The sequence below is a fragment of the Hemiscyllium ocellatum genome, chromosome 1 (assembly GCF_020745735.1).
Source record: "Hemiscyllium ocellatum isolate sHemOce1 chromosome 1, sHemOce1.pat.X.cur, whole genome shotgun sequence".
NCBI classification, from domain to species: Eukaryota; Metazoa; Chordata; class Chondrichthyes; order Orectolobiformes; family Hemiscylliidae; genus Hemiscyllium; species Hemiscyllium ocellatum.
Genome location: NC_083401.1, coordinates 153391854 through 153536032, shown reverse-complemented (window position 1 = coordinate 153536032; position 144179 = coordinate 153391854). Strand labels below are relative to the sequence as shown.

Sequence of the window (144179 nt, the reverse complement as noted above, 5' to 3'; positions counted from 1 at the left end):
AACTAGAGGGCATTGGTTTAGGGCAAGAAGGGAAGTAAAGGGCAACTTTTTCATGCAGAGGGTGGTGCATGTATAGAATGAGCTGCCCAGGGGAAATGGTGGAGGCTGGTACAGTTACAACATTTAAAAGGCATCTAGATAGGTATTTGAATAGGAAGGGTTCATAGGGATATGAGCCAAGTGCTGGTAAATGGGACTAAATTAACGTAAAATTTCTGGTCACATGGACAAGTTGGACCAAAGGATCTACTTCCGTTCTGTACATCTCTATGATCCTGTGAGATGTAGGTGCGCCCATGGATCTGAAGGGAAGTGAATTTCAACAGTTTGACTATGAAGAAACATTGATATATTTCCCAGTCAGGAAGGTGTGTGCTTTGGAGTTGAACTTGCAGGTGATGGTGTTCCCATATGCCTGCTCTTCTTATTCCTTTAGCTGGCAGATGTTGTAGGTTTGGAAGGTGCTGTTATAGGAAGTTTGGCAGGTTGTATTGTACACACTGTGCACTGATAATAGAGAGTGTTGGGTTAAAGATGGTGGGAAGTGCTAATCAAGCTAGTCACTTTGTCCAAGATGGTTTTAAGCTTCATATATGTTGTGAACACACTCAGGAAAACTGAATAATTATTTTTTTGTGAAAAAAGTTACCAAAATCCTGAAATTGGTTGTTCACACATTTAGAGTCATAGTGTCATAGAGATGTACAGCTCAGAAACAGACCCTTAGGTCCAACTCGTCCATGCCGACCAGATATCACAACACAATCTAGTCCCATTTGCCAGCACCCGGCCCATATCGATCCAAACCCTTCATATTCATTTACCCATCCAAATGCCTTTTAAGAGTTGCAATTGTACTCGCCTCTACCACTTCCTTTGACAGCTCAATCCATATGTGCACCATTCTCTGCATGATAAAGTTGCCCCTTAAGTCTATTTTACGTCTTTCCCCTCTCATCCTAAACCTCTGCCTTCTAGTTCTGGATTCCCCTACCCCAGGGAAAAGACTTTGTCTATTTACCCGATCCATGCCCTTCATGATTTTATAAACCTCTAGAAGGTCAACCCTGCTCCAGGGAAAGCAGCCCCTCCCTAAATCTCAAATCTTCCAACCCTGGCAACATCCTTGTAAATCTTTTCTGAACTCTTTCAAGTTTCACAACATCCTCCTGATAGGAAGGAGACCAGAATTGTATGCAATATTCCAAAAGTGGCCTAACCAATGTCCTGTACAGCCGCAATATGACCTCCCAACTCCTGTACTCAATACTCTGATCAATAAAGGAAAGTATACCAAACACCTTCTTCACTATCCTGTCTAGCTGTCATTCTACTTTCAAGGAGCTATGAACCTGCACCCCAAGGTCTCTTTGTTCAGCAACACTCCCAAGGACCTTACCATTAAGTGTATAAGTCCTGCTAAGATTTGCTTTCCCAAAATGCAGCACCTCACATTTATCTAAATTAAACTCCATCTGCCACTCCTCAGCCCATTGGCCCACGTGGTCAAGATCCTATGAAGTAACCTTTTTCATTGTCCACTACATTTGATTTTTTTTATTTTTACATGGTAATTCAAGTTTATACAACTACAGTTAACTAGCAAAATATCTGCAATCTAACAATAAAAATTGGAACGTATGGGAGATTTTCTACAAACAGGAGGAAGAGCTGGCTAGCAGAACCTGAAGCACTACAGTGTCACTGCAGGGAGTGAGCAATATTTACAGTATAATGTATTCTCCCTCATTTTACTTTACAAATTGGCATGTAGCAACCAAAATTGCTCCAAAATTGTCAACTTGATTTGAATCATCATTTGTAATAGTTGGACAGGGTGAAAATATATCTGTGAATTTCCATAACATTCGAAACCTAACAGCATTTATTGCTAAAGGAATGCAGTATAGAAGGAGAGAAGTTTCAATTGTACAAGGCATTGCTGAAACCACATCAGGAATGCTGTGTACTGGCTTGGTCCCCTCACTTGAAGAAGGATATAATTGCCTTGGAGGCAGTTCAGAGAAAGTTCATGAGATTAATTCCAGAAATGAACGGCTTGTCTTATCAGGAGAGATTGTACAATTTAGGCCTATACTCACAAGAATTCAGAAGGATGAGACAAGACCGAATTGAGGGGATAAAGGAGATTGATAAAGTAAACATAAAGCAAATGATACTTATTATGTGTGAATCCAGAATGACAAGTCATAGCTTTAGAATAAGGGGTTGCAGATTTAAACAGAGGTAGGGAGGATTTTTCTCTCCAAAGGCCTTGAAACTATAGATCCACTGCCTCAGAGTCTTGAGAACACAGGGTCATCAGAAAAATTGAAGGAGGAGGTAGATTTTTATTTAGTAATGGGTTACAGGGTTATGGGATGGACAAGTAAGCAGATTGAAGCTGAGATGAAATTAACTTTTAAATGGCAGACCAGGCTTGAGGGAGAATGGTCCTACTTATAATCCTTATGTTCTTGCAAGAAAAAGAAAACAAAATTCAATATCTTGGAGCTTATTTCTTGTCCTGAACTTGTCACTTGGTGTTAAATCCTAATTTTGGGGCCAAAATTGGATGGTGACCCACTTTGACAGGGCCCAGAGCACTCCAGCACACCAATTAAGAAGCTGTCATCATGGCTGTTGTTCCAATTGCAGTTGAGAATCTTCACCCAAGAGTTGCTGGCTCAATTAGAGGAACTACAGCTTGGAAAATTCAACTCTACCATGTCTAATGGGGGCCATTGCTAAGACTGGCACGCCGAGAAGTGTGTTCATCAAAGGAAGAGCATCCTTGAAGACAATAAGTAAGGTTGCAGGAAACTATAGTCTGCCCTGGTGATCATTTGGGCTGAAGGATCATGCAGCATCCATGAGTATCACCACGGATCAACAATCAAGAAAAAGATAATTACGAGAACACCAAATGTATTGCCAATGTGCGCAGCCTGTAGCCATACTTCAGTTAATGGGAGTGATGGAGTTGAATCACAACGAATACTGGCTTATAGCCCTAAATAGTTGCCAATGGAGTACTGAAGCATGTTCTTATATTGTTAAGGTCTCAGAAATGCTACTACAGAAAGTCAGTCCATCAAAGGACGGTCATATATTTTGTTCAGAAATGACCTCACCTCCCCCCCCCCCCCCAAGTGTCCAAATTGAACATGCGTACATACACAAATAGTAACAAGAGCTGTGATAGGGTACCTTTTTCAGGGAAATTTAAATATACTTGTAATGTTTGTTCAATTTCATACTTCTCAATTCTTGCACTCAAAATTATACATGGGACCCTTGCCCATTTTATACAATTTATCATTGGTGGGTTTGAAAGGAATTGTACTTTGTAATGTTTTCTCAAAAATATTTATCTTATAGTTTCAACTATGAAGAAAAACATAATGTTAATGTTTTCAGCTTCTTTTACTCAGTAAATTGTCACAACAATGGAACTCCAACCACTAAAATAAAAGCAATCATTGAAGACATGAAGAAAAAGAAACTACATAGCTAATACAAAAACCCAAGGGATGCAATCTCCCACAGTCTCAAACATGTGAAACATCAGAATGAATAAACAAGCTTGAAATGAAAAACTAAACAGCTTAAACATAATCTATCAGAAAGACAAATGAGTTCAAAACAAAGGTATGAACAGGAACATCATAAAGAAACCAAGAAACAACACAAGTCATTATCTAATGGTAGAGGGTTAAAAACAATTCACAAATGTTCCAGAATAATAAAAACTTTTGGGTTAGACAAAGCTACAAAATCAAATTAAAAGGAAATATGACTCGTCCAGTCTACCAAAAAATGCATGAGTTGCAATCTGATAAGGAGCTAGACAACCACAGAGAAATAAAACTCATAAAGTAAAGCAATGATCAAGTCGGCTTCACAATAAAAGAACTGACTTCAAAGTAAAGAGTGAAAGTAAAAAGATCACAGCTGAACCTATGAAGATGAATCACATCTCACCACAAAGACAAAACAGCAGTAGTTAAATGATCTCTTCAGACAGTCTAGCAGGGACGAATTCACTATTCAATTACAGTATATGTAGCATTTTGTATGGCATTTTTCCTGGTGTTCTGGCCAATGTTTATCTCTTATCTAACATCACTAAGACAGATTATCTGGGATTATACTTGCAGGATTTGATCTGCAAAAGAAATTGCTACTGTATTTTCTAAATACACGAGTGACTACACTCCATAAGTATTTCATTGGCTGCAAAGCACTTTCAGATATTCTGAGGTTATGAAAGACATCATTTAAATGTAAGCATTGCTACCAATTATTACATCCCTGCAACTGTTCTGATTGTTGTCAGGAACCACCATAGCCTTGTGGTCATAGCCTTCAATCAAGAATCTAGTAGCTCTGAGTCCATATTACCACTCAAAAGAAACTTGTCAAAGTGAATTCATGAAGTTATGGAATGTTACAACACAGTAGGGGGCCATTTAAGCCACAAAACCCTACATCACCTCTTTGAAAGAGCAGCTCATATTATTCATAAACTGAGGTTTTTCTCTGTAACTTACAAAGTTCTGTCTTTAACTACGCAGGTGTACTGCACTGTTCAACAAGGTGGCTTATTGCAACAATTTAAGAGTAATTATGAATGTCTAACAAATGTTAGCCTAGCTCATGAGTTCAATATCACACATTTATTTTTAAATGGAGCACGTTACAGAATGTGACAATACTATGGTTGTAAGAGATATAATTTGTCCTCTTTTTAATGAAGAAAAATTGAGACAGAGGCACTGAGTAGTCTGTTCAAAGTCAACAAAGTAAACAGCTTGATGTTTTTACAAGTTGGAACAATAGAAGCAGCCTGAATGGGTGGGGTCAAGCTCCCACAAAACCCGGATTTTTAGTTTTAGCTTTCTGCAGTTGCTGGCGTGTTGAAGTTGGATGTGGATGCTGTTATTCCTGTCACTGTTACAGTTAAAAGCTGGGACTCTCTTGTTGATACTAGAATTGCATGTGGGGCCAAGGGTATGTTTATGGGATGTTTTTATAATGCAACAGTCAATTAGTAATAGTTAATACATGCGTTATTTTTAAGCATTTTGATAGAGTTACAGTTAAGCCAATTCTTTTCTTTTTAATTTGTCTATAATTTCATTGTATTGTAAAAATAAAGTGTATTTTGCTTAAAATTGAATAGTTTGACCAATTGGATCATATCTGGAATGCAACATCTTGCACTTACCTTTAAAATAAGAAAAAGTTAAGGTCTAGGCTACCTTCTTAATATATTTTGAGGGAATTTGGTCTGGTCCATAACAAATCGTGGGCTCTTGTTGGGATCAAAATCTCTAATTCCAGGTTGCTTTTAGGGTTATTGGACTCAAAGATAGTGTGTGTTGAGTGTTGGCACTCTCTGATCAGGTATGAAAATCGGTTGGTAATACCAGCTCATGTAACAATGGCTCTTCCTGTTATTGAGAGTTTCCTGAGGGTGAAAGAAGTCACTTTGAGTGTTTTACAGAAAATGAGCAAGGCAAAGCTTTTGGAATTGGCAGACAAGCTGAAGTTGGCATTGTCTTTGTCTGTGTTGAAAGAAGAGGTAATTGAAGCAATTGCTCAGCATTGACAATTACCAGAAATTCCACTGAAATCATTGGAAATGGCTAAACTTTAATTGCAAATGAAGCAGCTTGAACATGAAAAGGAAATGAATTATAATTGAAAGCAGAAGAAAAGCAGACAGAAAGAATAGCTTCAGCAGAGGAAAAAGGAAAGAACAGCCCTGGCAGAACAAAAAGAAAAGGAAAGGATGGCCCTAACAGAGGAAAGGGAAAAGAGAGAGTATTTCAACTTCGGAGGTTGAAACTGAACACTCAAAGTCCACTTAAAATGGCGGAGATAGAGAGAGGAATGTAGGAGTAGTGATGAGGACAATGATGGAGAGCAATCCTATCTTGGACAAAAGCTTGGTGGGAATTTGTTTAAATATGTCCAAGCATAAATGACGGTTGTAGAAGTCTTTCCCATTTCATTTGAGAAAGTGGTGAAACAAATGATTTGGCCAGTGACCAAGGGAGTTTTGTTGATCCAAATAAAGTTGGTAGGTAAAGCTAGTAAGGTATTTGCAACACTATCAGCAGAGGTATCTGGGGAGTATGATGAGGTGAAAAATGCCATCTTAACTGCAGATGAACAAGTATCAGAAGTCTGCAGACAATGTTCTAGCAATCTAAGGTGGGAGCCCTGTCAAAAGTACATAGATTTTGAAATGATCAAGCACAGTAATTTTGATAGATGAGATAAAGGCATCGAAAATAGATCAAACGTATGATGTTTTTGGATGATTATTTGGAGGAGTTCAAAAATTCGCTTCCTGAAGTAGTGTGAACTCATGTGGAAGAGGAGAAGGTGAGAACTGCAGATGCTGGAGATCAGAGTCAAAAGTGTGGCACTGGAAAAGCACAGCTGGTCAGGCAGCATCTGAGGAGCAGGAGAGTTGACAGTGCGGGCATTCCTGATGAAGAGCTTATGCCAGAAACATCGACTCTCCTGATCCTCGGATGCTGCCTGACTTGCTGTGCTTTTCCAGAACCACACTGTTCAACTCATGTGGAAGAGCAAACAGTTAAAAGGGCAAGATTAGCAGAATAAATGGAAGATGATGATGAGTCGATTCATTAATCAAAGTTTGGCGCCCTCCGACATCAATTTCAATCTGTGAGGGACAGAAATTGAGGAAAAGAGAAATCCCCAGGTGGTAAGGGAAAAGGAGGTCTCATTGAAGATAGTCAAGACAGTTAACCACAGGGTAAAAAGGAAACCCAAGTGGGGGAATGTGAAGTATAAAAGCTCAGGTGCTTCCGCTGTAATAAAGTAGGCCACATGAAGTCTCAGTGTTGGTGGTTTAGAAAAGGCAGTGAGAAGATGGATGTGGGAAAATAGGATAAGGCAGTAAGTTTTGCTGAAGGAAAGCGTGGTGGAAGAGAAAAAGCTGCAAAAGAATGTGCAACCTGGTCAGGGTTGGTTGAAAAAAAAGTGCCAGATCCCTTTAAATAAGTTAATTGCAAGCACAAGGTTTTCTGATATATGCCAGAAGGAGTAGGTAAAGAAATTAGGATTTTAAGAGACACTGGAGCAGGTCAATCTTTGCTAGTGAGAGATCAGATATGTAATTCAGGAGTATTGCCAGAAAACGTGGTACTATGTGCAATTCACTGTGAGAAGAATAGTGGTCCTTTATATCAAGTGAGGTTGGAGAGTCTGGTAAAAGGTGGTAAAGTGGTTCAAGAAATATAGTTTATTCTTGATAATAACATAGTGGATCGCAGGTGGGAGTGATGTCTGCTGTGGCTGAAAAGCCAGTGGAAAATCAGGCAACTGGGTTGTGACAGAAAATATATCCTGAGATTTTTCCTGACCGTGTGATAACAAGGTCACAAAGCCACAGATGGAAGCAGGAGGATAAATCAAAGAATAAAGAAAAGAAAGTTGAAGCTCAATTATCAGAAACTATGTTTTGTCAAATGATTGAGAGAAAAACAATAACAGGTGGAGGACAAAGTGAATAATTTTTTGTTCAATGAAATTAGCTGAATTACAACAGAAAGGGTAAAACCTGAAGCAGTTGTCTCAAAAAGCACGCACAGAAGCAGAATCTGAGTGCATCCAGAATGTTACTATCTTAAAAATGAAGTCTTGATGAGGAAATGGAGACCTTCACATATTCAGGCAGATAAGAAATGGGTACAAGTTCAATACGTTATATTACTGGCAGGTTATAGAAAGGAGGTGTTGTGGGTAGCTCATGAATTATCAAGAGGAAGTCATTTGGGATTAAGGAAAACTCAAACCAAAATACAAAAACATTTTTATTGGCCCGGACTGTCGTTTGTTGGCTATGTCATACGTGTCAGGTAATTGGAAGACCTCAGGCAGTGATAAAACTATCATCCTTAATACTCATTGCTACATTTGAGGAACCTTACACAAGAGTTTTAATTGATTGCCTACCTAAAGCAAAAAGTGGGCATCAGTAATTGTTGACTGTAATGGATGTGCGTACTACAATTCCAGCAGCCATTCCTTTACACACTATCACGGCTAAAAGGATTGCAGAAGAGTTCCTCAATTTTATTTACTAGTATTAGGCAAAAACTTTCAAAAGTTAACTGGGGGCAGATGTTTGCAGGTAAAGGGATGGCTGGAAAATGGGAAGCCTTCAGAAATGAGATAACGGGAATCCCAAGACAGTATATTCCTGTTGGGGTAAAAGGAAAAGGTGTAGGGAATGCTGGATGATTAAATAAATTGAGGGTTTAGTTAAGAAAAAGAAGGAAGCATATGTAAGGTATAGACAAGGTAGCTTGAGTGAATCCTTAGAAGAGTATAAAGGCAGTAGGACTATACTTAAGAGGGAAATCAGGAGGGCAAAATGGGGACATGAGATAGCTTTGGCAAATAAGGTTAAGGAGAATCCAAAGGGTTTTTTACAAATATGTTAAGGACAATAGGGTAATTCAGGACAAAATAGGGCCCTTCAAAGATCAGAAAAACAGCCCTTGTGTGGAGTCATAGGAGATGGGGGAGATACTGAACGAGTGTTTTGCATCAGTGTTTACTGTGGAAAAGGACGTGGAAGATATAGAATGTTGGGAAATAGATAGTGACATCTTGAAAAATGTCCATATTACAGAGGATGTAGTGCTTGATGTCTTGAAACACATGAAAGTGGATAAATTGGCATGACCTGATCAGGTGTACCCTAGAGGTCTGTGGGAAGCTAGGGAAGTGATTGCTGGAATCCCTGCTGAGGTATTTGTATCATCCAGTGAGGTGCCGGAAGACTGGAGGTTGGCTAACATGGTGCCACTGCTTAAGAAAGGTGGTAAGGACAAGCCAGGGGATTATAGGCCAGTGAGCCTGATGTCAGTAGTGGGCAAGTTGTGAGAGGGAATCGCGAGGGACAGGACATACATGTATTTGGAAAGGCGAGGACTGATTAGAGATAGTCAACATGGCTTTGAGCATGGGAAATCATGTCTCACAAACCTAAATGAGTTTTTTGAAGAAGTAACAAAGAGTATTGATGAGGGAAGAGCAGTAGATGTGAACTATATGGACTTCAGTAAGGTGTTTGACAAGGTTCACCATGGGAAATTGGTTAGCAAGGTTAGAACTCATGGAATACAGGGAGAACTAGCCATCTGATACAGAACTGGTTCAAAGATAGAAGACAAGGGTGTTGGTGGAAGGTCTGTTTTCAGACTAGAAGTCTGTGACCAGTGGAGTGCCACAAGGATCAGTGCTGGGTCCACTACTTTTCATCATTTATATAAGTGATTTGGATGTGAGCATAAGAGGTATAGTTAGATGGTTTGCAGATGACACCAAAATTGGAGGTAGAGTGGACAGCAAAGAACGGCTTATGCCCGAAACGTCGATTCTCCTGTTCCTTTGATGCTGCCTGACCTGCTTTGCTTTTCCAGCAACACATTTTTAAGCTCTGATCTCCAGCATCTGCAGTCCTCACTTTCTCCGAGCAAAGAAGGCTTCCTCAGATTACAATGGGATCTTGATCAGATAGGGGAATGGGCTGAGGAGTGGCAGATGGAATTTAATTTAGATAAATGCGAGGTGCTGCATTTTGGAAAAGCAAATATGAGCAGGATGCATACACCTAATGGTAAGGTCCTAGGGAATATTGCTGAACAAAGAGACCTTGGAGTGTAGGTTCATAGCTCCTTGAAAGTAGAATCACAGCTAGATAGGATAGTGAATAGGCGTTTGGTATGCTTTCCTTTATTGGTCAGAGTATTGAGTCCAGGAGTTAGGAGGTCATGTTGCGGCTGTACATGACATTGTTCAGGCCACTTTTGGAATATTACATGCAATTCTGGTCTCCTTCTTATCGGAAGACTGTTGTGAAACTTGAAAAGATTCAGAAAAGATTTACAAGGATTTTGCCAGGTTGGAGGATCTGAGGGAAAGGTAGAGGTTGAATAGGCTGTGGCTGCTTTCCCTGGAATGTCAGGGGCTGAGGGGTGACCTTATAGAGGTTTATAAAATTCTCAGGGGCAAAATAAGGTAAATAGACAAAGTATTTTCCCTGGGGTGAGGGAGTCCAGAACTAGAGAGCATAGGATTAGGGTGAGAGGGGAACAATATAAAAGAGATCTAAGGGGCAACTTTTTCATGCAGAGGGTGGTACATGTATGGAATGAGCTGCCAGAGAAAGTGGTGGAGGCTGGTACAATTGCAACATTTAAAAGGTATCTGGATGGGTATATGAACAGGAAGGGTTTGGAGGGATATGGGTCAGGTGCTGGCAGGTGGGCTCGATTGTGTTGGGATATCTGGTCGACGTGGTTGGATCGAAGGGTCTGCTTTCGTGCTATACATCTCTATGATTCTGTGAGGTATGCACTACCCACAGAAATACAATCAGATCAAAGGTCAAAATTTACATCAAAATTTATGCAAGGAATGTATGGATATTTTAGGATTAAAATCTTCGAGTAAAAAATGAGGTCTGCAGATGCTGGAGATCACAGCTGCAAATGTGTTGCTGGTCAAAGCACAGCAGGTTAGGCAGCATCTCAGGAATAGAGAATTCGACGTTTCGAGCATAAGCCCTTCTGAAGGGCTTATGCTCGAAACGTCGAATTCTCTATTCCTGAGATGCTGCCTAACCTGCTGTGCTTTGACCAGCAACACATTTGCAGCTATTTTAGGATTAAAACAATTTTAGTCCACTGCGTACTATCCAGAATCACAGGGAACATTAGAATGGTGGGACCAAACTTTAAAGACCATGTTGAGGGTTTGGTCTGGTCCATAACAAGAAATACATCACAGGAACAATAAATGTCTACAGATGAAAAGTTGTTGTCAGAAAAGATGGCCAACATGCATCTCTGGTAATCCCATAACAAGGCAGTATTTTGAGCATTAAAAAAATCTCAGAATTATGGACGTTATATCTTTTTAATAAAAGATTGGTAATAATTAAACTTTTCAGGAAATTCGCCAAAGATTTCAGCACTGCCTTGATATAGCAGAATGCTGAGCAAGAGCCCAATGTACGTGTAGTAGCTTGGAATTACTCAGTTAACTGAAGAAATTATACCAATCTGTCAAATCTGTGCAATCAACTTTCAAAAGCAGAAATAACACTTTAAAGAGAGAGCAAGCTAACGTTTCGAGTCTAGGTGACTGTTCATCAGAAGGTGTTATACTGTTCTGTTTGATCACCATACATATAACAGAAAGTAGAATGCTATTGTACCCAGGCAAAAGTGAGGACTGTGGCTGTTGTTGATTAGAGTCGAGAGTGTGGTGCTGGAAAAGCACTGCAGGTCAGGCAGACTTCCTGCTCGATTTTCCTGCTCCTCGGATGCTGCCTGGCTTGCTGTGCTTTTCCAGCACCAGACACACGACTGCTATTGTACCCAGTCTAAATCAACAGATTGTGCATTGGAAGCTTGCTCATTTACCATAGTCAGATACATGGGTCACATGGCTGGAGAATGGGACCACTTCTTAGGCAAAAGAAAATCATTGAGCCATCTATGCTGTACCCACATTGGCCTGCCATTGAAAAGATACTATTCTCCATATGTAAACAAGCAGTTTAAATTTAAACAGTATTTTTATGATTTGGGACATCCCAAATTACTTTGGAATCAGTGAAGACTATTTGAAGTTTAGTCTCTGCATTAATACAGAGAGATACGTGTTGGACAGAACACCCGAGAATCTCTTCAGTGATTCAAACAATACCAAGTGATCTTTAATATCTCTCTATCAGAACAGGTTTCTCATCTTGTCTAAACAACTGCAAATTATTTCAACAATTCTGCAGTTTGATCCTCAACCATCAGCTAAGGTAAGGGCTAGGATTTGTGGTTCCAATGATGGCAAAGCTGTCAATTCCACCTTGATTCCCACCTTGGAATTGCCAGTAAATGTTGGCATGAATTCCTGCCCCTCGATTATACGCTGATGAATTTACCACAGGTGGAAATTTTAGAAATCACTTGAACTGATTTGAGCATTCACTTTTAGCCAAATATAATTGGCATAAAAACACTTGAAAAAGCGTAGATCAATGAGTTTTGTCGAGCATTCTTAGTTTATAACTATTTTCAAATAAGGTTTTTGGCTTCGAAAATCCAACATTTTAAGTTTCTGGAATATCAAATATCTCCATTGCAATTAAAAGCATCATAAATTTTTAATTCAGATTGTTAATAATATTACATCTACCAGCTTGTCTTATCTTTCCATGTTATGTCCCAGTCTCTATGTCACTAACATAAAAAAGTTAAAAAGCCGTAACAGTGCAGCAGATGCTCCTGTTAGCTCCACTGCCTCTGGAAGTTCCCCTTCAAGTCAGCACCCCAGCTTGAAATTACCTCTCACTTTTTCATTGTTGCTGGGTGAAAATCCTGGAACTCCCATTCTGACAGTACTTTGGGTGCAGCTGCATGTAGTGGTTCAAGAAAGTGATTCACCACCACCTTCACAGGACTTGAGAAATGAACATGGACCTAATTAGCTGTCCACATCTTATGAACAAATACAATAATAATTTGGTGTTTTGACTTCCTACTTTGCTAAAAGATTTATTCAGTATGAGCCTGCTTGTTGGATTACTGGTACTGGACATCAAGAATCTATTTGCACTCACATGAATCTATTTGCACTCACATTACAATACAAACTAACATGAGGAAAGCTGAAATCGACACCACAGAAAACATTGTGCATAGCTTTCTGCTCGGCAAATGGCACGTGCCATCACTTCACAACACACCTTTAAGCCAATAAGTTCAAACTACTGCAGTGGGATCTATGATGCAGATGTGTGAATGTTACCAATGAGCCAAGGCTATTATTTGAACACACAGCAATTTAGCATGGTAATTATTCTTACTGCAATAATATTACTTCCACTTCAATAAGCTTCCAGCCTCAATGACAACACTGTGATGGACAAGCAATGCAATGCAATATATTTGAGGATTATGCAAAGTAGGTCAAGAAGGAATAGATGACCACAGATGGCTTGAAACTTCAAAACTGCAAAATAATATAAATGCAAACAACTACAGAAATTGTTTCTGCACATTTAATTTTTTTTTGGTTTTCATCTTTTCTACAATGCAATGATTGACAGTGTGTAAATCAAACATCAATAATAAATATCAAAGCTTTATTGGAAACTTTATGCCACACTGTGTTAAGGAAAAATATGACGCTTCATTGTGATTGATGTGAGGGCTTAGGTGTACTGTTACTGAAATGGTGTTCTCTTTCTAGAATTCCCTTAGATGTTCACATATCTGACATGAACATCATTATTAGATTAGACTTAGATTAGACTTACAGTGTGGAAACAGGCCCTTCGGCCCAACAAGTCCACACCGACCCGCCGAAGCGCAACCCACCCATACCCCTACATTTACCCCTTACCTAACACTACGGGCAATTTAGCTTGGCCAATTCACCTGACCCGCACATCTTTGGACTGTGGGAGGAAACCGGAGCACCCGGAGGAAACCCACGCAGACACGGGGAGAACGTGCAAACTCCACACAGTTGCCTGAGTCGGGAATTGAACCCGGGTCTACAGGCGCTGTGAGGCAGCAGTGCTAACCACTGTGCCACCGTGCCGCCCACCATTATGGTGGATGCCATTACGGTGGTGTTTCAACTAGGAAGTCAATGTAAAAGGAGGCAGTGATTATGTTTTTAGCAAGTCCAGGAAAAACAATATCTCCAGCATCTGCTGCACAGCCCTCAGCAGGAGAAGCAGCAGATAAAGATGTCCGAAGGATGTGGAGGACAGTAAGCTTCATTTCTCCAGGTCCATCAGAGTTAGTGTTAGTTAGGGATGTGTCAGACCATCATCATTGAGCTGAATCATCGTCTGGAGCAGGACTTGCTCTGTAAAGCACTGGAGGTCATTCCATCCCAGTCACCATCAAGGTCACAGCTCCCCTGAATTTTTATGCCAATGGTTCATTTCAAGGAACAACTGGGTATCTATGTGGCATCTCCCATTCCTCGACCCACCTGACCCATAGCCCATGGAAGAGCACTTAACAAGAAAGCCTGTAAAGTTGAGCACTTCATTCCTTTATTTTTCTGCCTTTATATTCTATGTATTGGTTTATTTTTCTGTGTTTTAAGGTGGCATCAGAAAGTGGCGACGCTACACAACACTTTCTGCTGCATTTCGTAACAAAATACGTGTGGCATCAAGTAAACCCAAATCAAATAAGTGAATCCCAGATGTGATGTAATGACGTTTTCTCCAGATCACAGCCCTTCATATCCTTATAATGAGGAGAGTTAAGCAGCCTGGGCAGCGGGACTCACCACTGTCACTCGCTTCTCTGGTGGGTGGACCCTATTGACTGCACTCACATTATTTTCAGAGTGTCCTATTGCCAAGCTGCAAGATTTTCAACAGAGCAGCAACTTCCACTCCGTTAATCTTCAAAGCGGCCTTTGGCTTTCATTGTCAGATTTTGAAGATGTGTACCAGGTATCCTGAGAACATGATTGGCAACTAGCAGGTTCATGACTCCTTCCTAGTTCCTTGACCCATATAGGGATAGCTGCTGGGAGATAAGGGTTACCCCTTTAAACATGCCTCATGATACTTAAAAGAAACCTTCAAGCTGATGCAGAATGGAGATACAACACTGTTTATGTTTGTCAGGGCCATAATGGAGTAGACCATAGACCACCTTATGATGAGACACCTTCTGATGCCTGGAGCGTTCCAGTGGGGCCTTGGCGTACAACCCAGAAAGGATTTGGAGATGCCAGTGATGGACTGGGGTCCACAAATGTAAAAATCACACGGCACCAGGTGATAGTCCAACAGGTTTCTTTGGAAGCATTAGCTTTTGGAGCACCGCTCCTTCATCAGGTATTTGTGGTGTTTAAGATCGTAAGACACACAGAATTTATAGCAAAAGTTTACAGTGTGACGTAACTGAAATTATATATTGAGAAAAGACCTGGTTTGTTTGTTAACCTCTTATCTTTTAGAATGGGCATGTTGGTTTCAGTTCTTTCATATGTAAATTCCAGAACTTTCTTAAAGTCGCATTCTCAAATGAACTTTAATAATAGGTACCATTATTAAATGTCTGTGTGTGTGTGTGTGTGTGTGTAATGCGGTGGGGTCACCTGTAGTATGACATGAACCTAAGGTTCCAGTTGAGGTCATTCCCCATGGGTACCAAACTTAGCTATCAGCCTCTGCTTAGCTACTTTGCGTTGTTGCCTTGAAGGATGGTCACCTGAAAGTCCAAGGTTGACCTTCAAGATTAGTGTGGTGCTGGAAAAGCACAGTAGATAAGGCAGCATCTGAGAAGCAGAAAAATTGACGTTTTGGGCAAAAGCCCTTCATCGGGAAAGGCTTTTTCCCAAAACGCTGATTTGCCTGCTCCTCAGATGCTGCCTGACCTGCTGTGGTTTTCCAGCATCACTCTAATCTTGACTCTGATCTCCAGCATCTGCAGTACCCACTTTCGCCATGTTGACCCAGATAATGCATTGAAGGTGTGAGATGCCCTGTGTGAGGCTGTCTGTGCCCTCATGATCAGACTGATTCTAATCTAAAAAAGGGATTTACATAATCTTACATGGGCTCATGCAGTTTTTGAACAAAATAAAATGTAATTCTGCAAGTTCAAATTTACCCCACAAGCTTATGTTTGTGCATGTACATGTGGATATGTGTGCACAGGGGGTATGGGTGTCTGTGAGAGAGTGTGTGCATGTGTATGTGCGTGAGTGTGAGAGTAAAGGTGTTTAAGTCTGATGAGAGGGTGCTTGTGTGAGTGTGGGAGTATATGTGTAAGCGTATGAGGGAGAGCTTGTATATGAGAGGGTCTGTGTAAGTGTATGGGTCTGTAGGAGTGTGTGTGCGCCTGTAGGAGCGTCTGTCTGTCTCTGTGTGTGGGTGTGTGTTTTGTGTATCTGCATGTGCGAGTGTGTGTGTGTGTAGTGCAGTAGGATCACCTGCAGTGCGGCATGAACCCAAGGTCCTGGTTGAGGCCATCCCCGTGGGTACCGAATTTGACTATCAGCCTCTGCTCAGCCACTTTGTGTTGTTGCATGTCCCAAAATCTGCCTTGGAGGATGGTCAACTGAAGGTCCAAGGTCAAATGGCCCAGACCGCTGAAGTGTTCTCCGACTGGGAGGGAACACTCCTGTCTGTTGATTGCTGTGTGGTGTCCATTCATCTGTCTCGTGAGGAGGTCATTACAATTTCTCAGGAGACGGACACGAGCTGCAACTGATAGGGTACCCTTCATTGTCCAGTGCTTCCCAAAGTTGGAAAAACTACACCATGTTCTTCGCAGCCTGCAACACATTATCGATGAGGATGACCGTCTCGTCAAGACCTTCCCCGCACCTCCACATCTCACCTTTAAACAACCACCAAACCACAAACAGATCATTGTTCGCAGCAAACTGCCCACCCTTCAGGACAACATCATACAACTCTTGTCACAGCAGACGTTGCAAGACATGTCAGAGTGTGGACATGGATGCCACCATTACAGGTGGGGACACTTCCCATTATGTACAGGGCAGGTACTCATGTGACTTGGCCAACATTATGTATCTCATATACTGCAAGCAAGGATGCCTTGAGAACAAGCAGAGGTTACAGCAATGGATGAATGGACACTGCACAACAATCACCAGCCAGGAGTGTTCCCTCCCAGTCAGAGAACACTTCAGTAATCTGGGACATTCAACCTCAGACCTTCAGGTGACCATCCTCCAAGGCAACAACGCCAAGTAGCTAAGCAGAGTTCAGTACCCATGGGAAATGACCTCAACCGGGACCTTAGGTTCATGTCATACTATAGGTGATCCCACCGCACTACATACGCACAGACACAGACAGACACACACACATGCACAGACACGCACAGGCAGACAGACACACATAGACACACATAGACAAACACTCCCAATGACACGCACACACGCCCCTACAGACCCATACACTCACGCAGACCCTCTCTCACACACTCACACATACACTCCCACACTCACACGCACACATGCACCCTCTCACAGACTTATACGCCTTTGCACTCACACTCACTGATACACACACATACACATTCTCTCTCACAGACACTCATACACCCCCACACACATGCATCCACATGCGCATGTGCACACATACGCACCCACGCACGCACGCGTGCACACACACACACACGCACGTTTGTGGAGTAAATTTGTACTTGCTGAATTACATTTTATTTTGCTCAAAAACTGCTTCAATCCTTGTAAAATTCTGTAAATCCTTTTCTTAGTATAGAGTCAGTCTGGACATTGGAGCACAGCCTCAAACAGGGCATCTCACATGTTCAATGCATTATCTGGGCCGACATGGCACCTATTGTTAAAGTTCACTTGAGAATGTAACTTTAAGGAAATTCTGGAATTTACATGCGAAAGAAGTGAAACCAGCATGTTCATTCTAAAAGATAGAGACTTAACAAACCATCCAGGTATTTTTCAACATATAATTTCAGTTGCATCACATTATAAACTTTCCCTATAAATTCTGTGGCTTATGATCTCTTACTCCACAACCACCTGATAAAGAAGTAGCACTCTGAACGCTAGTGCTTCCAATTAAACCTGTTGGACTATTACCTGGTGTTGTGTGAGTTTTAACTTTGTGCATCCCAGTCCAACACCAGCACCTCCACATCGTGATAAGAATCAGGACATTGATTAGAGTAAATATCCAAGACATCAAAACAGAGCAATGCATCACAGAACTTGCAAGGCCAGAGAGAATGTCATTGAAACCTGCCTCAAGGATGAAGGACCTGGTTTTAGACTTCCTTTCATTGTATAAAATTCTTGTGGTAATTTTGCAAGTAGCTCTGCTCAGTACAAAAGATTTATGGACCTCTTTATTGTTGCAGTGCTAATTTGTCTTTCTGAATGAATCCATCTGATTGTGTGCTTCATTCTATAGGTGATCCCACCTTCAGGTACCTGGCCTCCTGACCCTTCGGGGAAAAATAGCAGTCAGTGAGACTGAGCATGAACGTTTTGTGGTATAACGTTTAGGTAGCTCTAACGGCTTCAGTCAGCATGTGATCTCTGAGCATTGTCTTGTGAAGTCTCTTATAATAGGCAACAGGTTGACAGGAATCCTGACACTGGAGCTGGAGAGGTGGTGAGATCTTCACAGTGACAGAGTAGGAATCACAGGCGGCAGGAAGGGTAAGTAGTTGAGAAAGATAAGGTGGGTGAGTGGGCATACTGCATGCAAGAGTGAGTGCTGCAATCCATGAGCCTTGGTGAGATGTATGTGCATTGGCAGCATGAAAATGAGTGGTTGGCCCTTTGAGCGTGAGGCAGAGGAGAGACAATGGTGACATTTGCTGTTTTGGAACACAGAGATCATTAACCTTTTCCCTATCGCCCTGTTATACTGTGACATTATGACTATAATATAAAGTGACCCAGTTTTACTCTTTGATTCCACCTCAAATTATCTCAACATCAATTGAATAGCAAGGCTATAATTTTCAATTGATTCATGGGATGCTGGTGTTGCTTGATGGTCCAAAGTATATTGCCCATCTCTTGCTGCCTTGGGATGTTACTAATGGGCTGCATTTTTGAGGTGATGGATCTGATCAATGTCTATTGCATTTAGCATCGTGATACAGCGAAACAACACAATGGATGGCATCCTCAATGTGAAGACGGGACTTCTTTTAGCAGTTTGATACAATTGCTGCACTATTTCAGAGGGTAGTTGGATGTCAACCACATTGCTGTGGGTTTGGGCCAGTCCAGGTCTGGACAGTATATTTACTTCCCATAAGGATAGATACTTTCTCTATCACATCAGAAGGCATCTATGTGAGATTTCAAGACAATTAATCATTTGATTTTTATACCCAGACTTTTTAAAATGTTTGACTGTCACCATCTGCCATGCTCCTCTTAGTCCCCAGAGTATTACCAAATCTCTGAGTTACTAGTCTATTGGCAATGCCACAACACCATCTCCTTGCTATGCCCAGTGCAGACATCAACAGACTTGGACTTGTTTTGGATTCCCTAGAGTGTTGATGATGAGTTTTGCATGCCAGGAAGTCCTTCTTTGGCATGGGTTGCGGGGGAATGACAAAACAACTAGAAACAGCTGATACAAAGCTGAACTCGCCAGCAAATCTGCCTGGGGCGAGCAGGAGATCTAGATGGGGGGGTTGGGATGGGGGAGTGGGAGGGGGTGCTGGGAATGAGCCAACGCTCTGACAACAGGACAGAATATTTATTAGTCTAGAAGGAGAACACCTGCTCCTCTTGAATCCACAAAGACCAGTTAAAAATATTTGCTCATCTGTTTATCGAACAGGTTCCAAAGATCCCTTTTAAGAATTTCTGCTTCAGCCATTTAACATCTCGTGCAAATAACCAGAACACATAGAATGAATACTCTCGCCTTTTTTTTATAAATCGTAATTGAGATCTTCTAACCTGAAAGCAATCCCTCACAAGAAACAGGCAGCACCCCCTGAAAATTGCATTATAGGCAAGTTTTAGGCATTGCTAGACTAACTGAAGCGACTCCCTCTCACCACCCTAAATTCCCCAATGTATTTTCAAATGCTGACCATCCAACTTGCAGATGAGAAACAAATAGCTATTAGTTTAAACCACCCCATGTTGCATTGTTCCAAAGAACAAGGCTGGTCATGGAAATTCTAGAGTTGTCAGCATTGCAAGGGTTAAAAGTAGTTCCATTTCATACTGGGGCCTCAAGGAGATTACAAAAACTCTTTGTTACCCTCAGTCCACACCCTTTAAGTCTCAAAACACTCTACAGTCGTATAATTATATCGTTGCAGCTAAATTTGTTGTATGAAATAGGATCTTTTCAGCTGTTTTGCGGTCTAAGCCCCTCTCAGGTTCTCTGCTATTACAACAACTGAAGTCCAGTATCAGCAGATGGTTAATTGTGAAGAAATATACACAACTGTTTTTTTAGCTTTTCAGCCAAGATATTTGAACCGCTTTGTCTCAGTATGTAGCCTGTGTACATGCTTCCACTTAAAGACTGAAGCAAGTGCCATGTTGCGCTGCTATTTATTTTTTATGTTCGATTTACACACTGTCAATCATTTGCATTGTGGAGAAGAAAAATAGAATGAGATAAATTTAAATCTGCTGACATTAATAATGAAGCGTTTGCATTTATATTATTTCATAATATTATTGCAAACTATTATCTGTTCATATATTCCTTCTTAAATTACATTTTATAATAGATCGGGCATGTTGCATTGAATTGCTTGTCCATCACTGTACTGCCATTGAGGTCAGGATGCAGAGCAAATGAAAGAAGTGTGACTTCAATAAGAACAATAATGTGGAATAAACAAAAAGAAAACTTTCATCAGAAATGGTTGGTGCAATTGTGTTAGCCATATACTTGTGATATATCAAATACTGGAGATTACAAAGCATAGAATCAATTGGTTAATAATAAAAATTCAATTGAATATTAAAGGATTACTTTCCCCACAATGCTTATTTCTTTTTGTCTGAACTGAAGTAGTGGTGCATCATTTTGTAATTATAACAGACTTCTAAAGTCAGTTGTATATAATAAATCTAAGCTGCACGCACAAGTTCTTTGAAGTGAGGATATTAGAAACCTCTTGTCACACGGCATTTCAAATAATCTGTAGATACCACAAATGATGAGGTGGGGTGGCAGCAGAGAAGGAAAGCGAAGTAAACATTTTCTGCACACCAGATCTCAAAACCTCACAGGACCTCTACAGGATCCATGATCTATAGGTCAAGAATAAGTTGTGCAAAGATCAAGACACAAAGTCATGATCCTTGGTACAAGTTATAAGTTTGCTGCTGAGCTGGAAATTAGTTTTCATACATTTCATCACCATATTAGGTAACATCATCAGTGAGCCTTCGGATGAAGTATTGGTGGTGTGGCCCACTTCCAATTTATGTGTTTTGGTTTCCTTGGGTTGGTGACATCATTTCTTATGGTAACATCATTTCCGGTGGTGATGTAATTTCCTGTTCTTTTTCTCAGGGGGTGGTAAATGGAATCCAAGTCAATGCAAACCTATATCAGAAGCATAATATGACTTTCTGTCATTGGTCTTCATAGATCCTGTAGAGGTCCTGTGAGGTTTTGAGATCTGGTGTGCAGAAAATGTTTACTTCGCTTTCCTTCTCTGCTGCCACCCCACCTCATCATTTGTGGTATATGCAGATTATCAGATTGTCCAAGAGGTTTCTAATATCCTCACTTAAAAGAACTTGTGCGTGCGGCTTAGATTTATTATATACAAATGAATTTAGAAGTCTATTATAATTACATAATTTTTTTGTTGATAAAGTTCCAGTTGGAATGCCATGCTTCTAGGAATCCTCGTGTGTATCTCTGTTTGGCTTTTCTGAGCAAGGATGTATTTTCCCAGTCGAAGTGGGGTCCTTCCTCATCTGTATGTAAGGATATTAGTGAGAGTGGGTCATGTCTTTTTGTGGCTAGTTGATATTCATGTTATGCTTGAATTGAGGTATAGTTAATGATGTCAAGAATACAACAAAAATTATATAATCTTGTGTAAATCTACACTTCAGATGTTAATCCATACAGTGATAGTAACTATAACTTTCATTAATTAATTTCTGACAACATTTATAGAAGTTCAGAGCATCAAATTAAAATTGTACGAAAACTATGGTTGACAGATGCTAGTACTCAAAAATGTGAGAAAAAATGTTGTACCCTCCCTTATCCATGTAATTCTCCTCTGAAAATCTAATACTACACAACCTGGAAATGTTAAATCTTAAACCTTTGTTTTGATCATTTTTGATCCCTGATCATTTCTAAATATACCAATGAACAATCTTCTTTAAAAAAAAGAGATGCAATCTGACCCTACATTTTCTCAGGCTTTATGAAAGACTGTGCTGCAGAGGATAGTATTTGTAATTAAAATTTGCACTCTGGCATTGGGGTCAGAATGCAAATCCTACTCTCTTACCTTTTTGGAAATAATCAGCTGATCATGTTTTTCAAAGAAATGGTCAGTTAATGGCCAAAGGGCATCTTCACTTTACAATCAAAGACATCGGATGGCTCTTAGAAGCCCAGGTAGATAAAAGCTTATGTGCTTCCTAAGCAAACCATGAGCTGAGATCTATATCTGAAGCAGGCATTAGATCAGTTGTTTGAAACATCCCTCCCTACAATGTAACTTCACTCTGAGGTTCACTCTGATATTTTAAAAAAAACGGCATCTTTCAGACGCCAATTCTACATGTTGGACTACCATCACGATCCCGAAAGCAGGAATTATCAGCAGTGTTTCGCCTGAGGCCCACTGAAGATTTTACTTGGCAGGTGACAAAATGTCTGGAAATGAATCTTCCAGCTCAGCGAGCAAACCTACATCCAGAACCTCAACCTGAACTACAAATCTTCTCCAAACTCACTAGAAAAATAATGGAGACTGCAACCAACCACTTGCATAGAAACATAGGGGCAGGAACAGGCCATTCAATACCTTGTGTCTGCTCTACCATGCATAATGATCACAGCTAATCATTAAATTCAATGCCTAGTTTTGCCCTCCCTGATATTCTTTGATCCTTTTAGCTACAAGAGCTATATCTATCCCCTTCTTGAAATGGATAATGTTTTGACCTTAACCATTGAATGTGGAAGTTAATTCCAGAGACTTTGCACTTCTTCAGTGAAGGCATTTCTCCTCATCTCAGTCCAAAAAGGTTTGCCATTTCTCCTTAAATTATGACCACTGGTTCTGGACTCCCCCACCATCGGGAACCTCCTTTCTGCATTTCCCCAGTCCTGTTAGAATTGTGTGGCTTTCTACAAGATTGTCCCTCGTTCTTCTAAGCTCCAGTGAATATAATTCCAACCGACCTAATGTCTCCTCATCCATCATTACTGCCACCCCAGGAATCAATTTGCTAAACCTTTCCTCCACGGCAAAAAACGTCCTTCCTCAGGTAAAGAGATGAAAACTGGACATAATATTCCAGGTGAGACCTCACCAATGCAGTGAGACATCGTCGTTTCTGTAGTCGAATCCTCTCACTGTGACGGCATACAGTTTGCTTTCTTTTCTGCCTGCTGCCCCTGTATCCTTACTGTCAGTGACTGAAGCATGAGGACACCCGGGTCCCATTGAAAATTCCCCTCCTTCAATTTACAGTCATTCAAGTAATAAACTGCTTTCTTATTTTTGATAGAAAACTGAATAACCTCACATTTGTCCTCAGGAATATGGCTTGCATTTCCCTGCTCACTCATCCTGTCAAAATCACATTGCAACATTTCTGCATCCTGCTCACAGCTCACCCTTTCACCAGCTTTGTATCTCTGTAAGTTTTAAGATATTATATTTAGTTCTCTCATCCAAATCATTAACGTATATTGTGAATAGCTGGGGTCCTAGTACTGATCCCTATGGAACCCCATCAGTCACTGCCTGCCATTCTGAAAATTATATTGCTACTCCTTGTATCCTGTCTGCTAACCAATTTTCGATCCATCTCAATGTACTTCTCCAATTCCCATGTGCAGTCTGAGAGGGCCTATTTTCTCATTGGTTCTTCAACACGCGTTCCCAAAAACCATCCCAAATGTATACGCATAAACGTTATAGTGTGGGGAGCAAAAGGGTCACTGTCATTGAAATTACAGATTCACCCGAAATAAATTGGACATACTGCAATTAGATATTCATAGCTGGTCAATGATAGTAAGATACTTGGCCAATTTTTTTTGCCATTAATTATTCTTTTGTGGCATTTAAGCATCACTGGGAGATCCCATTTGTAATTTCTCTAGATAAGGTTGTTGTGAGCAGCACTCTTGAATTGCTGCAGACCATCGTATCCAAATAGTGTTGTTCGGAAGGGAGTTACAGGATTTTGTTTCAGCACCAGAGCAGGAACAGTAATCAGGATAACGTGTGCCACGGTAGACAACTTACAGGCAATGGTGATTCCATTTTCCATGGTTGCTGCCATGTGCTTGAAAGATGTTGTCAAAGGATCCTGGGTAAGTTGCTGATGTGAATCTTGCATACTAAAGCTGTGGGTCAGTGGTGCAGATGGTGAATGTTGAAATGGTTTAACATGGAGCATGCATCAAGTGATCCTGAATCATGCTGAGCTTCTTGAATGTTGTTGGAGATTTAGTCATCTAGCATGTGTGGAATAATACATCGCACACTTAACTTGTGCCTTTTAGATAGTGAACAGGCTTTGGGGACTCAAAGTGTGCATTGCTCACCATAGAATTTCGAGCCTCTGACTAGTTCTTGTAGCTACAGTATTTTATATGCTGGTCCATTATTCTATTCATGGTCACCTCCAGGCTGTTAATAATGGCGAATGTCGTTAAATATCATGGGGATGGTTAGATTCTCTTTAGCTGGAGATAGTCATTGCCCAGCACTTGCGTGGTGTGTCATTTATCTGCACAAGCCTGACTATTGTTTGTGACTTGCTGCACACCAATGTGGACAGGTTTCAGTATCTGAGAAGTTGTAAATGCTGTGGAATAATGTGTTACCGCGAGCAGACATCCCACTTCTGACTTGATGTTGGAGGGAAGGCAATTGATAAAGCAGCTGAGCATTATTAGGCCTTGGAGGCTATTCTGAGAAATTTCCATTAAGATATCCAGGAACTGAGATGATTCGCCTCCAGTAACCATAAGATACTCCCTTTGTTCCAAATATGACTTCAACCTGCAGAAGGCTTTTCCCCAACTTCCATTAATATTAATTTTGTCAAGGCCTGTTAACAGCACACTCAATGAAATGTTCAACTAACATCAAGAATGGTCACTTGTGGAATTCAGCTCCTTTACCCATGTTTACACGGATGTCATAATGACACCTCAGGCCAGGTGACCCTGGTGGAACCCAACCTGAATATCTGTGAATAAGTTGTAATAACTTTTTTTTAAATTTCAAAAATATACTTTATTCATAAAATAATTTGATGGTCTGTATAGTTGGTCATGCCATACATATGTAAACATTTACATACAGAGATCAGAATTTATCATTGTTATATACAGGTCTGTACATTTTTCAAACATATGCCCATAAAATTAGCTGAGGTGTCAGCAGAGCCCAAATGACTACATGGGTCCCCTGTTCTTCTTTAGACAGGCAGATGTTACATGGTGGTCTTTCCCCACCGCGCCTTGGCGGCAGCTGCCCTAAGCTTCAGTGCATCCCTCAACACGTAGTCCTGGACCTTGGAATGTGCCAGTCTGCAACACTCAGTCGGGGTCAACTCCTTCAGCTGGAAGATCAACAGGTTTCGGACCACCCAGAGAGCGTCCTTCACCGAGTTGATGATCCTCCAGGCACAGTTGATGTTCGTCTCAGTGTGCGTCCCGGGGAACAGACCGTAGAGCACGGAGTCCCGGGTCACGGCGCTGCTCGGGACGAACCTCGACAAACACCACTGCATTCCTCTCCAAACTTCCTCTGCATAGGCACATTCCAGAAGGGGGTGTGTGACAGTCTCTTCCCCCCCGCAGCCGCTTCGAGGGGGCAGCGTGCGGTGCGGCAGAGAGTCTGGGCGTGCATAAAGGATCTCACAGGCAGAGCCCCTCTCACCACCAGCCAAGCCATGTCTTGGTGCTTGTTGGAAATTTCTGGTGATGACGCATTCTGCCAAATGGCTTTGACAGTCTGCCCAGGGAACCGCTCGATAAGATCCGCCCTCTCCTAATCCCGAAGGGTCTCGAGGACGCTACTTGCTGACCACTTCCAGATGGACTTGTGGTCAAAGGTGTTTTCTTCATAAACTTCTCCACGAACTATTTGGAGCGTTCCGCAGCAGTGGGGCCAGGCCCATCCTTCGCAACACCGGGGACAGGTAGAACCTCAGTACGTAGTGACACTTGGTGTTTGCGTACCGGGGATCCACCCACAGCTTGATGCAGCCACACACGAAGGTGACCATCAGGGTGAGGGTGGCATTGGGTGTATTTTTTCCCCAGTTGCCCAGATCTTTGTATAGCGAGTCCCTTCGGACCCGGTCCATCTTTGAACTCCATATAAACTGGAAGATGGCCAAGGTGACTGCAGCGGCACAGGTTCTGGGAATAGGCCATGTATAATATAATATAATAGCTCCTCCCAAGACTTGGTGTACGCCCCAGCCCCCCTGAACCAAATACCCAGCACCTTCAGGTGGTCGGCCCTGACGGTGAAGGGGATCGAGGATTGGTAACACTTGAGGAAATTGCTGATGACAATTGCTGGCTGTCCGGTGGCTCTGTTGTTAGTGCTGCTATCTGGGTTCAATTCCACCCTAGGGTGACTGTCTGTGTAGAGTTTGCACATTGTATCTTCCAGGTGCTTCAGTTTCCTCCCACAATTCCAAAGATATGCAGGTTCGGTGGATTGTTCATGGGGAAATACAGGGTTACAGGGATGGGGAAAGGGGTGAGTCTGGGTGGGATACTCTTCAGAAGGTAAGTGTGGAATTAATGAGCCAAATAGCTGCTTCCACACCGATGGGTTTCCATGACGCTTTGCTGATGATTGGCCAAGCTGGATTTGCTCTGGTTTTTGTGAACAGTGGGACAATTTCGGCTGTGCAATGGAAATGTCAGGGTTGCAGCTGCACTAGAAGGACTCGGCTAGTGGGACAGTTAGCTCTGGAGCAGATATTTTCAATGCTTCAAGCACAACATTGTCTGGGCCCATTGTCTTTGTATGACTGCCTTCAGCTGCCTTTTGGCATAATATGGAGTGATGCTGACAGCATCAAATCAATCCATTTGGGAAAATGACTTCAGTAAACAGACATCCCCTGTTAAAGATTTAACAATATGAGTGCTTAAATTTTCTAACTATTGTATATTAAGTAATATTTTCAGAAGAACTGGTTCCTCCCCTACTGACAGTGCCAGCACAAACGCAACCAGCACCAAATATAATGACAGATTCCAACTTGGTGAGGCAGTGGTGAAAAACGCACTAAAAGGAATTGAGAAGAACTTTGTTTGGAAATGACAACACCTTTTTTTTGTATAATTGTAATTTTAATGGCCTAGCTCTTCCACACAGCAACAATAATGGAGGGGATGCTGATGATCGGCAAAACGTTATTTTCTAATGCAAAATTGCTGCTCCATTTTTCCAGTATCTTCTGATCCAAACTGAGGCAGAAATCAGCAGCACAGCTGGGGAAGACAGGGCGGACCATGTTTTTTATCACGTGATTCTTGCAGTCCAGTAAATGATTAATCTTCCAAATCCTTTCATTAGAGCAGGTTTGTATAGGAGTGACACAATAGGTGAATGAATGGGGGAGTCCTCTGAGATGGGTGAGTGGGGAGGCCGGTGAGGTGAGTTGGTGGGTCCAGAGGGTTATCAGGTCTGGGGTGGTGTACAGTCAGGTTAATGAATGGATCAATGGCATTGGGTGGTTGAGGGTTAGCTGTGTGGTTGGAAGATTGTCAGGTCTGGTCAAAGCATAGTTTGGTCATGTGGGGAGGCAATCATGTGTTCAGAGGGAGTGGTAGTTGGGTAGTCAGAGTAGTCTGATCTGGTTTGAAGGTTCTTTGCATATTTGGGGTTTCAGTCAGGTAGCCAGAGTATAGTTAGTTCCAGTGGGTGATCAGGAATACAGTGAGGTGATTGTTGAATAACCATGCCTGGCCAACATGATGGTCTGTCAGGATAGTTGCGTCTAATTGAAGGGGGTGGGGTTATGGGCAGGGGTGTTATGGCTTTGGGGAGTTGGTGAGATCTGGCCAGGGTAAGTTATCAGGGAAGGGGTAATCGATGGTGTCAGTTTGTGATACTCAGTTGAGTTACAGAACTGTTACTCCAAGTATTAATCTGTTTAACATATTCTGGACAAGTATCCAGGTTAATCTGTACGTCTGACTAAACTGACTGGTGGTGATTTAACCCAAGGGCCACCAGACATCAGGTAAGGGAAGAGGTTGAGAAGGAGAGTTCATCATGATAACCTCAAACCAGTGATGGGAACTGAACCCTCACTGTTGGCATTGCACTGCTCTGTAAACCAATAATCCAGCCAACTGAGCTAAGGCGGCACAGTGGCACAGTGGTTAGCACTGCTGCCTCACAGCGCCAGGGACCTGGAGTTTGCACGTTCTCCCCGTGTCTGCGTGGGTTTCCTACGGGTGCTCCGGTTTCCTCCCACAATCCAAAAATGTGCCGGTTAGGTGAATTGGCTATACTAAATTGCCTGTAGTGTTAGGTAAGGGGTAAACATAGGGGTATGGGTGGGTTGCGCTTCGGCAAGTCGGTGTGGACTTGTTGGGCCGAAAGGCCTGTTTCCACACTGTAAGTAATCTAATCTAATCTAATCCCTGATGGAATGTATGTTGGGGGATACGCATCAGGACCCTGCTGAAGTTATAACACACACAGTTACATGTTCAGATATCCCAGGAAGTTTAAACTTCTGCTGTGCATATTCCCTGCTGACCTGGACCTCTCTAATGCTGAGCTCAGCATTAGAGAGGTCCAGGTCAGCAGGGAATATGCACAGCAGAAGTTTAAACTTCCTGGGATATCTGAACATGTAACTGTGTGTGTTATAACTTCAGCAGGGTCCTGATGTGTATCCCCCAATATACATTCCATCAGGGAATCGGTTTAGCTCAGTTGGCTGGATTATTGGTTTACAGAGCAGTGTAATGCCAACAGTAAGGGTTCAGTCCGCATCACTGGTTTGAGGTTACCATCATGAACTCTCCTTCTCAACCTCTGCCCTTACCTGATGTCTGATGGCCCTCGGGTTAAATCACCACCAGTCACTTCTCTCTAATAAGAGAGCAACCCCTACCATCTGGTAAGACTATGGTGACATAACACATCCTATCAACAAAATTCCAGAGGCAAGATAGGTGGCATTGTAGTTAGCACAGTGGAAGCACTCAGTGGTTAGCACTACTATCACATAGTGCCACAGGACTGGGTTCGATCCCAGCCTCAGGCAATTGTCTATGTGGTGATTGCACATTCCCCTTGTGTCTGTGTGGGTTTCCTCCTGCAGTCCAAAGTTGTGCAGGTTAGGTGGATTAGCCATGCTAAATTGCTAGTGGTGTCCAGGGATGTGCAGGCAAAGTGGGTTAATCATACTAAAAATAGGGATAGGGTGGGATACTCTCGGAGGGGCAGTATGGGCTGAATGGCTCACTTCCACACTATTGGGATTCAATGCTTCCCAGATGCCTTGGGCCAGCATCTTTATCGAACTATAATTTTGGGTTTTATACTTTTACAGTTGATGGGAGTCAAACATTTTATAAAGCATTTTGTGTAATTATTTTCAGCTTTTCCTCACTTTTCTTGGTAAATCTCATTGTCTGTGTGCTATTGATGGTTTTGTACATCATATATAGTTTCTCACCAGCCATTTGTGTGTCCACTTTCCTTACTGTAATTGATGAATCATCTATTTGTTCAGGTAGGAGTTGGTGCTGTTATATGAATGCGATATTTCAGCCAAATAATAGCTAGTTGTTGGAAAATGAAAATGCAAAACTCAGTGTAAAATGCAAGTAGAAGTTGTAAGTGTGTACCTGTGCGCCTCTTTGTTTGTGTGAGCAAGATGCCGTTGGAGTATGACTCCTGAGCTGAAGCCTGTCTAGTCCAACCACTTTTCTTTTCTTTCTTTTTATCTCATTTTTTTCTTTCTTTTTCTCTGTAACTTTACTTACCACTTGTCCTGCATTCACCTCACGAAAGTGAGCAAGCTGAATACGGCTCTCGATCGAGACCACTGCAGAGGAGAGGAGGCCCAGAGCAGGCCTCTAGTGACCCCTTACTTATTTTTCCCGAGCGAGCGCAGGATCTGGCATCAGAATTGGCAGCTGCTACATTGGCGGAGGCAACATTGGCGAAGTAGGCTCAGCGGCAAAAGATGATGAGTGAGGATCAGCAATTTCGATGTTGGTTATGTCCGGCGCTGGCAATGGGAAAGCAGCGACGGAAGGGCATCCCAGTGAGGTAGGCCTAGCAATGAAAGGCACCACTCTGGCATTAGTTGGAGCGAAACAGGAAGCAGCGAGGTGGTAGTGGAGGACTATCAGCCCAGTGGCAATAGATGGTGCCTGAGAGTTAACAACTTTGGCGTTGGTTAGGTCCAGTGTAGACGGTGGCAAAGCCCGGAAGGGGGTATGGCAGCGTAGGTTTCGTTGATGATGATCTGGCTCAGGACTGATGGACTCTCTTCAAGCTAGACCTTTCTTTTTTTCCTTTTTTTCCCTTACTCTTAAATTATTCAAAATGGAGCCAAATTGCGGCGGCAAATGGAAGCCTTTCACAGTATTTTATTGCTCTCTCAGTGTAAAATGTACCTGACAATAAGCTCATTCATTCATTCAAATATGAAAATGGGCTGTGCAAGAGTCTTGTTTTTGGGTGCATTAATGAACTCCTGAAAGAGTGTAACACTCGGAGACAGAGAGAGAGAGACAAGGTGAAGGAAAACAACAAAGGAGGTAGAGAGAGCTGATGGAAGGGAGTAAGGAGAAAGGATGGTTAAATCAGAAATATTCCTTCTTCACACAACTTGTTTCAATTTTAAAACCAGCAGTTGAACTTTGCAACCTTGCTTCTTTTCTCTTGACAGTTAGATGAACCAAGTATAAATTATTAACATAAAACAAAAGTCTCAATATTTTTCATATTGGATCATGTTAGCAGTGACAGAATCTTTTTGTTGGCCTCTCCTCAACTCCACACCCAGTAACATTCCTTTCAACAGGTTCTCTGAGGGCCCTAAGAGCCACGGCTGATCTTAAACCAAGCTCCTATGTGAAAGCTGGAGCAGATAAGTGCCCTGCAAATACATGAACTGCTGTTGAATGAAGTTGGGGGAAGGAATCTGGTCAGGGATTTCTGATGGTGAGGAGTGGATTTATTCGCAGGGGAACCAGTTAAATTTGAGGAAATGGCTAGGCAGGAAGTGGTATTCCTGCTCAACATGGCCCACAAACAGCTCTGCAATGGCACTCATGTTCCACCCCAATGTTGTCATAAATTCCTGGGAGCTGCTGGGTTCCCTGAGACTTGATCAAAACAGAGGTTCAATGTGTAGCTCGCAGGATCATCGTCATACTTAAATGAGTAAAACATCTACTGGGAATAGCTTAGTTTCCCAGACAAATCTTAGTAAGGTTTGATAAGTTCCCCATGGTAGGCTACTGCACAAAAGGCCTGGGATTGAGGGTGATTTAGCGGTTTGGATCAGAAATTGGCTAGCTAAAAGAAGACAGAGGGTGGTGGTTGGTGGAAAATGTTCATCCTGGAGTTCAGTTACTAGTGGTGTATTGCAAGGATCTGTTTTGGGGCCACTGCTGTTTGTCCTTTTTATAAATGACCTGGATGAGGGTGTAGAAGGATGGGTTGGAAAATTTGTAGATGATACGAATGTCGGTACAGTTGTGGAAAGTGTCAACGGATGTTGCAGGTTACGGAGGGACATAGATAAGCTGTAGAGCTGGGCTGAGTGGTGGCAAATGGAGTTTAATGTGGAAAAGTGTGAAGTGATTCACTTTGGAAGGAGTTACAGGAATACAGAGTACTGGGCTAATGGTAAGATTCTTGGGAATGTAGATGAGCAGAAAGATCTCACTGACCATGTACATAGATCCCTCAAAGTTGCCACGCAGGTTGATAGAGTTATTAAGAAGGCATACGGTGTGTTAGCTTTTATTGATAGAGGGATCAAGTTTCACAACCATGAGATCACACTGCAGCTGTACAAAACTCTGGAGCGGTCGCACTTGGAGTATTGCATGCAGTTCTGGTCACTGCATTATAGGAAAGATGTGGAAGCTTTGGAAAGGGTTCAGAGGAGATTTACCAGGATGTTGCCTGGTATGGAGGGAAGGTCTGATGAGGAAAGGTTGAGGGACTTGAGGCTGTTTTCTCTAGAGAGAAGAAAGTTGAGAGGTGACTTAATTGAGACATACAAGACAATCAGAGAGTTAGATAGGGTGGACAGTGAGTGCCTTTTTCCTAGGAAGGTGATGGCTAGCACAAGGAGGCATAGCTTTAAATTGAGGGGTGATAGATATAGGACAAATGTCAGAGGTAGTTTCTTTACTCAGAGAGTAGCAGGGGTGTGAAATGCATTGCCTGCAACAGTTGTAGACTCGCCAACTTTATGGGCATTTAAATGGTCATTGGATAGACATATGGATGAGAATGGAGTTGTGTAGGTGAGATAGGATTCAGCTTGGTTTCACAGGGTGGTGCAACATTGAGGGCCGAAGGGCCTGTACTGTGCTGTAATGTTTTATGTTCTATGTTAACTTTGTTATACCCTCAAGTGGACAGCTGAGAGATAGTCTACATCAGGTGCTTAAGGGAATAGATACAGATAAAATGAAGAAACAACCAAAGGGGGCTTGGTGTTAGGGTTGAGATTTTTAAAGTTTTTAACATCTCATTTAGTCCCCAACCTACTGGGTTTTTGGAAGCTCCCAGAATTCTTACCCCTTCCACAAATAAAGTGAAAGAAAGGAAAAATAAGCAAATGGTAGGAAGACAATATTTTTCCTCATTCTCATCAGTAGCTTTTTATTGTTTCCCAAACAAGTTACATTTCAAAAGCAAACTTATCTGAGGAAAGCATTTTGGAAATTAAACTAAGGGGAGAAGAGAGACAGATTAGTAATAGGGTTCTCTGGTCTCTCCCTTGAGAAGGGAAATAGCAGAATGGAATGCTACTGTATAAAATGAGTGGTGATAAAACAATAATAGGTGATACAAGGCAGGATGCAAACAGCACGAGAAAGAGAAAGAGAGACAAACAGAAAAGAAAACCAAGACAGAATTGGCAATTCAAAACAACAACACTGGAAAGAGCAGACATGACCAAAAAAGTCTTAGGAACCTTGGTAGCACCTATGAATGTCAGCAGAGGTCTCACCTTCATCCTTCTACGCTCCAGGATCAATGAGTTCGACACGCGGCTAGACATCGAGCATTTCGTCCGCCGCCTTCGCCTCCATGCCTACTTTTTCAACCAGGGTTCTCGCCCACCCTCTGACGACCCTTTCTCCTGCCTCCAACACAACACATCTACCTGGACACCCCATGCTGGCCTCTTACCTGCCCTCGATCTCTCCATAGCCAACTGCCGCCGCGACATTAACCGCCTCAACCTCTCCACCCCTCTCACCCACTCCAACCTCTCACCCTCACAACGCACAGCCCTCCACTCCCTCCACTCCAACCCCAACCTCACCATCAAATCAGCAGACAAGGGAGGCGCAGTGGTAGTTTGGCGCACCGATCTTTACACCACTGAAGCTAGACGCCAACTCGCAGACACCTCCTCCTACTGCCCCCTTGACCATGGCCCAACCTCCCACCACCAAACCATCATCTCCCAGACCATCCATAACCTCATCACCTCAGGAAATCTCCCATCCACTGCTGCCAGCCTCATAGTCCCACAACCCCGCACCGCCCATTTCTACCTTTAGCCCAAAATCCACAAACCCAACTGCCCCGGCCAACCCATTGTCTCAGCCTGCTCCTGCCCCACTGAACTCATCTCTGCATACCTCGACACGGTCCTCTCCCCCTTAGTCCAAGAACTCACCACCTACATTCTGGACACCACCCATGCCCTCCTCCTCCTCCATGATTTTCACTTCCCTGGCCCCCAACGCCTTATCTACGTGATGGACATCCATCCCCTATCAAGAAGGCCTCCAAGCCCTCCACTTCTTCCTCTCCCGCCGACCCACCAGTACCCTTCCACTGACACCCTCCTTCGACTGACTGAACTGGTCCTCACTCTTAACAACTTCTCCTTCCAATCCTCCCACTTCCTCCAAACCAAAGGAGTAGTCATGGGCCCCAGTTATTCCTGCCTCTTCATCAGATATCTTCCGCAGCTACACTGGCACCATCTCCCACCTTTTCCTCCGCTACAACGGCGATTGTATTAGCGCTACCTTGTGCTCCCACGAGGAGGTTGAACAATTCATCCACTTTACGAACACCTTCCACCCAACCTCAAATTTACCTGGACCGTCTCAGACCTCCCCTTCCTAGACCTCTCCATTTCTATCTCAGGCAACCGACTTAACACAGACATTTACTACAAACCGACTGACTCCCACAGCTACCTAGATTACACCTCCTGCCACCCTGCCCCCTGTAAAAACGCCATCCCATATTCCCAATTCCTTCGCCTCCGCCGCATCTGCTCCCAGGAGGACCAATTCCAATACCGAACAACCCAAATGGCCTCCTTCTTCAAAGACTGCAATTTCCCCCTCAGACGTGATCGACGATGCTCTCCACCGCACCTCTTCCACTTCCTGCACCTCCGCCCTTGACCCCGCCCCTCCAATCGCCACCAGGACAGAACCCCACTGGTCCTCACCTACCACCCCACCAACCTCCAGATACATTGTATCATCCTTTGTCATTTCCGACACCTCCAAACAGACCCCACCAGGGATATATTTCCCTCCCCACCCCTATCAACATTCTGGAGAGACCACTCCCTCTGTGACTCCCTTGTCAGGTCCACACCCACCCCCCCCAACCAATCCCACCTCCACTCCTGGCACCTTCCCCTGCAACTGAAAGAAGTGCAAAACTTGCGCCCACACCTTCCCCCTCACCTCTCTCCAAGACCCCAATGGATCCTTCCATATCCGTCACAAATTCACCTGTACCTCCACATTTGTTGCACCCGATGTGGTCTCCTCTACACTGGGGAGACAGGCTGCCTACTTGTGGAACATTTCAGGGAACACCTCTGGGACACCCCCATCAACCAACCCAACCGGCCCGTGGCTGAACACTTTAACTCCCCCTCCCACTCCACCAAGGACATGCAGGTCCTTGGCCTCCTCCATTGCCAGACCCTGGCCACACAACGCCTGGAGGAAGAGCGCCTCATCTTCCGCCTAGGAACCCTCCAACCACACGGGAGGAATGTAGATTTCTCCAGCTTCCTCAGTTCCCCTCCCCCCACCTTATCTCAGTCCCAACCCTCGAATTCAGCACCGCCCTCTTGACCTGCAATCTTCTTCCCGACCTCTCCGCCCCCACCCCCCTTCCGGCCTAACATCCTCACCCTCACCTCCTTCCACCTATCATATTCCCAGGGTCCCTCCCCCAAATTCCCTTCCCCCCCACCCTTTATCTCAGCCCGCTCGGCACACCAGCCTCATTCCTGAAGAAGGGCCTATGCCCGAAACATCGATTCTCCTGCTCCTCGGATGCTGCCTGGCCTGCTGTGTTTTTCCAGCACCACACTTTTCAACTCTGGTCTCCAGCATCTGCAGTCCTCACTTTCTCCTATGAACATCCAGCAAGGTAAACTTGATGGAGTGGGATCTCATCCAAGGAATGTTCCAGATGCTATCCTCAGGCTCTCGGGAATAACTCCTCAAAAGATCAAATCATGATTCCCTGTACATTCCTCTCCTCCTTCCTCCACAAGGATCTCTCATCTACCTTCCTATCCAGCATTCCTGATGAAGGGCTTATGCCCAAAATGTCGGCTCTCCTCCTCCTTGGGTGCTGCCTGACCTACTGTGCTTTTCCAGCACAACCCTTTTCGACTCATTCCCCATGGTAACTCAGGGAATTGCTGTTAAATAACATCATGACCCTACATTGTGACACTTCAATTTGCACTTTTAAGTTCCCAAGTTTATGTCTATCAAGCTGCACAAAAATAAAGGAAAGTATCTAATGAGCTAATATTACAAACTTTTGCTCAGTTGTCAATTTCTTCTTTACTAGCAATTCTAATACTAAAGCTAAGCACATGTCAACTGAAAGGTTAAATACCCAAAAAAGCCATTAGAAAGTTACTAATGATGTGTTCTGCTTGGACAATAATAGTTTGAGGTAATTCACCCTATTGTGTCTTCTCTCACTCTTTGAAAGAGCTTTCCAAATAGTTCCACTTCTCTGCATGTTCCCTCAAGCCTTACAAAATACTTCCACTTTAAGTATTTATGAATTCCTTTTTTGAAGTTATTTTGGTACCTGCTTTCACGGTCCTTTCAGACAGTATGTTCCAGATCATCATAAATCACTACATAAAAATATTTCTCCTCTCATCTCGATTCTCTTCCCAATTTCTTTAAATCTTCAATTAGCGAGGCTTCCAATTCTTCTGTCACTGAAAGCAGTTTCTCCTCACTTACAATGTCAAGCCCTCCAGGGATTTGAACATCTCCATCAAATGTCACCATCTCTACTATAAGGAGAGCAATCCTAGATTCTATAGTCCTTCTATGTAACTGATGCCTTATACCTTTGATACTAATTAATCAATGTTTCAAGTCACCTCAATTAGATCTTGACATCCTTCCTAAAAATGGCAGCCAGACAAAATGCTTAGCTAGGGTTTAGAGATTTGGCATTATTTTCTTGCTTTTCTCCTCCATGTCTCTGTTTACAAAGTCTCAGCAATCCCGTTGCCTTTTTGACAGTAATGTCTCCGCATGAACTGCCACCTGTGAGCGCCGAAAGCCCAGCTCTCTGTAACTGAGTTTGCTTCATTATGACAGCTTTTGTTTGGCACTGTCTCAATCTCATTTCTCCTACTAAAATGAATCATTTCACACGTCTCTGCATGAAATGTCAGCTGCCATGTGTCTACCCATTTCACCAGTCTGTCTAACGCCTCCTGAAGTCTGTTCCTACCTTCCGCACTGTTATTATCTTCCTTACTTACATGGCTTACACCTTCAGTTAAATTTGATGTTATACTCAATACCTGTGTTGTAATATTTTAAAACATGCAGTTTTACATCTGGGTCTCTCCCTCTCTATTTATGACCTTAAACCTTCCTTCTATTTCCACTTTCCTTTATTCATGCAGACCTGAAGCTGAGAGTATCATATCCCTCCCCTACCCCCCACCCGAACCAACCCCGCTACCAGCTTTCAATTCCAAGGCAGGACCATCTCAACAGGAAGATTTCAATACATCATTATCAGCAGCTTATATGTCCCATCCCTGCAGCCTTCAGGGAAGAATTCAAGGCAAGGGGCCATAAGCTGGAAAATGGTGCACGTCAGGCGGAGGGTGGAACCATTGTTCAGTGATGCAATTGCAGGTTCCCCTTAAGGAGATCTGAAGACAGTGGGAGGTCTTGTCCCCATCTGAGAGAAGGAAGGCCTTTCCCACCTGGCCGAGGATATTTGACAGAGGTGGTAGCAGAAGTTAGCAACAATGGGGTCTAGCAATGCAACAGGATCTGGTGTTACAGGAGATAATTGATCTCGCCTGCATTGCCAGGGTTGGTATGCGTATATGCGTGTGTATGTGTTTCTATGTGTTTCTGTTCCTGTTTGTGTGTGTGTGTGTGTGTGTGTGTGTGTGTGTGTGTGTGCGTGTGTTTCAGTGTGTGAGAGTGAGATGATGGCTCTTGACATGAGGAAGGATCAGCAGGAGGGTGAATGGAGCATGAAACCAAGCAGTTGAGCTGTGTCAGGATGAGTGGCTACACATGGGTGACAGGCACTGGACTCTCAATGCAAGGCTTCTCCAAATCCTGTGTGAATGGATGTGTGACAGGAACAGCTATGGAAAGCCATCAGTTTCCTGAGCAGCACGAGACAGTGAGTCATCTGCAGACTTTGGGTCTCCTTGTGGGAAAATGATCAACAGCTCAAGAGAGAGGGTGAAGGTAGGTGAGATGTGCCAGTGTGGAACATCCTGACATCTAGTGAGGTGGAAACTCTTGACCTGACCAGACTTGAGACCCAATGGGTCATTGCTGAAGTAAAGATCAAAGCAGAAGGCGATGAGAGTGAAGAAGAGTTGAATTTGGAATTCACCTCTATGCAGGAATGAAGCATAGAGTCATACAGCACAGAAACAACCCATTTGGTCCAACTTGTCCATGCTGACTACGTTTCCAAACTAAACTAGTCCCACTTGCCTACATTTGTCCCATAACCCTCAAAACCTTTCCTATTCATGTACTTATCCAAATGTATTTTAAACATAACTATACATGCTAGTTATTCCTCTGGCAGTTCATTCCACACATGAACCATTCTCTGTGTAAAAAATTGCATCTATGTCCTTTTTAAACATTTCTCCTCTCACCTTAAGTATATGCCCTCTAGTTTTGAACTCCTCCACCCTAAGGAAAAAGCTTTTGCTGTTCAACTTATTTCTGCCTCTCATGATTTTATAAAGTTCTTCAAGGTCACCTTTCAGCTTCTGACATTACAGTGAACCCCCCCCCAAATCGATCCAGCCAGACATGAGAAAGGAATGTCAATGCAAAGGCCAAGAATTGAATTGATGATTTTCCATGCAGCTATCCACTCTGTGAAGGGATGGGTTAATGCCTCCAGTCTACCTCAGAGGGAGAACACTCAGTGGATATATAGATCTGAGTCAGTTTGGAGTCCCAAGCTGATGAAAACCTCACAAACATACAGAAGCAGCAGACAGGGGCTGTGATAAACTTACAATCTTGACGGTGAAAGGACAGAGAAAGGCTAAGCCCATACTGAGCCCCAGGATGGTGATTGACCTCTGCTTAGAGCCACACTGAGTCTCTGAAGTCGCAGTTCCAAACAGGGAAGCATTTGGCAGAGGTGCCAAATACCAAGCACAGAAAATGGAGCAGTACATAAAGACCAGGGGTAGTGCCATGTTTCAGGTGCATGAGCACATGGCTTTCATCATGGAAAAGACACCTACAAACATGGAGAGGGACATTCAGCCGACCACTTGATGATTGCCTAGTAACTGTGTGGACCTAGCATTACTTTGGCCTTGAACTCCAGACTACTCTGGCCAAGCAACAGGGTGTCTGTAGTGTGTTTAAATGCCCATCCATCCAGTGAGCAGGAAGCTGCCATTGAGCACTGAAAGGTGCATGTTTAGGTAAGCAGCCAACCAAACTCATTTACATTGTTATGGCCATCTGTGATGCCGCATGTGACTGGCCACCATTCAATCATCAGCAAGTAAAGAGTGGGTGAGAGCAGGGGCACAGTTCAGCCAACAGTTCCAAACTAAGTATTCAATCTGCTCTGAAGGGATTCATATGTAAATCAAAGTCCTTTTACTCTCTGGCCACCAGGAGGTCAGCATTTTTCCAAACGGTGTTAGTAATGTTGTTAGGATTAATGGTGAAGCTAGATACCTGACTGCATTTGAGACCGTAGTTTCCCCTTCATTTAGATGAAATAAATTAAACTCGATACCCACGTATCTGTCCATCCTTTTCTGTCACTGGCTTCACATCTCTAGACTGTCAGTATCTTTTTTGTCACTGCCTATCTATCACTGCCTTCTCGGTGCCGTATTTCAACATCTTTCGCTGCGTGGTTCAGTTTGACTGTCCTTTCTGTCATTTGATTGATTGTCTGTCTGTCTGTCTGTCTGTCTGTCTGTCTTTGATTCTATTACAGTTTCTTTTGTCTCTATCGGATGCATTTTTTTGCCTCTGTTTCTGAGTCTTAATGTGCCTGTGTCATTATTGCATACAATGCTTCCTACCTCCTCTCATCTCTCAAATTATGCATTGGTTTGTCAGGGGTAAAAATACATTCTTGAAAATAACTTCCATGTCAAAACTTGCCTCAAAAGAAGTTCCAAAGTTTATTTGCATGTCCAAAACAAACATATTTATTACTATTGCTTGAGTGTTGGGCTTCATATAGCAGGGAACAATTTAGCTGATGAAAATGAAACCGATGCATGCTGAGAATTACTCCACAGTGCAGACACTCAGACTGTAACATAGTGGGAATGTTAGGAACAGATGTTTGCTGAGACTTGCAGTTGTTAAATGCCCTCAGCTGCCAGGTCTCAGAAACAATGTCATTTTGCACTCAGAGACACATAAAAAAATATAATTATGTTATCAGCAAGATATATATTTTGAGACTAGATTATGTTACAAATCTTATCTTGAACCTTTTGCGCAGATGCCCAAGTAAAAATGAAATACTGCAATTGCTGGAAATCTGAAGTAAAAGCAGAAAATCTAAGAGAAACTCATTGAGAAACACAGTTCACATTTCATGTCAAATGTGACTCTTCTTGAGAACAAGCCTATTTCTTCCTCCCGACATGTGCCCCTTATATTTCAATGATTCCTGTTACAAGAAGCTAAAGCGCGCAACCAAAAGAGATTTTGAAAAAAATATGTTTTGAGTGTTTCGATGCACGGAGACTACTTTTTTTGAAGTGGAGGCTATTGAGATTACTATCTTGCTTTCCAGTTTTTTAGCTTACTGATTAATGATTCTTGTTGTGTAGTGGTTTGTATGTGAACGACGTATGTGATTTATAAAATTTTAAAGAACTCGCAGAACATAGTATTCCAGGATATTTAGTGGAGATTTGAACATTATGTTCCATGACAGCCTTAAGTCCTTACCATTGTTATATTCCTTTACCTTTTTACACAGCTAAAATCTGGATTGTACTATTGAAGAGTTCTGTGGAGGTAGGTTCAATCTGGACACTTATTTTCTCACTTTAGAAAAATAATTACATTCCAGAGGTTGATATAATGCATCAGATTAATTGTAAATTCTTAGTGTTTATGGATAAAGAGGACAAGCAATATGGAGTTTAGCAAAAGTAGGACACTGCTTTGACCACCAGGGTGACCTGGAATCTGATCAAAGCAGGAATGGCGATTCTGTAATTTCACAAAAAAAACAGACATTGCGAAGTTTAGCAGCACTAAGATGTTGTTACCTGGCATTTTGTTAACACGTTGGTGCAGATACTGGAGCAGAATTGAGGGATCCTTGTTGCGAGACAGTTGTTGTGGGATTCTGGTGATTTAGTAACAATATAGAGTCAGAATATTGCGTGTTGGTAAAGGGGGGAAGCTAAATGGTTGATCGGGTTTGCAGACTGAAAGGTGGAATCTTGGTGTCTGGCAGCTAAATCAGGAAAACATTTGCAGAGATCTTATCTGAAGCAGTAAAGTGTCTGACAAAGTCTTGCAAATTGAATAAGATTGCTTTTGCAGATGCTAATGATGCAGAGATGCTTGTTATTCTAAGAACAAATTCTCCAGGAAGCATTAGTATGGTATCCTCAGTGCATTTGTAAGCGTAGAAAACCTCTCCAAATGCAAGCATTGTTTATTATCTCACCACAGAATGTGTTCAAATGCTCATGCCTTAACCTTGTTGATATTGGAGCATGGAAGCAAGCATATATCCGATGTAAGATTTTAGAAGTAAATACTTAAGACTCTGGATTTATGGCAGTGATGAAATTCTTTGTTCAGATTGGCCCCTGTAAAATTACAGAGTGTTTCTCTTACTAACAGTATCTGTGCAAATGTTTTTCTGTAAATAATTATTGGTTTCAAATTCTAATTCTAAATAATACAATGAAATAGAGACTCTAAGCATTCCCCAATTAATTTCTTTTCTGCAATGGCCAATCTTTATTTCAGTCGGCCTCTTTCCTAGTGAGGGAGTAAAGACGCAGCTGATAATATACAACGCTGCTTCTAAAATGTTCTACAATGAACCTTTCAGATTTCAAATGGGAGGAACTTGAAAACATAGTGATTGGCTATCCAAAGTCAAGCTTCAGCTGTGCACTGAGTTAGATTTGCTGCACTCCTTGGATATTTAAAAATGGTTAGCGGGACAATATACAGAAGTCCTGCTCCATTGTTGGTAGATCCAATATTGTGCTGATAGGGAGCAGACAGCAGGGAGTGAATCATATTCCTAGGAAATGTTGCAGGAACATTTGAACTTATTGCTGAACCCGAAATCAACTATATTTTGGCCCTCACAATGGCCTTAACTGATGATTTCGGACTCATGAATTGAAGGAATAGGTATAAGCACTCTTGAAGGGCAGACAAGATCTGTATAACTGTTATAAGGTTTTTTTTAAATAACCCAGGCTTTACGCATGAAGAAATATCTACAGCTGTCATTGGGAGTTAGAACAATCCCTCCACTGCTCTGCTTTGGTTGACTGGCAGACATTAAAAACCAGCAGTAGCATTGGATGATACTGTTGTACAGAGCAGGTTGTTGTAGTCAGAGAGGTATACAGCACAGAACCAGACCCTTTAGTCCAATCCATCTGTGCTGACCACATATCCTAAATCTAGTTCCATTTGCCAGCATTTGGCCATATCCAACTAAACACATCCAATTCATATACCTTTATATGTTGTAATTGTACCAGCTTCCACCCTTCCTCTGGTAGCTCATTCCATACACGCACTACTATCTGTGTGAAAAAACTACCCCTTTTAAATCTTCCTCTCTCACCCTAAACCTATGCCCTCTAGATTTGGACTACCCCATCCTGGGAAAAAGACTTTAACTATTCACCCTATCCATGCCCCTCACGATGTTATAAACCCCTATAAAGTCACCCCTCAGCTCCAGGTAAAATATCCACAGCCTATTCAACCTCTCCCGATGGCTCAAACCCTCCAAAACAAGCAATGTCCTTGTAATTTTTCTGAGCCTTTTCAAGTTTAACAACATCTTTCCTACAGCAGGGAGGCCTGAATGGAACGCAGTGTTCCAAAATTGACTTAACCAATGTCCTGTACAGCCATAACATGACTTGCCAACTTACCTACACTCAATGCACTGACCAACAAAGCCAAGCATACCAAACACCTTCTTCACTATCCTAACTATCTGCAACTCCACTTTCAAGGAACTATGAATCCAAGGTCTCTTTGTTTAGCAATACTCTCCAGGATCCCACCATTAAGTGTATATGGCCTGCCCTGATTTGCCTTATCAAAATGCAACATCTCAGATTTATGTAAATTCCATCTGTCACTCCTCGGCTTATCGGCTCATCTGCTCAAGGTCTCATTATAATCTGAGATAACATCCTTCACTCTCCACTACACCACCAATTGTCATTTGAAAACTTGTTAGCCATACTCCGATATCTACATTGAAATTATTTATATAAATGATGAAAAGCAGTGGACCCTGCATTGATCATTACGGGACGTCACTGGTCACAGGCCTCCATTTCGAAAAGCAACCCTCCGTCACCACCCTCTGTATCCTACCTTCAAGCCAATTTTGTACCCAAATGACTAGGTCTCCCTAGATTCCATGTGATCAAACCTTGTTCACAAGTCCGCCATGCAGAACCTCATGGAACACCTTACTGAGATCCATATAGATCACATCCATCGCTCCGCTTTCATCAATCTTCATCAACCTCAATCAAGTTAGTGAGACATGATTTCTCACATACAAAGCCATGTTGACAATCCATAAACAGATATTGCCTTTCCAAATATATATAAATCCTGGTCCTCAAAATCCCCTTCAACAACTTACTCACCACCGATGTCAGGCTAATCAATATACAGTTCCCTGGCTTTTAATTACCACCTTTCTTAACTAATGGCACCACAACAGATAGCCTCCAGACTTCTGGTACATCACCCATTGCTATTGATGATACAAATATCTCAGCAAGAGGCCCAGCAGTAAGATCCTTAGCTTCCTACAAATTCTTGGGATGCACCTTATCAGGTCCCAGGCATTTATCTGCCTCTATGTGTTTTAAGATGTTCAACAATTCATGCTCTATAATATAGACAATTTGCAGAACTCAGGAAATGTCTGACTACATGCACTGGTCGTCAACAACCAACCATTCCTTCTGTGTAATCCAATCTGTTTGAACGAGTAGTTGCCAACAATATTTTGGGAATTTTACACAAAAATGATTTTAAAATTGTCTCTCATTTTAAGAAAGAATGCAGTAATATGTTATAATATGTAAATTGTAATGTTTGTCATATTAAGTAGTTATGTAGGGTGTTGATCATTTGAATTTGTAAGAAAGATAGTGATAGATGGTTGAAAAATGCATTGATTTAATTGAATTAATTTCTGTTTTTAGGTGACCATTATTTCCTCAGTGTCAATACTAATAAGTTGTCATGCTATCATTTTATGAGAATAAATTACATCTAATCTAAATAGAATTCTCTCTTTGCTGCTTGTGGTTGGTCAAAATTCTGGAAACCTTTCCTAACAGTGCTGTATTATCTATACTTCATGTCTGTAGTGTCTCAAGAAGGCAGCTTAACCCTAAAATAACTATATGGAAGCTGGCATCCCATCACCAATCACATTTATTTAGAGAGTCCTCGACACTGATCCACCTCCCTCAGAGCCAGATCTCAGAGTGAACAGAACCCCTGACACTCCTGTTTATGCCTGTCAGCCAGGGCTCCCTCATTAGAACAGGTTAACAGCCTTAGTCAGCGAACTCAAATTCTATGATGTCCACTTGGCTGACTCTATTACAATCACTATGAACCACACCCTCTGAAGGGAATTAGGGATGTGTAACTAATGTTTGCTGGCCAGATCCTGTGATCAAATAAAAAATAAACAGATTATTCTATTAATTAATGATTTAGTTTTACTAAACCAATAGTGAACTTATGCTGAAGTTAGATAGGCATTGAAATGTTGTAGAAAAGGTTACAACTTATCTCATTATTATGAAATCTCTGACAGTATTGTTTTGACGAAAGTTAAAGCTCTTTTTACCCAGGCATTTGCTTAAGAAAAGAATACAGCAGCTAAGATTCTAAACTGAGACAACACTGACTTCAATTGAATACGACAGAGACTGTCCACAGTAACATCAGTGAAACAACAACAGATGAATGGAAGCAGATCATAAACAAATGTGATGCCCAATCAGTTTATACCCTGAAGGGCAAAATTTCTACTTAACAAGAAGAAAATGCCATAGTAAAGAAAACAGATGGGACAACATAAAGCTGAAAAAGAAAGTAAGCATGCAAATAGAAGCATAGATTTTAGTGGATGGGAAAGCTACAAAGAACAACAAATAGTGATAAAACCAATAGGGAGAACTATAAGATGGGAGCTTGAAAGAAATGTTCAAGAGGTTTTTAAAAACAAAAAAAAAGCAAGTTCAATAATTATATTTGGAAAGCAAGGGTGATCAGGAGCAATGTGTATCCCTTGACAACAATGATGGCCCTGTTGCATAATTACTTTGCATTACTTTTTCCGAGCTACCACCAGTTCGGAGGAAGGGTCACTGAACCTGAAAGGTTAACTCTGATTTCTCTTCACAGCTGCTGCCAGACCAGCCGAACCTTTCCAGCAATTTCCGTTTTCGTTTCAGATTTCCAGTGTTCACAGTTCTTTGGGTTTTTACTTTGCGTTAGTATTGAGAGTGAAAGGTTAGCTTACCTGAAATCCACCCCAACCCCATCCCCCAAAGAAGTTCTACATTGGAGGCAGGATTTCATGAAAATAAATGGAGACTAAACAACAGTAATGGCAGGTATGAGTGACAAACCCCCAGGATCAGATGGTTTCCATCTGAAAGAGGTGAGAAAATTAACGCTGCCCAAAATATTATCTTCTAGAGTTCTCTAGATTCAGGAAGCATTAATTTAAATTGGATATTTGTAAGGGTCACCCCCTAATATAATGAGAACCACTGGGGAATTATAGACCAGTTATTCTATCACCTGGTGTCAGGAAATTACTACAGAGTATGATTAAGCATAATGAAGATTCCTGACTAGACTGATGATGTGTTGACGAAAGCAATAGTCAGGATAATGGCTACAGTTGTTACTTATATGAATGTCCAAAAAGCAACAGACAAAGTTCCATATAATACATTGTTAGTTACAGTTTACATACAGATATTAAAGTTAAATTGTTGACCTGGATGACCAATTGTCTCAAAGTAGGACACACATAGAAAGAATAAAAGGTACATCGATTTTATTGTGGTTTCGTCAAAACACATGTTTGGGCTGTAACTATTCAGTGTTTTATTAAAGACTTAAATAATGAGACAGAAAGCTGATGACCCAAAAGTTGACATCACTATCCTTAATGTTAAGTTCGTATTTGACTGAGCAAGGCTTCATGGAGCCATGGCAAAATTGCAGTCAGTGGGAATCCTGGAACAATCTATCTTATTGGAGTTATACTTAATGAAAAGTAGACATGCAATGGCATTACTATTGACAAGAAACTGAAGAGAATCTACCTTATAAATACTGTAACTACAAGAGCAAATCAGAGGTCAAAACTTCCATGGTGAATAACTCACCGCTTGTCTCCTCAATGACTGTCCATCATCAACAAGGTAGGAGCCAAAAGTGTGATAGAACATGCTCAATCTGCCTAACACTTAAGAGGTTGAACATCACACAGCACAACATGGCCTCCTTGATGCTAACCCACAACCACCACATTCAACATTCATTCATTCCCTTCACCATCTACACAGACAATGAAAGCAACATTCCACTTTATGCAAGATAAATCAACAAGGCTCTCTCAACAACATTAATTGATGATCTCTACCATGGAGATTGGCAAGAGCAGCAGATCCATGAGAATACTGTCATCTGCAAGTTTTCTCCCAAGCCACATATCATACTGACTTGGAATTATATCTGTAAGAAATAAAAACCTTTAATAAGATTATTAATTGAATTAGTTAAGACAGCATAAACAATTCTAAGTACACTGTAGTCAGGCACCTGCTAATTTACTTTGGCTCTCGGTTAAACAATCCCCTGATTTTAAAATTCTTGCTATTGAATCTCTTGATTGTCTCATTCATTCAAAACTCTTGCCTTTTGCAATTCTATAACTCTGTTCTGCATTCCCAACATTCTGCTCTCTTGTACATCCTCAGTTTTCATTGTGCTATGACTGGCAGCTAGGCAGGGTCAAAAAGTGTGGTGCTGGAAAAGCACAGCCGGTCAGGCAGTATCAGAAGAGTTGGAGAATCGACATAAGCTTTTCATCAGGATTGACAGCTAGGCCCGCATTTGCCTGGACTCTAAGTTCTGCAATTCTTACCCTAAATCTCTCTTCCTTCAAGGCTTACTGTTTTGACCAACTTTTGCTTATATATTAGTGTTGATCTTTCTCTGCACCTTCACTGTAGCTTTTACATTCTGTTCTGTTCCCCGGATGCACTTATGAAAGGCATCGTTTGTCTGGTTAGCAAGCAAAACAATAGGTTTCACTGTATCTCAGTTCATGTGACAATAATGAATCAAATCAAATAATTTGACTTTTTTCTGTAGCTGGGCACAATATCCTGGGCAATGACACCCTGTGAAACACCTTGTCAACTTTGTTAAAGGTTTTACATAAATGAAGGTGTTCTTGCAGATAATTAAGTAAATGGGCAGACAACATCAATATTGTGAAATGTGAAACCTAGTTTTAGTCCAGAATTTTTACCCTGGCAATTTGCTTTCTCCCAACAAAACAATCAATTCAATACAATATGCTATAAAATGGTAAATGAAGTGCCTGACATATTTGATTACTTTAAATGCCTGCTTTATTTATTTATCTTCTCTCAGTTTGTGAGCTGCTTTGACTTTTTTCACCTAATGTTCATTATTAATAAGTTAATCTGAACGACATTTATAACAGTAGAAATATCAATCACCTTAACCCCATTGGAATACACCAGTAATGCATCTTACAGTAAACGTTATGTTTCACACTTGCAGGTTTTCGTTAATATTTGCCTCGGCTAAACCGTTAGTTAACTTTGCAGACTCTGTGTTGGTTTGTTTTGCAATTCAAGCTGAACGAGATCGTGTTCCCTTCATTATTTAACTCAGTCGGTGTTAAATTTCCTACTCAATAATCACCACAATTCATTCAATACTGGCGTGGTCATGAAGCTGAAAATGTTTTTTTTTAAGCAATCAATAGTTGCGGAAATATTCATCACAATTTAAGTACCTTGGGCGAAAAGTCACTGGCCCCAATAAAACCCTTCCCTTTATATTTTTGATGATCAACTGTTGCAGGCATTCATTCAAACTGGACCTTCCAGTCAGTTGCAGAATGATCAGGTTCCTGAGCAAGACCACTAAAACGGTTCTCTCTCTTAGCAATCGGATTCAATTGTAAAGTGGTTGCTGCCAATGCAGGGTGGTGCAGCATTCTCACGGCTGTGTGAATATGCCTGGGCTGCCTATCACTGAAGCAGATTACATTCGCAGTGTTTTCATGCAGCCTGCGTGTTAGGTGATTGCGAGAACGGACAGGGCTTTCCAATAACCCGGCAGCTGGACGATCACTTCCAACTCCCGCTCGGCCAAGGGGAGGCAGCGTCAACTTCACCACCTTCCCCCTCCCACCTCGCTCCAGTTCCATCGACTCTAGTGCACCCACCCTGCCCCACCTGACGGCACTGAGTAATCCCCACACTTATCTCCAGGTCTTGCAGCGGCGGCTGCTCAAAGGCTACAAGACAACTCCCAGCACAAAGAGGAGTGACTGAGCGCGCCTTCTTGACTTGGGAGACAAGCCTGATGCGTTGGGAAGAGGGCTACAGCACTTTGCCAACTGCCAGCTAGCTCTGGGCTACCTGCCCCCACCCCCGGGTCTGCCATGCCCTTCGGGGTGTTCTGCATCTCCGTAGCCAGCGTCCCTGTGCGCATGAGTCGGCCAGTGTTGGTGGATGGAGCTGGCGCTATAGAGGTGACAAACGCTGCCTACGGGGACGGAACGACATCCCGGCTGGTGGTACACCAGGCAGTGGGAGGCTGGCAGGATTGAGCAGGGGAGAACCTGGTCAGAGACTGCGACCCCGCTCAACGGAGGGTCTCAAGTCCCCCCTTGCTCTCCCTCCTCCCTGCACTGGGCACAGCTCCGGTTTGCAGTAGCTTTCTGGGGCAAGTGTTGGGGAAGGATGCAGCGTGGACCTGGAAGGAGATTATGAGCGGCGCTGCTGATATTTCGACCACATCTTTCAGGAGATTTAAAAACCATGGGCTATAACCTGTTGCTATAGCGTAACCTTTTGAGAGATGGACTTGGCAGACATTCTTGTGGCGCTGTTCATCGCTGTGGTGCTGATAGTCTCCTTGTTGTCCAACCTGTTGGTCTTGATATGCTTCGTCTACAGCTCGGACATCCGCAAGCAAGTGCCGGGCATATTTATCGTGAATTTGTCTTTCTGCAACTTGCTTCTCACGGTCCTGAATATGCCAGCCACACTGCTGGGGATTGTCAAAAAACAGCAGCCGTTTGGCGACTGCATCTGTCAAACAATTGGCTTTGTGGAGACATTCCTCAGCACCAACACTATGCTGAGCATGGCCGCTTTGAGCATCGACAAGTGGATAGCTGTTGTGTTCCCCTTAAGCTACGCCAGTAAGATGAGGTACAAAGACGCTGTGCTCATGGTGAGCTATACCTGGGTCCACTCTCTCGCTTTCCCGGTGGTGGCGGTTTTCTTGAGCTGGGTCGACTTCAGTAACAGATACGCCTCGTGTACTCTGCATCTGCGGGAGGAGATGCACAGACGACAGTTTACAGTCTTTACTATTGTCTTTCATGCCACCAGTTTTATGCTTTCTCTCGTTATACTGTGCTTTACGTACCTGAAAGTCTTGAAAGTTGCCCGCTTCCACTGCAGAAGAATAGACATTATCACCATGCAGACCTTGGTCTTACTGGTGGACATCCACCCCAGGTAACGTGTTGTTTTCGGAAATTCTATTGCTCCATTCAACAAGCGCTGGTGGCTCAGTGGTTAGCACTGCTGCCTCATAGCACCAGGGTCCCAGGTTCAATTCTAGCCTTGGGTGACTGTCTGTGTAGAGTTTGCACATTCTCCCAGTGTCTGCGTGGGTTTCCTCTGGGTGCTCCGGTTTCCTCCCACAGTCTAAAGATGTGCAGGTCAGGTGAATTGGCCATGCTAAATTGCCCATAGTGTTAGGTGGATTAGTCAGAGGGAAATGGGACGGGTGGGTTACTCTTCGGAGGGTCGGTGTGGACTGGTTGGGCCGAAGGGCCTGTTTCTACACTGTAGGGAATCTTATCTAATCTAAAAAGTTCTCGACAATGTGGGCTATAAACTGTTGGACACCATGCAATGCAGCGTGGGTACACCAGAATCCAGTCCAAGTGTTTTGTTTAAAGTTAGGAAACACACCTGGGTGCTGTAGGCGAGGTGGTTTGTAACTGTGTAACCAACTCCATTCCGGCGTCTGGTTTTCCAATTAATATGAGCAATCGTGTAATCCTACTCAACGGAAGGAGGCCATCCGGCCCATTCTCGTGCTGATTCTACTTTGAAAGAAGAAGCCAATTTGTGTCTTGCCCACTGGCTATAGGCCACCATCTCCTCTTTTCAAGAACATGTCCAGTTCCCTTTAAGCGCTTCCTGTTGTCCCTGCTTCTACCAATCTTTGGCATCCCATTCTGACGCTAACCTCTCGTACCAAGACTTTAGACTTCATTCTTTTATATTAGCGACAGTATTTCTGCAGAGTGCCAGAACAGGGTCTCAGAACAGATTTTGAGGGGTTTCCGCTGCAGCGTCGGTAATATTTGGTGGCACACTTCCGTTTGGAAGAATATTCGAACACCAACTCCCCCAAAATGAAACGGGTTCAGCAAACTACCGTTTTGTCGATCGAGGTGGGTGCTCTGTAGAACAGAAAGCAACTTCGTTTTGCAAATGGCTATATTTCTTTGGCGCTGGGATGACGGGTGAGGAATGTTGCTTGATCTGTGAGAGACATAACCAACCAACAGGACTTGCTTAGAAACCGTGTTATAGTCGTACGACCATGTTCTTACACATTTAATTCCATTTTTTTCCTTCTTTGTATCTTCGCTGACTGCTTTGTGTTTTTTATAAAGTAAAACCGAATATTTACTCAAAACTGAAGTGATGATTGTTCGACTTGGAAAGCAACTTATACCAAGAATTGTCCCCTTTCTTCCCATTCAGTGTCAAACAGCGTTGCCTTGCGGAGCAGAAAAGTAGAAGACAGCGCGCAACCAAGAAGATCAGCATTTTTATAGGGTCGTTTATTGTCTGTTTTGCTCCCTATATCATAACCAGGTAAAATCGAACAACTTCAACCCCTCCCCTTCGCTTAGCGATCCATGGTTTGCCAAATAATTGGGAGGTCCATTGTTGTTTTCTGGTTGGACGTGGATAAGAAATAATGTAAATTCAGGAGATTTAGATTTTTAAAAAATCATTGAGAAGGATATTTGAGCGAGATAGAGAGGGCTTCTACAACGTAAAGCACCCGCTCGGTTTGTATTAATAAGTCCAAAGCAGTGTAGAGAGAGCCTAATGTAATAAAGAATATTAATTACAACCAACCTGATACTGGATTCCGGGGCCAACGCACACTCCCTAGTTAAAGAGTATTATCACTTTCTTAAAAAATTCCTACCCCCACTGCTTTGAACTCGACAGTTATGGAATCATGAAGTCACTGAGATGTACAGCACGGAAACCGACCCTTCGGTCCAATTCCTCCATGACGAACACATACCCTGAACAAATCAGTTCAGAGATAGCATTACACACCTCTACAATCAATGGGATTTGAAGCGGGACCTCTTAGCTCAGAGGTAGGGGCTGTACCACCAGGCCACCAGACCCCACTGAGTGGGTCTGCACTGTTAAAACACACAACCATGCATTGGCAAAAGACACCTGAAACTCGACTTGCACAGCACCATTGATGTGTTTGGAAATGCCATCCTGAAGATGTGTCAGGGACAGTAAACAGAAACGGCGCTACAAACCAAACACGTATCATTGCGCTGCAAAGAGGAAGAGCTCCCCTCTGCCTCCTGCGCGTTCAAATCTGTCATGGGATACAAACTAGATCACATGAAATGTTTTGCCTTTTACTGTCTTGACAATGAGGGTGGCTTGGACGTGTGTTGAACTAACGGAGGAAGTACTAGGTGCTAATACAGTTACAACATTTAGAAGACATTTCCACATGCACATGAGTAGGAAAGACTGAAAGGGATATGGGGCAAACGCAGGCAAAAGAGGCTAGTTTAGTTTGGGTGACCTGGTCAGCATGGACGAGTTGGACGGAAGGGTCTATTTTCTGCGCTGAATGAATCTATGAGTCTAATGTGATTGGAAATAAATGTGATGCAAATAGTACAATGTGAAAATGAGTAATTTCAGCTACACCAGTAGGTGAGAACTGGGAGACAGGTCGGAGTTTACTGCGTGATAGATCTAAAAGCAGCAAGTGTCACACTACATCCTGAGAGGTATATGCCTTTGGTAATTATTTGTAAAGTGTGCATTAAAAAAAAGCCTTCCCGAACTCATGCACGCACGGGTCATGCGTTTTGCACAGCACCATCAGCAAAATGGTCCGCACACTTGCTCTCATCCCTTATCAAAATCCAAACGCCGACATTCGAAATACATCAACGTAAACTGCGATCCACCCACCCGTCCAAGAAATTCAGTTGTCAAAAACTGATTTTCGCCTGTAGAGTAGGCCACTGTCACAAGCCTGTAGTAACCTGAGTGAGGGCACCCTGTGTGTGAGACTGGGCGGTGTGCACGGCATCGCAAGCAAATGGGAGCCCGCCCTCATAAAAACAAATTACTGCGGATGCTGAAATCTGAAACCAAAAGAGAAAATGCTGGAAAATCTCAGCAGGTCTGGCAGCATCTGTAAGGAGAGAAAAGAGCTGATGTTTCGAGTTTAACTGACCCTTTTCCAAAGCTTTGACACCGCCCAGTCTAACACACAGGGTTCCCTCACTCAGGTTATTTTAGGCTTGTCCTCGGCTGACATACACACATAGTTGCTTCCAGTTTGAGTCACTGGATAATAGTCCAGATCAGGAATGGTCTCTATTTTGGTTCCCTTCGGTTCAAAGGCTAACTACAGGGTACCCTGTTGCACGAAATTAAAGATCAGCTAAATCCGGAAGAGAGGGATTAAAATGGATTCTCTTGCATCTGGGGTCGTTTTTAACCTAATCCTAGCTTCAGTTAAAAAAAAGTACAATTGAGCAGTATGTAAACTGAGCAGGCAATCTAATCCAGTCAGTTTGTCAGCAGGTGGGTTCCAACTGTCTGCTGTCTCAGTATCAATCACTACACGTCAGTCATCATTCACAGTCAAGAGCTGCTGTGAAACTTATTTTCGTCTGAGCTAACTTTGTAAAGTGTTGTGTTGTGGACAAAATCTCCCTCAGCATGATAGGAAAGTATACATGATTTGGAGATGGCGGTGTTGGACTGGGGTGTACAAAGTTAAAAATCACACAACACCAGGTTATTGTCCAATAGGTTTAATTGGAAACGCACAGTGTGCTTCCAGTTAAACCTGTTGGACTATAACCTGGTGTTGTGTGATTTTTAACATAGGAAAGCTTCTTATTGGAAAACCATAAGTTAGCTTCCACTGCACAATATCCGGACTCAAACACAATCAGGTACCTACTTTGGTATTTTCCGATAGGATCATAACAGCCTTCCTCTTCACCAACAAAGAAACGATCACAGTCCATGAAATATGGCCACGCCATCTGAATCATTTCAAATGAATGTTCGCATTCTTTCTTAAGTGCTTCACACACATATCGACAAGGCTTCACTATCTTATTGTTCTCACAACGTGGAGCAAGGATGGAACAGCCCAGCAACTTGAGATCAGTGTTACATTCTCCATTCAACAAGTTGTCCAGGACACTGATAAGAACATACTCAGCACTCATCTCAGTTTCTGCTCTTGTTAGTTGACCAATCAAGTTTGGAAACATTATCTTTGAGTAAATCACGCCTGAACAGTAATTTAGATAGCTGTTCATATACTGTGCTGTAGAAACATAGACCAGAACACACTAGGTCAATTAGTTGATCGTTGCAATATTCTGAAATAAGTTACAGTGACAGATCGATCATGTTCTCATTATAAAGTGGATGCATTGGGAATGAGCAGAAATCACAAAGCAAATAGAAATCAAAATTTATTCTACTTCATTTAATTTAGTCAAGCAATATTGAATCTAGTTATTGGAAGTTTCACTTTTAGCTACATCCCATTTGTTTAAGATTGACAGTTGCATTGTTTATTGCCAGAACAATTACAAAATGCTGACTTTTTTTAAATCACAGAGACTCATAGCAATCATTACAGTGCTTTTTTTTTGCAAGGCAATATTCTGCTTGATGGCAATTCACAACATAACGGGATGTCTTTCTTCCACCTCTCCAAGTTATGGAAGTTGCACTGCAACTACTTTTATTTGTGTGAGAAATTTAGAATTCATAAAATCTCTACAGTATTGAAGCAGGCCATTCAGCCCATCAAGTCCGCAACGACCCTCTGAAGACCATCTCATCCACATCCAGCCCACCCCATCCTATCCCTGTAACCTTGTATTTACCATGGTTAATCCACTAAGCCTGCATATCCCTTGGCACTATGGGAAATTTAGCATGACCAATCCACCTGACATGCACATCTTTGGACCGTGAGAGGAAATCAGAGGAAACCCATGCGGACACAGGGAGAAAATGCAAAATCCACAAAGGCGATCATTCTGATAATGGATATGAACCCAAGTCCCTAGTGCTGTGAGCAACAGTGCTGACCACTGAGTCACCGCATCAGTCTTTGAGCCACCATGTCTCCTATAATGTGAATTGTGGCAGTTTTGTTTTAGAAAGATTCCCATTGAATAATGGCAATAATGCATGTAAACACTATATTCCACTCTTTTTGTGTATTTGGATGTTGCCTTTGAATTAATCGAGCCAAGTATATGGTCTATTTCATGCATTCTGTTGTGTTCTGACAAGGGGAAATTTTACTTCACTCTTGGACACTTGGCTGATTGATGATTGTTGGGGATTTGAGGTTGCGGAAGAATTCAGGCAGTGACCAGTCGGCTCACTTTATGACTATTACTTGAATCTCATTTTTATTTCCAAAACTGCAAAATGATCGTGAGATTAATCAAAAGCATTTTAACTCTGCTGTCATGACCATGAGAAACAAATTCATGAGTCAGTTTATGAATCAAACCATCACAACATACTGAGGGAGAAAACATATGAGATCATATGCATCAGGAAAGACTGAGTAGGCTGGGATATATATCCATAAATGTCCTAACCAAAGTATTTAAGATTATGAAAATGTTTGACAGAATCCATATATAGGAAATGTTTCCACTTGTGGTGCAGACCTGACCTAGAGGCCTAACCGGACAGGCACCAATTAATCCCATAGGGAAGTCAGTAAGAAATGTTTTTTGAAGATCAGAAACAATGGGGAGCTTCTGCAATGAGTTATGATGAAGAGTATAGTTGCATCAACAATAAGTTTGAGGAACACATATTAGAGATAGAAATTGAGGGATAAGTGAGGAGGGGTGAGAAAAGATCTGTGTGGAATATAAACACAAGCTGATTCAGCCAAATGGCTTTTTTTTTCACAATTTCACATTCAGAATCATAGAATTTTAGATTGCAAAGAAAGGGCATTCGACCTGTCATGTCTGCTCCAGCTCCCAAAAGAACCATCTCGTGAATTCCATGTTCCAGCCCTATCTCTGTAACCCGCTAAATTAATCACCTTCAAATATATACAGTATCCAACTCTGTTTTGAAACTGCCTATGGAATCCACCTCCACCATTCTCCCAGTCAGCACATTCCAAGTCCTAACAACTCTCTGGGTAAAGAAGCTTCTTCTCATCTTACTACTACCTCTCTTGTTGACAGTCTTGAAATTGTGACCCCTAGTTACTGACGCTGCAACTCGTGGAAACAGAAGATCCTTCTTTACCTTGTCATAACGGTTCATTATTTTGAACTTTTCAATAAGGTCACCTCTTAACCTTCACTGTTCCAGGGAGATTAAGTCCAATTCCTCTAACCTTTCCTAGTATCTTAGATCTGTCATTCCTGATATCATTCCAGTAACATACATTTAAACTCATTCCAGGGCTTTAACATCCTCCCTTAAATAAAATGCCCAGAACTGAAGACAATCCTCCAAATATGGTCTGGCTAATGATTTGTGGATATTTAGCATCACTTCCTTGCTTTTATACTCTGTACCTCTATTTAAAAACTTTTCATAAGGATCATATAAGCCATCTTAGCACTTTTCTGGCCACTTTTGGACGTGAACCTTAAGGTCCCTCTGCTCCTTTACTCCCTTCCAAGTTGCACCATTGAGCCTGTATTGTTTCTCCATGTTGCATTACCTCATATATTTCTCTGCATTGAACTTCATCTGCCAGCTGTATGCCCATTTGGCTGACTTGTCAATGTCACTCTGAAGGTGCTCAACATCATTCTTACAAATAACTGTTCTCAATAGTTTAATATCATCTGCAAATTTCAAGATTTTGCTCTCAACATCTATTTCCACATTGTCTATATGAATCAAAAAAACTAAGGGTCCCAACAGTGATCCCTGGGGAACAGCAGTTTCAATTCATCTCCAATCTGAGAAATACCCATTGATACCGATTCTCTGTTTCCTATCTTTTAGACAACTCCCGATCCATGCTGCCAGGGAGTCATCAATCCCAAATATTTCTAATTTGCTAATGAAGTTGCCATATGGCACTGTAGCAAATGCTCTCTGAAAACCCAAAGGTACAACATCCTCTTCCAAAGATGATGAGGATACCCTCATCTTGTCAAAGAACCCATTAAAATTTGTCAGATATGACTTGCTCTTGACAAAGCCATGTTGATGATCTAGAATGAGCTTAGTTTTCTCTAAGTGTATACTTAGCTTACCCCATATTATAGTCTCTATTAGTTTCCCCACTGATAGATGTCAAGCTGGCAGGTATGCAATTTCCTGTGTTATCCTTTGCTCCGTTTCTTAAATGACAGTGTCACATTTGCAGTCCTCCATGCCCCCAGGAGTAATCCTGTATTCAGAGACGCCTGGAAAATTTTTATCAACAGCTGCGCGATTTGCTCCCTTTATCTCTCTCAGCATTTTAGGATGCATCCTATGGGGACCTGGCAGCTTGTCTACCTGGAATGCTGCCAGCATGTTTAGCGCTTCTTATCTCTCCCTTTACAGCTCAGTTGCTCAACACCCGCATTTCCAACTACGCCATTAGCACCATCTTCTAATTTGGCAAAGACTGAAGCAAAATATTCATTGGGTGTCTCTGTCATATCTTTTGCTTTAGTGAGCAGCTTACCTTGTTTGTTCCTTATTAGCCATACTCTATCCTTCTTCATTATCCTTCTAGTATCTTTTACTAGTAATGTGTTTGAAGAACATTTTACTATTTGTTTTAGCACAGCCTGTCATCCTTTCCTCATGCTTCTTCCTAGCCTTCCTTATTCCATTCTTAGCCTCTCTCCTGCATTTGAACTGCTGTTCCTGATATCTAGTGCTATCATTCTTCCAGTAGGTATCATATGCCTTTTTTATCTTGCTTATTTTCAGTCAATATCCATGGCCATCCAGGGTACTCTAGCTTTGGATATTCTGTATTTATTTCTCATTGGTATGTACAAAGCTTGCACCTTACTCACTTCTCGTTTGAATATCTCACATTTTTCATCCACTGTTTTATCCACCAAATAGTATTTCCAATCAATGTGCTACAGTTCAACTCTTAGACTAAAAACCTGTCCCTTTCCAATCTGGGATTTTAATAATTGACTGATTTTAAAAATCATTTTCCAACTTAATATTAAACCTTTATTAGGTCATGATCGCCATCTCCCAAATGCTCCCCTATTCTGACATTCTCCACTTGCCTCGGACCAAATCCAACACAGTTCCCTACCTGGGAGGCCAGGGACTGTGTTGCTGCAGAAAGTTTTCTGCACACATTGCAGGAATTTCTCCCTTTCTGAGTCTCACACTCTAACGTTCTCCCAGTCTACCTTAGGGCAATTGAAATCATCAACGATAACAACTCTACTTCTCCTGCAGATTTCTATAATACATCTGCAAATGTTCTCTTCTACTTCTTCCCCACTATTTGCAAAGTCCATAATAAATATCCAACAACTTATAGAGGATTACAAAATTATAAGGGGCATGGATAGGGTAAATAGACAAAGTCTTTTCCCTGGGGTCGGGGAGTCCAGAACTAGAGGGCATAGGTTTAGGATGAGAGAGGAAAGATATAAAAGAGACCTAAGGGGCAACTTTTTCACACAGAGTATGGTATGGGTATGGAATGAACTGCCAGAGGAAGTGGTGGAGGATGGTACAATTGCAACATTTAAGAGGCATTTGAATGGGTATATGAATAGGAAGGGTTTGGAAGGATATGGGCCGGGCCTCCAACTACAGAGATCCTAATTCAGGAGCTGCATTTCATTCAAGGGCGACGGCACTATCTTTGACCAAGAGTGTTACATCTCCCTGCTTCTTACCACTCCATTTTGAATAAAAGCAGATAACATGGGGTAGTAAGTATCCATGTCTGTTTTAGCTTGAGCCATGTTTCTTTCATGTTACTTTGTCATATTCCCCCTTCAGTAACATCTGCTTCCAGTCCCCTAGTTTTGAACATTATCCTCTGTACAGACATATAATTTAACCCTGCCCTTTTCTCTTTCTTGCCTATTGGAAAGCGGCCATTTCTTTGCTCAATGTCAGCACCCAAGCCTCCTCTCATTTCCTTCTCCCCATTCCCCAGCATTTCATTTTTGTCCTCTTTGATACTTCCAGTCCTAGGACTATAAATCAAACTAACACCATACCCTGCCTTACAAGTTTAATTCCATTTATTTACTCTGTCAGCGAGAAGATTAGTTCCTTTCTGCTCAGGTGAGAACTATCTCTTCTGAACAGCTTTTGCCTTGACCCAAAATTATCCCAGAGCCCCAAAAATCTAAACCATTTCTTTGCACGCCATGCTACAAACTACACATCAACCTCCCTGACTTGAAATGGTGAAGCTTGTGACAAGTATTAACTATGAATTTTAACCAGCATACAGCATGACCGTGATATTTAGATTTGAAATGGGTCCTACACATGAGAAATGAAACATTTAACAAATGTAACAATATAGATAATTACTAGACCCTCAACCGACAATTATCTTAACTAATAAACTGGATGGAAATGGACTCACATGGTACCATTACAAATATTCTAAAAGTCCATTTAAGAAGAATCATGTGCATTGTATCTTGAAATGGCCTGGAGTAGAAATATATGGGATCCTGAGAGTTCTTGACAGGTTGGATAGCGAAAGTATGTTTCCATCCAGTGGTATCATGGTATGGTTTTCCTGACACCCATATGCTTTACTTCCTGTTAAACAGCCTTGAATTTAATTCTTTCCCCTTGTTTTAAAATTCCTCTATGGCCTCACTCATTAGCAACTCTTCAGCTTCCTCTAGCCATTCAACTGTCTGAGACGTGTGTATTTTTCCAATTCATGTCTCTATCCATCACTATTCCAAACTGAACAACATTGGTAGCCATGCATTCTGCTACCAAGACTCCAAACTCTGGACTGTCGACCTTTCCACTTCTCCACCTCACTTTCCTACTTCAAGAATATTCTTAAAAGCTATCCCTTGTCCAAGTTTGTTTTATCATCTGACTTAATATCACCTTAATGTCAGATTTCGTTTGATACTGACCTTGGAGCATTTTACTGCATCAAGGTTGTTATTTTTCTTTGCTGGAAAGTTTCATCAGATGAGTTGGATATGAACTGTCAGTCTCACAATGAATTTATTTGAGATTGAAACTTTGGAATCTGTTAAATCCAATTAAAAAAATGTGTGAAGTATTCATTAGTCCATATTGTTGTCATTTGTCTGCTGTAGCTGACAGCAATTCTCAGGAGGTAAAATGGGACATAGCATGGACATAGCTAGCTTACCAGAAAATGAATTCAGCTAACTGAAGAAGTTAAAACAGTTCAGGTAACATTTGAAGAGAGGTAATGATTAGCCTGCAATCTAGAACAACTTGTACTCAAAATCACACTATTTGTTTAAATTGACTTTTGCTGAATTACTACTCACAGTTTGTGCATATTACTGAATATAAAATCTAGTACGAACCATCGCTATGAAATAATATAATTTATAATGTATTTGATTTAGAATGTAATGTTCTTTCTTTTGTATTAATTATTTTTCCTTGATATCTTTAAGGGTGATAACCCAGGGGCCGATTCAGCGATACATTTGAAAATGAATTGCTTCCAAAATATAATGTTTGAGGAAACATGCCTAATTTACTCCCTGCAATTAATCTGATTTCAACTCACTGGAAGTCTCTTTCGAAAATTCTTCATAACTACTTAGCATTTTCATTGATACAGAGTCATTTCAGCACATTCAGCCCATTGGTTCAGTGGAGCAATCTACTTTGTTCCATTCTCCAACATCTCTTCTTCAATACCTTCGTCCTTGTACAATCAAGTAATAAGGATAGCTTTAATTTGTCCACTGAATGAAATGACCAAGACAGCCAATCTGTTCAAGCTTGAACAGATGCAATCAAGTTCAGCAAATGTCAGTCTCGCTAGCAACACCCACATCCTTTATTAGAATTAAGAAAAACAAATTTATCTGAAACTGTCATAATCTTTAACACCTCTATCAAGTCTTTGCTGCATCTCCTTAGCTCCAAGATGAACAACACCAGTTTCTCCAACCTAATGTTGTAGCTGAAAATCTTTTATTCTTGGAACTATTCTGGAAAACAAGTCTCCGCTACACCCCATCAAGGAATTCTTATTTCTTTCCTGTAACAAAATGGCTATAATTGGACGCAATATGCCAGTTATGGCTAATCTCTTGCTTCAAACAATTGTGCATAGCTTCCTGCTTTTATCAATACCTCTACTTATGGAGCTCATTACCCTAACTGCTTGGATCTGTCAATATGTTCAGACATCTTCAAGGATTTATGCCCAGAATCCTAATATTTATCTAGCACTTTCTTTAAAACTATACCGTTTAGTCTATACAGCCTCTCCTTATCATTTCTGCCAAACTGCACCTCCGCACCTCTGTGTTAAATTCCAGTTGCCATTTGTTTGCCTAGTCTGTGGCCTGTGTGGATCCAGCTTCAGCCAATTAGTATCTTTCGATTATAAAATAAAACAACAAACAGCAGATGCTGGAGATCTGACACACACACACACAAACAAAACTTGCTGGAGATACTCAGCAGGACTGGCAGCATCTATGGAGAGAGAAACAGAATTAACATTTTGAGTCCATCGATCCTTGTGATGTTGCCAGTCCTGCTGAAGTTTCCAGCACATTACTGTAAATATTATTTTACCATTTGCTACTCATCCAAGTTTTGTATCATTGTAAATGCTTGAAGTTGTACTGTACATTCAGGTCTTCAGGAAATATTTTTGAATAATTGAAGAAAAAACAACTTTCAATAATTGCTTATCAGTGTCCCTGCACCCCCAACGATGTTTAATTTTAAGGAATATCACAGGATATGATTACTAGAATCTTATAACAAAATGTGCAATCCTATGGCTAGTTATGAGTGTGACCTAGTTTTAGAGCCATGCTTTGTTTAATCAGGACTAAATGTCACAGGAAACTGGCTTGGGCTGGGTGAATGCTTGGAATTCCATGAACTGTATCTAACATTGGCAAGGCTGATTTCTGAGGAATTGCATTGAAAATCCAGAACAACTTGACTGATTGTTGATATATGTACTGGGTTACAGTGAAAAGTGTTGTTGTGAATGCTGTACAAGGGAGATCAGAGTAGCAAAACAGAGTGCTGAGTAGAGTGTTATTGCCTCAGAGAAGGTGCAGAGAGAGAGAGAGAGAGATCAGAACTAACATTAAAAAGAGGTTGATTCAAAAGTCTGATAACAGCCCGGAAGAAGCTGGTGTGGTGTATACAAACTTGTATATCTTCTGCCTGACTGAAGAAGATGGAACCGAGTGAAAAGGGCACAAATGGTCCACTTGTCTAAAATAAAAGCCATGGCCACAAGGGTTTGCTGCACAGCAAAAACTAACACAGGTTTCGTGGCACCAGACTGGTCGTCAGGTCTCCTGCTCGCAACCCGACAAGGCCCATATGCATTTCATTTTGGATGCACTGTGTAGGTGTCGTTGAAATAATGTCGGTTTTCTGCAAACCTGGTGAATGCACCGTGCTGTAGGAATCTGACAACGTTGCTGGATTATCACAGAAGGATAGCACTATGGGTAGAATGTCGCCAGTGTGTTCCTCGTCCACTTGGGAATTCTGTTCCATCTCCGGGCTGGAGACCACAGATAGCAAACACTGGGTGCACCACGAGGAAGGGGTGTGTGATTGTTGGGTGGGGGTTCTCCGAAAAGTTTCAGCCCTGTACGAGGGAGCCGGCCAGTGACCAGCTGCACTTTTCCTGCCTGGTTAGAACCCAGGCAGCTATCAGCTGGCTGTTTCATGAGCAGGCCTCCCCTGGAACAGATCAAACCGATGCTAACATCTGCAGAGGTGAGGCAGAGGGATCACTTTGATGAAAAATTAAAAGTGACGGTGCGTTCTCCAAACTGGGAAGCTGATATAGGCATCTACTGCTTGGGGGAGGAAGCGGAAACATCGGGGTTGGGTCTGCAAGTGCTGGAGACGTTTAGCAGGTCTGGTAACGTTTGTGGAGAGAGACACTGAGTTGATGTTTCAAAGCCGGCGTGAATCTTCATCGGAACTGGGATTCCCAGGAAGCATCATGCTGGATTCAATATTCACTCAATTGCCCTGGCCACAAAGAGATTGAGTTAATAACTGAATCCATCATGACTCTTTCTGGGAATCCCAGTTCGAAAAGAGATTTATACTGAATTCGAAACATTAAATCCTCTCTCCACAGGTATTGCCAGACCTACCGAGCATTTCCAGCACTATTTCAGATTTCCAGCATCTGTAGTGCTCCTTTTTCATAGATCAATACAAAGCAATTTAATCCAAAAGACTTCCTGGTTCTGAGACCATCACTAATAACCTGCCTTTCTCTCCCTCCAACCCACATGCAGGTTGATAGAACTGCTTCCCTTTGTCAACATTAACTCCTACTGGGGAGTTCTGAGTAAGTGCCTCGCCTATTCCAAAGCTGCTTCGGATCCTTTTGTGTATTCGCTGCTGCGCCAACAGTACAAGAGAGTCCTGGTCAACATAGTCAACCGGTTACTCAGAAAGGATTTCTACCCGTCCTCTGGCCACAACAGTTCCCTGGACACAGAGAACGATTACTGCCTGCAGAGGGTCTGAGCTCTGCCCCCTCGCCCCAACTGTAAGTGAAAACTCTGCCAAATCCGAGGAGACTACATGCACTTTCTGATCATTCCAGTGTTAGGAGGAACACTCTAAGCGCCAAAGGCAAATCGTCTTTTTATGATATGAAATATTTTATTGAAAGAATGTATAATGGTTCGAGTTTCCGTCGTTTATTTGTATTTTCGCAGTTTTGTGCAAATTATTATCAAGCTTGAGTATTTATATATATATATAGAGGGAGAGAGAGAAAGGTGTTTACAATGTATCTCTTAAACTTTGTTAAGGCTTTCTATAGAGCAGTTAGAAAATGAATAAGATGTCATTGAGTAATTATGTGCCAAAATGAAAAAAAAAGTTAAAGCATCCTGTTTGAAACATCAAGCAACAAAAAGGATCCATGTTAAAGATGGAGACAACTCCAACAAATCATTTGTGTTCAACCCGTGGTTCCCAACGTGCGCTCAAATGCCCGCCGATTTAGACTAGATTTCAAGGCGGAACCCGCTGTGACATTAACATCAACTCGTTTGAGGCTTCGGCGTGACAGGCGATTGAAACAATAATAATAATAATAAAAAACACGAAAGTTTCACGAGTCCACTTGGTGTGTCAGACAGAATTTTATTTGAACATGTGTCTGTCTTTCGGAGAAATAATTGGGGAACGAAAATTGAAGGAATTGCAAACAGTTCCCAACTGCAGCCGACGTGTACATTTCACAATAGTGAGCAATGCTCACATTTCCAGCCCAGATTCCACTTGGGACTTCTCTCTCTGTGTTGTGCTTTTGCCGATTGTAACGGTACCTCCACGTGGCAATACGGTAATCTGATATTGCGCCGTATTTCTTATAAGACATGCACGTTGCCTTTTCAGATGCTATTCCGCAAGGGTGCACACATCATATAACTCAAGCCTATCGCGCCAGTGCCATTTATCAGAGAGCAGTGCCCAGTAACGGAGCGAAATGAAGCCGCTAGCGTCTGTTCTGGCGGCTCTGATGGTGACCCTGGTGCGTTGTGCCCCTCCACGGTGTGATCCCGGGGATCAAGCCCAAGGTAAGTCACTGTCTGCATGTCTCATTTAACACTGCACCCCGGGACCTGGTTCACTAACCACCGAGGCTGCTGCACCTTTCACACGCTACACCCCAGCCACAATGCTGGCTGCTTCTTTAACGTGAGAATATATATTATATATATAACCTGCAGCCCGCTACATCCACTGCTCTGAAACTGTGCTCTGTAATATCAGACATGTCCCGTCTCCACCAGGATATGAACCATATGTACTTGCTCCTTGAGCCTACTGTATGGTAATACAAAAAAAATTGCAACTACCAAACTTATGAGATACGCAAATTCTTTAAACTTTGCGCATTGGTCCTCAATATAACTTGTTTGAAAACATCTGCTGGGTCGTCTGTGTCTCGGTGGCGATTTTGTAAGGCTGAAACGCATAAGGGAACAAAATTAAAGAACATTTCATGTTGCCACCACGCCAACCCCACCGAATTGCCATTTATTTTTCGAAGGGGACATTGTCTGCATCCTGAAGTCACTGTGTCCGGAGGTTAGCTTTCAGTCCGCCTCCACATCTGCCTTGCACACGCTCAGGCGCATCTGTGCTGTGTCTGACCGAGAGAGACACACACACACACACGCATCTCTATCGTGACTGCTTTCAGCAGATGCTCATAGGCTGCTGAAGAAATTGGTTGCAGTCTCTCAGAGACCCCTGTCTGTCTGTCAACATTGAAGCCAGGACTGGTTCAGATACGCTCCCGAAACCAGAAGTGGTTTCAATTCCAGTGGGAAGGACTGAATTCCCTGCATTCTATCATTTCCAAAGTTTTACTTTGCTATTACTTTGGAACATTTAAATAGAGTCAACCATTATAGACAGCAAAGATGGCTTTTGTTAATTCTGAAGTAAAAATAGAAACGATTTCTGTTTTTGTTTCTGATTTACAGCATCCGTTGTTTTCAGGTTTTTTTTTATTTGTTACTTCTGAATTCCTTTTGTATAAACTAAAAGTACAATGCCATTTTGGATACATCTATATTCGTGTGTCGGATCCCTCATGGTTATCCTGTTTCGTTTTTCACCAAAACTGCTCTGGTCAAAGACAGAAAAAGTTTTTTTTTTCCCCGAAAGCCTGAAGACAAAGCGAAATCTGCAAATGACATTTTTGGCTCCAAACCAAAGGATTTCGGTTCTGCTTTGGTCCCTGAAGACAGTCAAAAAAATCTCAACAACTCAGCCTTTTGTTAGCTTGCCCCTCTGTGTCAGGCTCGAACAGAAGTCTCTGCTGCCACCTAGTGCCTTTATGGTAAATGGTTGAAATGTCGGGATTGAACACAAAACACATTAAAATATCGCACCGAATAAAAGAAAAACCAACATTGAATTGATCGGAAACAAAATAACGTAAAGGCTGAAAATACTCTGCAGGTCTAGCAGCAGCTATGGGAAAGGGACGCCTGAATTTTAACTGTGAAGTGGGATTGAGTTCAAAATATCATAAATCCAGTGTCCTCAGCCTCCGCATTTAATAGATGGAATTTTGCCCTTTCAAATTGTGTGAGGATTGGTATCATTCTGGTTTATAACCCCACACAGACTGGGTGGGTTCTGATGGTACTGACTGGAATAACTCCACAGAGGCCAGTATCCTATCATCAAGTCACCCTTTATTTACAATTGCATAGTGTATGATACCGACCCAGTCAGTACAGAGTTGAGAGTGATGCTGGAAAAGCATAGCAGGTCAGGCAGGATCCGAGGAGCAGGAAAATCGACGTTTCAGGCCGGAGTCCTTCATCAGGAATGGCTGGCTTTGTACTAACTGTCTCCAGTTAGCACAGAGCCAGCTCTCAGAGTGAACCAAACCCCTGACCCTCCTGTTAATATGTGTCAGCCAGGGCTCTCTGATTGAACCAGGTTAACAACCCAATCAGGGAACTCATATTCTATGAGGTCCACTTGGCTGACCTCACTCCAATCATTACATTCCTCCCTGAGTCCTGAGACGTAGGCCCATTCATTTTCCTGTAGCTTTTCCAGGGGTGTTTTTGTACCAGGTCCAGTTCCTGCAACACTGCCTCAGATGCTGGAAGGTGGTGGGTACTGGACCAGAGCCCACCTCTTGTGCCTGGAGCGTCTTGGAAGGAATTCATCTTTTTCTTCGGGCAGTAACAGCATCGAGGCTGTGACATCTATTACATCCATCTCGTCATCAGAAGTTTCTTTGACACTGGGAACAAGGGGAGAGCCCATGGGTTCTGAAAGCCTTGCCAAATGTTTTGAGGATCTGGGTATGTTTTGCTCTTGCCCCATTGACAAGGTTACAGCTTTCATGTGGTTTACGTACTTGTTCAGGACTATCTCTCCGACCCGAATTTTGTACGTCATAGCGTCTGACCTTGCGTCAACCATACCTTTCACCCATGCAAGGCCATTCCCGTGGTTTGGACACTAGATGTCATCCCCTGAAGTAGACTGTCTCTCTTGCACAGGGGAGCCTTGTGGCAGGCATTGGGGTTCCTGTTGTCGTTTCACCCTCCCTCCCAGGTCTGGGAAGCTTGGATTTAACTTGGTGTGCAGTCTGCTATCCATCAGCAACTCAACAGGAGCTGTCCTTGTAGTGGAATGAGAGGTGGTGCCATGGTCAAACAGGAACTGGGACATCTGGTATTGAGCTATAGGCTGTTTCTTTAAGCCTGCCTTCAAAGTTTGGACTGCACTTTCTACCATATCATTGGACGATGGATTGCATGGAGCCGCTTTTACATGTCAAATGCCATTTGATTTTCCCAAATACATGAATTCCCTGCTAGTAAATGATGGACCATTATCTGTGACCAACACCTCCGAGAACTTTTCAATCTATGTCCTTGTGTTTGCTAAATGAACTCTCGACATATCCAGCCACTTTGAGTGGGCATCCACAATGGCTAAAAACAAAGAGCCCATGAAAGGACCTGCATACTTGATAGGCATTCAAGTCCAGTATTTTCCCGGCCATTCCCAGAAATGTGGAGGAGCTGCTGGCTGTATTTTTTCTCCTTATTGGCACTCTGGGGACTGGCCCCCCAATGTGGCTATGTCAGTATCCAATCCAGGCCACCAGACATAACCTCTTGCCAAAATCTTCAATTTGGCAACCCCTGGATGACCCTGATGGAGTTCAGACAGTACCTGGCAAGTCATCTGTGCTCAGGAAAATTGCACTTGTACCCCGTAATAAAATGCTGTCCCCTATGGTTTAATTCTGCTTGTGATGGCTCTGTTGTTCCCCCCATCACCACCAGCTGTTTTAGGACGGGATCTTAATTTGTCTATAGCCTGATATTGTCAGCGGTGACTGGAACAGTGTCCAGAAGGTTTCAAACCAGAACAGACTCCTCTAGTGGTAGCATCCACCAGTGGGACACACTTCAAGGCATCTGCATTGGCTACTTAGCCTCCTGGATGATATTCCAACTTGTAATTGTACACGCTCAGAATAAAAGGCCACTGCTAATTCAACCTGAAACTATATATATCCTATTTAAGTAGTCCAAGCAGGGCTTTGTGTCCGTTACTTTCACAAATTGCCATCTGTAAAGGTATTCATAGAATCCCTACAATGTGGAAGTCCACCAAAGAGTAACTCATTCCCCTGTTACCCTACATTCACCCCTGTGTAGTGCACCTAACCCATACATCCCTGAACTCTATTGGCAATGTAGCATGGCAAATTTACCTAACCTGCACATCATTGTGATTGTGGGAGGAAACCAGAGCATTGGGAGGAAATCCACACAGACACGGGGAGAATTTGCAAACTGCACACAGGCTGGAATCGAACATGGATCCCTGGTGCTGTGAGGCAGCAGTGTTAACCACTGAGCCACCATGCTGTCCCATGATGGTGTCAAATTTGGCCTTACTCCAATTTAGAACTTTAACTTTTAGATTAGGTATCCTTTTCGACAACTATTCTAAAACTAATAGGATTATGATCACTGGCCCCAAAGTATTCCCCCACTGACAACTCTGTCACCCGTCCGGTCTTATTTTCCAAGAGAAGGGAAAACTTTGAGCAGGGATTAATAACATCAGTACAAACAGCCCAAAGGCCTCAATTCGTTCCTTGATGTGAATAAGAGCAAAACCCTTCAGCATGGTTTTCGGTAAACTGGCTGGTGTCTCAGCAGGTTGGATGACTCAGTAAATCCCTTCCCACACTCGGAACAGGTGGATGGCTTCTCCTCTGTGTGAACTCACTGGTGTACAAGTAGTTTAGATGAGGAAGTGAATCCCTTTCCACACACAGAACAGTGGAATGTTCTCTTCCCTGTGTGAACTCGCTGGTGTGCCAGCAGGTAGAACGATGACCGTCAAACCTTCCTTGTCTATTGGGGCATTCGGCAATAGCCAAAGTACGGCAGTATACGCTATCGGGCATTGCTGTCCATTGGGACCGGTGAACCAACACTACTCCGATACCAACAGGGAGACATTGCATGTCAGCACCAGATCTCACTTCAGATCACTGTGGGTCGACACCTTAGATGACAATAACTGTTTCTGCACCTCTCTACAGGCTACATCTTGGTGACGAGACCATTTTCAAGACTGACCCTTATCAATAGCAGGACAGAGGCCAGTCTATGTGTGAATTTTCCATAATAATTAACCATCCCCAAGGAAAGACCTAAGCTTCGGTATAGACTGGAAGCCGGAGCAACTTTGATTGCCTTCACTTTATCTTCCTATAGGTGTAACATGGTCTTGCCGACTCTGTAGCCCAAATAGGTCACTTGGAGTACCTGGAATACATATTTTTCTCTCCTAAGATGGACACCCACCTGAGAGAAACATTTAAGCACTAGGTCCAAATTCTTTAAATACTCCTTATTGGTCATCCTGTCATCCAGGTAAATGGTGACCTGGGCTCAACCTTGTAAAATGTTCTCCATCATACAGTGGAAAATAGCACAGTTTGATGATTCCCCAAATGACAGTTTAGTTTGTAGCGTACCTCTGGAAATCCTTATCTAACTGCAATTGCAAATACACATACCTCAGTCCAACTTTGTGAACAACAGCCCTCCTATCAGCTTTGTGTATAAATCCTCTCCGAGAGGATTTTTCAGCTGTATTTATTTAGCTGTGAAAAGCAGGTTTGACCATCTGTTTGAAATCCCCTCAAAAGTGAACCAGTCCATAAGGCTTCACAATCAGCCTGACTGGCCTGATGATTCCTTTGCATTCCAGCCTTGACTTCTGTATATAAGGCAAATGGTAATGGGCGAGCCTTGCAGAACGCTGGAATTGCTTCTTAGTCAACCTGTGAGGTGGCTCCTTTGATAGTCCCTCAAACTGAGCCATAGAAAATGGGGGAGATGCTAAACGAGTATTTTGCGTCAGTATTTACTGTGGAAAAGGATATGAAAGATATAGAATGTAGGGAAATAGATGGTGACACATTACAAAATGTCCATATTGCAGAGGAGGAAGTGCTGGATGTCTTGAAACGCATAAAGGTGGATAAACCCCCCAGGACCTGATCAGGTTGATTAGATTAGGTTCCCTACAGTGTGGAAACAGGCCCTTCAGCCCAACAAGTTCACACCGACCCTCTGAACAGTAACCCACCCAGACCCATTTTCCTCTGACTAATGCTTCTAACACTATGAGCAATTTAGCATGGCCAAACTACCTAACCTGCACATCTCTAGACTGTGGGAAGAAACGCAAGCAGACACAGGGAGAATGTGCAAACTCCACACAGACAGTTGCCTGAGGTAAGAATTGAACCCGGGTCTCTAGCGTTGTGAGGCTGCAGTGCTGACCACTGAGCCACAATGCCACTCCACAGCGCTGATCAGCTGGACCCTAGAACTCTGTGGAAATCTAGAAAAGTGAGTGCTGGGCCTCTTGCTGAGATATTTGTATCATCCATAGTCACAGATGAGGTGCTGGAAGACTGGAAGCTGGCTAATGTGGTGCCACTGTTTAAGAAAGGTGGTAAGGGCAAGCCAGTGAACTATAGACCAGTGAGCCTGATGTCGGTGGTTGGCAAGTTGTTGGAGGGAATCCTGAGGGATAGGATGTACATGTATTGGAAAGGCAAGGATTGATTAGCGATAGTCAACATGACTTTGTGCATGGGAAATCATGTCTCACAAACTTGATTCAGTTTTTTGAAGAAGTAACAAAGAAGATTGATGAGGGCCGAGCAGTAGATGTGATCTATATGGACTTCAGTAAGGCGTTTGACAAGGTTCCCCATCAGATACTGATTAGCAAGGTTATATCTCACAGAATACAGGGAGAACTAGCCATTTGGATACAGAACTGGCTCAAAGGTAGAAAACAGACGGTGGTGGTGGAGGGTTGTTTTTCAGACTGGAGGTCTGTGACCAGTGGAGTGCCACAAGGATCGGTGCTGGGCCCTCTACTTTTTGTCATTTACATAAATGATTTGGATGCAAGCATAAGAGGTACAGTTAGTAAGCAGATGAAACCAAAATTGGAGGTGTAGTGGACAGCGAAGAAGGTTATCTCAGATTACAACAGGATCTTGATCAGATGGGCCAATGGGCTGAGAGTGGCAGATGGAGTTTAATTCAGATAAATGCGAGGTGCTGCATTTTGGGAAAGCAAATCTTAGCAGGACTTAAAAACTTAATGGTAAGGTCCTAGGGAGAGTTGCTGAACAAAAAGACCTTGGAGTGCAGGTTCATAGCTCCTTGAAAGTGGAGTTGCCGGTAGATAGGATTGTGAAGAAGGCATTTGGTATGCTTTCCTTTATTAGTCAGAGTATTGAGTACAGAAGTTGGGAGGTCATGTTGCGGCTGTACAGGACATTGGTTAGGCCACTGTTGGAATATTGTGTGCAATTCTGGTCTCCTTCCTGTCGGAAAGATGTTGTGAAACTTGAAAGGGTTCAGAAAAGATTTACAAGGATGTTGCCAGGGTTGGAGGATTTGAGATTTAGGGAGAAGCTGAACAGGCTAGGGCTGTTTTCCCCAGAGCGTTGGAGGCTGAGGGGTGATCTTGTAGATGTTTACAAAATTATGAGGGGCATTGATAGGATAAATAGACAAAGCCTTTTCCCTGGGTCGAGGAGTCCAGAACTAGAGGACATAGGTTTAGGGTGAGAGGGGAAAGATAAAAAAGAGACCTAAGGGGCAACCTTTTCACACAGAAGGTGGTGCATGTTTGGAATGAGCTGTCAGAGGAAGTGATGGAGGCTGGTACAATTGCAACATTTAAAATGCATTCGGATAGATATATGAATAGGAAGCATTTGGAGGGATATGGGCCGGGTGCTGGCAGGTGGGACTAGATTGGGTTGGGATATCTAGTCAACATGGACGAGTTGGACCAATGGGTCTGTTTTCATGCTGTACATCTCTATGACTCTACTTAATTTAGGATTTCACTCAGGCAGCCATATTCTAATCAAAAAATATGGAGCAAATCAAGTTGAATTCTCTCAACCAATTTGACCCCAACAAGCTTGCACCTGAACCATTTATGACAATTGATGGTAAGTGAATTCATAAGAGATCAGAATCAAAGTTATACCCTTCGCCTATAGGGGTTCCCCGGTATAGGTTCTCAGTCTGGCCAAGGTCTTATGCAAACCTAAGGGTTGGAGTCAAAAGTGAAGTTTGATAAAAACTGGTTCCTCAATCAGTGATATAGCTGAGCCAATATTGACCTTCATTAGATGTGGGTAACCATTGATCCAGATGCTTATTTGGATCAGTTCTGATTTGGAAGTTGATGAGCCAATCAACTGTTCCAAACCAGCTGTAAGTGGATTTTCCAGGGTGTGTGCTTTCCTGGATACCTACCTATGAGTTGTCTCACTCAGTTCAGGCCTAGTGGGACTCTACTGCTATCTCGAGTCCTCTTACCAGCAGCAACTGCAGTGGCTTGCCGGCCAGGAGCCTGAAGAGCACGCTAAATTTTTGGCTTTGTTTTGGGGTTTTGCTGTGGGCTGACCTCGCGTCCCCTCTGTTCAGCATATGTCCTGAGTGAGGCTATGCTTTTGCCCAAGCTCAGTAGGCCTGGTGATGGTATCCACTTCTATCGGAATACCCTGCAACAAATATGCTCCACTTTCCACATTTTCCAATGATAAAGTTAGTTGGAGTGCTTGTTTGAAGTCCAGCTGGGCTTCAGCTATTTTGGACTTTTGCATGGTTATTTATGTCATTAATCCCACTAACGGAATGGTCTTTCAGCACCTCACTAAAATTACATGCCTCTGCCTGTTGTCTTAACCTAATAAAATGTCCCAATATGGATTCCCCTGGTTCTTGAAATGCCAAGTAAAACCAATAGCATCTCAGAATTAGAGGAAGCTTGGGATTGGAACATTTGTTAACCAAATCCATCAACTCTTGAAAGGTTTTAGTATCTGGTGCCTCAGGGAAAATTAGGGTCCTAATAACCAACAAAGCTGTCAGAAGAACTGACTTGTTGTTTTTTTTTGTCTACCCCGATAAAATTTGCCTGGAGAAAGTAAAGCATTCTTTCTGCATACTGGGCCCAGTCTTCAATGGCAGGATTGAATGAGTCAAGCTTCCCAAATAAGGGCATGATGCCTGAAATGCTTAACCCAACTCAAAGATGACTGTTGCAAGCGAATTGCTTCAGGGGCATGTTTCTCTCTTGTCACCACTGAAGTAATTCCACAAAGACCGATATCCCATTACCAAATCACCCTTTATTTACACATGCATTGTATATGAACTGACCCCGCTGGGTCACAGCCAGTTCCTGGAATGACCAGAATTCCTGACGCTCCTGTTTATATCTGTCAGCCAGGACTCCCAGATTAAAACCCCCAATCAGGGAATGGATATCCAATGAGGTCTGCCTGGCTGATTTCATTCCAAAACCACACAAGTTCAACCAGACACTCTGCAGCTTTGGGAGGGTGACAGCTTCACCAGAGAGCAAGGCGCAACCTCTGCTGGATGGCAATCAGGAGGGCACCACCATCTTGGTATGCCCATTGGAGATGCATGAACCATTTGGTGGAGATTAGAGTGGCTGCACTGCCAGGCCAAGCTGTGAAGCAGAAAGATCCCCCAAAGAGAGATTTATGGCCTCGCACTGACCAATCTTACTCAAGTGTGTGTGGGAGGGGTTGTCTGGGTAAGAGCAGCAAACCTTGTGAATATCGTTTGCCCAGTAGCCCATAGCTACCTGTCAGCCCTGGGCCCTGAGTGAACAATCACAGCAGAATCTGCAACACGCTTACAATTAGGGAATTAATTATTCGAACTTGCCCCAGGCAGCCTGTGCTGATGAGGGCCTACCACCAGGAAGAGCATCCAGAGGCATGATCACGTCAAACCATGAACCCAGACCTGAATTTTCACCCAATTCAATCCTTACTGCCAACACGATGGAATCAGGAGATTCTGCCCAGCAGGAGCAAGCTCAGAACAGTGTAGAAAGTTCCCTTCATGGTAATAGCTGAGATGCACCATGACATTGAGCAGCTGGAGTCCTCAACTGTTCAGAGAATCATCAACCACACACATGGGGATAACAAGGCAGCATCAGATAATCCCTTGTCATCCAGGAGGGTTTGTGACACTCTGCAAACATTGTATACAGAATATCTGTAGCCAGGTAGGTCCGTAGTAACTCAAACTCTATTCTGTATCTAAGGTAGAATTGCCATTCTGAGCACAGTTGAAGGTAATTGATCAGGTAACACGGACCTCAATGTAATTCCTGGAGGATGGCCTTTTGTGATACTGTCACTTTATTTGGCATTTATGTGCAGCATCTCACAGTAGCTGCTCAATTCCTATGTTCTGCACCAGTCACATACACACAGATGTTTGAACCTGCAGCAAATGGAATGGGAGGCACCTTGGAGACATGGCCGACTCACAGGAGCTTCCTGTCAGGAGATCTCCCAGTGATGGCAGAGAGCAATATAACAAGAACCACATCAACACAATGGTCTTAAAGATTGTGTTGCATGAAATAGGATTCAGAGGCCAGGCTGGTTCTGGGACTGTTCTTCCATATGCACTTGTCAAAGTGGTAAGAGTCTACTTCACTCTGCCCAACATGGTATTGTAGTGAATACAGGAGGGATAGGAAAAGGAAGCTACAGAGCAATGATCACCTTCCAATGAAAAGGAGGAAGAGGAGGTGGAGAATGAAAAGCACAGTGTGGGCAGACCATTCTAATTCAGCTTTTTATCTATTGGGGATATTACAGTGAAGAGAGGAAGACTAACATTCTTCATTAACTATTTCACAAGTTAACCAACATTTCCTTAGTTTCACGCATCCTAGTAAATCCCTTGTGCAACTATAGTTTTCCTCTACCTGTCTTATCACGCTTCATGTAATGCTATGCCTGTCACTTAAACAGATCTGGATCAAGGCTGTTTTTTCCCCTGCTACAACAGATGGAATATGCAAGGCAGATATCCTCTGGGTTTCAAGCATGTGAGAGCACAATAAACACTAACCCAGCTGTAACTACACTCAACCATCAGGGAAAGAGACAGCGCGTAGCCCATTGTCTGAGTGGAGTAGAAGTAGCATTTCCGTAACCCTTTCCCCACTCTCCTTCTCCTGGCTCACCTTCAACTCACTGCTATTTGAGAACACTTTGGTATGCATCACTGTGTCATTCAGCTACCAAAGCAAGGCTTTGTTTGATCTTGTGTAAATTGGCAGTCAGACTGTGCAGGCTGTTAGTGTGGGCCAGTTCATATTCAGTGTCCTGCTGTGTTTAACCTTCTATGAGACTGGCCTTTCTTCAAAGGAGTTGGCAATCAGTGCAAATGCCTGGGATATCATTACACTCTGAGATGGACCTCTCCATTTTTTGTATAGGGATATGCACTGTTTCTAAAAATTCTGAAGCAGTAAGCACATTTCCCATTACCATTACACAAGTATCTCTTTACTGTAGGAGCCCTGAGGCTTAGCATCTGAGTCCAGATAAATAAAGCTTGAACTGTCTTGCATCTCTAACGAGGACTCTCTTTTGTAATGATTGCGAGGATCTAGACTTGCTTGTGTGCTTGACACTATGTTACAAGTTGACAAAAGTAAATGCTATTGTGCTCAATAGGATGAGTAGCCAATGACATTATGGCTTGTCAAGACAGAAAAGAACAGCTTTGATCAAATTTGACGAGATTTTGACAATTATTTTAATCTGAGAACAAATAAACTTCTTGAAGAGCAAGGTTTATTTGAAGAGATCAGCACTCAGAGGGAACAGTAAATAAGTTGATTAATGAACTCTATACCTTATTGGAAACAACAACAATGGAGGTTTGAAACCAGAATTCATAATAGACAGAATTTTTGTTGGAGTTACTGATGAGCTTTTGTCAGATTTATTACACTGTAAAGAAGATTTGATTCTGGAGAGAGCAATTCAGATTACAATGGAAGCAGAGAGCAGGAAGAATCCCAATGAGAGAGGGAGAAGAATAACCTTATTACAGGGGAGCAACAGAATCCGAGCAGGTTATAAAATGCAAAAAGACAAATGTGACAAGCTAATGCATATGATAAACCAACATAAAGAATAAAGCAGATTGCAGATACTAAAAGTCAATCCAGCATTATAGAACAAAAAAGCCTGGCACGCCAAAAAAATGATATCGAGCTGTTATAAAATAGGTATATCTGTAGAATTGTATGTCACTTCCAGAAAGTATGGAGAAGTAGGAAAAAATTACTGAGCAGAAAAAGCCAAATGTCCCTTCATAAAAAAAAAGGCAATACAGTACAACAAAGAACATTAGAAAAGATATCTAATACATTCTTCAGGGAGATTAGTGATCCAACCAACTCGAGTATGACAGAACCTGGTTGTGTTAGTGGGCAGCTCAGTAAGTTTAAGATTGATTCAGGAATGAGTGCTCCTCTCTTATTAGATTGGTTTCCATAAGAGTACAGCCAGCAGATATCAGGGTCTTGTAGTGTGGTAACAGTATCGCTTCCTCTGAACCAGCAAATTCAGGTGCAAGTCCCAACTTTTCTAGAGGTGTTTTCATACCATTGCCAAGCAGGTTGATTAAAAATAACTTTGAAGCAGTGGCAGTGTCCCTACTTCTGAATAAGGACGTCCTGGTCAAGTCTTGCCTGCTGCAGAGGTGTGTCATAACATTTCTGAACAGGTTGATTAGAAATATCAATAACCAGAAATTATCTGTTGCCAAGACCAAACTACATGGGTCTGGAGGACCAGCTAGCAAGGTTTCTTCTTGATATTCACTCATGGGACAAGGGTGTTGCTGGCTAGGCCAGTGATTTTTTGCCCATCCCGAGATGCCCATTGAGAGAGTGGTGGTGAACTGCTTGAAAGACATAATGCAAACAATTCTACATTACACAGAGTGTAAAATGGTAAAGAATGTACAAATAATTAATCATTAAGAAGCTTCAGTTGAGCACATCTTAACCTCAACCTGCTTGAAGTTGGACAAGGCATTTGACTAGTTACAGTGGGCAGTGAACATATCAAGAGAGAACAAATGATGTCAAGTTTATCTAAAACAAGCAGAGTACAACTGTCCAACGAACAGTTTATAAATATCCAGTCAAACCGGTAACATTAGGTAGTACAATACCTAGGAGAAAGTGAGGACTGCAGATGCTGGAGATCAGAGCTGAAAAATGTGTTGCTGGAAAAGTGCTGCAGATCAGGCAGCATCCGAGAAACAGGAGAATCGACGTTTCAGGCATAAGCCTTCTTCATGCTTTTCCAGCAGCACATTTTTCAGCTACATTACCTAGACCCATGTTGGAATTCCTATCCACTTGAGAGAGATGAAGACTAAATAAAAACTGAAAGAACTGCGGGTGCTGGAAATGAAAAGCAAAAACAGAAGCTGCTGGAAAAGCTCAGCAGCTGAAAACGAAGGAAGGGTCTCCAGACCTGAAACGTTAACTTTGACCTGCTGAACTTTTCCACTTCTGTTTTTGTTTGCGACAGGAATGAAGGTTTTGTTCCAGGAAGCAACAGAGAGTAGTAGGAAATCTCTGTGAAAATGTAATCCTTTGAGTCAGTGGTTCACAGATATTCAGATTGAGCTAATCCTCTGAATCCAAAACCCACATTAGGAAATCTTATCTCCTCTGCCTGAATGTAGGTGACCATCCCCTCTGGACGGTAGAGCAGCCTGCAGTGGAGGACAGTCTAGTATAATTGGTGTTGATCCTGCCCTGGTCTTACTGAAGTTGTGGCAGTGACTCCCTGAACTTAATTCATGGTGATGGCTGGGAGCAAGGAAAGAACGCTGGAGGTGACTGAGAATCTGGACAGGTGAAGTGCTTTATAAGAAGTTGGCAGCTGCTTATCAAGACTTGAAAACTCTCTTATGAGGGAAGTAGTTGAGCAGGAGCTTCACACTCAGCTGTGCCTGGAGCTCTTCAGTTTCACCGCTCAACACATTCCTAGTTCATTGAATTTCTTGTTGTTTGTCTTTAAAGTATAGTTATGTGAACTGACGAGTAGACAAAGACGGTCAAACCTACCTCGCATCGAATCATCATGACTAGACTCTTACACAAAAATGATTGCCCATGGAATTACTTATTGGGACAACACAGGGTAAACCTTCCTGCTTATTTTAACCCAGCAACACAGAAAAGATTTATCCTGTACAATAATCTGTGTAAATTCAAGAACTATTTAAAGTAAAAATTAACAACTTTATTTCTTAAAGTGTAACAGTGAATAATTAACTAACAACTATTTACAACTCCTTCCTCTAACCTATCTTTTACCTTCCCTTCTATTATACTAGTCCAATAAAACTCCCGATTTAGATTTACAAAACAAAACTTCTTATCTCAAAACCAGGCAGCTTTCGGTTCTTCTCTGTATTCCTGTCTTCATTTCTTCTTCTTAGGAATTCTGCTTCATAGGTTACTGATCGATAAAGGTACCTTTAAGAGAGCTATTCTCTGGGCACTTGCAGATGCTGGGGTTTGGCAGTTGTCCTCCCAACTGTTCAAATTTTCCCAGTCTTATACCCCCAAAGCATCGGATTGTATCATTCTTGTTTCCAGGCAACGAGGCTACCCTAGCTACCCCAGTAGCTGGATCACATATTGCATTGTGTCTTATTGAGGACACTTGGTACTGTCACTACTAGCTTTTAACTCTCTTAAAGGTACACCCACATCTTCACAACATTTATCGAATGATGGAGTACTTTTTAATCATGTCAGTGCTTCTATTTTATAACTGGCAGTAGTCAGCTCTTTAAATTAAATACTTTTAAATGGACATCAGGGCCTTATTTTTACTGTATTAAAATCATTTCCAGATATGACGACCCTGCTATGTTATTGGAAGGTGATTGTTTATGCACCAACTAATGTTTGGAGTAAACAATATTCCCAACCTGAGCTGAAATTAACATTTTCCCCTGAATTCAATGAAATGAACAAGCATGCCCCCGGGCAATATTTTCCCTTATCTTCTCTTAGGATTTATGCCTTTAAGAGAAAGGTTACACATTGGAGATGGAATCCTGCCTGCAATTGAAAAGTCTTAAAATGTCACTTCTGCAGAAAGGAATACACAGGCAAAGAATTATATTTCAAGGAGTTGTTTTTGGCAGAGAGGTGAGATCAAACAAAGGATATAGCATTTTTAAAAAGGCTGAGGTTCTTTTCAGTCTCTCAAGAAGTGACAAGAAAATCCAAAGTGACAACACTGTTTGGAAAAAATAACCACAAAACAGAGAACTGGAAGTATAATTGCAATGTTCACTCTTACTGATAGTTCAAATTCTTATGCTCAAGGACATCCTAAACACACTAAACTGTACATTTATGCCTTTCCCTATAATGAAGATCCCCCTTTGTAATTGTGTGTGTACATGCAGGTGTGTGTATGCGCGTGTGTGCGTGTGTGTGTTTGATGTTATGTCTTTAGTAGTTTTCACAGGCTTAGCCAATCCAAACGTATGAACTAGCAGCTGGCTTAGGCTACTTGACACTGCAAGCTTTCTGTACCATTCAGTAAGGTCATTGCTGATCTGATTATCCCACATTCCTGTGTTCTCATGATAACTTTTCACCCACTCATTTATCAAGAATCTGACTTGTCTGCCTTAAAAATATTCAAAACTCTGCTTCTGTCACCTACTGGTGTTAAGATTTCAAATATTCACAACTGTCTCACAATCGTTAATACTTGGTGAGGGGGGGGTTTGGGGGGGCGTTAGTGGGTTTCAGTTCACTGGGCACTGGCACCAGCTTTGGACTTGAACCATGCTGGGACCATTGTCCTGGAGAATTTAATGAGTAGGGCTATGCAGAGAACTTTAAACTAATTAGCATTGCACTGGTGTAGGGGTCAGTGGATACATAGGTTTATAAAGCAAACTGATCTGGCAGCATTGTTTTTGATTATGTTATCCAAGCTGGGACATGAGGGGACAGTGTGTACAAACATGCATGACACTGGTGATCCACAACCTGAGCACTGTATGTAATAGGAAGGACATAACTGCTTTGGTGAGGGTACAGAGAAGATTTACTAGAATGTTGCCAGAGCTGGAGAATTGTAGTTACGGGGAGAAATTGGGGAGCTTGGGATTGTTTTCCTTGGAACAGAGAAGGCTAAGGGGTGACATGATTGAGGTGCACAACATTGTGAGGGATAGAGATGGAGAGGACAGGAGAGTTCAGAAACGAGGGGTCATGGATTCAAGGTGAATGGAAGAAGAATTAGAGAGGACTTGAAGAAACAGAGGGTGGTGAGTGTGGGAAATTCGCTATCTGCATTGGTGGTGGAGGCAGAGACTCTAAACTCTCTCAAAAGGTTCCTGGATCTCCACTGTAAGTACAATAAGTTGCTTGGCTATGGGCTGTGTTCAGGAAGATGGGATTAGTAAGTGCATTTGGGGGTCTTTGGGTTAGCATAGACAAGATGGACCAAATGGCCCTTTCCTGTGCTGTATCATTTCCATAGTTTCTAACATTTAAAATAAATCAGCAAAGAAAAAATGAAAGGTGGTAAAAAGAGAACATTAAGGGATCTTAAATACGCATAACATTTGGAGCAAAATAAATGAATTATTGTCACAAACAGCGCTTAATGGCTGTGGTCTTATCTTCATCGTGTAGACATGGTTACAAAGGAGATCAAAGCTGAGAACTAAATGTTCCGAGTATGCGACAGGCATGGGAGAAAGGTAGCGAAGGGTCTTTGTTCATCAGAGATAGATTACGTTTGACAGCAAGAAATTATCTTGAGTTGGATGATGTCGAATTGAAATGATAGGAGGCAAGATATAATGGAGAATCAGGCTGTCACTGATGGGAATAGTCTACACCACTCCTAACAGCAGATGTTCTGTAGGACAGAAAATAAAACAGGAGATTATGAGGGCATGCAAAAAAAGTCGGTACATTATTTTTGACTTTAATCTTCATGCTGATTGGGAAAATCCAATTGACAAAGGTAGCAACAGAAAAAAAAAGCATAGAGCTTTTTTGGCACAGTTTGTTGGAATTATATAATGAGAATTCAAGAAAAAATTCAGCTATTTTGGAAATGGCAATGTGCAATGACGTAGGTATAAAAAGTAATCTGAGAGTCGGCTGAAATGGACTGGGTAAGGAGATTAGCGAAAACCATAGTTGAGGAATAATGGCAGATGTTTAAGAAGAGGCCACTGGATCCAAAACATTAACTCTGCTTTCTCTCTACAGATGCTGCCAGACCTGCTGAATTTTTCCAACAATTTCTGATTTTGTTTCTGAACTGGATGAATAATTTAGATCAGTCTTCGTGTAGAGGACATTAATAATTTCAAAATCTGAATAATTAGAGGGCTAACCATACATGCACCATCCTCTGCATGATAAAATTACCTCTTAGATCCTTTTCAAATCTTTCCCCTCTCAACTTAAACTTATGCTCTCTAGTTTTGGACTTCTCACCCTAGGAAAAAGACTTTGACTATTCGCCCTATCCATGCCCCTGATGATTTTATTAAACTCGAGAAGGACACCTTTCAGTCTCTGATGCTCCAAGGAGAAATATCTCAGTCTGTTCAACCTCTCCCTATAACTCAAACCCTCCAGTCCCAGAAACATCTTTGCAAATCTTTTCTGCACTCTCTCAAGTATAACAACATCTTTCTTATAGAAAGGTGACCAGAATTGTATGCAGTATTTAAAAAGCGGCCTCAACAATGTCTGTACAGCCACAACATGACATACCAATTCTTATATTCAATGTTCTGACCAATGAAGACAAGTGTGCCAAACACTTTCTTCTCCACCATGAGTACCTGCAATTCCACTTTCAAGAAACTATGCACCTGCATTCCTAGAAATCTTCAATCAGCAACTAGGGCCCCACCATTAACTGTGTAAATCTTGCCCTGGTTTGCCTTATCAAAATATAATGCCTTGCCTTTATCTAAATTAAACTTCATTTGCCGTTCTTCTGCCCATTGGCCCATCTGAACAAGAGGTAATCTTCTTTACCATCTCCTATATCACCTTATTTGGTGTCATCTGTAAATTGATGAACCAGCTTTCTTGTATTCACATATGAATCATTTACATAAATGACGAAAAGCAGTGGACCCATCACCAATCCTTGTGGCACGCCACTAGTCTCAGGCCTCAAGTCCAAACAACAACCTTCTACCACCACCAGTTGTCTCCTACATTCAAGACAATTTTGCATCCAATTGGCTAGTTCCCTCTGGATCCCATGTGATCTAATGTTACTAACCTTACATGCAAAACCTTGTCATTTGCTGAAGTCCATATACACAACTACTGCTCTGCCATTCATCAGTCTACTTTGTCTCTTCAAAAAACCCAGACAAATTAATGAGACATGATTTCCCATGCACCAAACCATGTTGAGGATCCCTATCCACAATCAGTCCTTGCCTTTCCAAATGCATGTAAATCCTGCCTTCTAACAACTTACCCACCACTGACATAAGGTTCACTGGTCTACAGTTTACTGGCTTTTCCTTATAGCCTTTCTTAAATAATGGCACTACATTAGCCAACCTTCAGGCTTCTGACACATCACCTGTGGCTGTTGATGATACAAATAACTCAAGGGGCCCAAGAATCTCTTCCCCACCTTATTACATGTGGAAAACACATGATCAGGTCCCAGGGGTTTATCAACCTGTATATGGAGGTGGATACAATTGCAACATTTAAAAGACATTTGGATGGACATATAAATAGGAAGGGTTTAGAGCGACATGGTTCATACTCTGGCAAATGAGATTATGTCAGGTTGGGATGTCTGGTCAGCACGGATAAGATTAATGGAAGGTCTGCTTCCGTGCTGTATGACTCTATGACTCTATGACACTATAAAGACTGGTGTTTGGAGTGGTAAGAAAGAATGAACACAATAATTATTAAGAGAGTAAAGGTAATAGGGATTCTAATGGGGCTGGAGGCTAATAACTCTGCTGGAACTTTTGGGTTGCATCACAGCATTTTAAAGTATAGCAAGTGCACTGGTTGTATTCTTCCAAGTATCTTTATATTCGGAAAAAGTCCCAGAGGATTGGAAAAGTGGCAAAGCAACACCCCTTGTTCAAACATGCAAAGAAATAAAAATCAAGCCAATTAGCTTAACATCTGTCATTCAGAAATGCTACAGTCAATTATAAAGGATTAAATAGCTGCACATTTACAATTATTTAACCAAGTTAAGTACAGTCAGCATGATGTCTTGAAGGGGAGATCATGCCTATCAATTACAGCACTTTATGGAGGCAACAGGCAGGATAGTTTGAAAGGAACCAAAGGTTGCATGATAATTTATCACATATAAGGCTACTTATTAAGATAAGATCCCATGGTGTTAGGGGTACTATATTAAAATGGATAGAGAGTTTGCTAACTAATATAAACAGGGAGGTGGGAAAACGGGGGCATCTTCAGGATGACAACCTGTAACTAGTGCAGTTCTACAGAAATCTGTGTTGAGGCCACAATTATGTATAATGTATCTTAATGACGTTAATGAGTGAAATGAATGTACTATCAAAAATTTTGTATATGACACAAAATGAAATGGGAAGTCAACTCATGAGTATGGCACAAAGAGTTTCCAGAGGGATATAAACAAGTTAAGTATGTGGGAAAGAAAACCTGGCAGATGGCACATAACATGGGAAAATGTGAGGTTATACAATTTGCAAGAAAAATTCAAGAGCTGAATAATCTTCAAAGATAAAAAGAATGCACAAAGCTGCAGCACAGAGGGATTTGTAGTTCTAGCTTATGAATCACAGGTTCAGCAAGTAATAGCAAAGGTTTTTATTTCAAAGGGAATGGAATTTAAACATAGTGCAGTTCTTTCTAAAACTATAAAATGTGCCAGTCGGACTATAGCAGGAATACTGCAAATGGTTTTGGTCCCCTTATCTAAAGAAAGAGACTTTGGCATTGGAGGCAGCCCAGACTAGTTCCAGATATGGGGGACTATCTTGTGAGGAGAGGTTGAGTAGATTTGGTCTGTATTTGTTAGAATATAAAAGAATGAGAGGTGACCTTGTTGAAACATGTAGGATTCATTGGATGCTTGACAGGATAGATGGAGAGAGATCATTTCCCTTGGTGGGACAGTCTAGGGCAACAGGTCATAAGATCAGGGTAAAGGGCTGGTCATTTAAGAAAAGAATAAGGAAGAATTGTTTCCTGTCAGAGAATATTAAATCCATGGATTTTTTTTATCACAGAGTGTTGTCGAGCCAGGGTCATTAATGTATTCAAGACTAAGATAAACAGATTTTTAATCAGTAAAGGAATGAAGGGAAGTGGAGGTGAGGATTATCAGATCAAGCATGATCTTGTTGAATGACTGAACAGAATTGATGGGCTGAATTAACTACTTTTCCTCCTACATCTTATGGCCTCTGGGAGACTAAATTGTTCCCTTATCCTAAGGCAACCTCTTGTTTTAATGCAGTAAAACCTAATTCTAGATTGTCCCACAAAGGAAACATCTTTTCCACATCCAGCCTCTCAAGTTTCTTCAGGATCTTATATATTTCAATCAAGTTTCTTCTGACCTGTCTAAACTCCAGCCTATTTACCTTTCCTCATATGACAACCTATCCATTCTGGGTATGTCCTACCTGCATTGGCATATCAAGTATATCTTTTTCTTTGGTTTTATGCTTTAAAAAATTAATATATTCTGTAGATCTCCTGAGCCAAGTTTTTCTCCTCTCAGCATTGATCTGTTTTGCTTCTCGATCTCTGCATCTCTCACCACCTGAATGGCTTTCTCTGGATTCAGGTCTTCTTTAGACTGGAATAAATCTGACAACCATTCATCAGTAATACCTACAACAATCTAGTCTCTCATGGATTCTGACATTCATGCACCATAATCACACCTCTCTATTGGCCTATAGAGTTCTTTAATAGCATAGTTCATGGATTTATCTGGATGCAGTGTTCTTCTCTTAAATCTTGCTCTTTCAGAAATATTACCAGTTCTGTGGTTGAAAAATAACTAAAGGGTTTTGAAAAATAACTAAAAATTGTCTAATGTTTAATGTAACACCTTGGCATTCAATAATATCATCTGACGTACACCCAATTTTGTACAGAAGCGCATTTGCTTTTTCAACTTTTGACCTGGTGTCCACTTCAGAGTTTTACATGGTCTATCTGTGAAAGTTAAAATTCATGGAAACCATTTCTGATGCCATACCTTCATATGTTTATTTAGTATGAGCATGCAATCCTACAAATTAGTCAAAGGAGTTAGCATTTCAGCCCCCGAAGTCTGCTCCATCATTTTATAAGATCATGACTGATCTTATTGTAACCCCCAAATCTGTGTTCCCATATACCCTGGTGAATGGATAATTGTTATTCTGCTGGTTTTAAAAGCAATTATTCCACACTTTGCTGCTGGGCTCAAGGGATTCCCTTTGCTTTGTGGTTGTAGTGGAGGGTTTCCTGTCCTTCACGGCTGTATTGAAAGTTTTCCCACACTACAAATTTGCACTATGACTCCCCCTGTGCTCCCTCTGTCTCTGCTTCCTGAAAACATTTCCAAATTGGAACCGAATCACATTCTTTCATTAAATTACTCAACTTCTATCTGCTTTAACCAGCTTGGTGCTTTTCTTGGTTTTCTGTTGTTGGAATATATAAATTTTCTCTTGTGACCAACTTAGCTTAACTTTTCCAACTCTACATCATGGCAACTTTGTGTCACTACAATGATACCCAATCAGTGATGCAACTTGCAGATTTTTAAATTTCTGCCGTTTCTACCTGCATTGTACTGAATTTCCCATTTCCACCAAGGGATTTTTTTTATCTTTAACACATGCAGTCCTTGAAATCAGGTAATGTCACTGGCTTAATATGGGTTCAAAATTGGTCCCAAGGACCACTGTCACACAGAGTCATAGAGCCATAGAGATGTATAGCATGGAAACAAACCCTTTGGTCCAACCCGTCCATGCCGACCAGACATCCCAACCCAACCTAGTCCCACCTGCCAGCACCCGGCCCATATCTCTCCAAACCCTGCCTATTCACATATCCATCCAAATGCTTCTTAAATGTTGCAATTGTACCAGCCTCCACCACATCCTCTGGCAGCTCATTCCATACACGTACCACCCTCTGCGTGAAAAAGTTGCCCCTTAGGTCTCTTTTATATCTTTCCCTCTTACCCTAAACAGCCTAGACCCTTGCCTTAGCGAGAGCAATTATTTCTATTCCTGTATGTCTTCAAGAGGTTGGAAATACTTCCTGCACAATTCTTTGAAGTATGCTTCTGTGTAGACTGTTGCCATGAGTAATCAGCAGAATCTGTTTTACTTGAAGTTTTCTGGGTCACCAATATATCTTTCCCTGTTTTTTCCCTTGAAAGCCTGAAGTCTAATTTCCCTAAGTTAGCAGTATTTAGAAACAATGCTAGTCAATGTGGCTCACTATGTTGTGACCACATTATTTCTCATGCGCAATGCTACTCAGCATGTGTGTGTGTGGATTCCTTCAAGACTGAAGTGGTCTAGTCTTGATCAGGATAGCCACCATTCTAGTCTAACTCAAAGAGTCATGCTGCATAAACGAATGAAGTTTATCACATTCCTGCATCTGTGTACAACTTGTATGACTCTGACCCACATTATTGTAGAGACCATTAAAAAGCACAGCAGACCCAGCTTCTTCTTTCCTCATGACACCTTGAAGTAGTAGAACCTGCTACACTCGATAAACCCTTTCAGACCCATGAATAACAATGCACAGCTCACCATATAACAATCTAACATGTTCTTGGATGACTCACTGAGGTGTAGATACATGTGCTGGCGTAAGGTGTGCATTAACATGTGAAAGTGCTACTCTCAGAGTTTTCTGACAACATCCTAGCCTCTTCTGACCTCAGTTTTTCTGTCAACATTGAAGGACCTGTGGGAGATAAAAGATATGAACTAGAATTGAAACAGGGAAAACTTTTAGATTGTAAAATTGTCAGGCTTGGGTATTTCAGTTAGTATCGAGACTTCAACAAAAGTAGCTGCTGTACGCTAAGTTGCAGAATGATGTGTAACTCTGCCACTCTTGTGAAAGAAACACTCTGTGTTCTATAAACAAATACCAGGAGATGCAGAAAATCCTTCATGAAATTAAACTTTAATCTTACAAAATCAAAGCAATGGGAGCCAGCAAAATGTCTTCCCTGGCTCCCCACAATTTTTTAGTTTGCCTCCAGTTTATGCAATTTGTTGGTCCCGCGCTTATCAGATAACATTAGCAGAGCCAATCATGATGGCTTGCTTTATCTTTCTAAACTAATAATTGTCTGCCATACTGGTTCCTTCCATCACATTTAACCTATCACATTACAGCACCATCATCTTCAGCATTAGCTCATCTTCCGGTGATTTAGCTAACCTATCACAATGCACTACCAATATCTTTTACTGGAGCCCTGTAACATGATCCCGGGCATACATTGCAACGCTAACTAACTACATCACTGCCATAATGACTTCCATATCACCAAGTATGTGAGTACTCCCAGTATGTCCATTATCGGTGCTGATGGACTTTGCCAATTGTAAGACTATAAGACATAGGAGTAAAAGTAAGGCCATTTGGCCTATTGAGTCCACTCACCCGCACTCACCCCGTATTCTTTAATTCCTTGCGAGATTAAGAATTTATCAATCTCTGCCTTGTACCAATCTCCAAGGCTTCATCTGCACTGGAGATGCATCTCCCTCTGCTCTTAATTCTTCTACTGATCGGGTCAGGACATCATGCCCAAATTCCGTGCTTGGTTGGAATCATGGATGTAAGTGCTGTGGCTGAGTTAAATAACCACTGTAAAGTCCGCTTGCAACAAATGGGTCCTTGAGCCACTGCTATGGATATAAATTCCATTGCGTCAGTCTACTTGACTGCAGTTGAAAACATTAGTCTATTACTTGTCAGTAACTTGGTTTAGCATGAAGGACAGAAATCAGCATCAGATTTGGTAATGATATATTTTCTTTCTGCTCCACACAAATGCAGAATAGAAATCCTCGTTCACCGTAAAACACAGGGTGACTGACAAGTGAATTGTTCATTGTTACAACAACCTACTGCTGTTGATTTAAAACCGTATTTTGCACATGGAATGGTCAGGAGTGTAACACTCATAATTTAAACCCCATTTTTCACATAAGTTAGAAATTATAAAATCATTTCAAAAGAACCAATTGAGAATTTGACACTAGCACAAACCATGGAATTAGTAAATGTTTTCAGTTGGGTAGGTTTGAATTCAGGGAGGTACATTATTTTGAACACTGCCATGCAATGGGTAGTTTAGATTGTTTAATAATAATGGCTTTCATTCCAAATGAGGAGGGAAAATCTTTAGCGAAGATTAAAGGGTGGCATGGTGGCTCAGCAGTTAGCACTGCTGCCTCACAGCACCAGGGTCCCAGGTTTGATTCTGGCCACGGGTGACGTTTGTGTGGAGTTTGCACATTCTCCCTGTGTCTGCGTGGGTTCCCTTTGGGTGCTCTGGTTTCTTCCCACAGTCCAAAGATGTGCAGGTCAGGTGAATTGGCCATGCTAAATTGCCTGTAGTGTTAGGTGCATTAGTCAGAGGGAAATGGGACTGGGTGGGTTACTCTTTGGAGGGTTGGTGTGGACTTGTTGGGCTGAAAGACCTGTTTCCACACTGTAGGGAATCTCATCTCATTAATGGTGAACAGTCAGTCGATGTTTTCTGAAAAAAAAATTTTCTTCGTGATGGTTAACATTGACGACTGAAGTGAACTGCAAACAGTAGGTTTCTCTTTGTCAAGGAAATATCTAGCTACATTCTTTAATTTTGTGCTATATCTTAATCAATAGCATCTGCTAAACACTGTCATATCTGATAAACATTTCATCTCAGATTAGGAACAACAAGTCAATAACCTGCTTCTTTCAACCTTCTAGTATTGGGCTCAGCTGTTTCTACAGACAGCCCCATCCCTTCAAGCCAAAAGCATATCAGTTAGTGCACATCAGAACAGTGAGTAATTTTCCCTGTTTGTGTATTTCTGGAACAGTATCTAGGCTGATACCAAATGAGACATCCTTGATTTTTCTTGTGCCATTCCATAGTTAGAAAATAATCCTGTATGTGGCAAGATAAGCCTTAAAATTGTAATTATTTCATGTGAGTCAGCATGGACTACTTGGAAATTTGCAACAAGGTTAGATTTATTTTGCATGGTTTTATCACATTATAAAGATGGAAGGAAGAGCATGTACTGTGTAAAATAAAATAAAAGAATTTCCCTGGATTCCCTTACCTTTCATGAGTCCACAAAGATATATTAAAACAAAATCACAGTTATGATTACCTACTGAAGAAAGTAGCAATTATTTTCACATTTTATTGATCAATTTTCAGTTATCACAAAAACCACTACACTAAGGGAATCCCAACAGAATCACCCTAGGAACACAACTTAGGGTAGAGGAAAAGAACTTTTTTTTTATTTGACATCTTACAAATGTTGTTCTTAGAATGGAAAGAATATATTCATTCCAAATAAAAAGTGTTACTCTGACTGATAATAATTGAGTCACACACATACATGTCCTTCCCAAATATTGTCATTGGAGGGTCCCCAATTTATTTTTATTTACAGGAGGATCAGGGGAGTGCGTGGGAAATGGTATTTGAGGTGGAAGATTCTGACATGATTATATTGAATAGTGGAGCAGGCTTGAAGGGTTGGACTGAGAGTGTGTTGCTCGAAAAACACAGCAGGTCAGGCAGCATCTGAGGATCAGGATCAGGAATTCCTGATGAAGGACTCCAGCCCGAAATGTCGATTTTCCTGCTCCTCGGATACTGCCTGACCTGCTGTGCTTTTCCAGCAACACACTCTCAATCTGATCTCCAACATCTGCAGACCTCACAGTCTCCTAATTGAGGGGCTGGATGGTCAACTCTTGCTCCTCTTTCTTTTGTTCTTTTGCTACTACCTGCATTGAATTAGTTTTCTTCGGAAGCAAGATATTCTGCATCTCTGGTACAATTAATGACAAGCTGTAGATTACATTGTACCTTATCCTTCCATCATGGAATCCCTGTCTTCTTGAAATCTGCTTGGAGATCGCAGGAGTCTGCAAATTCACTATATGTCCATAGTTATTTACTTCTAATACCTTGTTTCTGTATGGCGCAGTCTGATCATGATGACTTTTTGGACAGGCCCAAGTGGCCACCATATCTACACACATATCATCAAATCAGAAGGTGACAATTCTGCAATGTGTTGTAGACAGCTGTTAGCTGGAATAAAGATGGAGCTCTGAACTACAAATCAATGTGCAACTAATGTTGTTGACACAGGCAGAACAGACAAGGAGCTATTTCTGAACATGTTAGAGATATAAACATGGTCTCTCAACATCAGTAAAAAAAAAGGTAGATTTTCAGTGCAAAAAGCTATCCAAAAAAAAAGGAGTTTATAATAAAACTGTATAAAGCGAACATTAACTATAAGTGACATATGCCATTAAAACAGCTTATTCAGAAAGGGTAGTTTCTTTAAAAAGCTTGCAGTAAGAGGTGGGGAATCACTACCACAAACTTTTGGATTTCCCCATTTAACTTTGCATGTGAGGATGCAAAAGTTGTCAATTTTACAGTCGTAACAACAGCAATGCTAACCATTTGCCTATGATACAAGTTTCAAAATCTAGCCCTTTGTACTGAATTACATAACCTGGTCTGCAGGATTCTGCAAATTACTCAAAATGCATTCTGAAAATTCACTGAACATTTTTTCTTCTTAGAATATTTTACATTCAACATTTTTAAAAAAGTTACAATAAAATTATTTTATTATCTTAATATTTTTCAATGATTTTATTAAAGCTTGAAGTTGAAAACCTCATATGGCAAAAAAAAATCTCTGAAATGAACTGATAGTTTTGGCCAGGGCTGTAGCCCTGTGAGTTGAATTGTGAAATCTGGGCATTTACAATGTACCTTATTTTTCAGAATCATTTAGTCAGCTGAAGGGATATGATTCTTTAATTTGAACTGTTCACTACCCAGTAATTATTCAAATTAAAAAGAAAACTGGAAGCCAAATATAGACTTGACTGAAGAAGAGTTTATGTTGAGTAATTTTGTGAGCGATCAGATTTCACAGCAATTTAGGAAGTATAAGAATCTATGAGAGAGAAAGACCTTAGACATGCTTCTTCATTTTGCAGCTCAATTTTTAATCCGCACGGTGTGAGTTAATGATAAGGTTGGGGCAGGGAGGAAGTGAAGCAAGGGGAACACTGAACATAGAAACGTACAGCACAGGAACAGGCCCTTTAGCCCACAGTGTTGTGCCGAACATGATGCCAAATTAAACTACTCCCATCTGCCTGCTCTTGATCCATATCCCTCCATTCCTTACATATTCATGTGCTTATCGAAAAGTCCCTTAAACGCCCCTATCGTATTTGCCTTAACCACCATCCCTGACAGTGCTTTCCACACTCTGACCCCTCTCTGTGTAAAAAAACTTGCCCCTCACATCTCCTTTGATCGTTCCCCCTCTCATCTTAAATGCATGCCCCCCTAAGTTTAGACTTGGGGGGGGAGAAAGATTCTGATCGTCAATCCTATCTATGCACAAAATAATCTTATACACTTCGATCAAATCTGCCTGAAGTGTCAGCCTCTCTTTATAGCTCATACCCTTTCATTAGGGCAGCATTATGGTTAACCTCTTCTGCACCCTCTCCAAAGCCTTTGCTTCCTTCCTGTTATGTGGCGACCAGAGCTGAATGCAATACGTTTGAGTATAGCCGAACCAAAGTCTATTAAAGCTGTAACATGACATTCGGAGTTTTGTACTCAATTCCCTGACCAGTAAAGGCAAACAGGCCATACACCTTCTTTACCACTCCATCTATGTGTGTGGCCACTTTCAGGGAACTACAGACTTGAATCCCCAAATCCCTCTGTACATCAATGTCATTCAGGGTCCTGCTGTTTACTGTATACTTTTCCTTAACATTTGGCCTCCCACCTCACACTTATCCAGATTAAATTCCATTTACTATTTTACTGCCATTATCTGTAATTGACCTATGCCCCTACATATCCTTTGACAACTTTCAACATAAATCCACCGATCTTTGTATCATCTGCAAACCTACTAACCCACTCATCTATATTTTCACCCGAGTCACTTACATATATCACCAACAGCAGAGGTCCCAGTATGGATTCCTCCAGAACACCACTGGTCACTGACCTCCAGCCATTCACCACCATTCTCTGCCTTCTAAGAGCTAGCCAATTCTCAATCTACATGGCCAAGCCACTGTGGAACCTAGACATTTTAATCTTCTGGATAAGCCTACACTGAGGGACCTTGTCGAAAGCCTTACTAAAATCCATGCAGGCAATACCCAGTACTCTACCCTCATTGATCACATTTGTCTCATCCTCGAAAAATTAAATCAAGTTAGTAAGACATGGCCTGCCCTGCACAAAGCCATGCTGACTGTCCCTAATTAGGGCATGCTTTTCCAAATACTCATCAATTGTATCCCTAAGAATTTTCTTCAATTGTTTCCCAGCCACTGATGTGAGACTCACTGTCTATAGTTTTCAGGATTATCCTTATTTCCCTTCTTGGACAGACGAATAATAGCTACTTCCAGTCTCCTGGGACCTCTCCGAGAAGAGGAGACTGTAAGACTATCAAGTAGCACCATTCTGTTTGGACTGAGGAGAATGGATGTTGAGAATGAGAATGAATAGTTAAAGTAATAACAGCAAAAGTGGAAGGGGCACTCTGACTGGTGGATCAATGGTTAGGAATGGACCATAAACATATGCTCCCTACAGCTATGTCTCCAAAAACAGGGAGCAGATAGAGAAAAGGAAGAATTAAAAGAATGAGAAGTAAAAATAGAAAGATGGAGACATATCAAGAAAGACATAGAAAAGTTTCAATCACCAGAATGATAAGAGAGTGACAATATTTCCTGATTTATATGAGATTTAGTGATAGACTGATGCATTATCTCAGATTTACTGACTCATCGACATTGACAATGCAGAAAAAGGCCATTTAGCCCATTGTTTTCACACTGGTCAACAAAGATCCGAGTTCCCAAACCCTGTCTTGCAGTTTTTGTCACATAGTGGTAGAGACTGTGGCAACACAAGTGAATATCAAGATATTGCTTAAATTTTGGGAGAGTTTCTGATTCAACCACACTTTCAAGAAATGTCTTCTAGATTCTGACTGTGATCTGAGTGAAACCGTTCTCTTAGACTTCTACCTCCAACCTTAAATGAACCCTGATTATTGACCACTCCTAACTTCCCAATCAATGCCCCTCATCATCTTATATGCCCTGATCACGTCCTCTTGCAGTTTATTTGCATCTTGTTGGGAAAAACTTTCCTCATTCCTGAAGAAGGGCTTATGCCCGAAATGTCGAATCTCCTGTTCCTTGGATGCCGCCTGACCTGCTGCGCTTTTCCAGCAACACATTTTCGGCTCTGATCTCCAGCATCTGCAGACCTCACTCTCTCCTCCAGGGAAAATAACACATGTCCAATCTTTCCTCACAGTTCAGACCCTCCAGCCCAGTTCCAGACCTTCCTGGTAAATCTCCTCTGCATTCTCTCCAGTGTAATCACATCTTTCTGATAATTTGATGATCAGAACTGCAAGCGGAAATGCAGTTGTGGCCTAACTAATTATCTGTCCAGTTCTAGCCTTAATCCTTTTGCCTTGGGTAATGAAGGCAATATCTCATAAATCTTCTTAATCATCTTATCTACCTGTCCTACTCCTTACAGGAATCTGTGGATAAACACATCAAGGTCCTTCTGATCTTCAGTTCTTTCCAGGGTCTTACCATTCCTAATGCAACCTTTTCCTTTGTTTTGTTCATTACCTTCCACTTTTCCAGGTTGAATTCCATTTGCCATTATTCAAACTAACTGACCAGTCCATCGATATCTTCCTGCAGTTGATGACTATTGCCTTTCTATTTATGTCACTACAAATTTTCATTCAACAAACTCCTTGATCATAGCCCCTGCATTTAATTGGAAGTGATTAATGTACACCACAATCAACAGGATCCCAGTAATGAGCCTTGAAGAACCTTACTGGAAACAGAATTCCAGACACAGAAACATAAAGTCATGAAGTCATAGAGATGAACAACACAGAAGCAGACCCTTGTCCATGCTGACCAGAAATCCTACACTAATCTCATCCCATTTGCCAGCACTTGGCCCACGCAACACCTTTTTGTGTGAAAAAGTTAGGTCTTTTAAAAATTTTTCACCTGTCTTTGGTGTCATCTGCAAACTTTCTAACTATCCCTCCATCTTCACATCAAAATTATTTATATAAATGACAAAAAGCAGCGGATCCAACACCGATCCTTGTGGGACACCACTGATCACAGGCCTCCAGTCTGAAAAACAACCCTCCACCATCACCCTCTGTCTCCTACCTTCAAGTCAGTTCTGCATCCAAATGGCTAGGTCTCCCTGTATTCCATGAAATCTAACCTTGCTAACCAGTCTACCATGAGGAACCTTGTTGAACGTCTTACTGAAGTCCATATAGGTCACGTATGTCTCTACTGTTACCCTCTGCTTCCTGCCTTACAGCTAATTCTGCATTCAAAATGCCAATTTTCCCCATGAGCTCTTACTTCCTTTAAGGCACCTTGTCAAAGGCCTTGCTAAGGTCATGCCCATCTCACTAAATGAATTAAACCAATCAACACTCTTGGTTACTTCCTAAATAATGTGATCAAATTTGTCAACACCACCATTGACAAATCCATTGTGATTATCCCTGATTAATCTTTATCTCATAAAGTGCAGATATATTCCGTCCCTTACAATATTTTCTAATACCTCCACCACCATTGAGGCTAAACTGACTGGCCTGTAAGTTCTTGGTCTATCCTTTGAGAATGTTAACAGTTCCGTCCTCCTCTGGCATCTTACACATTACCAGAAAAGATTGAAAAATTACTGCCAGGACCCCTTGATATTTTCTTCCTTGCCTCCTGGGATATGTATCATCCAGACCTGCAGATTAAGTACTTTTAGATCTGTTAAACCTCTAGTACCTCCTCTCTCTGTCTATGTTATCTTCTAAAATTTCACAGCCATCAACCCTGATGTCTATCCCTGCGGCATGCAATTCCATTGTGACAACTGATACAAAGTATTCATTTAGGACTTTGTCCATGTCCACAAACAGCCTACCATTGTAGTCCCTGGTGGGCCCTGCACTTTCCTCCATTTCTGACTGCTGGAGATCATTCCCTCACCTCCCCAACTGCAATCTTCTGCTGCTAAATTATTACTCATCCTAGCCAGTTTATAAGTTTTACAGAGAACATCAAAACAGAATCCACAGAGCTCTGACTTAAATGATTCCTTCCCATTAAGAATCTCAGGTTTGTCATAACCTTAGATTTTGCTGCACTCTTCACTCACTATCATATTCCCTTGCAAACTTTTGTGATTCGCCGGGTTTTTTTGTTTCAATTCAAGGGTCAATACAGTCAAACCTAACCATCCAGGATCCTATTACATGAGCCATTATCAGGAATTGCTGAACCACTGTTCAGTTACCTCCTCGCTATCTTGGGAACTTTAGAATTCTTACTGGAATGAGTTAGTGCAACAGCATGAAAAGAAAACGAAAATCTTATTCATTTAGGGAATATGATTTTAAACCAGTCCACATGGTAGAAATTTAAATTTCCTCTGTAAGTCCAAAGTTATTAGGATACATGTCCCTTAGTTAATTTGTCACTGGTGTTTAAGCACGCATGTGCAGTGACCTCAGGAGGCAATAATGCAACATTCATTAGATCTTCCATTCTTGAAGATTAGAGCAGGGGTAAGTCATTTGGTCAACTGAGCCCATTCTACTGTTTGCTAGTAGCACGGTTGATCTGATTGTCATCTCAAGTCCACTTTCTTACTAGTTTTTATAACATTGCTCCCCTGTCACTCCCTTGGGAAGACATAATCTGCCATTTTCACCATTCTAAAGCATCCACGAGCATGTTCCTCACAGGGAATGGCAATATCTAAGGTAAGTTTCAGATCTCTGGCAGTAATTTTGACTTTAAAGGTTGTACAAAAAGTGATTATAGTGATTCCCTTGTTTATACAACTTTCTCAGTTTTCATTCTCATGCCCATGTCTAAAACTGCTATGATTATCTTTCACTAAAAGCCACATCTTTTGTCTTTCAGGACGATGTCGAGCTGAAGCTGCAGAGGAAGGTAAGTGTCAAAACCTCTATTTTTCCTGGAAGCCATCAATTTTGGAATTGGAAATTTCATGACAACGTAATTTAATCAAATGATTATGCAAGTTTTGACCAGAATGAAATGCCAGTTTATTTACAAACACTTGGTTTATACCTCTTCAAGGATTATTATTATAATTGAATTAAATGGAATACATACAAAAAATGTATTCACATCAGTAACATGGCCAATTATTTTATTTCTTGATATTATTCACATTCTTGGAATATGTTGCACAGCTGTGCATTAGATCAATGTACGTTGAGAAAGGAGATATTCATTGACATTCTGGCAGCCCTAGCACACAAATTATTTCGCTAGGCACAGCAGCAATATTATCACAGAAGACCACACGAGCACATTACCTGTCCTTGGGCAATTGAGGTAAGTCTCTGCAGTGCCACAGAAACAAGTTTGTTCCCCAGAGTTAATCACACACACACAGTGTAATTCAACCTAACTGGGTATATGCCAGTGCTATTGCTCTAGTTAAGCCTTCTCTCATTCCTCTATATGTCTTATCAACATGTCCTCCTATTTCTTTCTCCTGCATCTGCTTTTCTAGTATCCCTTTAAATAAATCTGTGCTGTGTACCTCATCTATTTTTTTTCTGGATGTTCCACATTTCTTACAACTCATTGGACAACAAGGTTTCTCCTGAGCTCCCTACACTATTTATTACTGACTGTTTCATATTTATGGCCTCCAGTTCAGCTCTGGATTAAAAGTAGAAATGTTTTCTCCATATCTACATGATCAAACCCTATCATTACCTTAAAGATCTCCTTCAGATGACCCCTGTGGTCTACGAGACAAGTAAACCCCAGCCTGTCCGATCTCTCCTGATGTGTATAAACCTCACATATTGTGTTGTGCTGGTTTGATTCATAAATTGCAAAATTAATATAATTTTCATAGGCATGAAGGTGCAACTAAAATGCTTTTCATCAACAGTGCTATCATTTCACAGCCTTGGACATAAAACCATGAGGTGTTAAGTAATGACAATAAAGTAATCCTTTTGGTTATAGATTTCATTCCCCATCAGCATCAAATCCCCGACAATCAATGTGACAGGGGTAGGCGATGGACTAGCAGCATCACCGTTAGATTTTTCATCCAGAGATCAAGATAATATTCTGGTGATATGGTTTCAACTCCTGCCATGGCAGAAGGTGGAATTTGAATTCAATAATGATCTGAAAATAAGAGTTTAATGATGACCATTAAACCATTGTCAGGAAGAAAAAACCCATCCGGTTCACTAATGTCTCTTAGGAAAGGAAATCTGCCGTGCTTACCTGGTCTGGCTTATATGTGACTCCAGACTCACAGTAATGTAGTTGACTTGCAACAGTCCTGTTGGCAACTAGGAATGGACAGTAAATGCTGGTCCAGCCAGTGACATCCACATTCTATAAAAGAATGAAAAAGAAGGAAACAAAGTCTTGGATGTCCTCACAGTGGAAAAGGGTTTCCAGTTGTGTCCTAGGGCTTGAGATTAGGCCCCATGCTGTTTGTCACAATTATTTTTATTAATTACTGGTTTGTGTGTGCCAGAGATGTATCAGATAACTTACGCTTGGTTACAGAGCAAGATACCCTCTCAGCTGCATGCAACAATTCTGATGATCCATGCATGGTGATTGACATTGGCACTGGAAATGTTGGCTGGGGTCTTAATGAGTACTTTGCCTCTATCATCACAAAGGACACAGGCATTTGAATTAATGAGGGACACATTCCAAACAATGGTTACAAACAGCATAATGTAAAAGGAAATACTGAGATGGATTGCATCCTCAAAGATGAGTGAATCAACAGAACCTGATGTTTTTTGCATCTCAAGCTAAAAAAAGAAGCAATGGAGAAATAATGGGTGTTCTGAGGAACATTTTTCAATCACCACTATAGTGGGCGGCACGGTGGCACAGTGGTTAGCACTGCTGCCTCACAGCGCCTGTAGACCCGGGTTCAATTCCCGCCTCAGGCGACTGACTGTGTGGAGTTTGCACATTCTCCCCGTGTCTGCGTGGGTTTCCTCCGGGTGCTCCGGTTTCCTCCCACACTCCAAAGATGTGCGGGTCAGGTGAATTGGCCATGCTAAATTGCCCGTAGTGTTAGGTAAGGGGTAAATGTAGGGGTATGGGTGGGTTGCGGGTCGGTGTGGACTTGTTGGGCCGAAGGGCCTGTTTCCACACTGTAAGTCTAATCTAATCTAATCTAGATATAAGTGAGGTCCCAAAGGAATAGAGTTCTGAAAAAATTTGTACAATTAGTTAAAAAGATGTGAATAATACGCCAGTCAGTCCAGCTTTGTTAGTGGAAAAATATCAGAATAATTTCACGAGACAGGAATGACCGTCACTTGGAAAGGCCTGGATTAATGGAGGGGCAGTTTTTTTTTTAAAAAATGATGTTGTCTTACTACCATTACTGAACTTTTTGAGAGAAAGCAAAGAGGATTGATGAAGTTAGTGCAGTAGATGTTGTCTACATTGATTGTCCTAAAGCATGACACACTCAGAAACATATAAGTTCATGGGCTACAAGGGGCTTCAATTTTGGATTCAAAATTGGCTCAATGGCAGAAAAAAAATTTTAATGGCTGATGGATAATTTTGAAATGGAAATGGAAAGGGTTCAACATTGGATCTCTTGCTGTCTGTAATATTTATTAATAACATTGACTTAAATGTGGGAAGCATGGTTAGGAAATTCGCAGAGGACACAATAATTGGTTGTGTAATTGACAGTGAAGAGAGTAGCTGTCAACTTCAATCATATGTCAATGATTTAACTGATGAATAGTAAAGTGGAAAATGGAATTCAATCCTGAGAAGTGTGAGGTAATGCACATGGGGAGGGCAAAACAGCTGAGTAATAAGTAATAATGGGAAAATATTGAGGGGGTAGAGGAATTGAGAGTACACATCCATAGGGATTTGAAGTTGGTGGGATACGTAGATAATGTGGTAAGGAAAGCATATGAGAGTATTTCTGACATTAGATGAGATATAGAATACAAAAGCAAAAATATGTGCTGGAACTGTATGAAATGCCAGTTTAGGCCACAGCTGGGATTTTGTGGGTTTTGTTTTGATCACTGTTTTAGAAGCAGAACTTAATAGCTCTGGAGAGACTACAAAGGAAATGTACAAGAATTTTGCCAGGGCTTGAGAATTGTAACTGTGAGAAACAAGTGAAACACAACAGCCATCAAACAGTGATCAAAGACTATTTGCATCATGCCATTGGAGCTGGCAAATGTAACGCTGGCATTCAATGACATGGAAGCTAGAAACAATGTCCAAAAGCTTCCCATACTTGGGAATCTTCCAAGAATGCTCTGCAAAGAGGGAACATTGCCTTATAATATGTCATGTAAATATCACAATGAACGCTACTGAATACAATGAAAAGTTGAACGATTGATAAGGGTCGAGGATGGGAATGGGGTCAGAGCATGCCAAGCATTTCCTATTGATGTAATGTGCTTGTCTCCCAACTGGCATGGCACCTTTATCATATAGATGCACATTCTGTGACTAGGACCATGGTGGATTAGATCTTAGGGCTACCTAAGATGTGGTCCCACTGCTTTGACTGGTCAGTATGGACTGTACTGCATTATTATGAGGAGCTGTACTCCACAATTGGAGGAGGTGACATTGCAATGTGGCAAAATCCCAGCTGTGGCCTAAACTGGCATTTCATACAGTTCTAGCACATATTTTTGCTTTTGTATTCTATATCTCATCTAATGTCAGAGGAACTGGGAAATGGCAGTCGTCTTCTGAGCAGATGGATGAGAACATTCGGAAGAAAGAGGTTCACATTGTGCATAACAGAGCTAAGCTGTGTCAGACATTATTAGCCAGGCAGGACCAAAATGACACCCAGATCCAAGAGATAAGAACTGGGTGCAGAGGACCATCATGGACCACAGAGGAGTCAATAGTTACCATGCTAGCATTTGGTTTGCATTATGGGGCTGAACTGTAACCTCGACTTGGCTGGTTTGTGCTTGCTGCAAATAAAGTTTCATTTTGGAACTTGAAGCAAAAATAATGTTGGAGATCACAGATGTTCAGGCAGCAGCTGTGGAGAGAAAGCAGGCTCATATTTCGAGTCAAGATGACTCTTCATCAGAGCTCTGATGAAGAGTCATCTGGACTCAAAATGTTAGCCTGATTTCTTTCCACAGATGGTGCCTGAACTGTTGAGATCTTCAACATTTTTTGTTATCAGTACAGGAGTAATTTGCTCCTTCATGTTTGAAGTTGTCTAGTTTCTTGGCTGTCTGTGATGTTCACCTACTGAACATTGGGTGGGTCCCTTTGGACATTAGAGACAGAGTAGTGGTGACTTAGAGAAGTGTTTCGAAGGGATGTAGCTCAGACCAGATCCACTCAGAGGCATGCTGATTAAAACAGTGACTGATGTGTGAGAATGGGATCGTATATGTGAGGGAGTATCAGCAATGTTGGTTATATGCCTGAGCACGTGCCTTTGTGGATAGTGTGTTATGACATTGCCAGTAAAGGACAATGCCAAATTGCCAATGCCTGAGAGAGATGATGCAGGTGCAAGGAAGGCTGATCTTCTGACAGATGCCTGCTGAATAGTGAATTGTTCTGGGAACAGAGCATGGTAAGATGAGGCGTGAATCAAATAATGGGAACAGTATCAGACAGTAAGTAGTTCATGAAGTGGTTTTACTAAATGAATCTTAATGGACCTTGGGGTGAAAATCTCTTTATAAAATGTCAATGCAACTGGACTTAGCCAAAAAAAATAAAATTCAACCCCATGATTCAGATGTTGTGGTCAGTAGTGAAGCTTGCTGCATTTCAGACTGTATTTACAGCGAGTAAGTACTTGGAAACCTGCCTTGCTGCAGTGTAAAATGCATGTTCTTGAGGAAACTAGAAATATTGCAGGTTGTTGGGAAAGTACTGTGAGTACTTTCATAGGTACTGCTGGATTAAGTGTGCCACAGTAAGAGCTACAATCTCTAATCTTAAACATTACATTCTGCAAATATAAAGGTAATTTTTCAGAGGCAAAGACATTTTTAATACCAATTGTAATTGAGGATGCTATTAAAAACAGGTTTCACCTCATTAACAAGTTATTTGCCAAAGAGGGAGCAGTTCTCATCCATTCAGAGTTTTCCAAAAGCTTGCCAGCATTGCAGGGACTTTGACAGCACACTGTAGAGGAACAAGGAATCACTGACAGCAGGGTCTCCATTTCCATCATTTACGGTATAGGTGAGGATGCTAGAGACAGCTCCAGTTTCACAAGATAATGGCAGTGCACACAAACAGTTTTACCATCAGTACAAACCAAAACACCAAGCCATCTGAAAGTGAACCAAAGCTTAATGCTCACACTGACAAAGCTGACAAAATAATACAAGCAAAACATGCTTTGATTCCTGCTTATTTTGTCATCTGTTCTCATTCATATTACATTACTTTGAAATGAGGACATGATCAAACTGTCACTATAACATATTGCAAAGCATAACGATTACCAACTAATTGACCAAACGTGTTCTGGTCTATGTTTCTACAGCACAGTGTATGAACAACTATCTAAATTACTGTTCAGGCGTGTCTTACTCCAAGATAATGTTTCCGAACTTGATTGGTCAACTAACAAGAGCAGAAACTGAGATGAGTGCTGAGTATGTTCTTATCAGTGTCCTGGACAACTTGCTGAATGGAGAATGTAACACTGATCTCAAGTTGCTGGGCTGTTCCATCCTTGCTCCACGTTGTGAGAACAATAAGATAGTGAAGCCTTGTCGATATGCGTGTGAAGCACTTAAGAAAGAATGCGAACATTCATTTGAAATGATTCAGATGGCATGGCCATATTTCATGGACTGTGATCGTTTCTTCGTTGGCGAAGAGGAAGGCTGTTACGATCCTATCGGAAAATACCAAAGTAGGTACCTGATTGTGTTTGAGTCTGGATATTATGCAGTGGAAGCTAACTTATGCTTTTCCAATAAGAAGCTCTAATCCACTGATGTATTATACTTTCCTATTACACTGTGGGAGATGTTTGTCCACAACAGAACACTTTACAAAGTTGTTTCAAATGAATTTCTCAGCACCTGGTGCCCAAATGGCACTAGCATTTGGTTTAACATTGATGGTGTATTAACAGAAACAATAATTTGGAACAAAATCACCAGTCCCTTGGACAAATATGAATCAGTTTAGGAAAGCCACATCAGATTTCGTAAGAGACTACCATATTTAACAAATAGAACATAGAACATAGAACATAGAAGGATACAGCGCAGTACAGGCCCTTCGGCCCTCGATGTTGCGCCGACCGAATCCTACCTAACCTATACTAGCCCAATAACTTCCAAATGCCTATCCAATGCCCGCTTTAATGACCATAATGACCATAAATGACTGAATGTGGCAGGGCATTTGGAAAAGCGGTTATTAATGCTTATAAAAAAGAATAAGACACTAATTCGGCCCACACTAGAATAATGCATCCAGCTTTTGTTGCCATACTGTTGGAAGAATGTGAAGATATTAAAGTGAGTTCAGAAAAAATTCACAGGAATGGTTCCAAAGATGAGGAGTTCCAGTTGTGTCATGGGGCTGCAGAAGCTGCTCCTCTTCAATAGAGAGAGGTTGGATACAAGTGTTCAAAATTGTGAGGGAACTGATCATATTTGTTCGGCAGAGATTGTCACTTTAAGAGGAAGGATCAAAATTTAAAGAAATTAGACAAAAAGAAGCAATGCTGACATGAGCACAGCAGGAATTAGCAAACCTTTTACCAAGCTTTGAAAGTAAACAGCAGTGACCTTTCTTGACAGGTTCGAGTTTGACAGATGAACCGGAAGCACCCTTCTCCATGATACAGTTCAAATACCACAGTTATGCAGAGATGACAAAATTACTGAAGCATACTGCATCTGTGTGCTCATCTATCTCAACAATGTACACCATTGGCCGCAGTTTTGATGGCAAAAACCTTTACGTGATTGAATTTTCAAGTAACCCTGGAGAACATGAGTTGCGTAAGTAGCTGGCTTATTCACGAAGCCCATTTCTTCTCTTGGCCTTTGATTTCAGTGCATCCATTTTGCAGTTAGGAAATTTAATTTAACCAGCCTGGTGAGCAAATGGTGGTATAGATCAACTGTTCACTTTACACTGCTCAGGTTTCACTTTCTATTGACTTGGATTTAAGTGCAATGCTCCTGTGAGAAAGCTGGCACTATCCAGGACAAAGAAGTCCTAACAATGTTAACATTAGACGGTCATTTAAACAGTTGCTCACTAATTCCTGCCTGGCACCCAGTTAGACTGGCAGAATGGAAGGTGAGTGGGAGGAGAAATTATGAGAAAGTTGCAGTTAAGCTCCCATGAATATGGCTTCGTGCGGTCAGTTGAACCAATGAGGACATTGCAGGAGATTGGGGTACGAATGAAATCAGAAAGGAGGCAAAGTTTGGGAAAGGACTTCAGAGAAACGATCCTATTGCTCTGGTCCATAAGGTGCGTCTAAATGTAGCAGATCATCAATGCCTTAATGGGTCACCCATCTCCCTTCCCTTTGTCTTTTATCCACACATGAGAAGCCAAAAGAATTGGACTCCTTGTTTTGGGTTAGGTTGTGCTGCATTTGCATGTTAATTAACCCAGGCTTGCTCTTTGGGGTAGAAAGTGAGGTCTGCAGATGCTGGAGATCAGAGCTGAAAATGTGTTGCTGGAAAAGCGCAGCAAGTCAGGCAGCATCCAAGGAACAGGAAATTCGATGTTTCGGGCATAAGTCCTTCATCAGGAATCATTGCTCTTTGGGGTAGGCTTGTCGAGGAGCAGATTTGGGATACTGCAAGTTTAAATAGCCTGAAAGGTGACATTTTAGAGCTGCAAGGTACAATGTTAAATTTTAGTGCACAATTAATGAGCCATAATCTGCAAAAGACCACAGCCATCTCTCTCCCTTCAAGAGTGACAATTGGTTATACGTAGCATAAAGGGCATCGCGATACAAGCGTGGGCTAAGGTGAGATGCAGCCTCCATGAATAATCATAGCTGGGGAATTGCAACCGTGTTGTTACCATCTATGTGACAATTTAGGTGTGTAATGTAACAGATCCCCACCTCCAAAACCACTCCCTACTCACCGTTAATATCTTAACGCTAGCGATTCACCCTTCTCATTAAATGAGGCCTTAAAATAGTTATCATTCTGTCTGCAATTTTACGTTAAGTAAGTTGTGTTGTTTTTTTAAACAGCATTGATTATGTCAATCTTTTTGGATAAACCTAATCTAATCTGCCTGATGGTAAATTGATGGGTTCCGATTAGACATTTGATTGAGTGCAACACATCCGGTGATATTTTACATTGACTTCAGACATAAGACCCACAACAGGTCCAATCCTGCTGGTTTCTGCCTGCAAGTTTCGGTTTAAGTATCCCTGCATTAACAAAAGAAATAGATTGTATTATTAGTATAATATTTAATGATTAAAAATAATAAATCATGATTTTTTTTCTCAGTTGAACCAGAATTTAAATATATTGCAAACATGCACGGGAATGAAGCACTGGGAAGAGAGCTACTGCTATATCTTGCACAGTATTTGTGCTCTGAGTATTTAAGTGGAAACCAAAGAATTCAGGCTTTAATCAATAATACCAGAATCCATCTACTTCCTTCTATGAATCCTGATGGCTATGAAATAGCATCTGAAGAGGTAATTTACTTTCTCTTCTTGATCTTTAATAGCATGAATACCAGGAAATCTTCCATGGCATTATTTGCAATACGCTCTATTAAACCATACAAAACAGAATATATTATTGCGATGATTTTCATGTAGGTTGTTTTGCCTTTGTAAGGCCTCAAGATTTAACTTATGAAATACAAAATAGACTAATAACTTTATTTTGCTCCTCATTTGTTACTTGTTTCCTCTCACCTTGATGTTATTCCACCTCCAGCCCAGTCTGAACTTGCCTACATCCTTAACTCTTCTGAGACCATCTCTGACTTCAGTAGATCATGGTTTTCTGACCATCTCCTCTCCTCTGTGTTTGTATAGTTTCTCCACACTGTCACCTCTCATAGAGTGGTCTGTAACCTTCCCAACTAAACATCTAATAAAGCCCCGTCCATCTGTCCCCTTCCACACATCCAAACATTTCCCCACATTGAACACATTTTCTTTTAACTTTATCCACTTATTCCTCATAAAAAGTATGCTCGGATCTATACTTATTATTTTATACATATATTAAACACACATTGTTCCGAACCAATTCAGGCTCCTCTCATCATTTTTTTTTTGGTGCATTCTGCTTTTGTTCTGATACAGAGAGTGGCACCAATTTTCTGTCATGTTATTATATACATGCACCAAAAGCGAATACAAGCATTATCAATCGCTGCTCACCTCAACAGGAAATGCTGTATTAATCCATAATGTAAAGGCAATTGAGAAGCAGCAAAAGTCAACATAAGATGTACTATTTAGCCCTGAGTGACCATAATCTTCCCTCCATCATGAGTCAGAAGTAGGGATGTTCACTGATAATTGCACAATGTTCAGCACCATTTGCATTCCCTTAAATGCTGAAGTTAGTCCACATTCAAATGCAGAAAGAACTGGACAATATCCAAGCATGAGCTGAAAAGTAGGAGAAAGTGGGGAGAAGAAGAAGACAGTGTGAGCATTAAGCTTTGGTTCACTTTCAGATGGCTTGGTGTTTGGGTTTGTACTGATAGTAAAACTGTTTGTGTGCACTGCCATTATCTTGTGAAACTGGAGCTGTCTCTAGCATCCTCACCTATACCATATATGATGGAAATGGAGACCCTGCTGTCAGTGATTTCTTGTTCCCCTACAATGTGTGCTGTCAAAGTCCCTGCAATGCTGGCAAGCTTTTGGAAAACTCTGAATGGATGGGAACTGCTCCCTCTTTCGCAATACCCACCAAAGAACTTGTTAATGAGGTGAAACCTGTTTTTAATAGCATCCTCAATCACATTTGTATTAAAAATGTCTTTGCCTCTGAAAAATTGCCTTTATATTTGCAGAATGGAATGTTTAAGATTAGAGATTGTAGCTCTTACTGTGGCACACTTAATCCAGCAGTACCTATGAAAGTACTCACAGTACTTTTCCAACGACCTGCAATATTTCTAGTTTCCTCAAGAACATGCATTTTACACTGCAGCAAGGCAGGTTTCCAAGTACTTACTCGCTGTAAATGCAGTCTGAAATGCAGCAAGCTTCACTACTGACCACAACATCTGAATCATTGGGTTGAATGTTATTTTTGTTTTGGCTAAGTCCAGTTGCATTGACATTTTATAAAGAGATTTTCACCCCAAGGTCCATTAAGATTCATTTAGTAAAATCACTTCATGAACTACTTACTGTCTGATACTGTTCCCATTATTTGATTCACGCCTCATCTTACCATGCACTGTTCCCAGAACAACTCACTATTCAGCAGGCATCTGTCAGAAGATCAGCCTTCCTTGCACCTGCATCATCTCTCTCAGGCATTGGCAATTTGGCATTGTCCTTTACTGGCAACGTCATAACACACTATCCACAAAGGCACGTGCTCACGGCATATAACCAACATTGCTGACACTCCCTCACATATACGATCCCATTCTCTCACATTAGTCACCGTTTTCATCAGTATGCCTCTTAGTGGATCTGTTCTGAGCTACATCCCTTCGAAACACTTCTCTAAGTCACCACTACTCCGTCTCCAATGTCCAAAGGGACCCACAGACTGTCATTGTCCAGTAGGTGAACATCACAGACAGCCATGAAACTAGACAACTCCAAACATGAAGGAGCAAATTACTACAGATGTTTGAATCTGTACTGAAAACAAAAGGTGCTGGAGATCTCAGTTCAGGCAGCACCCGTGGAGAGAAAGCAGGCTAACGTTTCGAGTTCAGATGACTCTTCATCAGAGCTCTATCCCCACTAACTTCAAAGCCCTATGGATGTGCACTCCAAGGTCTCTCAATTTCTCTACCCCTCAATATTTTCCCATTATTATGTATTACTCAGCTTTTTTGCCCTCCCCATGTGCATTATCTCACACTTCTCAGGTTTGAATTCCATTTTCCACTTTACTACTCATCAGTTAAATCATTGATGTATTATTGAAGTTGACAGCTACTCTCTTCACTGTCAATTACACAACCAATTGTTGTGTCCTCTGCAAATTGCCCAATCATGCTTCCCATATTTAATTCTATTTATTAATAAATTACAGACAGCAAATGATCCAACATTGAAGCCTTCCCATTTCCATTTCAAAATTACCCATTAGCCATTATCATGTGTTTTCTGCCATTGAGCCAATTTTGAATCCAAAATTGAAGTCCCTTGTAGCCCATGGACTTCTACGTTTCTGAGTGTGTCATGTTGCATTTTGTTAGATGCCTTAGTAAAATTAATTTAGACAACATCTACTGCACTAGCTTCATCAATCCTCTGTACTTTCTCTCAAAATATTCACTAATGGTAGTAGGACAAGATCTTCTCTTTTAAAAAAAACTGTCCATCATTAATCCAGGCCTTTTCATGTCACAGTCTTTCCTGGCTCTTGAAATGATTCTACTAATTTTTCCGCTAACAAAGTTGGACTGACTGGCCTATTATTCACACCTTTTTATCCAACTGTACATTTTTTTCAGACCTCTGTTCCTTTGGGACCTCACTTATATCTAGTGGTGATTGAAAAATATTCCTCAGAACAGCCATTATTTCTCCATTGCTTCCTTCTTTTTAACCTGGGATGCAAAACAAAGTATACAGAGAGGAGGACAGGGGATCTCTGGGGATCTCCCATCTACAACCTCCAACCTCATCGTCCGCAAACCCCACACAGCCCGATTCTACTCCCTACCGAAGATCCACACACCTGACTTCCCCGGCCGACCCAATGTCTCAGCCTGCTCCTGTCATCTCTGCGTACCTTGACACCATCCTGTCCTCCTTCATCCAGGAACTCCGCACCTACGTTCAGTACACCACCCATGCCCTTCACCTCCTCCAAGATTTTCGTTTCCCTGGCCCCCAACGCCTCATTGTCACCATAGACACCCAGTCCCTGTACATATCGATCCATCACAATGAAAGTCTCTAACCTCTCCATTTCATCCTCTCGCACCATCCTAAGCAGTACCCTGCCACCACCACCCTCATCTGCCTGGCTGAACTGGTCCTCACCCTCAAACATTTTCCTGCCAATCCTCCCACTTACTCCAAATTGAAGGGGAAGCCATGGGCACCCGCATGGGCCCCAGCTATGCTTGCCTCTTCATTGGGTACATGGAACAGTCCATATCCTGCAGCTACACCAGCACCATCCCACACCTTTTCCTCCGCTACATCAATAACTGTATCAGTGCTATCTCGTGCTCCCACAAGGAGGTACGTCAACTTCATCAACACCTTTCACCCCAACCTCAAATTCACCTGAATCACCTCAAACACCTCCCTCCTCTTCATGGACCTCTCCATCTCCATCTCCAGTGACTGACTAATCACGGAGATCTACTTCAAACCCATAGACTCCCACAGTTACCTGGACCATACCTCCTCCTACCCTGCCCCCTGTAAAAAATGCTATCCCTTATTCCCAATTCCTCTGCCTCCACTGCATCTGTTCCCAGGATCACCAATTCCACCACAGAAAATCCCAAATGGCCTCCTACTGCAAAGACCACAATTTCCCCACCCACGTTGACGATGCCCTCTAGCATATCTCATCCAATTCCCGCACCTCAGCCCTTAAACCCCAACTCTCCAAGGACAGAATCCCGTGGTCCTCACCTTCCAACCCACCAACCACCATATATATTGCATCATCTTCTGCCAGTTCTGCCACAAATAGACCCCACCACTAGGGATATGTTTCCCTCCCCACCCCGATCAGCTTTATGGAGAGACCATTCCCTCCGCGACTCCCTCGTCAGGTCCAAGCCTCCCCACCAGCCCTCACCCCACTCCCAGCACCATCCCTGCAATCGCAGGAAGTGCAAAACCTGTGCCCACACCTCCCCCTCACCTCCATCCATGACCGCAAAGGATCCTTCCACATCCGCGAATATTTATCTGTAACTCCACATCTGCTGTATCCATTGTACCCGGTGTGGTCTCCTCCACGTCAGGGAGACAGGACGCCTTCTTGCAGATCATTTCAGAGAACATCTCTGGGACACCCGGACCAACCAACCCCACCACCTGTGGCTGAACACTTTAACTCCCCCTCCCAAACAGCCAAGGATATGCAGGTTCTGGGCCAACTCCATCTCCAAACCCTAACCACCCAATGCCTGGAGGAAGAATGCCTCATATTCCATCTCGGAACCCTGCAACCTCACAGGATCAATGTGGATTTCACCAGTTTCCTCATTTCCCCTCCCCTTCCTTACACCTATCCCAAGCCTCCAACTCAGCGCCACCTTCTTGAGCTCTCCATCGTCTTTCCCATCTATCTGCTCCACCCTCCTCACTGACCTATTATCTTCTCTCCTACCTTCATTTACTTATTGCATCATTTACTTATTCCTCAGCTACCTTGCCCCCAGCCCTCCCCTCCTTTATCTGTCAACTCCCGGCCCACAAGCCTCATTCCTGATTAAGGGCTTTTTGCCCAAACTCTCAATTCTCCTGTTCCTCGGATGCTGCCTGACCTGCTGCGCTTTTCCAGCAACACATTTTCCCCGAAATGTCGAATCTCCTGTTCCTTGGATGCTGCCTGACCTTCTGCGCTTTTCCAGCAACACATTTTCCCCGAAACGTCGAATCTCCTGTTCCTTGGATGCTGCCTGACCTGCTGCGCTTTTCCAGCAACACATTTTCCCCGAAACGTCGAATCTCCTGTTCCTTGGATGCTGCCTGACCTGCTGCGCTTTTCCAGCAACACATTTTCCCCGAAACATCGAATCTCCTGTTCCTTGGATGCTGCCTGACCTGCTGCGCTTTTCCAGCAACACATTTTCAGCTCTGATCTCCAGCATCTGCAGACCTCACTTTCTCCTCAGAGACTAGGAATACCATGGTGGATGACTTACTTTCTGATTCCCAAAGTCTGTCTGCATCGGCAAGACGTAAGTCAAGAATGTGATGGAATACCCCTCACTTGCCTGGATGAGTATATTTCCAATAAGAGTCAAGAAACTTGACACCATTGAGGACAAAACAATCCATTTAATTGCCAGCACATTCTCAAATATTGACGCCTTTCACCACCAGTGCTCAGTAGCAGCAGTATGTATCACCAAGATGCACTGCAGAAATTCCCCAGGCCTCTTTAAAAGGTACCTTCCAAACCAATGACCATCGAGAAGCGATAAGGCAGCAGATATACAAGAACATTACTACATTCAAGATCCCTGCTAAACCAATCACCATCTCTGACTTGGAAATATATTGATACCCTTCAGTGTCACAGGGTCGAAAGCCTGGGACTCACGTCTGAGCAATATTGTGTGTGTACTTGTACCAAATACACAGAAATGATCAAAATATAAACTTGCTATCACCTACTCAAAGACAGCTAAGGATGAGCAATAACTGCCGGCTCAGCTGGTGAAGTCTATATCCCTTTAATCAATTTTAAACGTCTTATATTCAACTGAAGAATACATTTTCTAATTTTGCCAATCCGTATATGTGATTAGAACATTGTTTATGGGAGAAAGTGAGGACTGCAGATGCTGGGGATCAGAGTTGAAAAGTGTGGTGCTGGAAAAGCGCAGCGGGTCAGGCAGCGTCCAAGGAGCAGGAGAATCAATATTTCGAGCATAAGCCCTTCATCAGGAATGAGGGTACATTTTTAAGTCAAGTTGAAAAGATGGTGATACCTTGTAGTTTCTGGTGTTGTTTGGTTTTTTTGAATAGCCATAACATGGTTTTGAAGATTTAATTCCAAAATATGCAAGACTCAACCCTTCATACAATGTAGGGAGAAAGACCTGCCACAGAAATGGGATACTATCAAGAGTCACTGTGTGTTTGGATGTGGCAGTTTTTTAGAGCTTTTGTACACTGTACCTTCATTCCAACACCACATTTTTCTCTCTCGGCAGCAGACGTGTGGTGTCAGTAAGATTGTTCAAATCTGAGCCATTTTAAAAAGCTCCCAGTGCAAGATCTACCTGCTACAAAGATTAATCAGAACAGAACTTAAACAGCAGGATCAATAAAGAGACTTTAAGTGGAATCTCACACGAGGGAAAATTCACTAGCTGCTGAATCTAATCAAGGTAGACTGGCTGAGAAAAGTGTTCTGTCCAATAAAAGTTTTTAAGAGCTGAAAGAAGCCTGTTAAAAAAAGGACTTTTGATTGATGCAGTCCAATCCATTTTCCTGTAAAATTCCTACTTCGTGGATGACATTTCAGAGATTAAACTGAGAGAAAACAAAATGAGCCCCAGCATGGTGGACAAGCCATAGCCATGACCAGCAAAGATACTGGAAGGTACATAAAGCTCTGGAAGAAACGTAAACACCTTATAAAAGCTCCAGACAAGATTAAACATTCTGGTAAAAGCTGCATGACAAAAACAAAAATTCCTACATTCAGTTGGAAGTCAGCCGCTCTTGAGTCGGAGTTTATTTTGGCCTGACAGCAGCTGAGTTCCCAACCTGTGTTTTCTGGACCTCAGTATTTCCAACCCAGATAAACAAGCCGTTAAATTTCAAATTGTCAGTGGAACCAAAGCCTACACAGATAAAACGTATCAGGTCTGAATGATGACTATCTTAAGAATCCATTAAAAAAACGGTCAACATTGTAGTCCCAAAACACCTGGTTCAATGCCATGGGAAGCCACAACCAAAGGTCAGACAGGCGCAGCATTTTAAACAATCAAGACATGTGACAAACAACATCGAGGCACAGTCTACAGGATGTCTCATCAAGCTACTCTGTCAATGATGAACAAGGCCAGACCTTTGACACACAGCGTGAGCAGATATTCACAATGGTGGACATCAAGGAGTTTACTTGCACAGCAGTACCACCTTTGCAGACATCCGGATTATATTCCCAGAGTTACAGGCTCAGTAGAGCCTATATTTAAAACGGATACGTATGCAGGTGGAAACACTCGTCTACTTCACATGAAATATATGGATCCACAGAATGGCAATCGATGATTCCATTGTTAAACTCACTGGGTAAAATGACTTGGAGGTTGAATCCCTGAAAAACACAACATTCAAGGGTCATAGTAAAAACTCATCCTGGTCATAACCTGGCCCAGTGATGACAGGCCGATAGGTCTGCAGGAATCCACTCTGCGTCATTACCCATGGCATAGGCCAGAAATGAAGGACATTCCCATCTTCATTTCATGACATACCACTGTTGCATATTGTTAGGAATTCCTTGAGTAGAGACATACACACATCAAGTGAATCTATGCTGATGGTGGAGAGTGACTATTTGCTCCCTTTTGGTAAGATTGGTGGCAGAGGGAAGTTCATTAGGTAAGAAAGTAGTAGCTAGGGACCATTTCCAATGAGACCCATAAATTCTGGGGTGGGTAGCCTCAAGGTCAGCCATAACATTGCCCCTGCCCCAGCCTTGCAAATTGAGGCTTTTAAGTGGGAAAATAATACCCACTGAAAAACGTTATCCAGTGCTTTTGGTATTTACCCAGTGGCAAGAGCACGTGCGCACGTGTGTGGGCTTGTGTGTGTGCATGCGTGTGTTTGTGTGTGTGCGTGTGTGTGTGTGTGTGTGTGTGTGTGTGTGTGTGTGTGTATGTATAGGGGGAATGGAGAAGGTTTGCCCCTGACATGTGCAATAAACAAAACCATTTGCTTGTGGAATTCCAGGGTTGGGACTGAGATTGATGGGAGTGGTGGTGGTGGTGGTGCATGGTTTCAGGTGTTAGGGGGCATTCATTCAAATGCATATGGCATTAGGAACATAAACTACCTCATCAAACCATCAAGCCCTTGACCCTGTCTTTGCTGCGATTCCCAAATGTGACACCATCCTGACCCCCTCTCTTTCCCTGGTGACTTGTATTCCTCAGTAATCCCAGGTCTCTAGTAAGTGTGCGCTGGTAGCTGGCAGAGCATCTGCTGTCTGCAAAAATTGCACTAGCATTGAATTGATTAGCTCCTCCTAGGATTGGAGTTTCTGCCCTGCCAGCGCCCTGGATTCTGTAAAAAAGCCTGGGCACCAGTCAATTCAAGCACCTAACTCCACATGCTGAGCAAGTCAGTCTCATGATTTGTAACATTCGTGAATTGGGCAGCTCCATATGTTGTTCAGTTAGAACATTCAATTCTGCCCAGCACTAAGGGAAGGGCAATATTTTCAGTAGGTTTGGGGGGTGTGGTTCACTGAACAGGCAGACAGGGTGAAAGGTGCCAGCAAGTGCTCAAGGGAGACAGAATATAAACTCCATGCTAGAAATGCTGAGTCTTAGCTATACAGTAGTGAAAACAACAAAACGTAGGTTTTGCATAGGGGACAGTGGGTTGTAAGTTCCAAGAACATAAAGGCAATATACTGTGGTTACTGGAAATTTGAAACAAAAGCAGAGAAATTCAATAACTTCAGAAACTGATTGTGTAATGAAGAAGGTTTGGCAGTACCTGTAGAGAGAGAAGCAGAGTTAAAGTTTTGAGTCTATATTTCAAGAAACTTTTCAGAAGTGAGAAGAAAGGGGGTTAGACTTATATCTCGGAAAGCAGCAGAGGCCTATTTATTCATGAGAAGCCCCGTGACTCCTGCGGTTCCCAAAATTGCACTTCCTCGCATCCTGTCTCCTGCAAGATTCCATTCTATTGTCCCATTTCTCTGTCTCTGTTGTACCTGCTTGGACAATACCACTTCCCACTGCTCTGTCACTCCATAAACAGAGGATTCTCCCCTTTTTGTGGTTGACAGGGCCTTTAGCTGTGTCTAATCCATCCCCCTCCACTTGTGTCCTCACTCCTTTCCCTCTTTTCACGAACAATGATAGGGTTCCCCTTTAATTCATTTGCCACCCTGCCAAATTCTATAATCAAAGGATTGTGCCCCACCAGTTCTGCCACTTCCAACAGGATACACCATCAAACTCATGGAGTCATAGAGATGAACAGCACGGAAACAGACCCTTCAGTCCAACCTGTCCATGCCAATCAGATATCCCAACCCAATCTAGTCCCACCTGCCAGCACCTGGCTCATATCCCTCCAAACCCTTCCTATTCATATACCCATCCAGATGCCTCTTAAATGTTGCAATTGTACAGTTTCCACCACTTCCTGTGGCAGTTCATTTCACACACGTACCACCCTCTGCGTGAAAAAGTTGCCCCTTATGTTTCTTTTATATCTTTCCCCTCTCATCCGAAACCTTCCCCCTCTAGTTATGGATTCTCCCCACCCCAGGGAAAGGACTTTGTCTATTTACCCTATCCATGCTCCTCATGATTCTATAAACCTCTATAAGGTCACCCCTCAGCCTCCAATGCACCAGAGAAAACAGCCCCAGCCAATTCACCTCTCCCTATTGCTCAAATCCTGCAACCCTGGCAACATCCATGTAAATCTTTTCTGAACCCTTTCAAGTTTCACAATAGCTTTCCGATAGGAAGGAGACCAGAATTGCATGCAATATTCCAACAGTGACCTAATCGATGTCTTATGCAGCCACAACATGACCTCCCAACTCCTGTACTCGATGGTCTGACCAATAAAGGAATGCAAACCAAACACCTTCTTCACTGATCTACCCACAACTCCACTTTTAAGGAACTATGAACCTGCACTCCGAGGTCTCTTTGTTCAGCAACACTCTCCAGGAACCCCCCTACCCCCAACACCCCACCCCCTCCTCCATGGTTAGTGTTCATATTCCACAGGGACCATTCCCTCTGTAAAACTCTGGTCCACTCCTCTATCACGCCAAACACTTCCTCACTCCCCAATGACACCAATCCATGTAATCGCAGGTGTAACACTTGCCCATTCCTTTCTCTCCCTGAACTGTTCAAGGTCCCAAGCAGGTGAAGCAAGTGTTTCACTTGTGATTCATTCCATCCAATCGACTGCATTTACTGCTCGCAATGCAGTCTCCTTTGCATTGGTGAGACCAAACACAGACTGGGTTGTGGAGCGTCTCCACTCTGTCTGTAGGAATGAGTCTGACCTCCCAGTTGCTTGCCGTTTAATCAATCACCTTGGTCTCAGGCTTCCATTTCTATTCTGGACCTGCTGCAACATTCCAACATAGTACATCGCAAGCTGGAGGGACAGCACATCATTTTATGCTTAACCATTTCACAGCTTCGAGGTCTCTAAACTAAAGTCAATAACTTCAGAAATTCATTGCATTATATCTGTTGTGCATTTTTCTTATATTCTCTCATCATCCCCTCCCCTCCTCAACCCCCACCTAATGTACACAGTATTGTCTTGCTTACTCTGCTCTCTTTAGACAGGACTTATGCTTTTGCTTTAACATCTCAGCTAACACCCATTTTGCATCTTTTTGTCTTTCTCCACCGTTACCAACTCATTTGTGTTTCACTGTTCTGCCCCTGTCAAAATTATATTACAAACTTTCCATCCCCTTTCAGTTCTGAAGAAGAGCTATACCAAACTTGAAACATTAACTCTGTTTCTTTCTTCCTAGTGATAGAATTAGAATTGGAATTATATTTATCGTCACATGTAGTCAAGTATAGGGATACATGAGTACAGTCGAAAGTCGCCATTCTCGAGTGCCATTTTGCTTATGAAACCAGAATTAAAAGAAACAAGATTTTTTTTAAAGAAAGAGCCAAAATGTAAGAAAACATCCAGATCTTAATGTCTAAAGTCTCATCACCACAAAGCCACTGATGCAGGCACCCAGGCCTAGCCAGGGCCTGGAGTCTCGATCAGCCTATGAGTCTTGCATTGATTTCTGGGAGGAGCCATGTTCTTGTTGCTACAATGACACTGTTGCCTCCGATTACCAGGAGGAGCTTTTTCTGCAGCTCTGGAATGCTGCTGCATCCAGTTGTCAGGACTGCCAGGAGGCTGCCGCTAATACGCGACAGGCCCATTGCCACTGCCAATACTGTACTGCCGCTGCCTCTGATCACCGAGAAGAGGCCACAAGGAACCATGACCACCACCAACACAATGGCCCGCTCTCCTGCTGATGCCATGCTGCCGCCTCCTGTGACCGCCGAGAGGAGTTTGGGAAGCACTGCCACCAATCCTGTCGCCCCCTGGAAGCTGCTGCCATTACTCCCAAACCTGCTGAGCTTGTCTCACATTCATTGCAATTGTTTCAAGTTCAAAGAGCAGTTGGGTGTCTCCATGCTGCTGGAACTCAGGTTAAATTTTATGAGTTTCTGAACAGTTGGGTGTCACAGTCAGGGTTTAGGAAACATCCTGGGTGTTGCAGCAGTTTGCAAGAAGCCTAGTAGGTCAGTACAGCTGAGAGTCAGCGTTGAAAAGCCCTTCAGCAGGATTTGCTTTCTGCAACTGAACAAGTTTAGGGCTCAAGGAAAACATGTGAGGCCTTGTTTGGTGAAGCTCAAGGTCAGTTAAGAGCTGAAGTTGTGCCGTCAAATGAGCACTGGAAAGCAGTTTTCAGAACGCAGGGGAAAAAGGACCGGGGGCAAGAACCAAGGGGCTATCATTGATGGAATCTGTGATAGAGCGGTTATTGAGAGAGAAGTTTTATGACTGCTTTGGCCAAAGTGAAAAATTGTAATGCCTCATGAGGTTAATGGAGATTTGAAGACCTCCCATATCATTAATGTTGGGGAGTAGGGGAGTATTTGAGAAATCCATGGGATTTCTCTTGATTACAGTTACCATTTCTATGTGGATTGTGGTGTATTCAACCCTCGCATATTATCCACATTAAAAATAAGTTGTACTTCTACTATAGAGTGAATTACTGTTTGAACTTGTTCAGTAAAGTATTGTTTGTTCAAGCCAGTGGAATCTTAAGATTTTAATCTCTTTGTAGGTGCCTGGATCTCACATTTTATTTACATTAAAAATGAAACATTGCTGGCCAGTAACCAGATTTTAGCAATAGAGGGTGATATCACATTAGTCATTTTGATTATTTTGTTTCCAACTACGACATTTCAACGTTCAGTGTATGTGCACTCCTAAATCTCTTCAGAACTCTTGTGTTCCTAGCTTTTCACTATTTCAATCACCTATCTCAAGATCTATTTCACTATTTCGAGATCTATCTCTTTTGTTCCCAAATTGTTACCAATGACTTGCACTGAGCTCCATCTGCCACTCAATCTATTCTTGTCATTTAATGGACAAGCAAAGAATGAGTAAACTAGGGCTTTATAGTGAGGGATATTTCAATGTGGCGACAATCATTGTGCAATTAGCAAACTTGGATATGTGGCTGTCTATTTCTGTTTTCTAACCCATTAATAAACATAATGATTCAGTGAGACTCCAACAATTACATGGAGCCAGTACTCACCACATGCTTCCAAATTATACATACAAACGCTGCAGTGTATCTTACCAACTCTTATATCAGGGAGAGAAGTATCATAATAATAGCTGTGACAAGTGCAGAAAATAGTTTTTGCATGCCTTTAAGTTTAAAATAGCACACTGACACCAGGCTGGTTACAAAACAAAGAGGTTTATTTTGAGCTGGTATTGAAATACTGGTTAGAATTGCAGAATTTTCACTTCATGTTAAAATACTGGACTTCAAAAGGAGTCTTTTCCATTTTGTCTATTTATCCTACCCATGCCCCTCATAATTTTGTAAACCTCGATAAGGTCACCCCCTCAGCCTCCGACGCTCCAGGGAAAACAGCCCCAACCTGTTCAGCCTCTCCCTATAGCTCAGATCCTCCAACCCTAGCAACATCCTTGTAAACCTTTTCTGAACCCTTTCAAGTTTCACAACATCCTTCTGATAGGAAGGAGACCAGAATTGTACGCAATATTCCAACAGTGGCCTAACCAATGTCCTGTACAGCTGCGACATGACCTCCCAACTCCTGTACTCAATACTCTGACCAATGAAGGAAAGCATACCAAAAGCCTTCTTCACTATCCTAACTACCTGCGACTCCACTTTCAAGGAGCTATGAACCTGCACTCCAGGGTCTGTTTCCCTAGGGCCTTACCATTAAGTGTATAAGTCCTGCTAAGATTTGCTTTCCCAAAATGCAGCACCTCGCATTTAAAGTCATAGAGTCATAGAGATGGAAACAGACCCTTCGGTCCAACCCGTCCATGAAAAGACTTTGCCTATTTATCCTATCCAAGCCCCTCATAATTTTGTAAACCTCTATAAGGTCACCCCCAGCCTCCGATGCTCCAGGAAAACAGCCCCAGCCTGTTCAGCCTCTCCCTATAGCTCGGATCCTCCAACCCTGGCAACATCCTTGTAAATCTTTTCTGAACCCTTTCAAGTTTCACAACATCTTTCCAATAGGAAGGAGACCAGAATTGCACACAATATTCCAACAGTGGCCAAACCAATGTCCTGTACAGCTGCAACATGACCTCCCAACTCCTGTACTCAATACTCTGACCAATAAAGGAAAGCACACCAAACATTTATCTGAATTAAACTCCATCTGCCACTTCTCACCCCATTGACCCATCTGGTCCAGATCCTGTTGTAATCGAAGGTAACCCTCTTCGTTGTCCACTACGCCTCCAATTTTGGTATCATCTGCAAACTTACGAACTGTACCTCTTATGCTCGCATCCAAATCATTTATGTAAATGACAAAAAGTAGAGTGCCCAGCACCGATCCTTGGGGCACTCCACTGGCCACAGGCCTCCAGCCTGAAAAACAACCCTCCACCACCACCCTCTGTCTTCTACCTTTGAGCCAGTTCTGTATCCAAATGGTTACCTCTCCTTGTATTCCATAAGATCTAACCTTGCTTATCAGTCTCCCATGGGGAACCTTGTCGAACGCCTTACTGAAGTCCATATAGATCACATCTACTGCTCTGCCCCCATCAATCGTCTTTGTTACTTCAAAAAACTCAATCAAGTTTGTGAGACATGATTTCCCACGCACAAAGCCATGTTGACTATCCTGAATCAGTTCTTGCCTTTCCAAGTACATGTGCATCCTATCCCTCAGGATTCCCTCCAACAACTTTCCCACCACCGAGGTCATGCTCACCAGTCTATAGTTCCCTGGCTTGTCTTACCCCCCTTCTTAAACAGTTGCACCACGTTTGCCAACCTCCAGTCTTCCAGCACCTCACCTGTGACTATCGATGATACAAATATCTCAGCAAGAGGCCCAGCAATCACTTCTCTAGCTTCCCACAGAGTTCTCAGGTACACCTGATCAGGTGCTGGGGATTTATCCACCTTTAACCATTTCAAGACATCCAGCACTTCCTCCTCTGTAATCTGGACATTTTGCAAGATGTCACCATCTATTTCCCTACAGTCTATATCTTCCATATCCTTTTCCACAGTAAATACTGATGCAAAATATTCATTTAGTATCTCCCCCATTTTCTGTGGCTCCACACAAAGGCCACCTTGCTGATCTTTGAGAGGCTTATTCCCTCCCTAGTTACCCTTTTGTCCTTAATATATTTGTAAAAATCCTTTGGATTCTCTTTAATTCTATTTGACAAAGCTATCTCATGTCCCCGTTTTGCCCTCCTGATTTCCCTCTTAAGTATACTCCTACTTTCTTTATACTCTTCCACGGATTCACTTGATCTCTCCTGTCTATACCTGACATATGCTTCCTTCTTTTTCTTAACCAAACCCTCAATTTCTTTAGCCATCCAGCATGCCCTATACCTACCAGCCTTCCCTTTCACCCTGACAGGAATATACTTTCTCTGGATTCTTGTCATCTCATTTCTGAAGGCTTCCCATTTTCCAGCCTTCCCTTTACCTGCGAACATCTGCCTCCAATCAGCTTTTGAAAGTTCTTGCCTAATACCGTCAATATTGGCCTTTCTCCAGTTTAGAATTTCAACTTTTAGATCGGGTACATCCTTTTCCATCACTAGTTTAAAACAAATAGAATTATGGTCGCTGGCCCCAAAGTGCTCCCCCTCAGTCACCTGCCCTGCCTTATTTCCCAAGAGTAGGTCAAGTTTTGCACCTTCTCTAGTAGGTACATCCATATACTGAATCAGAAAATTGTCTTGTACACACTTAAGAAATTCCTCTCCATCTAAATCTTTAACACTATGGCAGTCCCAGTCGATGTTTGGAAAGTCAAAATCCCCTACCATAACTACCCTATTATTCTTACAGATAGCTGAGATCTCCTTACAAGTTTGTTTCTCAATTTCCCTCTGACTATTGGGGGGTCTATAATACAATCCCAATAAGGTGATCATCCCTTTCTTATTCCTCAGTTCCATCCAAATAACTTTCCTAGATGTATTTCCCTCAGCATAGCTGTAATGCTATCCTTTATCAAAAATGCTACTCCCCCTCCTCTCTTGCCTCCCTTTCTATCCTTCCTGTAGCATTTGTATCCTGGAACATTAAGCTGCCAGTCTTGCCCATCCCTGAGCCACGTTTCCATAATTGCTATGATATCCCAGTCCCATGTTCCTAACCATGCCCTGAGTTAATCTGCCTTCCCTGTTAGGCCCCTTGCATTGAAATAAATGCAGTTTCATTTATTAGTCCTACCTTGTCCCTGCCTGCCCTGACTGTTTGACTCACTTCTGTTCTCAGCCTCGCTATCTCCCAGGGTCACACACCGCTCTCTCTCCCCCCCCCTCCACATTACTAGTTTAAATCCTCCCAAGCAGTTTGAGCAAATTTCCCTGCCAGTATATTAGTCCCCTTCCAATTTAGGTGCAATCCGTCCTTCTTGTACAGGTCACTTCTACCCCATAAGAGATTCCAATGATCCAAAAATGTGAATCCTTCTCCCATACACCAGCTCCTCAGCCATGCATTCATCTGCTCTATCCTCCTATTCTTGCCATCACTAGCTCGTAGCAATGTCTAACAAATTAATTTCCTCATCATGCAGGGTCCTGGGTACAATGGATGGGGTACTGGACGGTCAAACATGCAGAGTATTGATTTGAACAGAAATTTTCCAGATTTGACGACAATATTTTTTCAAGAAAGAAGAAAGAGAGGAGGTCGTGTTGATCACATCCCAATTCCAAGATCATATTGGAATGGTAAGGTATGACCTGTTAACATATTGTACTGGATGAAATTATTTTTATCCCATTCTGTTGATAGCAATGCTGAATCCTGTTTTACAGTCAAAGGCCACAATAATTAATTGCAGGCTGCAACGTTTTGCTTCCTCTAGTAGCTGTTAGGTTGCTTGCAGAGAATGCAGAGATTGTTTCTGACTTGACATTACTGGTGACAAGCCTTGCAATGGTAGTTTCCTTTCTCGGATTCTCTATGAATGAATATGACATAAATTGCTGTGAATAAACATGACCAAATGAAAAGAAGGAAATGGAGCTCTCTAATAACTCGTTAATTTGGGGGTGAGAGTTTTAATTTGGCTTATTCAGATGCAATGCGCTTTCCTCAAATCGGAGTTCATCCAATATGTGTTGTTTTAACCTAATTCCGAGTGAACATGAATCCAGGGTTTAAGTCTGTTTTGGCCTTGACCAAAATTTAAGTAGAAATTTTAACTTGCTTATGGTAAGGATAAGCTGAGATGAGTGCCAAATCCCAACCCAATTTAAGCAAATTGGGTGATTTTAATGCAAAGCCACATCTGAATGTCAATCATCTTAGATTGACAGTATTGAACAGGGAGCTGGTGGAATAACTGCTCTAAAGATTTCACTCTGAGCTCAAATCAGACTGAATTGGAGTGGAAAGTCCTGTATTTACTTACTGATTCGGTGAGCCATAATTTTCCAATGTTGAACAATATGCTTGGGTGTCAGAGTTAATCTGCAAAACCTAGCACATAGAGCGCAGAACCTTACAGCGCAGTACAGGCCCTTCAGCCCTCGATGTTGCACCGACCTGTGAAACCAATCCGAAGCCCATCTAACCTACATTATTCCATTATCATCCATACGTTTATCCAATGACCATTTAAATACCTTTAAAGTTGGTAAGTCTCCCACTGTTGCAGGTAGTGCATTCCACGCCCCTACTGCTCTTTGAGTAAAGAACCTACCTCTGATGCCTGTCCTATATCACTAGCCATCACCATCCGAGGAAAAAGGTTCTCACTGTCCACCCTGTCTAATCCTCTGATCATCTTGTATGTCACTATTGCGTCACCACTCAAACTTCTCTCGAACGAAATCAGCCTCAAGTCCCTCAGCCTTTCCTCATATGACCTTCCCTCCATACCAGGCAACATCTGCGTAAATCTCCTCTGCACCCTTTCCAATGCTTCCACATCCTTCCTATAATGCAGCGACCAGAACTGTGTGCAATACATCTAGTGTGGCCTCAGCTGTATCATGACCTCGTGGCTCCGAAACTCAATCCCTCTACCAATAAAAGCTAACCCATTGACCGCCTTCTTAGCAAACCTCTCAACCTGGGTGGCAACTTTCAGGGATCAATGCGCATGAACACCGAGTATAATATGACCTTTGAGCATTTTCTACCTTAAAAGGGCACTGTGTTAAAAAAAAAGATTTTTGCCTGTGTCAGGATTTCTTTGGTGATTCTCCTAATTGCTTAAATAATTTTTGATTCACTATTGGTGGAACCTATGCCTGAACCTCATAATTACTACTTTCCCCTATAATTTTAGCAGCTAAAATTTCTGGTGCTGATGTGGAAGTGTTTCATGATCAATGTGCCATGGGCATAATTACATATTCCAATTTTGAATATTTAGAAACAGTCTTTCCTGATTTACTTGTCACAAAATCAATGGCCATATCAGTTTTAATAGCCATGGTACTGACATTTTAAGACAAAATACCTCAACTAAGTTTTTAAAAGTTTGTTTCTCATATTGAAACTAGACAGCGCAAACTAGGGAATGCTGGAAATAAGTTTAGTTACTATTAAATGAAAATAATCAAGAAATAGACAATTACATTTATGCAAACATCATTGAATATGAGATGAAAACTCCCAAAACATGGCTGGCTCAGGAAATTGAAATTTGCCAACAGTTCGACTGACATTTAGCACATAATAAAAGAGCATTATGCCCTATTTACCAGTAGATACTTATAACATTTGTTCTATTTTGATAAATAAATCTAAGCAAAGTAAAATTTGATAGCATGCCCATCCAGAATTAATAGATGGAAAGCAGGGCACTGATCAATCGGTTGGTGTGTGACTTGCCATATCCTTTGTTGCCATACATGTTCCAGTCAATCGGTTGTAGTCAGTGGTGAAGAAATGGAGCTTGCCTTTCATCTCTCTGTCAGTCACCACAAAGATGTTGGATACTTTAATGTTCAGACTTACTCTCATCAGGGATATGATTCAATGCAAAACACTCTGCAGGCGAATTGTGAGCAGAACAACTGATCAGGTCGAACGATGTTGACTAAGACGCAACGTAATCTTCTGATGAAAGAGCCCCAAGGTTTCATGATGACTGCTAATTAAAATTGCCAGAGCTAAGCATGCTTTTGTGTGGTTGCTCATTTCAGCAAGGGTTTAAGGTTGTGAAAAGCGACAATTTAAATTTGACTGTTTGAAGACAGCTTCAGTTCAATGTAGAGGAGGTGCTGGTGTTGGACTGGGTTGGGCAAAGTTAAAAATCACAGAATACCAAGTTATAGTCTAACAGCTTTATTAAGGGTGGCATGGTGGCTCAGTGATTAGCACTGCTGCCTCACAGCACCAGTATTCCTGCCTCAGGTGACTGTGTGGAGTTTGCACATTTCCCCCGTGTCTGCGTGGGTTTCTTCCCACAATCCAAAGATGTGCAGAACAGGTGAATTGGCCATCTAAATTCCCCATAGTGTTTGATGCATTAGTTAGGGGAATGGGTCTGGGTGGGCTACTCTTCAGAGGGTCAGTGTGGACTTGTGGGCCAAAGGGCCTGTTTTCATACTATAGGGAATCTAATCTATTTTGGAGTACTGGCTTTCAGAGTGCTGCTCCTTTGTCAGGTAGGTATCCACAGGGAGGCAGAAAATCATCAAGCAAACTTTGCAAAGGTGATGATACCAGATGCCATGTATCTATCTCAGAGGACCTGGATGCAATGCCGTGAGAGATTGAAATGCCTCACTTGCATGGATAATGTTAGTGAATGTTTTTTCAAAGGCTATAACCAACCAATGGCATCACTACCGTCAAACACTGCTTTATGCTGCACACACATCACTCACCCAGCAACAAATTCCAGCAAGGCATGGGTGACGCTTAACCAGAAGAAGCAGCAAATAAAGGTGTAGAGTAGAATAAGGCCAACAGCAACACTAATGATTAACAGTGGAACATACAAGGGGAAAGTATGATCACACACCAATCAATTGACTCCCCCACCCCAGGGAAAAGATCTTGTCTATTTATCCTATCCATGTCCTCATGATTTTATAAACCTCTACAACATTACCCCTCAGCCTCCGACGCTCCAGGGAAAACATTCCCAGCCTATGGGCAACTTTTACATGCAGAGGGTAGTGTGTGTATGGAATTAGCCGCCAGAAGAAGTGGTGGAGGCTGGTACAATTACAACATTCAAAAAGCATCTGGATGGGTATATGAATAGGAAGAGTTTAGAGGGATATGGGCCAACTATTGGCAAATGGAACTAGATTAAGTTGGGATATCTGGTCAGCATGGATGAGTTGGATCAAAGTGTCTGTTTCTGTGCTGTACATCTCTATGACTCGATGATCAGTACCCTGCTTTCTATCTATTAATCCTGGGTGGGCATTCTGCCAAATTTTCTTATACTTATATTTATTTATCAAGATAGAACAATTCGATATGTAACTATTAGCCTCATATCTCAAACTTGTTGTCTACCTTCAGACCACACATAACCAATTCCTTCTCTCTCTCTTTCTCTCTCTCTCTCATACAGGAGCTTGCGTGTAGAACTTTGTGGACTATGGTTCCATATCTTACGGCATGGTGGCTCAGTGGTTAGCACTGCTGCCTCACAGCACCAGGGACCCAGGTTCAATTTCTGCCTCAGGCAACTGGCTGTGTGGAGTTTGCACGTTCTCCCTGTGTCTGCGTGAGATTCCTCCGGGTGCTCCGGTTTCCTCCCCCAGTCCAAAGACGTGCAGGTTAGGTGAATTGGCCATGCTAAATTGCCCTCAGTGTTAGGTGGATTAGTCAGAGATAAATATAAGGGGGTGGGTTTCTCTTCGGAGGTTCGGTGTGGACTTGTTGGGCTGAAGGGCCTTTTCCACACTGTAGGTAATCTAATCTTACACCTTGAAGGATATAGACATCACCACTATCAGAATGACCATGACTAAGATGTGGCTGAAAGTATTGAAATTAATGCAATCCTTTTACTTAGTCCTCAATCCCATTTTTCACTCAATCCACATTCATCTCTGATTTCAATGCTGCTTCTGGCAATACTGGCTTCTAGGCTCTTAATAGTAGTTACGGTAAAGTACAGTGTTAGTATATAGTATTCAGAAAACTACAGAAGCATAGAAGGAAGTTAGTGTAGCGAGATATTGGATATTGGAAAAAATCAGAAGAGTCAGACTAAATATTAGCTCATTGAAAGAGTTGTCAAGATTTCTTGGAGCAATGAACCTCTTCTGCACTCAAGTATTCTCTGATCCTATGATAATATTGAATAGGTTTTGATCTTTTCTGCAAAGCTAACGTTTATGGCAATACTATTCTTACCAAGTAAAGTTAATGAAGTGCTAAGAAATTTAACACTACGCTATCTATTATGTTGCAATGTATACGATTTCCTTTCTACTACGTTTAGGTGGCACCTGAGACAAGGGGAGTGATAAAATGGATCAAGAAAATACCTTTTGTTCTTTCTGCAAGTTTGCATGGTGGGGATTTGGTCGCTAGTTATCCTTTTGACTTATCAAGAGTGCCAGAAGAAAACAAGTTTTACTCACCCACTCCAGACGATCAGGTATATTGTTAACATAATTTGAAATGTTATTTATCAAGACGTACGTTTGTATTAAGACAAATTAATTGTTTCATTTATGATTCCAGATGTTCAAGATGTTGGCTAAAACATATGCTGATTCACATCCTATAATGTCGGATAAAACAGATGAAAGATGTGGAGGGAACTTTGCTGATGAAGGAGGCATTATAAATGGAGCACAGTGGTACAGCTTTGCTGGAGGTAAATTAGTAGCTTAAGGAAATTTTTTATGAATAACTTGGAAGTGCATTCGCATAATAATTAAGATACCTGTGCAGTAAGCAATGTGAGCATCTACAACTGCTACCATTTTAGGATTAAGACTCTTCTGGGATCACAGTCTGACTTGTCATACTTAGAGCAGTTTTTCTCAATTCTCAACTCCATTGACCATAAGACATAGAAGCAGAAGTAGGCCATTCAGCCCATTGAGTCTGCTATGCCATTCAACAAAATCATGGCTGATTTGATAATCCTCAACCCGACTTTCCTGCCTTTTCCCCTTTTCACAGTAAGCAGTGATTCCCTTACTGCTGAGCAATTGGTTTCTCAGCTTTAAAATGAACTCGCCTGAACATTCAAAAGGTTCTACAAATTTGTAACCCTGTGAGAGAAACATATTCCTCCTCACCTCTATCTTAAATGTGTGACCCATTATTCTGAGATTATGCCCTCTGATCCTAAACTCCCACAAAGGGAAACCAGCTTTGTGCCTCCTCTCTATCAAGTTCCCTAAGGATTTTATATGCGTCAAAAAGTTGGCCTGTCATACTTCTATATCCCAATGTGTACATACAACTCAACCTCTCATAAGACGGGGTGGTGTGGTGGCCCAGTGGGTTTCCTCTGGGTGCTCTGGTTTCCTCCTACAATCCAAAGATGTACAGGTCAGGTGAATTGGCTGTGCTAAATTGCCTGTAGTGTTAGGTGCATTAGTCAGAGGGAAATGGGTCTGGGTGGGTTACTCTTCAGAGGGTTAGTATGGACTTGTTGGGCTGAAGGGCCTGTTTCCACACTGTAGGGAATCTAATCTGATCAAGACAATCTTTCCATATCTGTGATTAACATAATGAAGCTTCTCTGGACTGCCTCCAATGCCAGTATGCTTTTCCTTAGATAACAGGCACACAATGTTTCACTGTACTCCAGCTGTTTTCTGACTAATGCTTTGTATAGTTTTAGCAAAATGTCCCTACTTTAACTCCTTTACCTTTGAAAGAAAGACTAACATTCCAGTTGCCTTCCTTATTACCCACTGAATTTGGACTCTAGCCATTTGTGATTCATGGACAAGGATTCCTAAATTCCTCTGTTCTGTAGCTTTCTGCAGACCTTTTCCATTTAAATAACATTCCGTTCACTTTGAGCAGCACACATCAATCTCAAAAACGTGCTTACCTACTTCTGTATTTTGGCAGAATCAACTTGAGCTATGCTCATTAGGATCAAGCCCTTCATAAAGATATGTTAAATGGACTTTCCCATTAGTTCTGTTGCTGAAGCTGTCTCCAAAAAAAAGTTTCCTTTTTTCAAATTAAATGCTTATTCTTCTCTTTGAATTCACTCTAATCCCCAAGTTCAGAAAAGTCTTGAATATTTGCCCGATTTTTTGGGAGACTCTTTAAACATATCTTGTATCCCATACAGAATTTCTAAAGATGAAAAGTGATTTTGACTGAGTATTTTTGGAACTTCTCTTGGCCCTTTCAAGCAACAAATACCTACTTTCCTTCCTCCACGCATCATCAGTATGTCACTGGCCATAAAAGGAATTGCCTCAAAGTTTTTGGCATACCTGGAATGCTAAAGGTTTGAATATTTCTCAGGGATACATTTCTCTACCTCACCTCTTCATCCTCATAACTTGCAGACTCGAGCATACTTCCCATTCCCAAACTCCTTTTCATAATATCCTTCAATTAGCCCTCATCTAAACCACATTGGTTTGTTCCTTAAGGTCTTTTGTATTAAGCTGCTGTGCAAATGTCATAAAAGCCTCATTGAACAATTCTATTTCTTTTGTATATGTTCATGCATGTTTAAAGCTTTATTACATATATTTCATAATTTCAGGGATGCAAGATTTTAACTACCTTCACACAAATTGTTTTGAGACGACATTGGAGCTTGGGTGTGAGAAATATCCTCCAGAAGACGACCTCTATCCAGCCTGGCAGCATAATAAGGAAGCACTCCTGACATACATGGAAATGGTATTTTAATTTTATGAATTTAATCCCTGAATTAATATCGAATACTGGGATATTGTCTGACTCAATCATATTTTTAAAAGTCAACATCAAAGACTCAATTTATTTTTAATGTTTTAGTTTGTTTTCTTACTTGAAATGTTGATCGCTTCAGCCACGAGTTTACTTCCTACCATATTTATTTTTCAATTGACTTTTAAATATGCTGATAGTTATTCTTTAAAGCTAGCTAGTTTTCCTTCACTTCACATTGTCTCTATGTTAGGTGAACAAGACCATGAAATCAGTTGCCAGCTGTCATTTTACCAAGCATCTGTTGAAAAACTAGGTCAAATGATAGTTTTCCAGGAATCATTTTCCTGAGTTTAAATGGTCTTTAAAATGCCAACCAGAGAAAATAACAAAATTGATTTTTTTCAAATAATAACAATAAAAGATCACAAAACAATAAGGTGGAAGAGTGAAACCCATCGAGTTTGTTCCAAAGTTCAACGATACCAAGGTTGATCTGATCATTCTCAGCTCCACTTTCCTGCCTTTCACCCCAAGCTCTTGATTCACTCGCTGGTTAAAAATCTGTCTATCTCAGCCTTGACTATATTTATTGACAGTCTTTTGATGATCAGCCATGGTCATATTGAATGATGGAGCAAGGGCTGAATGGCTGCCTCCTAGTTTCTATGTCTACGTAAGAACTCCAGATTAACCACACTCTGTGAAAAGAAATTTCTCCTCATCTCTCTTCTAAATAAGTGGCCCTTTACTCTGAGATTATTCCCTATTAAATTGTGAGATAGATTTGAAGGTCTCATCCTTAACGCTTAATGAAAATAAGATTGAAGAACTAACTAGGATGATGTCCCTCCTATTATTTTTTTCCTGACTGGAGCAAAAGGAACAACCACTGAACTTATAGAACTTTCACCCAAATTAGACTGTAACCCTCTTTTTTATAAGATGGAAATTACTTTTCTGTGTTAGTAATTTGACAAAATTGCCATTTGAGAAATCAACTGGGACTGTCATGTACTATGCAGCTTTGGGTTCTTTCGCCCTTGTGTACAGTTTTGGGCCCCATATCTCAGGAAGGATGTACTGTTCCTGGAGCGCGTTCAGAAGAGGTTCATGAGAATGGTCCCAGCAATGAAAAGCTTAAAATATGAGAAATGTTTGAGGACTAGAGGTTTATACTCGATGGAATTTAGAAGGATGAGGGGAGATCTAATTGAAACATACAGAATACTGAATGACCTGGACAGAGTGGAAGATGCTTCCATTGGTAGGAGAGACCAGAACCCAGGGGTACAGTCTTAGAGTAAAGGGGAAACCTTTTAGAATGGAGATAAGGAGAAACTTCTTCAGCCAGAGAGTGGTGAATCTATGGAGTTCATTGCCACAGAAGGCTGTGAGGGCCAAGTTATTTAGTATGTTAAGACTGAGATAGATAAGTTCCTGAGTATCAATGGGATCAAGGGTTATGGGGAGAAAGTGGGAGAATGGGGTTGAGAAACCTATCAGCTGTGATTGAATGGCAGAGCAGACTCGACAGCTGAATGGTCTAATTTCTGCTCCATATGGTCTTATGGTCTCTCTGCATTTTCTGACAGGAATCAACACCTTTCCCAGTCTTGGAACTTTTTTCCAAATATTTCCCTCCCAAATATAAATCTGAAATGTGTTTGTGTACATTCACAGAGCTGAGAGTTGATATTAATTTTAAGCATTTGTGCAACTCCTAGAATCCAAGCACTTGTGTACACTTAAAGGAAATTAGAGTTGAGCAACAAAATCAGCTTAGCACATAATATACACATCAAATAAAGAGTAACAACAAAACACAGAAGTATGCATGAGGATTGCTTCCATGCAGATTATAAATAGTTGGAGCTGGTGGACCAAACCCTGTTGCACCCCACTAATTCCATTTTGCCAACCAGGAAAAGACCCATTCATCACAACTCTCTACTTCTGTTGGTTCACCAATCCTCTATCCAAGCTGAGTATGAGGGATACACCGGCTGCCCATTAAAAAATATGACAGAAGGCAGGGAATGGCTAACATTTCAAGAATTAATAATTGTTTTTACAGCAAAGTTACATTTCAATGAGAACAAAAACCCAATGATTAAGGTAGTTAAATTATGACGAAGAGAATTTAAAAATTGCATTAAAAGTAGAGACTTATAAAGTTGACGAAAGAATAAGAGGCCTGGAGATTGGGAGCATTTTAGAATGCTGCAAAGGAGGACCAAGAAACTGATAAAGAAAAAAAAATCAAGCAAGCTACTGAAAAACATAAAGTAGATGGTAAAAAGAAAAAAAATAGAAATATAAAAAGAAAAAAACAATAGTATTGGTTAAAAATATTAGTACTGCATAAGTTAATGAGATGGAAAGTTGATAAATCTCCTGGATAAAGCCAAAAGAGTTCTGAGGAAGGGTCACCGGACCTGAAACATTAACTTTGATCCTTATTTACAGATACTGCTGAGCTTTTTCAGCAACTTCTGTTTTTGGTTCTGATAAATCTCTTGGACCTGGTGATCTATACCTCAGAATGGTGAAAGAGATGGCTGTAGAGATAGTAGATGTATTGCTGGTCAGCTTCGAAAGCTCTATCGATTTTGAAATGGTTTCGGGAGATAAGAAGGTAGCAAATGTAGCAAGACGTTTTTTAAAAAACGAAGGAGAGAGGAAACAGAACAGCTAAAGTGACCTTGGTAGTTGGGAAAACACCAGAATCTATTTGAAATGATATGATAACTAGACATTTAGTAAACAAGGGCAGGGTTGGAGAGAGTTAAGATAGATTTAGGGAAAGGAAATCATATTTGACAAACCTGTTAAAGATTTTGGGGATGCAACTTGCCAAAAAAAAGAAATCAATGGATATGACACATTTAGATTTTCAGAAGGCTTTCAACATAATCCTACATAGAAGACTAATGAGCAAAAATAGAGCTCAAGGAATTGGGGGTAATACAGTGACCTGTACTGAGGATTGGTTCACAGAAAGCTGTCAGTTTGAGTAAACAGCTCATTGTCAGGTTAATAGACTGTGACTCGTGCAGTAAACAAGGATCAGTGGTTGAATCTCAGGTAATCACAATCCGTATCAATAATGTGGATGTGTAAATTAAATGTAATATTCCCAAACTTGCTGATGCTTCAGTACTAGAACTGTGAGGAAGATGCAAAGAAGCCTCAAAGGGAATTAGACACATTAAGTGATGGGACAGGAAAATTGCAGGTTGAGTAGAATGTGGAAAAAGCTGAAGCTATCCATTCTGGTCGGAAAAACAAGAAAACAGAGCATGAGAGGAAGAGCACTCTCGTCCTTCTTCATAAATCATTGAAAAATAAGCAATGGATGCAGCAAACAATTAGGAAGGCAAATGATTTGCTGGCCTTTATTGCAAAAGGATTTGAATACAGAAGTGAAGAAGCCTTTCAGCAACTGTTCAGAGACTGGTGGACCACAGTGGAGTTTTCGATCCAATTTGGTCTCATTACCTAAGAAAAGACATATTGACCAGAAAGAGAATGCAACAAAGATTTGTCAGACTAATTCCTGGAATCATCTAATGAGAAGAACTGCAGGCCACTGGAGTGCAAAGTTTAGAAGAATGAGAGGTGATCTCACTGATGTATTTAAAACTCTTCGAGGGGTCAGAAAGGTAGATGCAGAAGAAATATTTAAGTCCTCTTGCTGGGGAGTTCAACAATCGGTTCTCCCCAGCAAGAGGTTCTCAGAATGAGAACCAGAACAATTAGAACTGGTGTAAGGAGGAATGTCTTCACTCAGAGATGGTGAATCTTTGAAGTCCTGCCCCAGAGGTCTGTGGAAGCTCAGACATTGTGAGCACTGGAAACAGAGGTTGACCATTCTCTGTATATTAAACCTACCAAGGAAAGCAAACTTGGTGTTATAGTGGACAGTAAAGATAGTTATCTAAGAATACAAAGAGATCTCAATCAACACGATCAATGGGATGAACAGATGGAGCATGATTTAGAATAATGCAAGGTATTGCATTTGGTGTAAAAAACAAGGTCAGAAATTACACAATTAATGGCAAGGCCCTTGGTAGTTTCATAGAACAGAGAGACTGAGGGGTTTAGGTACATAATTCTTTGAAATTTGTGAAATTTGTGTCGCACGAGAACAGGTTGGTTAAGAAGGCATTTAGCATATGAGTGTAGTGGATGGAGTGAACTCAGAGAAAGTGAGGACAGCAGATGCTGGAGACCAGAGCCGAGAGTGTGTTGCTGGAAAAACTCAGCAGGTCAGGCAGCATCTGAGGAGCAGGAGAATCGACGTTTCGGGCAAGAGCCCTTCCTGATGAAGGAACCTCATTCCTGAAGAAGAGCTCTTGCCCAAAACATCGATTCTCCTGCTCCATAGGAGATGGGATGTCATGTTGCAGTTGTACAGGATGTTGGTGAAGCCTCTTCTGGAGGACTGTGTCCAGTTCTGGTCACCCTGTTATAGGAAGGGCATTGTTAAGCTGGAGAGGGTTCAGAAAATATTCACCAGAATATCACCAGCAACAAAAGGTTTGATTTAGAAAGATAGGCTGGATCGGCTGGGACTGGAATGTAAGAGGTTGAGGGGTGACCTTAAAAAGGTTTATAAAATCACAGGGGTATAGATAAGATGCACAGCAAGGGTCTTTTCTCTAGGATGGGGAAGTTCAAAGTTGGGGGCATGTTTTTAAGGTGGGAGGAGAAAGATTTAAAAAGGACAAGAAGGGCAACCTTTTTACACAGAGTGGTTTGTATGTGGAATGAACTGCCAGAGGAAGTGATGGATGTAGGCCACAGTTACAACATTGAAAGGATATTTGTTTAAGTACATGAATAGGAATAATTTAGAGAAACATGGGTCAAATGCAGGCAAGTGGGACTAGTTTGGTTTGGGAACATAGATGCATGTATAGAACTGAGGGGTCTGTTTCCGTATGACTATGAATGTGGGGATAGCGTGAGAAAATAGAATAAATGTGCAAAATTAGCCATAATTTAGTAAAATCATGGAGCAGGCTCCAGGTCCAAATGGCTATTGCCAGCTATTACTTCCTATGTTCTTAAATCCCAGTTAGTTCCACCTTCCTGCTTTGTGCCTACTATAGAGATCAGAGTTGAAGTTGTTAGTTATGACAAAGAATGTGTTGCTCATTTGCTTGATCCAGGTATGCACGGCTAATTGAATAAAGCTGCTTACGTCACCTACTGCAATTTGAAATAGCCCAAGACATGAAGGTTCAAGGGCACAATGAGTGTCAGAGCTCCAGGAAAAGACATGTGTTCCAAGTTTGAGAGAAGATTTGTAGCTCGGGTGCTCGTTGTTGTGGTTCTGTTCGCCGAGCTGGGAATTTGTGTGGCAGACGTTCCGTCCCCTGTCTAGCTGACATCCTCAGCGCTTGGGAGCCTTCTGTGAAGCGCTTCTATGATGTTTTCTCCGGCATTTATTCCGACATATTCCTCCAGCAGATACAAATCACTATAAATGCCGGAGGAAACATCACAGACACGCTTCACAGGAGGCTCCCAAGCACTGAGGTTGTCACCTAGACAGGGGACGAAACGTCTGCAACACAAATTTCCAACTCGGCGAACAGAACCACAACAAAGGCAAGTGTGTCCAGTACTGGGTGGCAGTTGGTACTATGGCAGGTGACATAACTGTATGACAGCCTCCCCGCCAAAGCTCCTCACACACTGTTTCTAACTGACAAGCATTATCAGGGTGTTTCCCTGTATTCTTTCTAATAAGATTTCTGCAAGCTTTGTTCCTCATACTTTGTGTTCTTTATTCCTCTTCTTCTAACACAACAGTGTGTCAATTATGCACAAATGATGAACAAACATAGAGTCTGAGAATTGTCAAAAGCTCCACATCAAAATTCTATTGTAGACTCAGCAGATAAACATTTGAAAAGTTCAATGTCAACTACAGCAGCCAAGTCAGTTAAGACAACAAGAATAGCAGTCAACGTGAACAAAGTAATGATATAGCTGAGGGCACTCTTGTAACTAGGTGCGAGATGGTTTTCACTGCAAAACAAATGCATACTGTTATTCACATTGAATTCTAGACTAGCGAACTGAATGTGAAAATTGCCTAAAATGGTATCAGGTGTATACTTGTATGAAAGAGCAGGCTAGATTTCCAGGGTCAAGGTCAGAAATTGCTGGAAAAGCTCAGCAGGTCTGGCACTATCTGTGGAGAGAAAGCAGGGTTAACATTTCATGTCCAGTGACCCTTCTTCAGAACTGATTGCAGCTGGCAAAAGGTGGCATACATGCTGAAGACAGGAGGTGGATGTGGTTTTGTGTGTGGAGATTTCCAGGGTCGTGTACTCATTTTGTTTGGATAAAATGCATGGGTACCATGGAATCCATGAACCTCCATTGCTGTGAGGAGCACAGTTTCTCAATATGAACTGGAACTAGTTCACAATGCTGTGTTGGTCTTGTAGGTGCATCGAGGAATCAAAGGAATTGTAAAAGATGACAAAGGAAGAGGAATTAAAGGGGCACAGATCAAAGTTAAAGGAATCAGACATAACATCCTATCAGGTAAATGTGAAAAATTAGGACAGTTATAGGGAAACAAGTTCTCTTTGTTATCATACATAATGATATATAAATTTGTTTATAATTTCTGTTAAATATATAGCACACTCTTAGAACATGTTGCCTTGTCTCGTTTATGAATATAACTTGGTTTTCCATTTCTGCCTTAGTTGCTAATGGAGAGTATTGGAGATTACTGCCTCCAGGTACGCATTTTGTAAGTGCATATGCTCGAGGCCACACACGCGTTTTGAAGAGAGTATATTTACCAATAAAGATGGAGGGATCTGGACGTGTGGACTTTGTTCTGCGTCGCCTAGAACCTGATATTTATTTTGAATCTTTTGATGAAGAATCGGATGACCTAGACATGATAGAACGTCTGGAGAGGACTCAGCAGGGATATGAAGATGAAGAGGATGAATATTCAACTTCACGTGGAGGAAAGCCTTGGTGGTGGCCATTCTTTTCCACTTTGGGACCAAATTCACCAGACTGGCTTCTACGAAACAATTAATAGCTATTGTGGATTTTATAATAAACGGAGGATACATGAGCAAGTTGGCCTTAAAGAATGCAATTATAATCTCAGTGATTCCTTAATAGTCTTAACCTTAAACATATCTTATGATATGGGGAAAAACTATACTTTGAAAACATATTTTCTTAATCTTATAGTCCTGAAGGGGCCAATTATAATTACAGGTCCTCAGCACAAGAGGGCATCACAGATCACAGCAGAGTAAAATGAGTGTATTGCTGTGTGTATCTGTATGTCCAATGTTATGTTCGCATGTTATGACAGATAAGAACTTGGAAGAGATCATTTTGTTTTTTGTTTTTAATTAAAAGGCATATTTTCTTCCTAACTACCTATGGCATGCGTGATCCAAGTTGTTACTTGAAAAGAAATTATGGAAAAAATCTATCATTTTGTAAGGAGCAGGTTACCTTATTCGTGTTTTCTGTGATTGTTATATCACTAGAAGTGGTGCTTTTTTTTAATCCCTTACCAACAAAATAACAAATTAAGTGGGCAGCATACTTTTTTTTCAATAGATGGATACATTCCACTGCTTGAGATAAACAACGTTTTTTTTAATTTCGAGAGATTTTTTTCAAAAATGCTTATCAGACGTAAAAACATGTAACGTATAAGTGCATTGAGTGTCTCAAACTATCTGAATGACTGTGGTTTTATGTAAGTGCGATAATATCGTTATCTGTCAAAACTGACATTGCTATTTTATGCTGTGCGAAGCTTACCTCTCTACATAAGGCCAACTCTCTTGTTCGGACAGATTTTGTCACAACTCAATCGCTACTGGTGCTTATTTACAAAATGTTCACAATTTGCAAATAAATTGAACATTTACACTGGACCTATCTACATTCAATGCTTCATCAACTGTTTTGCTGATAGGCAGATTTTCCAGGGTCAACCAAGTTTGGTTAGAGGTGGATAGTGAAAGAAAAGCTGGACTGTCATGTAGCCAGAAGCTCCACTTGCATCCGTCAGTTGACAAGGGTGGGCGACAATGTGAGTCTCGAAACTGGAATGCACCAGTTATAAGATAAATGACCAACACAGAGGGGTTAGCCATCTCTGAGTGGATTGGAGTTTAGCAACAGTCTGAATCAGATAATCAAACTGAGGCAAGGACAACATCTATGGTAGGTCATGGAGGCATGAAGAGTTGAAACAGATAAATAAAAAGGCATTTTAGAGGTTAATGGGTTCAACACTTTGAACGTGAAGTTGCAGCTGCTTATCACAGGTTATGGAGGAAGAAAGCATTGCCACCCCAGTAGCACCATCGCTTTCAAATGCCACCTGAGCATCAGGAAGAGTAATACTTTGAAATGGACGCTCTGTCCCCAGACATCCAGGCCCCTGGTGATGAAGAAAGCAGCCTGCCTTGAAAGGCAGAATCGTTAGCATCAAGAGGCCAGAAGAAAGGGTGAGGGGCACAATTCTACCTGAGCACAGAATTTAATGAGAGAGGTGAAAGTACTGAGAACTTGTGTTAAATGAGACTGTGACTTTATAAGCAGATGGTCACAACTGCATCCTTGTCAATGTAGAGTTCTACTCCACATTACATACTGATGCATCACCTCGATGACAGATGCTAGATAACACAAGATAACAATTAAATGGCATCGCCAGCTCAGAGGGCACAGAGTCCAGTGCCTATGGCAATACAGTCATGTGGTGCTTTGTAATACCTTGCTGTGAGGGTCTCAGTGCGGTATTCTGCTGTTCTCACCATAAAGTGAACCTGAAGGACAGTGAGGACTTGGAAAGAGTCAGTCCCTTTAGGATAGGAGTATGATTAGATTCCCTACAGTATGGAAACAGGCCCTTTGGCCCAACAAGTTTACACCAAACCTCTAAAGAGTAACCTGACCCAGACCCATTCCCCTAGGCTAATGCACCTAACACCATGGGCAATTTAACATGGTCAATTCATCTGACCTGCACATCTTTGGACTATGGGAGGAAACCCACACATTCATGGGGAGAACATGCAAACTCCACACAGACAGTCGCCCAAGGGGGGAATTGAACTGGGATCCCTGGCATGTGAGGCAGCAGTGCTAACCACTGAGCCAATGCGCCACATAAGACAGAAATGGAAATGGAAATTGGAGGCAGTCGGAGATAAATGCTAATTGCGGAGGTGGTAAAGTACACAATAAACAGGCCTCAATGGCTCATAAGTTTGCCAACTAACTGAACGGGATTGTTAGCCCTTATTCATAAACTGCACACAAAATGTGAGAGCCATGGCAAAGTGTTAGAAATGTTTGTGACTGCAACCATCAGAGACACGGTTGATAGAATAGGCAAACTGGACAATTTCTAACACATCATAAGGATGGAATTTTAAAAATGTGGTACAGATTAGAGTGTTGCTGGAAAAGCACAGTAGGTCAGGCAGCACCCGAGGGCCAGGAAAATCGACGTTCCTGATGAAGAGCTTTTGCCCGAAACGTCAATTTTCCTGCTCCTCCGATGCTGCCTGACCTGCTGTGCTTTTCCAGCACCACTCTAATCTAGACTCTGATTTCCAGCATCTGCAGTCCTTGTTTTTGCCTTAAAAATGTGGTCGCCTAGCATCGTAGAATTATATAGCACAGAAGAGACTATTTGGCCCATTAAGTTGTACTGCAAAACATACACAGTTCCCACTTGCCCTAACCATGCCCATAGCCTGAGTATTGTGACATTTCAAGCAGTTATCCAAGTGCTGTCTCATTTCCAATCATGTCAAATCTCACCCATTATCAGAACAGGCACAATCTCGAGATAAAAGTAAGCCCTACTTCTTCACAGGAGGCCTTGAAATCTTGAGATGTTTGATAGTCATTCACAACTAGTTCTTTGATCGGGTGCTACCACTGATATTGGGTCTGCCATGTAATAATTTGTTAAGGGGGGGGCTGGAGCTGCCTGTGTTTCTTGCAGCCTCAGGGGTCCATATTCCTCGCTCATCCTGGGCACAGGTGTTTACTGTCCCTTTTTCACAAGATGCTCCTCAAACATTCGGTGCAGTTCAGCCCCATGTGCTCAGTCTATGGCCAGCCGCCACATAGGGGACAGGCAGGTCTCATGGCTTTCCTCATGAATTATGAAAATATCTGGCCAAAGTCACCAGAAAGAGGCAGCGGGTGGTTATGACGTGCTGTGCCACAGAGAGGTAGTGTGCACTGTTCACTGGCCCACTCCTATGATCACTGGGTGCTGCACGGCCTGAAGTAAAATATTAATTTTCAAGTGACATTTTAATTTGAATATTAATTTAAATTTGTACCCTTGGTTTCTTTTAGAGTGTCCCTTTAAGGGACGGATGCCCTTTAATTTGGTTTTAATTTGATTTGATTTGGCTTTTTAAATTTAATTTGAGTTAAATTAATTTAACTATTTTATTTTGAAGCTAGCTCTGGATCTCCTATCAGCAGGAAAGAGAGAAATGAATGATGATAATACTCAAAGGTACAGATACACAGCATGTACTTTCTCAACTGGGAGGACAGACTCAAGTTTTAATACAAAGCTGTATACAATGAATACAATTGCATGATATTGCCACCTTCACATGATGTGTGCACACAAAACTAAATCATATCTTAACTGTGATTCACCTTAAGGTCTAAATCAGATCTTCTGGCACAAAGCTTCAAAAATCCAGTCAAGCTATTACTCCAGTCATGGGAAGGTTGAGGCTAAGGAAATTCTGCATGCCTGCAAAGACTCTTATGAATTTTTATAGTTGCACCATAGAAAGCATCCTGTCTGGACACATCATGGTTGAGTATAGTAACTGTTCTGCCCAAGACCATACGAAACTACAGAAAGTTGTGAGCACAGCTCAAGTCCATCACGAAAACCAGCCTTCCATCCATTGACTCCATCTACACTTCTCACTGCCTCAGGAAGGCAGCCAGCATCATCTAAAGCCCCCCCACCCCCACCCCAGTTATAGTCTCGTCCGGCCTCTACCATTGGGCAGAAGACACAAAAGCTTATACCCACATAGCAACAGATTCAAGAACAGGCTTCTTCCCCACTATTATCAGACCTCTGAATGGATCTCTCAAATTTTAAATTTAATTTTGACGTCGCTCTTTGTGTACCTTCTCTGCAGCCATAACATTGTATTCTTCCCTTTGTTCTATTACCCTAACGCACTTTTCACTGTATTTAGGTATTTGTGACAATAATAAACCAAATCAAGAAAAGACCACTATATCAGCCTGACTGGGATCTTGTGGCACTCTGGGCCAGAAGGCCTGGGTTCAAGCTCCATTTGCTCCAGAGGTGTCAAAACACGTCTGAACAAGTTTACTAAAAACTATCTATCAGCTCTACCAACATACACTGGATCAGATTTTCACAGTCCTAATTGGAACCAAGTGGAGCTGATACTGGGAATAATGGTGGTCTCCAAGCAGCATACCCAGATATCTGGTGACCATTTTCATGAGAGCAGAAGAGGGACCCAGTCCTGGAACCCACACACACCTATACAGGTAGCACTGGGCTTAGCAAGTGTCTATCTGTAGCAAAACTTTTAATTTTCAGTGAAGTAGCTAGATTTCAGCAACTGATGGGTTGAATGCCAGCCACATAGAGGTATGATCTATGGAATGGAGGTGGAAAAAGTTTAAATGATAAGTAAAATAGGTTTTTGCGTCTTAATGGTTCATCCTCAAACACTGAGGCATCACTTGTTTTTAGTTCATTGAAGTGAACTTTGACAGTGATTGCAACATGTAACTATCACTTGAATGCATTTAGCAGACAGCTGTTTTTACAAATGGGCAAGCTGTTGAGTTAAACATCATAAATGTGGAATAGTCCTCAGAATTGATAAAATGTTGGAGGACATTTCATACTACTGATAAGTTGGCCAAACATGACACACAATGTATAAATGTTTAACATTTTCCCATTATTTTTATATATATTATGTAAATATCTTTTGAAGTAGCAGTTCTGAAGCCAATTCATTTTCACACGGAGTTTTATGGGCTATTTATTACAATCCAACTGCCTAATCATTTTATAATTCTTTAATCTTGTTTACACATTTGTTTTAAAGAGTCTGTTTCTTCACTTGGGGAATATAATGGGCAGCACAACAGCTTCTAGCTCTGGCAATAACTTGTAAGCTTTTACGTACCAGATAATGGTTATCGAGTAGGTTGAGGGGATATAGTGAAGAGTTTTTTAGTGGTCAGATGGACGAACTGTATAAAAGTGAGCCACTGCATTGCAAGTATTTTTTTTCTAGAAGCAAAGTCAGGTCTTTTAACCTGCTTCTGGCATGGATCTTCAGAAATTCCAGCTTTCTAGCAGACTCAAGACAGAGGCAGGGATGGGATGTAGAATTAGTCCTGTCTTCTAGTTTCTGCTTTCAATTTGAAAATCTGACCCACGGTGTTTATTTTTGGTTTGGTTTGTTTCTGACTGGCAGAAATTTTATTTGACAGTGAGAAGCACAATAATGCCAACCACAATCCAAAGAAATGGCTAGTTACAATTCCTCTTGGTAAGTTATATTATGTATCAAATGGAATGGTTTTTGAAGGATTATGGATACCTTTTTAAAGAGGTCAATAAAAGTATATTGGATTTTTATTTGTAAGGCATTTCTTGGCCTGGCTTGTGATAACTTCTTGTTTACTGGAAACCCAAATTATTGGCTTCATGACTACCAGGTTGCAGAGTTTGGTTTGGAGTAGGCAGTAAATTGTCTCATGGGATGTTTTATATATTTTTAATGTAATTTATTGTAGGTTCAGGCTTTTGGTTTTTGAGTTTGTTTGTGTGTGTCTGACATTAATCATTAACTTGTAGGTGTTTCTCTGGTCATTGTAATTTCTTTTAAAAGTTTTGAGAGTTCACTTTAAAATGAAGGGGTTTGTGTACACTGCTAATGGATTTGTTACTTCATCTCATTTTGTTTTGTTACACAGGAAGGTAAATAATGATGTGTTAGATTTACTGAGACCTCTGGAACTTGTATTTTTTTTTAACCTTAAGAGCAACATTCACAGCCTAGAAGGGGAGACTTTTGGTTTCAGTTTTACTTTGTGTGAGGCAGTCCTTTGAATTCCTTGGATAATGGTGGCACTATAGACCAGTGCTCCTGAGATAGAAGGATATAATGATATAGGTTATTTAGTGAAAGGAAAAGTTAGCCCCAGACAAAACAAAGTGTTGGGATAAAATCCTGAAGAGGATATTTGGAGCTGAGTAAGTTTAAGCTCAGTTGTGGAGAAACTAAATTAATCACTCAACACCCAGAGTCCACTGCAGTATGAAAGAGTTTTACGCCAGTGTGGGTCAAGAAGCTTCTTTGCGAAACAAAGGAAAGACATAAATTTTTGCTTATTTGTTTTCACCCTGCATTAGCATTTACAAACCAATTGCAAACCAATTGAGTTATTGATTGTTTACAGATATATTCAATCAGGTTATTTATGTGACTGAGTGATCAGTGATAGAAAATTCTAGATCTTCCCACGATTTCATGATATTTACCATATTCCTCTTATCACATATTCTTGGATTTTCACAATGCATTTTATTCAACCTTATTCCAAGTTTAATTCCTGTACCAGTTATTCGGGGTCCCCCTGCTATTAAAAAGGATGTATCTTCTTACTGTTTAAAGCTGATTGTTTACAGGAATTCAGTTAAAGCCTTAAATATCGAGTACATTTAAAACTCTATTGCATACATTTGTGTGTATATAATTGAGTTATAATTGCCTAGAAGGTCTTAGCTAATGTGGGTCAACTATTTCCCCCTTCTATCCCATATTAAATAGCAAACTTTGGACTAGCTTGCAAGAGTTTCAGTGTTTCTCACTGGAGTCTGTTCTCATTAGAGAGAAGAAGGCTAAGAGGGGATTTAATAGAGACATACAAAATGATCAAAGGATTAGATAGAGTGGACAGAGAGTGTCTTTTTCTGAGGAGGATGACATCTGCTCGCATGAGGGGACATAGCTGCAAATTGAGGGATGATAGATTTAAAACAGATGTTAGAGGCAGATTCTTCACTCAGAGAGTTATAAGGGCATGGAATGCCCTGCCTGCCAATGCAGTTAATTCAGCTACATTAGCGGCATTTAAATAGTCCTTGGATAAGCATATGGACGATGATAGGATAGTGTAGGATGATGGGCTTAACTTAATTCACAGGTCAGCACAACATCGAGGGCCAAAGGGTCTATTCTGCATTGTATTGTTCTATGTTCTATGTTCTCATGGATGTTCATTATCAAACACAGTCTGTGTAAGTCATGACTAAACTTGGCTAAACTTGGACCCTATTGTACGCCTTTTGTGTTATTTTAATCTTGTTATCAAGGGTATGAAGCTTATAATTACTCAAATTTATAGTTCAACTTCAAGCATCAGACTACAGAAGCCTACTGTTTTAGCTAAAAATCTTCCCCAGCCATTTTATGTCAATGGAGAACGATGGGCAGCCCTAACAGTGTATACTCCCTCCAGGAAGAAGCTATCTGTTGTTTCAGTCTGTAAGTTGGAGTCAGAAGTGATTTAAATCTATTGACATATTTGATACAGAGAATCTGATATGAGTATTGTACAAGTAATATTTTGAGTTATGTACCTGAGGTGTGTTTAGGATACTCTGTAAAGACTGTTTTTCTTTTCTTTTCAATTGGCAAAGGAATAGTTTGGGATTGTAATTTTACTGTGTGTTTGAAAATGTTTGGTTTTCTATTATGAGGAGATGGTTTGAGGTTATTCTATTTTATCTTCATTTCTTTAGTTAATAATCTTCTGTTTTACTGTTTAGGCAAAATCTGCAACATTGTGTGCTTATGTTCCAGATTTGTTAAAATCAAGACAAAATATGATGAATGAAGCCAGGTTTCAGTCTGGGATCTGACTTGTCTGGCAATAATATCAGCTAGGATCATACATAAATTGATTAACATAATTGACAGCCCGTCTGCTGAATGCAAGGAGCTGCCCAATTTAGTGCCTTGTTGTGGATCTGGTCTGGTACCTGGTATTCAGCTGCTGTTATGTGAAACGTTTCTGAAAGAGTTTGTCGATGATTCCTGAACGATTGCATCACAAAGGTTCCCAGCAACAACTTTCTACATATACCAGAATGTCAGACCAAAAGCTTTCTGAATATTCAACACAAGTGAATATTTGGTGCCAACACGGCAGCACAGTGGTTAGCACTACTGCCACACAGCGTCAGAGATCCGCGTTCAATTCCCACCTCAGGCAACTGTTCGTGTGGAATTTGCACATTCTCCCCGTGTCTGCGTGGGTTTCCTCCAGGTGCTCGGGTTTCCTCCCACAGTCCAAAAATGTACAGATTAGGTGAATTGGCCGTGCTAAATTGCCCATTGTGTTAGGTGAAGGGATAAATGTAGGGCAATGGGTCTGGGTGGGTTGTTCTTTGGAGGATCAGTGTGGACTTGTTGGGCTGAAGGGCCTGTTTCCACATTGTAATTGATCTAAATCTAAAATTATCATTTTTGCCTTCAAGGACTAACCATCAATGGCCAAAAGTTCTTGTTTCTGCCCAAAGTGAATCGCTGCAGTGAGAAATATACCTTTCATTATCTTCAGATTCCAAACTGAGTGTTCTGCATCGTTGTGGAATAAAGTTTCCTCAATAATAATAGATAATACTGTGTTAATGAAAGAAAGATGGTAAATGTTCTTTTTGTTCTGAGTCAAAGTGTGTTACAGTACAGAAAGAGGTCCTTT

At 41.7% G+C, this 144179-nt stretch overlaps 2 protein-coding genes across 2 annotated transcripts; both read left to right on the top strand.

The window, feature by feature from the left end:
• Nucleotides 1-48958: 48958 nt before the first annotated feature.
• Nucleotides 48959-64127, top strand: gpr78a (G protein-coupled receptor 78a). Its single transcript, XM_060826894.1, has 4 exons — nt 48959-49626; nt 50893-51006; nt 62922-63178; nt 64039-64127. The coding sequence occupies exons 1-3, from the start codon at nt 48959-48961 to the stop codon at nt 63154-63156; spliced, it is 1017 nt and encodes a 338-aa protein (XP_060682877.1). The 3' UTR covers nt 63157-63178; nt 64039-64127.
• On the top strand, nt 63972-136282 carry cpz (carboxypeptidase Z). The gene is made up of 11 exons (XM_060826879.1): nt 63972-64220; nt 95986-96015; nt 101627-102001; nt 102903-103106; nt 104601-104797; nt 121078-121239; nt 125932-126090; nt 126177-126312; nt 128185-128324; nt 134804-134903; nt 135071-136282. Exons 1-11 carry the CDS (start codon nt 64130-64132, stop codon nt 135415-135417), a joined length of 1941 nt encoding a protein of 646 aa, XP_060682862.1. The 5' UTR covers nt 63972-64129; the 3' UTR covers nt 135418-136282.
• The last annotated feature ends 7897 nt before the right edge of the window (nt 136283-144179 follow it).

Coding starts and splice junctions, on each gene's coding strand:
- gpr78a (XM_060826894.1), top strand. CDS start 48,959: ATGGACTTGGCAGACATTCTTGTGGCGCTGTTCATCGCTGTGGTGCTG. Junction 49,627..50,892: donor CTGGTGGACATCCACCCCAG/GTAACGTGTTGT, acceptor CTTCCCATTCAG/TGTCAAACAGCGTTGCCTTG. Junction 51,007..62,921: donor GCTCCCTATATCATAACCAG/GTAAAATCGAAC, acceptor ACCCACATGCAG/GTTGATAGAACTGCTTCCCT.
- cpz (XM_060826879.1), top strand. CDS start 64,130: ATGAAGCCGCTAGCGTCTGTTCTGGCGGCTCTGATGGTGACCCTGGTG. Junction 96,016..101,626: donor AGCTGAAGCTGCAGAGGAAG/GTAAGTGTCAAA, acceptor ATGTTTCTACAG/CACAGTGTATGAACAACTAT. Junction 126,313..128,184: donor GTGGTACAGCTTTGCTGGAG/GTAAATTAGTAG, acceptor TCATAATTTCAG/GGATGCAAGATTTTAACTAC.